This window comes from Carcharodon carcharias, chromosome 6 (genome assembly GCF_017639515.1).
Source record: "Carcharodon carcharias isolate sCarCar2 chromosome 6, sCarCar2.pri, whole genome shotgun sequence".
Classification (NCBI taxonomy): Eukaryota; Metazoa; Chordata; class Chondrichthyes; order Lamniformes; family Lamnidae; genus Carcharodon; species Carcharodon carcharias.
Genome location: NC_054472.1, coordinates 12,956,318 through 13,100,496, shown reverse-complemented (window position 1 = coordinate 13,100,496; position 144,179 = coordinate 12,956,318).

Below are 144,179 nucleotides of genomic sequence, written 5' to 3'. Positions count from 1 at the left end.
ATGCTCAGGTTAATTAGTAATTTTGCTTAGACATAAAATGTTTGAGTTATTTGATAACAGGTAACTTTTCAATCATTTGTAAATAGAGTGCTTTAGATTTAATACAGATAATGAAATTAGATATTTGTTAGATTTAGAGTTACAAATTGTACTGAATTGCAGACAATTTGGAGCTATGAAATTGAGACTCAGTTAACTGAGCATTTTTCAGTATTTGCATGTGGTGAGCTCAAAAATTCAGAAGAAACTTACTCTCAAGAAACAGTCTGCGGCCTCAATCTCTTTAGCACTCTATTCTTATAGCTCTCAGCTATCCTCCCTCTCCCCCCCAAAAAGTTCTTAGCTCATTTGACTGAAACTTTACAGGAAAAAGTAATGATAGATTAAAATGTGAAATGTAAAATAAATCACTCAAAGGTTAAATGTGAGCATTAAAAACAGTCAATTTAACCTAAAAATGCAAAATACACTATATTCTAGTGCCTGCAATCCTGCTTAACTCACATGAATAATATGGAAGGAAAAATGTTTGAACATCATAACTTGCCAATACAAGTGACTAAAAGTGATTAGCCCAAACTAACAGTTGAATCAGGTTCATGCATTGACACTTTCCTTTTTGTATGTACAGCACTATGTTTCAGCATATTGGACCATCTTTGTCAATTTTGTATTAATGGTTGTGTGCTAATTCAACCCGAGTGAAGGCGAGTGTCACCTTTGTGAATATAGACAATTGCAGTTTGAAGTGGGAGTGAATGTAACTATCGACATTGTGAAATTAAGTGTCAAACTGATTGTGAACTTGGTCCAAAAGTAGAAAATGCCTATACAAATATTTTATTTTGTTATTTGAATACGCTTTGGGCAACTGTTGCTGAAATTCATTCGTTGTCAGTTGATAGAATTGCTGTGGTTTGCAATGTTACCATTTTGGTTGTTAACAAAAGATATATCTGCCTTGCTTTTGATTAATTATTTAAAGTATTTAACAAGTTCCTTCGCTCTTTTGTATATCTGCCTGTGCTTGTATTGAGAGCGCTGGCTGGTTGTGGCTGTGAGCTTGTCACAGGCAGTCGCCACTCAGTGAAGTTTCACAAACATTCCTTCATTATTCATGCATGCTGTGCTTTATTACATACACCAGGTGTGAGCTCTGAACACTCCACTACACACAGGCAGTTAAAAAAAGGTCAAATGTCACTGTTGAAGTAATAACAATAAAAACCTCAACAGCAGAGGTGTGTTGTCATGTGATTGACCACATGTTTGTCACACAAATATTATCAAACAGCTCTCATGTTTTTAGTAAAGATTAAAAATGACTATTTCAATCAGTGTCTTATCTTAATACAATGTGAAGATGTTTCGTTAAGACAGTGACAAGGCCAGGATCTTGGCTACACTAACTATGTGGTTAAATTTAAACCACCTTCCCACCATTGAAATTATTAACGTAATGCCCTTTCAGACTTTGTTTTAAGGTCAAGTAACCACAACATTGATAAAGTGGGTTCTTCATGTCTCTAATCCAAATTGAATGCTTTAACAGTGTCTTGTGGTGTTTATTTTAAGCAGAATCCTTTCTAACTTATAACATTCTTCCTCATTTTACATTAAATAAAGGGTTGCGTGCAGTAGGGTGGAAGATGCTTCTTTACATCACTTTCTATCTGTTTTAAATTCATCACCTTTTAAGCTCAATAATTTTGAATTCCTAAATTGCATTGAAAATTAATATTTAGTAATTCAAAAACAAATAAATCACCATAACTAAAAATCACCATTTATACTTAAAGCAAAGTAACCTTATATATAATTACTTGCATGACTGTAAATTATTCAAATTTTAAACAACAGACAACGATGTGAGAAACGAAAGCATATTTTGTTGACAGTGCAGATTTTTATTTCATTCAATAAATTAGATGTGCGCGACTTTGTGTCAGACTTTTCCCAAAGCTGAGCATGATTTCTCACAAAACCATCGAGTGAATCATTACTTTTACTGTAATAATTAGCCAGCATTTTTTAACGTGTTATGCTTCTCCTGTAGGCATGTTGAACCGAAGTGCAATTTACTTCTTGAATATCCTTATATTATGTCCTTAGTAATCTTGATAAATTCCCATTACAAGTCTCCCCTTTTTTAAGAGTGTGGTGAAGAACACATTCCATCTTTGAAATAACATTTTAATAGACAAAGACAGTTCTCAGCCAGTTTGCTACCAACTCTGCACAGTTCTGCCCTTGGGCTTGAAATCCTCGCTCGTGATGAATACAATCATTCATAACTGTTCAGTTGTTCTTTCACTTGTGTTGTGATCATTTGAAATTATTACTGTAATCCTCTTTAAGCCTTTGTTTTAAAGTCAGGAGACCACAACATTGACAAACTGGGTTCCATGTGTCTTTTGAGTATTTAGATATTTTAACAGTGTTTTTTGGTATTTATTTTAACTGGATTCCTTTCTCATTCTAACATTCTCCATCATTTTACACTGAATAAATGTTGAACACAGTAAGGCGGAAGATGCTTCTTAACATCGCTTCCTACCAATGATAAAAACTTCTGGACTAATGCTAAAAACACACACACACAGCACACACACACACACACACACACACACACACACACACAGAGCACACACATACACACACACACGCACACACACAGACACACACACACACACACACACACACACACAGCACACTATTCTATGCCATTGTGGCTCCAGAATCATTGCTATTTTGAAGGATAGGAGTCTATGGACTCAGTCGGGAGTTAAACCTGTCTGGCTTAATGGCGGTTTCACAGAGATTTTATCTGTGATGTACACAGAAGACATTTCTTAAAGACATTTCTTTTAGATTATAAAGAACAACAAAATGTCGCCGAATGAGTAAAGTGTAAAATGTCACTCTGGAGTGGAGTAAATGTGTGGCTGGGTAAATTGGAAGAGGGAAAGGGAAGACTCACAGTCAGAGAGGCCAGGAAGTTTCAAGCATGCTGAGTTGACTGATTTCATTGGGGTGACAGCACAGTTGCCACAATTAACTTCAGCGCCCTGAGCTGCAAAGGAGGAAAAAAACATAGAGGATTCCAAGTCCTATTGACCTACCTCTGCTGGGAAGGTGCATGGTGTGTTCATCAGATGAGGGCAGAGCTGGCCATTGGCGTGATGCCCCCATGGTAGAATAGCCTCCTGCTACTCATTATTCAGCTTTACATATAAGAAATGGCCAGTGAGGCGAGGTGCTGGAGGGTGACCAGGTTGAAATATACCCTAGCTTGAATCAATACCTTCAGGCGAAAAAGAAAGTGTATAGTAGCAGGAAGCTGACAAAACAAGTATACAATGCATTTGTATTTTTCATAGGCATAATATTTCAGTAATTTTTAGGCAGCTATATTGGATTCTGCTTATGTGTTAATGTGTATGTTTTAATGCCTACATCCACCTCCATAACATCATCCATATTCACTCCTGCCTCGGCTTATCTGCTGCTGGTACTCTGATCCTTAACTTTGTTACCTCTAGCTTTGACTATTCCAACACTCTCCTGGTTGGCCTGTCACTTATCTATAAATTCATCCAAAATGCCACAGCCCATACCCTAACTTGCACTGAGTCCCATTCACCCTTTGCTTGCTGACCTACTTTGGGTCCCCTTTGGGAAACTCCTGAATTTTAAAATTCCTCCTTGGCCTCCCTTTTCCCAATGCTTGTAATCTCCTCCAGCCTCCTACAACTCTTTGAGATATCTGCACTCTCCTAGTTCTGGCTTCTTGCACATTTTGCTTGATAATTACCTCTGTGAAGCACTTTGGAATATTGTACTTTGTTAAAGGCACTATATAAATGCAGGTTGTTGCTGTTAATAATTAGCGACAAGTTAACAAAAGAGTGGACTTTTTATTTAATTTAAGTGTATCCAGTAGATAAAGTGAAAACTTTTAAAATTTGATTTTAAAAGCTATAGATTTGTATTGCACTGGTTGTTATTATAGAGTACATTTACAATGTACTTACCAGCTTGAGGTGAGTATTTGCAAATCAGGTTTTAGCCCAGCAGAATCTCATTTACATAGATGGCTTCTGCTTGGCTGAAATTCTAACTGTTCTGCCTTTGGAGAGCTCTGCACACGCATAGACAGAGTCTGCAGATTTCGATCTCACTAGCGAATAATCCAAACATTCTGATTAATGCCAGGGAATTTTTTTGAAAAAGTGTCCTGGAGGTCCACCTTACCTTTTGAACACTTTGCAAATCGGGTTAGGTATTCCTTTGGATTTATAGTCTGTGCAGTGCTAGGGAGTCTTATATAGAATTACAGAGAAATTACAGCACAAGCACAGACCATTCGGTCCAACTGGTTCATGCCAGTGTTAATGCTCCACACAAGTTTCTTCCCAACCATTTTCATCTCACACTATCAGCAAAACCTTCCGATACCTTTGCCCTCATGTGTTTATCGAGCTTCTCCTTTTGCACTTATTTTATTTGCTTCAGCTACTCCATGTGGGAGTGAGTTCCACAATCTCACCACTCCCTGGGTAAAGAGGTTCCTCCTGAAACTGAAGGAGAATGAAACGAGAAGCCAATTTCCCTTGCTTCTTACTCCATTTGACTCTGGGGTCCGATCATGTTCTGTCTCTGGATTTACACTGAGCATTTAGCATCAGTGCAAAACAGAAATTGACACTGAACTTGCAGTATAAATGCACTCATGTTGCATCCAGTACATAGCTGCAGGAGTGTAAAATTACTGTACTGTTTTGAGGTCTCCTCATATTCTGAAGCATGATACCAAAACCACTCTGCAGCATTGCAATATTTAACTGTTTGCAATCTCGAGTAGTCACTTTCTTAATCTTAGGATTTTTGAAAGAAACCTCCCACTTGCATTTTCAATGCGAACATTGAACTAAATATGGTAGCAAGAATCTGTCTTTAAACATAATAATTCTCAAAATCTAATTTACTACCTAATGAAAAGTTAATGAAAAGAAATGTTTAAAAGCAGTTGCCCTGAATTTGCACAAAGGTCTGCCTAAGTAACGTTGAAAGTTTGACAAACCTCTGGAGATATGGTATAAATGGGTGTAATGGTTGGAAATTAGGATTATCCTGATGGAAATTCAGGGCCTGTGTTGAGATTAGGACTCTTTTCAAATTCCAGCAGTTGTAGAGAATTATGGTCCATAGTGTCATTTTGTTTTTATGTTGTTCAAGCTGTTGTGGTGGGTTTTGTGGATGCTTTTGTTTAAACAATGATATGGCACACTTTGCAGAGTATTGGCTCAAGAAGATTCTCCAGTGAACCATATAAGAAGGTCCCATTTGCCATCGCTGGTTGATGTGAGTTAGCTGATCTCAGCCAGGGTAACTGGTAAAGGTGATTCAATTGGCTTCAATGTCTTTGGGTTAGGGAGAGGAAAATTGGCCTGGATTTCTGCTCGGCTCCGTGACTCCTTCTGAGCTTGCACTCGGGGTCGTTGGATGAAGACACGATTGGGATTAAGCAGGTACCTTGTCTACTCCAAACCCTCCCCCCTGCCAAACAGCCAGTCAACACTGAGTGTTGGGGTGCCCATGTAGGTGATGGAGGATTCAGCAAGTGAAACTTGTTGCTCCTTTTAAAAAAATTAATATCACTCAGTGCAGTTCCTCCTTTTCCCAATGTGTATCGAACTTTCAAAATCACTGATTATGGACTGCGCTGATTGGAATTTTTACAGTAGATTATGAGAAATCCACCAACTTGGCAGTTTCGTTTTTGCTATGTTTTTCCAGTAAAGTCACGTTGAAAATGGCTGAGCATTCAGAATCTTTCTCTCCCACTGGTGACCAAGCAGCAATTTCACTATGGAAAAGTGAGAAACAAGGTAGTGATGGTAATTTTAAAAAAGCCCACGGGCGCTGCCAGTCCGCTGCCTATTATCCTGACTGTTTTTCAGATGGGTTTAATGGGACTAATGTGATTTGAATCCCATCTGTAAACATTAGCGTGCTGATGATGCACATGCACAAAGTATGCTATCCCTCCTTGGCCACTCTCCTCTCTATCTCTGTAACCTCCTCCAGTCCGACAACACTCAGAGATTTACTTGCTCCTCCAATTGCGCCCACTTGTGCATCCCAATTTTAATTGTTCCACCATTGGCGGCCGTGCCTTCAGCTGCCTATATGCCCTCCATTCTGTAATTCCCTATATAAACCTCTCTGCCTCTCTCCCTCTCTTTCATCCTTAAAACCTTACTCTTTGACCAAGCATTTGAGCAGCTGTCCTAATGCCCTCTTTTGTGTCTTGGAGTCAATTTTTGTTTGATGGATGAGTCTCCTGTGACGTGCCATGGGATGTTTCTCCATGCTAAAGGTGCTATATAAATCTAAGTTGTTGTTATTGTTGGCACCTGGTCAGATAGATCTTAAAGACCATTTCCTGTCCTGAATGTTTCCCTGCATTCCTATTTTAAAAAAAGTATATATATTATTTGTTTTCTTCACTACTTTTTAGAGCCCAAGCTTTAGGCAGGTCATGTGGAAGCCAATATAGAATTTGATGCTAGCCCAATTAATTAAAAAGGCAGCTCACTGCCACCTTCTCAAGGGCAACTAAGGATGGACAACAAAGATGCTGGCCCAGCCAGCGAAGCCCACATCCAGCGAATGAATAATAAAAAATTCAGCATCAAAATTCACTTGTGCAACTTGTTTTTATTTGGAGCAACAGGTACTCATGTTGCATTTGACAGGCTCACAAAGGTGCATGTTATTTACTCTAATTATTCTAAATACACTAGGTCTGCACAATTTGTAACAGCTAAGTCACCCGGAGCATTGGATCCCATTTACCTGAGGTATGGCTTGACTTTTACTGTCGTTTATTGAATGTTAGATGCATGATGGCGAGGTTGGGTTAAGTGATGTTTAGGAAACAGCAGAAAGCAAGGTAAGGAGGACAATTTTGAGTGCGGAATTTAAACAGGGTCCTGAAAATGCTTCAACACACTGTGGGTACACACCATTGTGATAAATTGCATGTAATCTGGCCCTGAATATTCCTGTGATTCAGCATAAAAATGACTTGGTAACATGGTTTGTCTTTGAAAAGAAATTCAATATACCTTCAGGTTCTACTTTTCAAATTCAATATTCCTTTAGATGCTACATTATTAAATTGATATTCTGTCAGGGCCTGTGACAGTTGACATCTTGGATACAACAACTATAAGAAACACCGCAAAAAGAATTAATCACCTTTATTTTCATAGATGTTAAATAAAATCCAATGCTATATGGTGAATTTTAAGTAAATCCAACTTCATAACTCAGTTGAAAAACATAGTGTACTGGAGTTGTCCAAGTTTATAATATTATTAAAGCTTGGACTGATGTATTGCATTGCAATTAATCAAGAGGCATCCACATGTCCTCCATGTATTGCATTGAAATAGAAGTGAAACATGTCCATGTTTAAAGTGACCATCCTTCCTACATTATGCACATTGATGGCACAGTCACTAGTCCTGCTACTAACAATACTACCTTACACACTTAATCTGGTTCTGTGGCAAGGGCCCTTTAATTAGTTAAAGTATGACAGTCAATCCTGCTTCTCTGACAGGCCACAGATTTGTGGCCTGTCAGAGTTAATGGCCTAGAAATTCAATTGTGCAGCACTTGCTTTTCAAGTAAACAATGGGTGTAGTAAGACCCAATATGGCCTGCGGCGCAGGTGTGCTGACTCCACACTGGGAGAGCACCACACGCCATATTGGTCAGTGGAACCTGCAGTCATCCAGGGCACCCAGCAGAAGCTGGTATTAGGCCCAATAATAATGCCAGTTTCACACCCCTTTGTAACATTTTCTTCTGACCACCTACAGGATGTGTCCTTTATTTATTTTTTCACGATGTGGGTGCCACTGGCAAGACCATCATTTATTGCCCATCCCTAGTTGCCCTTGAGAAGCTGGTGGTGAACCACCTTCTTGAACCCATGTGGTGTAGGTATACCCACAGTCCTGTTAGGGAGGGAGTTCCATGAGTTTGACCCAATGACAATGAAGGAACGATGATATATTTCCAAGTCAGGATAGCATGTGGCTTGGAGGGGAACTTCCAAGTGGTGGTGTTCCCATGCACATGCTGCCTTTGTCCTTCTAGGTGGTAGACGTCATGGGCCTGGAAGGAGCTATTGAAGGAGCCTTGGCGAGTTGCTGCAGTGCATCTTGTAAATGGTACACACTACTGCCACCGTGCATCAGCGGTGGAGGGATTGAATGTTTAAGGTGGTAGTTGGGGTGCCAATTAAGTGGGCTGCTTTGCCCTGAATGGTTTTGAGCTTTTTGAGTGTTTTTGGTGCTGTACTCATCCAGACAAGTGTAGGGTATTCTATCGTACTCCTGTCTTGAGCTTTGTAGATGGTGGACAGGTTTTGGGGAGTCAGGAGGTGAGTTACTCTCCATGGAATTCCCAACCTTTGACGTGTTCTTTTGGTCACAGTATTTATAGGGCTGGTCCAGTTCAGTTTCTGGTCATTGGTAACCCCCAGGATTTTGATTTTAGGGGATTCCGCCATGGTAATGCTGCTGAACGGCAAGGAGTGATGATTAGATTCTCTCTTGCTTGGAGATGGTCATTGTCTGCCATTTCTGTGGCATGAATGCTACTGTAACTGCTATCAGCTTTCTCAGGCACACAGCAGTCAAACCAGTGGGTCCTTAGAGGTTGTCGTTCAATGGGCTGCATTTTATGGGAGAAGTGGGGGCGTACTGCTAGGCAGCCCCACCCTGTCAAGTAAAAGTCGGTCAGAAACCGACTAATGACAAGTTCACCCTGCAGCAGTAACACGGTGTGAGAAACTGCATCAAGGAAAGTGTGAGACTTCTGCCCCTCACTGGGAGGAAGTCCCACCCTTGGGAGCTGCCGGCCAATCTGATTGGCTGGCAGTTCTTGCAGTCCTAGCAGCGCAGAGTTCAGTAGTGGGCACTGCTGGGATTGCAAGCAGGTCCAGGATGAAGGTCCCAATGGATCCCGGACTCAGGGGATTGGGTGAGGAGGAATCGGGCACTTTCGGGAGGCAGGGAGTCGAGAGGAGGTGGGGCGATGGGTTTTGCAGTTCATGTGGGGAGGAAGGAAGGGTGGGTATTATCTTTGGGGGTGGTGGGGCTGTCCTTTGCGCATCGAGGGCACCTCTCTGAAGTTAGTACCCGCCCTTCCTTCCCACCCTTTTAAAAACTCTTTTTGGAAGAATTTCCACCTGCCTGCCCATGCCAATCATGTTATGACGTGGGCAGCATAATGTTGAGGTCAATTAGCTTGTAAACAAGCTCAATGGACCCTAAATTATTTATTTACATGTGGCGGCTGGGCTACTGAATTCGTCGCCTGCCTATCCCCCCATTTTATGGGGGATAGCTCAGGGTTGTGAAGGTGGTGGGCTAGCCACCTCTCCTATTTTACACGCCGCTCTGCTGAAAACACACCCAGCAAGGGGGTCTTGGGGGGCTGGGGCATAAGGTCCAGCTAAATCGGTAAGTTGAAAACCTTGAGCCGGGAGTGTTGTACTCACACCTCCGTGTGAAAGCTATGGGCTGCCCAGTCGCTGCGCTCACCCCTTCACTGGATTGTAACCTCGAATTGTGAAACCACCCATGACTGGAGAGCTGCCCCTAGGGTCCTGAGAGGTGCCCTTAGCTTACCGGTATTATCCTAAGGAGGCTGGTGGACAGATTTGCCCTCGTACTCCCGCTGATTTTGTTGGCAGTGTATTGGGCTACTGCATCCCAATTCTGACACAGTCCAGTTCTTTATTTTCAACTTCCTCCACTGCCCCGGCTCCATGAGTAGATGGGACAGGATGAACTCAAAAAGCCCATGACCGTTCTTCTCTATTCACTCATGGGGTGTGAGCATCGCAGGCTAGGCCAGCATTTATTGCCTATCCCTAACGGCCCTTGAGAAGGTGGTGGTGAGCTGCCTCCTTGAACCCATGTTGTTCATGTGGTATAACGCTGTTAGGCAAGGAGTTCCAGGATTTTGACTCAGTGACGGTGAAGGAAAAGCAATATACCAGTCCACCTAACCTTGGACAACTACTGATGATAATCTCTACCAATACATTATGGGACATGAGATTGTGGCACAGGACACTTGTTTGCAGAACATGTGTGGCATCTGTGATATGCTCGCCTGTCCGGCACATTGCTCGTCTTCACTCTCTGATGTGTCTTGGTTGGGCTACTGACTCAAAGAACTCATTGAAAATTTTTAGTTTGTTAATGAAACATCGAAATTTTCTGAAGCCGATGGTTTTAACATTAATATTTACTGGATTATCCTGTGCCCAGCAATTCTATAGCTACTACTGCTAAAAAAGGCACTGTAGGGATGGATTTCCCTGCTCACACCAGAGGAGCTCTGGGCAAGAATTCGATTCTCCGCTTCATCCTGTTGTTGAGTACATGTCTGCGTGTATGTGTGGTGTGTGCATGCATGTGTACATGTGAGCTGTTTGACAGTGTGAGGCATCGTAACTGAGCCCAATCCTGCAAATACTAGTGACAGTAGAGACACAAGTATTGATTTGAGCACAATGGGGAAAAACCTACCCAGAGTTCCTGCCCATGATCACTGTTCAATGCCGCTGCTGGAGGTGTGCATCCATGCATGAGGACAGGATGGGGCTCAGTTACCATGCATGCAAATGCATACAGAGACAGACATACGCGTGCACTCAACAACAAGATGAAGTGGAGGGCCGAATTCTTGCCCCAGACCTCCTCTGTTGCGAGCTGGGGAACCCAATCCTGTCATTTTTATGCAGGGCAGCTTTCCCATTACCAGGAGGAAGTGTGAAGTTATTGCAAAGGAAAATGTGAACACAGCTGTGGTTGGACACTTGGCTAGAGCGACAGAAGACTGAGACTGATGTTACACATAGCAGAAGCATACACATGATCAGCAGTGTTATCAGAAGGAAAACTCCACTGGCTGGAGTCATCCTAGCACAAGGGAAGGTGGTTGTGGTTGTTGGAAGCCAATCATCTCAACTCTAGAGCATTACGACAGGAGTTCCTCAGGGCAGCGTCCTGGATGCAATCACCTTCAGCTGCTTCATCAATGACCTCCCCTCCGTCTGAAGGCCCGTGATGGGGCTATTCACTGATGATTCCACAATGTTCAGTATCATTCGCAACTCCTCAGATAAACAAGCCTGTGTCCACATGCAGCAAGACCTGGACAATGTTCAGGCTTGGGCTGATATGTGGCATGTAATATTCCTGCCACACAAGTGCCAGGCAATAAAAATCTCCACCATGAGCAAGTCTAACCAGTAACCATTATCATCTCTGAATACCAGACCATCAACATCCTGGGAGGGGTGTTGGGACTGGCTGGGGGGAGAGGGGAGGTTTTGGGAGGGTCACCATGGACCAGAAGCTTAATTGGGCCAATCATATGAACACTGTGTATACTAGCAAATGCAGATCAGGGCCTGGGAATTTTGTGGAGAGTAACTCATTGCCTGACTCCCTAAAGCCTTTCAACCATCTACAAGTCAGGAGTGTGCTAGAATACTCTCCACTTGCCTGGATGAGTGCAGCTCCAACAACACTCAAGAAGCTTGGCAAAATCCAGGACAAACCAACTGTTTGATCAGCATCCCACACACCAACTCAAGCATTAATAGTCTCCACCACCAGTGCACAGTGGCAGCAGTGTGTACCAGTACAAGATGCACTGTGTCAACTTGCCAAAACTAGTTCAACAGCACCTTCCATACATACAGCCTCCACCACCAAGGAAGACAAGGGCAGCAGATGTATGGGAACACCACCAAATGCAAATTCCCCTCCAAGCCACACACCATCCTGACTTGGAAATGCATTGCAGTTCCTTCACTGTTGCTGGGTCAAAATCCTGGAACTCCCTCCCCAACAGCATTGTGGCTGTACCTACACCACATGGACTGTAGTGGTTCAAGAAGGTGGCTCACCACCACCTTCTCAAGGGCAATTAGGGATGGGCAATAAATGCTGGCCCAGCCAGTGATGCCCACATCCCATCAATAAATTTAAAAAAGTATTACCTGATCTTCACTTCAGTTTAATTTTGTTTTAAAAATGAACTGGACTGAATCAAAATAATAAACCATGTTATTTTAGTTAAACAGATATCCTAAGCCATAAAAATGACTGAATTAGCAGGATATGTTGATAGGGGTAGCTGACGCGGGGTAGTAGCTAATAATCCCTCGGCCATCAGCAACATGAAAGCCCCCATTCAGGTCCATTTAAATTTCTGTGGCTGCTTGGTCTCGCATAAAATTTAAAGGGACTGTGCACTTAAAGAAATCACCCGCGCATTTACAAACAAATTACAGGGAATGTTGTTGGGAGAAGGTTCACCTGGAGCATAAATCCCAGTGTAGACCAATTGGGCTGAATGGACAGTTTCTGACACTTTTTGTCAATGCTCAGCTTTACTGAAGATGAATTCTTCACGTTGGAAGCCTGTGTTATTTTCTTAATTCATTCATGGGATGTGGGCTTCGCTGGCTAGGCCAATATTTATTGCCCATCCCTAATTGCCCTTGAGAAAGTGGTGGTGAGCTGCCTTCTTGAACTGCTGCAGGCCCTGTGGTGTAGGTAAACCCACAGTGCTGTTAGGGAGGGAGTTCCAGGGTTTTGACTCAGTGACAGTGAAGAAACAGCGATATATTTCTAAGTCAGGATGATGAGTGGCTTGGAGGGGAACTTCCAGGTGGTGGTGTTCCCATGTGTCTACTGCCATTGTTCTTCTAGATGGTAGTGGTTGTGGGTTTGGAAGGTGCTGTCTAAGGAGGCTTGGTAAGTTCCTGCAGTGCCTCTTGTAGATGGTACATTCTGCTGCCACTATGTGTTGGTGGTGGATGGGGTGAATGTTTGTGGATGGGGTGCAAATCAAGTGGGCTGCTTTGTCCTGGGTTGTTAAGCTTCTTGAGTGTTGTGGGAGCTGCACTCATCCAGGCAAGTAGGGAATATTCCATCACACTCCAATAGATAGAGGACAAGCTTTGGGTTGGCAGGAGGTGAGTTACCTGCTGCAGGATTCCTTGCCGCTGATCCGCTCTTGTAGCCACAGTATTTACATGGCTGATCCAGTTCAGTTTCTGGTCAATGGTAACCCCCAGGATGTTGATAGTGGGGGACTCAGGGAAGGTAATACCATTGAATGTTAAGGGGCAATGGTTAGATTTTCTATTGTTGGAGATGGTCATTGCCTGGCACTTGTATGGTATGAAGGTTACTTGCCATTTGTCAGCCCAAACCTGAATATTGTCCTGGTCTTGCTGGATTTGGACATGGACTGCTTCAGTATCTGAGGAGCGATGAAAATTGTGCAATCATCAGCGAACATCCCCACTTCTGACCTTACGATGGAAGGAAGGTCATTGATGAAGCAGCTGAAGATGGTTGGGCTGAGGATACTACCCAGAGGAACTCCTGCAGTGATGCCCTGGAGCTGAGATGAGTGACCTCCAACAACCACAACCATCTTCCTTTGTGCTAGGTATGACTCCAACCAGTGGAGAGCTTTTCCCCTGATTCCCATTGACTTCAGTTTTGCTAGGGCTCCTTGATACCACACTCAGTCAAATGCTGCCTTGATGTCAAGGACAGTTACTCTTACCTCATCTCTTGAGTTCTGTAAAAATCTCAAAGTTGAAAATCCTACAGAATGTCATTGATTTAACAGAGCCACAGAAAATCTGGGAGATGGATTGTTTTAAAAAGTATGATGAGGGAAAAAACAATGAAGTAAATGAAAAGGAAAATGTTTTTAGCTATGAATTGCAGCGTAGTGCCTATAGGAACAAGCATTACTGGAAATGGCGAGCATCAGCCATTCCCCAAGATGTCGGAAGATCTTTGAAACTTCTTCAGATGCCTTTAGCATGCTGAAATCAAAATAAGTCATAACAAGAAGCAGAGATGATCCATTTTACACCTGTGTGATAAGTGATTGTTCCACTCTGTCCTGAAGCTAGCCCAAATAGTATGGGATGTCTATGCACTGCATCCACCCCCCCACCCCACCAACCATCACATCAACGACCCCACCCGCAAACATTAGAAATAATAAAGTTCCTGTGTTGTCTCAAATGAAATCATAATCTGGAATTTCTGAGCCTCTGTCAAAGTGATGGAAGCTGAGGAACATTTTTTGATTTGTAGGTACTAGTTCCTTATCCTATTGTAGATAGGCAACATATCCAATCATCATCTGGGACTCATAAGATATGCAAGGTTAAATCCCAGGATTACAACAGGATTGCAAATGCCAGTGACAGTAGAGGTGCTAGTTTGGTTTGAGCACCACTGAGGTACACAGAGGTGAAAAACCCATCCAAAGTTCCTGCTCATGATCACTGTCCAATATCACTGCTGGAGGTGAACATCTGTGTGTGAGGATAGGATTAGGCTCAGTTATGATGCCTCATATTGTCAAACAGCTCGCATGCACATGCGCATGCGCACAAAAACACCCACAGACAGACATACACATGTACACACATGCATGCACAAGCACACACATGCACAAACAAGAATTTACACACACACATGCACATACACACAGGCACATACACACACACACACACATACATACACAAACACACACACACACACACAGACCCTCATAGCCACACACACAGATAACATGCCCATACACACATAGCCACACACACACACACACACACACACACACACACACACACACATATACACACATAGTCATACTCACAAGCATGAACGTACACACATAGTCACGCACACACACACACGTACACACACTCATAGTCTCACACACACGCACATACACACAGTCATACTCGCATGCACTCACACACATAGCCACACACACACACACACACACATACATACACACACACATGCACATACACACATAGCCACACATGCACGCATGCATAATGTTTAAGATCCATCTGTACCCTGGCGGGGAGTTGAAACCTTCAAGATATTAGGGAGGCAGAGGAGGAAAAGTTAGCAAAGAATGAGGAAAGAATATAAAAAAGACAATTGAGTAACTTTTCATCTTTACCTCATGAGTGTTAATGCCACAGAACAAATAATCCATCCATTATTGAACCTGTAGTTCTTGAACAGGTTCTTGAAGGTGTGGGTGTGCTGCTCTGTCAGATCACTACCCATGGAGTGAAGACATAAATTTACCTGTGGAAGTTCTTTCACTAAAATTTCAGCCATTGGTTGGTTTGCGGATGTGAGGAGTTGAATGCAGGAATTATGAAATGGGGAGTCTGACAAGTTCGGTTATTGAAAGGCTACTGCAGTATACTTTGAACTTTATTATTTAAAAACAAATCTTTCAAGAATTCTCAAAAAAAGGGCAATGAATATTACGTAGAATTCTACTATATGATGTGATTTTCTGATTTCACACCGAGATTGTGCACTTTACAGGGTGGTATTATTTAACTGAGTGCTATGAAATTATCTGAATTAACAGAATCAGTGGATTCAGCAGTTTTAATCTCAAGCTTCCCTCAAAATAAGAAAAATTAATTGAGATCTCTGCTTAGCAATATATTGAAATTATTTCTGTCTGGGTGTCATGCCTCCACATTTTTGTTCTCCCATTTTGGACCTTTCTAAACTTCATTTTTAAACTGTCAATCCTTTTGGATTATTTAGTTTGTTCCTTTCATTCATCAACATCTTTGATAAAATGGCGATGTTGGTTGATTTTGCGGACGAGCTTGGACCCAGTTTTTTCAACACTCAGATGTTTGGGATTCTGACACTACCCTCTTCTTTATTTTACAGGCTGTTGGCTAGCACATATGTGCTCCTTTCTCCGTGAAATGTGGCACTCACTTCTGTTATTTTGGTTGTCTGAACTTCACTGCAAAGCGAAACACAAACAATACTCTGTGGAAGTCTGTATTTGTGTATACTTGCCGGCAAAAGGTGCCTCCTGTTCCACAAAAGACATTTGGCCTCCTAGCCCAAGTTGCTACTGCCTTGCCTTTGTATATCACTAATATCATTGAAGAAGGGCGCATTATCCTCATACTCTGTGTACAAACTAGCAATTCACATCAATTGATTCAGCAGGATCAATATGATCCAAATAGCCTCCTATTTGTAGCTAAATGATAATACTGAGCAGTTGGCAGAGATTATTGCGGCCCACTTATGTAGCATCAGTGTGGAAATGTGACATTTACATATATATTATTTTTTTCCTACAATAATGAATTTGTCCTGGATTTTAGTCTCCTTTGAAGCCATGACATTTCTTGATGGAGAAAAGCCGGGCCTATGATGGCTTTTAGGCCAAAGCCATGGGGTCATAATTTGCTGTAGCAAGGACAACCAATGGCACCTGCCATCAGTTATACTTTTTGCTGGTGCATTTCAGCCTTTAAAGTTTTTAAAATTTTGTGCATGCCAAGCTGCTGAGGGTGTGAGATGGTAACAGAGGACTGAGAGAGGGGAATCTGTTAACAACCTACCAGGTGGTACATGCGCGGGAGTGGTATAGCTTTTCATTTTGTCATTTTTTTATAAGGAAATGCCTGCCATGAACTAATTGTTACCGCGATAAAAGAAAAGGAAAGAACTTGCATTAAGATTGTGCCTTTAACAACCTCAGGATGAAACATGTAGCCACTGTTGTAATGAAGGAAATGCGGTTGCCAATTTGCACACAGCAAGCTCCCACAAACATCAATATGCCAATGATCAGATAATTTGTCTTTAGGTGAAGTTGGTTGAAGGATATATATTGGCCAGGACTGCAAGGGATAATCTCCTCTGCTCTACTTCAAAATATTGCCACAGAATCTTCTTAGATGTCAGTATAATGTCTCATCCAAAAGACAGCATCTACAACAGTGCAGTTCTCCTTCAGCACTGCACCAGAGTGTCGATCTGGATTATGAGCTCAGTTTCTGGAATGTGACCATGAACTCAATTCTGGCCAAGAGGGGAGCTAGCTAAAAAATATGTAGCATGGGTGAGGTTTAAACCGAGCCCTGAAATGAATCCAAGGAATTTTAACAATGCGAAAACGCTCAGAATATTGAAATACGCAATAGTGTTTCAGGATGCCCAAATGTACTACTTGAGAAATTTCGCCAATCAGTGGAATTTTTGCAGTGCAAATTAATATCTCGTTTACGCTGGTACCTGCAGTGTAAATATGTTGCTTACTCTACTGATCTTTGGGTCTGTTTCATTTGGCACTAAGACTGACTCTTTTATGCTCCCTATCTGCAGTGTTTACATAAGTACCTGGAATTACTACAACAGGCTCACTGCAGGTGGCAGTCACAAGTCTGCAGTCTTTATGCAGTCAGAGACCTTAAGATCCCTTAAATTCAATAACACAGATTCATAGGAGAAGACACCAATTATGTTAAGCCATCACGCTGGCACTCTTTGGGAGACACGCAGAGAAATAAAATGCTGACTATAATGTCATGTTATGCATGCAGTACTGGCAAAATACCAGTATCACACTGGTAAAAATACTATGGCCAGAGAGCTTTTCATATCAATACAATTCCTTTATGGACAGTTTATATTACAAAATTAACTTGAGCAAGTAGGGAACCATGACTAACACTTATGTTAACCTTCCCTCAATTACTTCAATTACCTTTGCTGAGTTTTCACTCAAGTCATCCATATTTTGCTGCCCCACATGAAGACCTGTTCCCCTATCATTTATGACCTTGTCTGCATTCATGGGCTTTGCAAAACCTTTGCCCCTTTGCTATAGCCCCACATGGTCTCCCAAGACCTCTATCACCTTCACTGTCACTCTTTGGGTGTCAGCTGCAGCTTAGCTGCCATTGAATATGATGTTAAACTGAGACTCCTTTGGATGGATGTAAAGGATCCCATGATACTATTTCAAAGAAGGGCAGGGGAGTGATCTAGCCATTGTTAATTCATCAATCAACACCACATAAACAGGTTATTTGAGTACTATTGCATTGTTGTTTTTGGGAGCTTGCTGTGCACAAATTGTTTGCTAGGTTTTCTATATTATAACAGTGACTACACTTCAAAAGAACGGCATTGGCTGTTAGGTACTTTGGGGTGTCCTGTGGTTGTGGAAGTTGCTATATAAGTGCACAGGTTTCTTTCTTTTTTTCATTTCTCTTTGAAACCTACCTGCTTGTGTGCATCTTCCCCTTTTCTGATTCTGGTCTCCTTTGCATTCCCCTCACCCTCTCCACCTCTGGTAGCAAAGCCTCCAGCCATCTTTGTTCTGCAGTCTGGAAAATGCCCACTTGGAGCTTTCTCTCCTTACAAGTTCGAAGATTGTGGATTCAATCCCCACTCCAAGACTTGGGTACATATCTAAACTGACTTTCCGGTGCAGTACTGTTTGAAGTGCTGTACTGTTGGAAGTGCCATCCCTCACGTGGGATGAAAGAGCTTTTTTTTAATCTCCCAATTCTCTTGGGCTGCTTGCCGCAGTGTCCGTGAAACTAATCTTTCATTCCTGGAGATCCCGGGACAATCCTAGAGTGTTGGCAGCCCTGAAGATTGCGCTTACTTGAGTGAAATTTTTTTTGAGGTGCCCTGAGAACATGATAAGGCCCTATATCTTTCTGATATGCATGTAATCTGAACTACAGTATTTGTTCACAAAGTTCCGGCACATTTTTATATATATATGTATATTTTTTGAATGGACTGGATTAGGCTGGGCCCATACTGTTCAGTCCTTCTGAGAAGCAATTAATATCTGAGAGGAACATTTTCTTTGATGTGTTGAAATCAGGCTCCACAAGCCTGCGGCCTAGTCGCATCACTCACAATGTGAATGGAATCGCGTATTTGCAAATGACCCAGTGGAGTGCACACTGGTCTACAGTTAAATATTAAATTAGCATGAAAATAATTTGAAACTCAACTGATGGAAACATTTGCATTTTTCAACGTAGCTCTGTGAAAATCCTATGCAAAGCCCTTGGTGAGCCTGGTTTGTGGAAAGGGGTGCAAGGAAACGCCACAGGCATGGGAAAGCTAGGCCAGCTGCATCATGAGTTTTATTTTCCATAAGCCATTAATTTCTGTTGTGTGTACAATTTGAATGCAGGATTTTGCATGCTTTGAAGTAGTCATCATAATGCTTTTGGCACGTATGATGTTGTTTTACTGCAATAATATTGGCAACATTATTTTATCACATTTCGCATTCGCGTGACTGATTGCATTGCAATCTAATGGGAAGAGTTAAACACCATTCCATAGGCCACATGTACTATATAAAAGATTGTTACAGGTCCAAAGGGATCGAGATTGTTTATTTTAAGCATATTAAAAGCCTTTGTTAAATTAGTGGGCAAGAAACATTATGCTAATCCATTGAGGCATTTGTTACTGATATTGCACAGTGTGATTCCAGATCCAAAGAACCTGTTGTCACAATGACCTGACATAAATAATAGACGCATTGTGGCATAAAACCAGAGTAATAATTAGTACATTTTCCAGGAATTGCATTTGTGAAGCAGTGAATTATGAAATAATATCACGACGCCTCATGACAGGAAATTAGGAATGACATGTTAAACAGGCCAGGATGCAAGCGCATTGGATGATGATTCAGAGGGGTTGCTAAGTCACATGAACAGCTTATCCATATTTCCACAGTGGATCGGCATGCCAAGAGGAGTCCAATAATTTAATAAAGAGAAAGATACCTTGGCACATGAAGTACCCTGCCACAGCCAAGACAGCCAATAGGTTCAAGGCAAATAGTAAAAGCAATTATGAGATGAGAATGCAATGGTGGGAGCACAATAAGTCAAAGGGCTTTGCTTGAGAGATAATTGAGGCCTGTAATGTGTTCAGTACACAAACAACAACAGGTTGTATTTATATAGTGCCTTTAATCTAAATTAAAATGCCCCGAGGCATTCCACAGGAGTGATAGCAAACAACATTTGGCATCAGGCCACATTAAGGAGATATTAGGACAGATGACCAAGAAGCATAAACAGAATTACCTGGAAAAACTCAGCAGGTCTGGCAGCATCGGCGGAGAAGAAAAGAGTTGACGTTTCGAGTCCTCATGACCCTTCTGTCGAAGGGTCATGAGGACTCGAAACGTCAACTCTTTTCTTCTCCGCCGATGCTGCCAGACCTGAGAAGGGTCATGAGGACTCGAAACGTCAACTCTTTTCTTCTCCGCCGATGCTGCCAGACCTGCTGAGTTTTTCCAGGTAATTCTATTTTTGTTTTGGATTTCCAGCATCCGCAGTTTTTTGTTTTTATGACCAAAAAGCATAGTCAAAGAGTTTTAAGGAAGGTCTTAAAGAAAGAGAGGTGGAGAGATATTGCATCTCAATACAAGAATTAGAGGAGGGCCAATTAGCTCAGTTGGCTAGATAGCTACTTTGTAGTTCAGAATAATACCAACAGCACAGGTTCAGTTCTGGTCCTGGCTGAGGTAGACTTGGGACCTGCCTCCTCATCTTTCCCATGCTGGATGTGGAGTGGTGCCCCACAAAAGTATATGACAAATTTTCTCCCTCTAATAGAAAAAGATGCCCACGGTCCCTTGTGGACCACAGCTACCTACAAGCATCGGGAACATAGTGCTGAAAGAGGGGATAATGAAATGAACCTATTTTCTTCCATGGTGGTTCTCCTTGCTCCTCTCCCATCTTCCGCCTCCCTCTGCCAATGATCCATGAGCAGTCATTAGCCCTGGTGATAGAATTTCCAGCCCCCATTCCCTGGTGTTCCTAGAAGCCATGAGTGATGCACTTGAAACTCTAGAAAAATACTCAAATGAACTGACCGGCAAGTTATTTGTCTGCAGTTGAAGTGCCTGAAAAATGCCAGAGTTGGTGGCACTATGTGGGGGCTGCTATGTTTACCCTGTATTCCTTATCATTTGGATCAATCATAAGGACAAGAACTGAGGGACTTCAATTATGTGGGAAGACTAGTGAAGTTGAGGTTTCTCTCCTTATAGCAGAGAAAGTTAAAGGGAGATTTAATTGAGGCATTCAAAATCATGAAGGATTTTGATATAATAAATGAGAGACTGTTTCCATTAACTGGAGAAGGCACAGATTTAAAGTAATTGACAAGAGACCATAAGACATAGGAGCAGAAATTAGGCCATTTGGCCCATCGAGTCTGCTCCACCATTCAATCATGGCTGATAAGTTTCTTAGCCCCTGCCTTCTCCCTGTAACCTTTGATCCCCTTACCAATCAAGAACCTACCTATCTCGGTCTTAAATACACTCAATGACCTGGCCTCCACAGTCTCTGTGGCAATGAATTCCATAGATTCACCACTCTCTGGCTAAAGAAGTTTCTCCTCATCTCTGTTCTAAAAGGTCTTCCCTTTACTCTGAGGCTGTGCCCTCGGGTCCTAGTCTCTCCTACTAGAAGTAGAAAGAAGCTGGGGAAAATTTTTCAACATAGCGAGTTGGAATGACTGTCTGAAGGAGAAGCAGATTCAATAATAAATTTCAAAAGGAAATTAGAGTGGGGGGGAAATGTAGGCCTATAACAACAGAGCAGGGAATTGGAACTAATTGAATAGCTCTTTCAAAGAGCTGGCAGAGGAATGATGGGCTGAATGGATTTTTTCAGCGCTGTATCATTCCCTGATTCTATAAAACAGGTAGCTTTAGAATAAGGGAAATGACAGTGTGTTTTATCAAAGGAATCAAAACTTTGATGGTCATCAGGAGACCATGTATTGTTTTAAATAAAATGCTAAGCCCCCCAATAATTTCCACTTGCAGGGGGATTGTGTTGTAACGCAGAGGTGGGATGGAGGTGTGTTCCACACAGTAGTCTCTTACTGGTGTAGTTTTGACTTAAATAGTTATTGGAGGGTTTTAGGCAGACTCGAATGGCATTGTGCTGTTTGCTACCAATTCTCCAAGGTCAGCTCTTAACTTCAGGTGGAGACTTAAATGGCCAGAATTTTCTGTTTGGCATGCGGGGGTGGGCACCACACACCGAAGCATAAAATGACGCGCGGTGATGTCGGGCACGCCTCCCGATGTCATCGCGCTCTGACCTTCTGTTCAGCGGGCACGCACCGGAGTCGGCTGTGCATCCGTCGAACTCTCAAAGGCCTGTTAAGGCCATTAATAAACTAATTAAACCTGTTGAGAAAGCTGCCTGTCCAACCTTAAGGTCAGCGGGCAGGCGAGGAGCCTAAACAGCCTTCCTATTTTTCACGAAACCTCATCCACGGGCGGGACGTGGTTTCATGAAGTTTTCATTAATTAAATAAAATTTTTAATGAAAATTCATAAACATGTCCCAGCTCATGTGACACTGTCACATGAGGGGACATGTCTGAATATTTTGATATTTTTATTTTTTGCAAGTTTAAAACTTAAGTTAATCTCCCTGAGGCAGCTCCGTGCCTCAGGGAGATTTCTGCGCTCTTTCACGTGCAAGTGCGAAAGAGCACAGGGCCCGACTTTCCCTCCTCCCTCCGCCCACACAGGCAGTGCAGAGCGCTTCCGGGCACACGCCATGCTGGGCGGGCCCTAATTGGCTTGCCCATGTAAAATGGCGGCGCCCAGCCGATCATATCAGGGTGAGCAAGATTCCGTGGCACTGAAACCTGATCTACCGGAGGCTTCTGAAGAATAATTCACATAAGGTTTGTCCACCTATGTGCTCCTGGTGCCTGTTTTGGAAGGGACGTGGGGTTTTGGATACCAGCAGACAGGCATAGAGTATGTCCTGTGCAGTTTGATTTGTCCTGTGTTGGTCCTCCTCTTCCTCCAAACAGGTCAGATTCAGAAAGCCAAAGTCACTAATAGTGGCATTGTGGGGGGCAAAAAAAAAATAGAACATTTGACACATAGGAACCTAAGTAGGGAAATAAAAACAAATGAAGGATGATCAAGATATGGCCGAAATAGGACCATCAGTATAAGACCAGGCACCTCTTCCTGACACCAAATAGCATTGGAGCCCATATAAGTGCCCAAGCTAACACTGGGGCTTGGGTCCCCCAAAGACCAGGGGAGAACATCATTCTTTGTTTCACAAGCAACCCCCATGGCACTCCCCCAGTGGGGGCTGTCCTTTACCCTGGGCGGACCGGGTAGGGTTTGCAGAGGTTGCCAAGCTGGGTAGCCGCTGCAGATGTACCATCAACCTGCAAAAGCCCTGCTGCCCTTGGTGCCTCAGGGGCATGGGCACATGTTGGTACCAATGCAGTGACATGTCTTCTCCTACAGATTTCCGGGACCCTGCTTTCTTTATCACAATTTTAAAAAATAAACATTTGAACATTTAAATCCAATAATTGCTGTCAGTAGTAAAATAAGAAATAAGTTGAACTGAGCAGCTTGCTAGGCCATTTCAGAGGACAGTTAAGAGTCATCCACATTGCAGTGGATCTGGAGTACAGGCCAGACTAGGTAAGGATGGCAGATTTCCTTCCCCAGGGGTCAATAGTGAACCAGATAGGTCTTTACAGCAATCGCTGGTAGTTTCACGGTCACCATGGCTAAGACCAGCTCGCAATTCTCGATTTATTAATTGAATTTAAAGTCCACTAGCTGCTATAGTGGGATTTGAACCTATGTTGTGTTATGACTGATCCCCGATTTGTTAAATTCCAGGATGAGACCCCAATTTTGTTATGAACCCAGGTGAGGAGCAATGAGCTTGGTTGGTTGCAACAAGGCTTGTTCAAAAATCCTTTCCCCGTGGATACCTATTCCCAGTCCAAATGTATTTACTTTTTATAAGGCTTTCTTGAGCCAAAGAGAGAAAAAGTTTATTAGTTATTAAAACCCAAGGAAAAATAATAAAATGATGTGCCACACACATACACACACTAAATCAGAAATGAGGGGCAGGATTATCCCCCCGTCGGGGGTGAAGTTGAAGGGTGGGTGTGCACAGGCGAGCTTCTGATTGGTGCCTCGAATTGGGGGCGTGGCACCATTTTACGTGGGTGGGCCAGTTAAGACCCACCCAGCACAACGTCTGCAAGGAAGCGCTATGCGCTCCATTTGCAGGTGGGGTGGGGGGAAACCCCAAAATTGAGAGTGTGCTCTTTCGCACATGCACATGAAGGAGGGCACTCATCTCCCTGAGGCTAAGTGCAGCCTCAGGGAGATCGGCTGTTCTGTAACAAAGATTAAATATAGAAAAAAAAATTCCTGACATGTCCCTTCATGAGACACAATCACACGAGTTGGGACATGTCCATAATTTTTACAAAAGTTTTATTAAAATTTTAAAAACACCTACATGAAATCTCTTCCTGCCCGCGGATGAGGTTTCGTGCTTTTTCTAGTTCCCGCCGGGGCTCCTGGCCTGTTCGCCAGCCTTAAGGTTGGACAGGCAGGTCCATTAATTAGCTAAATCTCTCTGTCAAGGGCCTCAATTGGCCATTGACAGGTCAGCGGGCGTGCAGCTGATTTCACTGAGCCCTCGCCTACCGGAAAATTTAAATGGGGCGTGGTGACATTGGGAGTTCCGCCCGACATTACCATGCATCACACTATGCGTTGGTGAGTGGGCCCTGCCCTCCCCCCCCACCACCGGCTTGCTGACGGGAAAATCCTGCCCGAGAAGTTAAGAGTCCAAATAAAAGTTTAAAAAAATACAAATCACTCCTTGGCTTGTTTGTGAGGCATAGATGGTGATATATTGTGGCCGTTAAGTTGGGTGATTTCGGTAGAGCTGACTTTGGCAAATTCGCTGTTTGTTAGAGGCAATAATTGGCTTGTCCCAGAAGGAGGAATCCTGGTTCTGCAGTGGAGCTGAAGAGGCTGTCCTGTTTCCTTTTTGCTTGTGGTTTCTGCTAAGACCTTGCCTCCAGCAAAAGAGGGAGAGAGAGAATATTCCCTGTTTCTCTTTGTCGGGGTGGCTGACTGGTTTCTTCTTGTTTCTGTCACTCACACATTGGCCAGCTTTTTAACCCATCTTTCTTGTGTATTCCCAGGAGGGAAAATAGTCATGTCTTGCACCCAGAGTATGTTTTTCTTTCATCTCAAACTATTTTACAAATTCTGAGATATAAAATCAACAGGAGATGAATTTCTGGATGACTGCTGAGATGTGGGAATCAACCTCCATTGTTTCCAAAAACACAGGAGATTAAAAGACCAGTCTTTTGCATTTTCTATGCCTTCCTTTGAAGTGTTTTTGTTTGAAGTAGACCTTGACACCTCTACAGGTGTGACAAACCATGTTCTCTCAGGACCAGTCTGTCAATTATAATCAACACAGGAATTTTCCAGAAAGTGGTCATTTACATAATCAGCATTCTTCTGATCAGTCTTTACTTGTATTTCTTTTAAAAACACAGTTCTTCCTTGAAAAGAGTTCAATATGTCTGTAGGTAGTTGGTAGCAGTAGTCCGATGTCATGACTGTTGCTAGAGCATTAACCTGGGTCTCTGGATCACTGGTTCAGTGAAATTTCCATCACGTCACCATCTGCCCATTAACTTGATAGAATTAAACCTGTAAGACAGTTTCAAATTCCAATTTGTGGAGCACAAGAGGAAAGCCAGCTCACTCTAAGGACGAGAGGCAAGTAACCAATCATCTCTCAGGAGATTGGCCAGTCATTGAAATCTCTTAAGGAGGCTGTGTGTCTTTACTTCAATGGCCTTTATATTTTTTAACCCACGTTGGCTGAGTTTCCAGGAACTAAAAGGAGGTGCAAGGGGCCAGGCCCATCAGATAAGTACCTTTACAGCTCTGCTTGTGGGCCAGGAAGAGCATGAATGTTTCCTCCAGCCTCTCTAGGAAAACCTGTAAATACCCCCTCACCTCCACAATCTCCCCCCAACCCTCATCTCTTGATCACTGCCCCACTTGTGATCACCTACCTCGCAGTGATCACCGATCTGTCCATCTCTGACCCCCTTCCAATATTTCTGCCACCCTCTTCCAAATTCCCTTGAGGCTCCCTCAACCCTCCTTCAACCTCTCACCCTTCTCCGATCCCTTCCTGGCACCCCTGCAATCTTCTAAGCCACCTGAGATCACTCCCGATCCTCCTACCAACACTCTATCCAACCCACACTTTCCTCACCAACTATACTCCCAGCAGCCACTAGACAAGGTAGACAAAGCAAAACTGTTCCTATTAGAGAATGGTACAAGGACTAGAGGACACGGATTTAAGATTTTAGGGAAGGGATATAAGGGTGGGGTTGTGATGCCAGGAAGAGCCTTTTTATGCAACATGTGGGAAATGACTTGCTACCCATGAAGGTGGTGGAGGCAGAGATAATGAATGATTTCAAAAGGAAATTGGATAGGCACTTGAGGGAAATAAAATTGCAGGACAAGGGGATAGAGTGAGGGAGTGTGGCTGACTGGATTGCTCCACAGGGAGCTGGCATGGACATGATGGGCTGAATGGTCTCATTCTGTGCTGCACTGGCTCTATGCCTTACCTGCCCCTGGCCTGAGACCTTTTCTCCGCTCCCGCCAATTTGCTTGAAAATGCTGCTGTGAAGCACTTTGGGAAGCTTTACTACATTGGAGGCACTACGTAAGCGCAAGCTGCATGCTGCTGTTGTTCTTGAGCTAAGTGTTTTTAAGTGGGGAGAGGTGCTTGGCATGAACAAAGAAATCACAATATTAGCAGCAGCTTTAGCAATAGCGGAGGCATGAGATGAGAGGAGACAGCCAGACCAAGGGCCAGATTTTCATGTTGGAGGCGGGAATCAGGAGGCGGGACTAATCCTGCTGTTGTGATCCTGCACCAGGCTGCCAGGAACTGGGATTTTCCCAATGGAAGGCCCCACTTTGCGCTGAAGGCGGGGAACTGAGGCAGGACAGCCCTGAAGAGAGCCTGCTGAAAACCTGGCCTTGGCTGCCAAAAGCTCCAATGATCCCTTATAATTTTCAGCAACAGTTGCCGGCTCTTAAAAATGCAGATATGAGCCTCTTGGGCTCTCGAATGAGGGCACACCAAAATCAATGGCTGCTCAAGGTTCGGCCCTTCTCTGGAGTCATCACCTGCCTCTAACCCGCCCCTCCCTTACTGACCTCCCTCCATATTAACTTGCCTCCAATGCCAATCTTAAGCTTCGAAAATCCTCCAACTTGCCTTTCGAGGAGTTTTCTGGCCTTCTCTGTGCCACCCCCACTCCTACTTGGCGGAGCTGCAGAGGGCTTCCTAGGCCCGCTGGCCCTGGCCAAAACCCTAAAAGGTCCGAACTTTGGCGGGTGGGCGGGGTGGGCTTCCTGCCCCGCCCCATTCCCCCCACTACCCACCCCGCCCCCCCCCCCCCCCCCCCCCCCCCACCCCCCACAAAATGGCTACCGGTGGAATTGGAGGCGGGACTTCCGCCCGCCCCCTTTAATTCCACCAGCTGTTTTGTTTTGCTGCCCCCACCTCCGCTTGGTCCGGTTACGGACCCGCAAACCCGGCCGTGAGAAAGCTGACAGAGGAAGCGGGCCTTAATGTGGAGCCATCAACATGGAAGATTGGCTATGCCTGTGACAGAAGGGAGCAAGGGCATCGCTAAAAGAATGAAAAGACATATCGTTCTTAAATGGACTGAGGAGTAACACCATTGGCATCTGCGGTAATGTCAGGCACCTCTCGACTGAACTAGGTATATGGAGCTAACACTGAGGGAGATTGGGGGAACTGGGAATAGAAATGAATTGGCTGGTGCTGTACTAGCTCTTCTCTAACTGGAACCTTTCCTACAATTCTGGGAAATAAAAAAAGCCTTGTGCCAAAACCACATTTATTGTAACTTACTCCAGACACGGTATAATACAAAATCTGCCTTTCCCGTTAGCAATGAACAAAAACTTGTCTAAAATGAATTTCCAGGTGAATTTTAAATTTTGCACACAAATACATGTTTATAAAAACTGAGTGATGAAACGTCAACTGGCTATAGATTAAGCTCAGAGATTCAGCTGGGAAGATTTGTCACTCTAATAATACCATTTCTCCAGTCCAGAACAATGAGTGAAATAGACTAAAACCTCAGCAATGATGTTTAATCTCATTAGAATTCCTTGTCTGAGCTGACCTTGGGAAGATACTAACCAGTGTGAGTGACATTGTTTGTTGGAACGTGGGTGCCACGGGACCTTTACTATCAATGTGATGCTGATACTTTTGGGCTGCAGAAGTATTTCCTGCTCAGAAATGTACATAGAGGATACACAAAGCTAAATTATTTTAGATTCAGCAACTTAGGCTTCATTGTAGCAATATTGTATTTTCTTTAATTGGTCAACATTACCCTTTGAAGAAGGATCTGTTATCTTACATATACATGCCATATTTTTATAATTCGCAGCTTCTTCCCCCTCATATCAATTTTGTCCCATCATTTACCTGCTACCACTCCCTGGCCGACCCCCATCCTGCAGGATGCACCTCCAGTTGTCATGCACTCACTCACCAGTTGCCAAGCCAAGTGGCCTTCTTCACTTGAGGCCATTGACAGGGGATATTTGAAAGATCATTTGGCTATCGGGTGATCACCTCAGGCCTCATTTAAATGCTGTCAGCCCAAAACGGTTGAAAAGAGGATCAAAAATGGCTGCTGTCAGGTGGAATGGCTCCTCTGCACCCCCCCAAACCCGTGACCTCTACCACCTCGAAAGACAAGGGCAGCAGATGCATGGGAACTCCACCACCTGCAACTTCCCCTCCAAGCCACTCACCAGCCTGACTTGGAACAATATCGCTGTTCCTTCACTGTCAAAATCCTGGAACTCCCTTCCTAACAGCACTGTGGGTGTACCTACACATACATGGACTGCAGCAGTTCAAGAAGGCGGTTCACCACCGCGCTCTCTTAGGGATGGGCAATGAACGTTGACCTTGCCAGCAATGTCCACATTCCGTGAACGAGTAAAAAAAGCTTTGTGATGACTGTTGTCTGTTCCAGGTGGGAGGGTGGGGCCTCAGGTTGGGGGCTGAGGGGGTGCGGGGGGGGAGGTGAAGAGTTGGTGGTTGGGTGGGGGTGAGCCAGGGCAGAGGGGGACTAAATTTCCCTGTGTGGCCACCTGCCAACTTCAGGCGGTTGAACCTGCCAGCTGATTGGAAGGGTAGGTAAAGACGGACAGCAGCTGACAAGTTGATTTTAATGTCCTACCCCCCTTGTTCTCATCAAATAGTCTCACAGGCTCACTTTGCAGGAGGAGCTGTCCTCGCAAATGCAAAGGTTCTGAGGCCAAGTATGGGGTTTCCAGCCGGAAGCTTCTTCCCCCACAGGAGGTGAACGAGGTGGGGAGCACGCCTGAGAAATTGCAGACAAAAGCAAAAAACTGCGGATGCTGGAAATCCAAAACAAAACAAAAACAAAAATACCTGGAAAAACTCAGCAGGTCTGACAGCATCTGCGGAGAGGGACACAATTAACGTTTCGAGTCCGTATGACTCTGTTCTGTTGAAGAGTCATACGGACTTGAAATGTTAACTGTATTCCTCTCCGCAGATGCTGTCAGACCTGCTGAGTTTTGCCAGGTATTTTTGTTTAGGTGCTGAGAAATTGCAGGTTGTCCTGCCTCCACTGGAAGTGAATTCTGGGTAGGAAGGCCCATGGCCGACCATCCTGCCCCATCTCCACTTGAGTCCCTTAAGTGGCCAATTACTGACCACCCGAGGGTCTTTCCTCGGCTCCCCTGCAAACTTCCCAGCTCCCGGCAGCCTGTTGACATGCGGCCTGCATGGCTACTAAAGCTGGAGGAGGGGGGTGGTGGGGGGGTGGTTGTGGCGTTCCCTCAATCTGCACTAATCTGTGCATGGACATAAAACAGGGGCCTGGCCACTGACAGCCGTGGCCCTGCCCTTTCTGCCCACCCCAATGGCACCCCCCCCCACCCTGCCCCCTCTCCCTGCAACCCCAACTGGTGAGACAAACACCCAACAGCACTTACCTTACCCCCGGGTTGCCCCACGACCCTGGGACTCCGGGGATGTTGTTCCGCAACAACCACGGCCTCTTCCATGGCACTGCCGAGCGCAAGGGCTGCCGGCCTCTGGTTGGGCGGAAGATACGGACGGGGCCTTTCTACCCAGAGTCAGTGTTGGCGTCTTGCCGCTTTTCCAGGCAGCGGGCGAGGCACTGGCTGAGAACGGAAGATTCTGCCCAACGTCTCACCCCATCTTGGCTCGGCTTGGCTAACTCAGCCCAAATCGTGGATCAAAACCTGGCACATCCCTGCTCTGCGTCAGCTACTCACTGGATAAACTGACTGAATTATCCTGGAAGGCCAATTGCAGCCCTTGGCACGTAATTTTGTGCAGCTTTTGTAAAAAAAAAAAAAAAAATTCTCAGTGTCACTTCATTGCTTCAATGCTGGAACTAAAATGGCAACCGAACTCTGCAACCTTTCTAATTCTACCTCTCTCAATTTGTTACCAATAATACTGCTGATAATAATAAAAGAATACCTCATTCAACAAAGCTGCAACGAATGATCTGAGCTAGCTGAGCATGAATATAATGTAGTCATAACGAAAGGTACACACAGCTAAGCAACCGGAAGAAATTGTACTATTCCTTCAGCTTTATGACATTATTTAAACCAATATTTTGCCAATAAGTGCAAAGAAATTTTTTTTTTAGATGTTGGTGTCATACCATCTGCTAATCCATGTCCTGATTAAGGAAATAATCCTAAAACCCATTATTCTTAATGACAAGCCCATGATCCTTTGGTTGTGCAAGCTTAAAGCATTAGCTGTTGCAAGCAAAGGAGAAGAAATGGTAGTGGATATCAGTGATCTCAGCCGGAATTGAGAAATTGGCCCATCTTACACACAACAAAAGTGATACAAAAGAATTACACCCTCCCTAAAGTCTATTTTCCCTGTATAATCACAGAAAATGATTTTTCTTAAATATGATAATAAATCACAGCAAAAATCAATGTGACAGAGTCCAACTGCTATGGCCTGATAACGCATCAATCAATATTTAGTATTTAGATTTTAATTAATACATAGCAGAGAGAATGCCTTTTAAGAGAGAAATATTATCTCAGATAAAATATCCGGCAGCGGCAGCCTACAAAAGTTGTTGCCCGTATCTGTCATTGATCAATAAGCCGCCACTCTGATTAAAAACCCCTTTGAAAATATCAGGCAAGAGTATAAACAGATTGAGCCGGTGTGCGCCTCAGACATCACAGTCTGCCTAGGATACTGGGTGAATTCATCTCCAGTAATCCAGCACAGGAAACTCTCCGTACCAAAATCCATCTGGTGTCGAGTGTTTGACATTTACCCAGCCCCAAGAAAATCACAAATTTTTTTGAAAAACAAGAAAGAAGAAACAGATTTAAAAATAATGTATATATATATATAAAACTGGGAACGAAGGAGCAGAAATAGTTTGTAGTTAGATAGCTCTCGCAAAACAAAAAATGAAATGGACACAAGGAAAGAATCAAATTGTTTAGATCAAAATTACAGCTTTTTTCTGCTCTTCATAAATCGTACAACAGTATCAGTCAAATTAGATACTCTTGAGTGACATAACAAATACAGTGGGTTGAACATATTCACATATCTTATGAAAGGGATGAAAAATATGTGCTTGTGAGGAACCAGAAGAATTCTGCACTTCCTGGAGCATAAAGATTTTTTTTTGCATCAGCTGTCTTGTGCCACAGCTAAAGAGGTCAGTCTTAACATGAATTATGATACCTGCAATTTTTTCTATCATTGGTTCTGTCTCCAGAGAATGCTGATTGACTTTTTTGTATTTAAAAACTCAGCAATCGACGGTTGAGCTGTTAAAAATAAACTTCCATTGAGATTTTTGAGAGGAAAAAAATGGATAAATTAAATTTATACCTTTTCATTCAATGGTGTACCAACCAATAGGTTTTAACCTTCTGTAAAGAATATCAGTATTCATTTTCTTCACGGTGTTTTTTTGAAATTCTTAATTATTTTGTTTTACAAAAATACTTTTACTTTACTAATATTATGGATGTGGATCATTGGTCTGCAGTTCAACAGTAACTCTTTGAGACAGCAAACTAAGTTAAGGTGGCCAAGCAGAACTTTTGCCAAAGGTTTCAGTAAAACATCTGTAGATTTTTACTAAGGTAAGGCTGTACCTGAGGTTTTACCCTGATTATACTGCGTGCGAATTCTCAGATTTTAGGACATTTACTCCAGTAAAGATAACCTAAAATTTAATTGCGGTGGAACTGGCCCTATTATAATTTTCAAAATAAAAACTTGTCTGCTTTGAAATTATAAGCAGTTTCAAATTTTAAGACAACTGTCAATATTCAGTCATTAGAACCAATAAGCCACATTTCTGCAGACCCAGAGCTGACTTTCAACTTTATTAGCTAAAAATGCAAAAATAAAACAAATATAAATATACTGCAAAATCATTTACATTTTAAAAGGCGAATGGCATTTAAAAGCGGGTGTCTGGAGAATCACGGACCAAAAAACACATGTGTTTGCAATATTTTCTTTCAAAGAATAGGAACGTAATAAAATTTCTGTTAACTCCTTAACATATCTAACACTATATATATTTTAATAAAAGTAGAGCTTTACTAAAAGGCAAAACTCTTTGTGGCCGTCACAAACCTCACTTTGTGAACCATAAAGTTCTAGGTCAAAGCTGAGGAATCAAATGGTCAGTGACCATCAAATAATTGGTTCAAGAAATTAGCGATAAGTTTTCTGTTCTAGCTCTCGAAAAATAACCCACCAAAAGATTTGTTTTTGGCCATATTTTCCAGGGGATACTCTGTCCAATGTTAACCTTTGTGCACCCACTTCCCCGCCAAAAAAAAAACTCCGTAAGGGTGTCTTCCCGTCTCTGCTGTATTTAAATAACTTTCTAAGCCACATATTGTTATTGCTTTCAAAAATAATGCAGTCAATAACGCGCGCTTGCTGATGTCTATTTATTTATTGTTTTATCCTTGGACATCTTGAAATTAGAATGGAGGATTCAGACATAGATTTAAAAAAAAGCTTCGAGCATGACAGGCAGTCGGTAGACAGGGTTGTTAGTTTATGTAGGCTGTAGGCTGAGTCAACTGGAAAATTTTGATCACTTTAATTTACTATATCCAGCATGCCTGCTCTACTTGTCCACCACTTTTATCAAGGCTTGTGAGGCAGTATTGATTTTTTTATTTTCTATGTAGGATAAGAAGACAGAGAGTTAGTAGGAAGAGTGAATGAAGAACTTTCCTCAGATTACTGCTATTCTCTAGCTTATTGCATCCTGTCGTTTGTAGTTTCAGATGATGTCCAGTATGTCAGGATTACTTCAAGCAGGAAATAGGGTGAATAACAATAGAAAATGCTAGAAGAGAAAGATTGAAAAAAAATAGGCAAGGGAAGAAAGTAGAAAAAAAAGGGAGGGGGTGAAAAGAAGGGAACCTGATGTGAGAATCAAAAATTGAAAATTATCTTTCTAAGTCACTGGAACCTGAACACATAATGAGAAATGTCGGTTCTCAGTAAAATGGAAGATATGCCATTTGCTATATTTCACTTCTGTTTTTGTCTTTGAACCATATAATTAGACCAAAGTCTTTAACAGCTTAAAAGCTAATTATTCAAAGTATTGCATACGGTCTGTTCTGACACAGTGGATTAGATTAAACTGCTTAAATGGTGAGAATGTTTCTAGGTGTATATTTGGTAAAGGTTGTAACAATGCATTTCACTCAAGGTAATCAGCTGTACTTAATACTTAGATTTACAAATAAAACAGAAGCACCAAACCTGGGGGTGGTAGATGAGCTTTAACCAAATACTATTACAAGATAAAGCATGAAATGAATGCAAATGCAATCAACTGTCTAACAAGCAGACGGGAACAAAATTGAATCTTGCTCATAAAGAAGTAGAATTTAAACTTTTTTTTTTAAAGCAACTGGATGTCGTAATTCTACCTTTCCACAGGAAACTGTTACATATATAACACTATTAGCTTGTTGAAATCACCTGATATATACAATTTCTCTTTCATATTTTCACAATTGAATACTCAGCTCTTTGTCTGCTGTGCTTTTATATTTGGAAAATTACTTTGTATGCCTGAACAACACTCTTCGAGCAGTGAAGCAAAAGTTGCAAAATGCCTTTTACCATCAATTGCTCTTCTAAACATTGGAAAGTTACAAATAATGATAACTAGTTTTAATGTTATTTTGTTTATTATGGAATATTGATGCTATTCTTAAAATATCAAGGTTTCGGCAACTTCCTGAATTCAGTAAGTTGTGAGAGTATAGTTGATATGCAGAATCGAATTGAAAAGAAAGCACTAAAGAATCTATAGATTTATGGCAATACATCTAGTGATATTTCATGTCAGGCTTCCACTTCACTTCTAATAAGAAGCAAGATCTGAGGGAATGAAAGTTTTGAACAAATATGTTCCTGTTTGTTACTAATAACCCAGTGAAGCCAAACTAGTCAAATGCAATTAAATTATTTTCGGGTGAGTTTTAAAGATAAATCACTTTTGTTTTCTCATCACTCAAGTGCAGTTGAGTATAAAACAAATCTGGGTCATGTAAAATCCAACCACCGTCTGAACAGCTCAGTCTGTGCCACCTTAAGTTACAATACAGTTTGAGAGGATTGTAAAAGTTTCTGTTTATATGGAACAAAATGGGTGGTAAATAATCTAATAGCAAACTGTGTGTGCCCGCAGTGAAAATGCAGGCTACATATAGACCCATGACTACTTTGTTTTTATATATTTTAATTTGATTTTTAATTGAGATCTGTTTCAACTAAATTTCCTCCCATGCTGTCTGGAAGGTGCTTGATCTTGGTGCCTGCTTGGCTATGTGAGTGTGGGAGTCCTCCGCTATCTTGTTCAAGTGGCCGTGCTTCCTCGGTGAGCCTAGGCCAGCAGGTCATTCGGCCTCCATGACTGCGGCGCTCACGCTGGGTCCTTGCTTCACCCCAGATTCACAGAAGAACCTCCCATCGGCAGCAGCGAAAACCCTTCCCCAGTTCTTTCGCGTTAGAACTCCGAAGCCATTTGACCACAAAAATGAATCATCTAGCCAAGGTGACAGAATGGACTTGGCATCTTTATGGTCTCTGTAGCTCAAAACCACACGTGCAGCTCAGAGTGACTGCTTTAAATAATACTCACCTGCCACCCCAAAAATATAGCAGTAGAAAGAGATAGGTGGGTGTTGACATTATTGGGTTATAGGGTTGCCAACTCTGGGTGGGTGTATTGCTGGAGGCTGTATCACATAACCTCCCTCCTCAAACCATGCTTCTTGCTCTTGGTCTATTCTACAAACACATGGGAAAGGAACACTTTCTCAGCCTGTAGAATTAATATTGAACGTTGGTGAAACAGCCTATTCTCCCGATTGCCAATACTTGTAAAACTAGTAAATTAAAGAGATGCAAAAAAAAAGAAAAAAAAATTATTACCACCCTGCTCCCCCCCTCCCCCATTGATATTTGTCCATGAATAGCTCTCAGCAGTGTCCGGGAGATTAGTCTTCATTTGCTCGAGAAATGAAGGCAAACCTAGGGGGTTGGCAACCCTACAGCTGAAGGTTTGGCTTCCCTCGCCACAGTCAATTGTTGCACCCCAGCTATTGAGCATAGACCCATGGATCAAACCAAAGCCTTCCTGGAGCTGATGGCTCAGTGCAACATGGGATGGGGCACTAACCCTTGGAGCATCTGCTGCAGGAAGATAGGACAAAAAGTGTGTAAGCTTTCTGAAGGATGGTATTTAATGACGTAACTCAAATAGTTAATGAGCCATTAAAGATGATATGTACAAGCAGGTTAACAATTGAGGCACGTAATAGCGCACGCACTGTAACTGTGCTGAAAGGCTGGAACGAGGTAGATGCAATGGGAGGGGACCTGTGTGAGGTATAAACACAGCACCGACAAGTTGGGCTGAATGGCCTACTCCTGTGCTGCCTATTCCACGTAATTAATCGCATGGAAAGACAAAGTTGTTTGTAAATATGGCCCAAGTCAGTCTCTATGAAACCACAGTGGGTTTCCTGGTTCACAGCACTGACCATAGTGTTTAGCTGTTAACTTTTGCAGCGAGCCATGTTTGCAACACTTCTTTTAAAATTTAAGAGCAATGCTGCATTCAAGAAGTTTCTGCAGCATTGAATTCAAAGCCACTGTTTTGTTGAACTTAGCCACTGAAACTGTATGCAAATCGAGTGAATGCCACTTTCATTTAATTTAAATCAATGTAGATTGTAAGCAACTTTTGTCCATATTTTGTAGATTTAAAGTATACTGACCAAAACTTCAGGAATATAAAAGGACAAACACTTCTTGATAGGAAGTGGAGGAAAGGATTAAATGCTTTTCCCCTCCTTACAAGACAAAACAGGACCATGCTCATTATAAAATAAATTGTGCAGGACCTAAAAAGAGACCACGAGAAGCAAATTAATTTTTTTTCTTTTCAATACTGAATTTAGACTGTTCAACATATAGTAGGATTAGATAATTAAACTATTTAAATTACATGAACTACATCTGAAGTGCCTTTGGATGTTCCATTATGTTAAAGGCTCTCTATCAATATAAGTTATTACTATTGTATATTTGCAATAAAATATACCATAACTAGATTTGTTCCTTTCAAAATCAGAAAACTGAGCAAAAATTAGGGCAAAGCCGTGCGCAAATATATAATTCTTTGATCATGTACCTTATTTATGAGCACAGGTATATTTATATGGAACCCTGACCTTAAGCAACCTCCATTCTTGCCTTAAGCAGGACTATATCAAGATGACAAATGTAGCAGAGATTGCAGTCATCTGTTTGCATTCCTTCCATTGTTTAATATGGTTGACCACACCATCCTCCTCTAAAAGCCCTTCTCTATGGTCTAGCTAAGTGGGATTGCCTCACTTGGTTCCCCCTTTATCTATCTGATTGTGGCCAGAACATTTCTACTAATGGCCCCCATCTCTACCTCACCCACATGCTGCACCTCAGCGGCATCATCTGCAGGTATAGCCTTAGCTTTCAAAATGTACATTGATGACACCCAGCTCATTATCACCATTTTCTTAACCTCTCCACCATTCAGTCTTGGATGAGCTAAATTTCCTCCAGTTAAACATTGGGAATTCTGAAATCATTTCCTTCTGCTCATGGCACACGTTCAATATCCTTGCTACCAATTCCATCCTTTTCCCAAGCCGCTGTTTCAGGTTTTCTGCAACTTCAGCATCCTATTCGATCCTGAGCCAAACTTCCAACCCCATAATCATCTCCTCCAAAAAAAACACCACCGGCTATCAGATCTGTAACATCACTTACCTTAACCTATCTGTCGCTGAAACCCTCACCCACAACCTGGTCACCTCCAGACTCCAATGTCTGAATATCCAGCCTCCATAAACTTCAGCTCAAACAGAACTCTGCTGCCCTTATCCTATCCCACACTGCACCCCAGCACCTGCTAAGCTAGATTGTCCCATGGTCCTTCAAAAAAAAGTCTAAAGTTCTCACTTCAATGGTTTCACTCCTCCCTGTATATGTATCCTTCTCCAGCACTGCAACATTCCTCCGGCTCCCTCTTCCTTTGACTCTGACCACTTCTGCATCCTTCAACCTCTTTACCCCAACATTGTTAGTTTTGCCGTCAGGCCCCATGCTCTGGAATTCTGTCCATAAATGCCTTCACCTGTCCACTTACATCATCTGTTTCATGGACATCTTAAGAGCCACCTCCTTGACAAAGCCATTGGTTACCTCTACATCTCCTTCTTTGGCTTGGCAGCCTTTTGTTTTTATTCCCCCCCCACCACAATACCTCTGTGAAGTGCCTTAGGACGCATTTCTATCTTAAAGGTGATATATAAAAGCAAGTTGTTGTTAATAATATATTTTTGAAGTTTTTGGGCCTTTTCAGTATATTTACGTGTAACACTTGTGTGGCCAGTTTTCAACGATTTGATAAGCTAATGATTGATAGAAAATCATAATGCAAGCGAAATTTGTCCAGGTTTAGTGGGAAACAATTAATTTATGGAATAATATAACAAAAGTCAAAAGCCGGGATTTTCCGGTCCCACCATGGCGGGACTTGCTGCACATTGACTTTTGGTGGAATCGGTGGCAGGCGGGGCTGGAAATATTTGACAAATAAAGTGAAATGCCTGGTTATTTTTAATCATAGTTTGCATGACGCAGGAATGAAGACATTTTCATACATGGGAAAGAACATTTAATTTACATTTTTTAAACCATGATGCAAAGTTGCATTGTTGGATGTGTAATAAGTACATTTATGTTGGGAGGGTCATAACTTTATGGATAAGGAGAAGCAAAAAATACAATAGTTAATAATTAAGATGCTATAGCTTGAAAGGTCATCAATGGGATAAAAGTGATAATTGAGAAATGATTCTCAGAAAAATTAAATTGTTCTTCTACAAAGTATAAAACGTGTTTGTGTGCATATTTGTTTTGAATTTTCTCCAAAATATGATTATTAATGGAATGAAAGAATTTTAAAAATTAATTTCATTGATAATTATGTTCAAATAAATTCAATAATGATTCCAAATAATTTAAAATAGTGCAAGTATTTTCATAGCAGTGCCTCACGCCTGCAATTTTTTAACGCTGGTTTCAGTAAATCTATAAACTACTGATGCCTATTTTTGTCCACTTTGTAATTAAGCACAGTGCAATTTTTGTAAAATTTGCGTGCTTTTTTTTGAGTGGTTCTGCTTCCTGGATTAAGAAGAGTGTACACACAGGGCAAAAACAAATACCTTGTTCGAATAGTTCTGAAAATAAGGAGACACACTTCACCCTGTGACAATTACTGTACAAAGCTTAAGTAGATACCGTAAACATTCGTCAATCTGAAGGAAAACAGAAAGTTCATCTGTCATCACAGCTTTGGCCAAATGTGGCTAACCGGAAAAAAAAATTGGTCATTAGAAACATTGCAGAATAACTTCTATTGTGAAACATTGTATCATGAAAACATTGAAATATTACAGTGTAGTGCAGCCTAGGTTTATTTCAGTTGGGCTAGTGCCTGTCCAGATATTTCTATAACATTTACAAGTGAGTTGAGTTGTATTTAATATGACTTTGAACATGCACTAAACACTTGCATTTCCAGACCTCCAGACATTTGTGCTGTACAACTCATATGAACGCTTAGCTAGCTGTGCATTAATAGCAATCAGTACTAATATAAAACTTGAGAATTCTTGTTCCAAAGGTAACACAAGTCAAGAAATAAGAATCACTGAGGCTACTTTAATGATACAAACCTGTTTACAGACACTGTGATAAATATGGATTAAACGGATTGCATAATCATTAATATACCACCAAGTGTATGGGATTGTATTTGAATCTTGCTCTCTCTCCATTTTTACAAGTTCTGGCTGGCGGTTCCTTCTAAAAGTGCACATATTGTTAGTTATTTGAAGTTTGTTCTTCTCTGTCTCTCCGTTAAATATAAAAAGACTCCCTGGTTTCACTATGTGCTTATCGCATAGAATATTGCTGGCAAAGCTATCTAACAAAATGATTGGGGCATCTGTATCCAGCAAGTGTTGCTGTAACGGTTCAATCAAACAACAGTTTTTCCCCCCGTGTAATGGAGGGTCTGGGTTATTCTGTTGTTTCCAGCATAAGAGTTAGCATGGATTCAACAACACAAAAAAAAAATCCCTGAAGTGGTCACAAAAATGCTCTGCGGTTGCCTTGTTTTGTGATTTCTTTTTTCTTGCAGTGTTCTAGCTGCCATGTTGTTAAATTTTTTCCCCTGCAATAATTGTAAAAGAATTCTTATGATTGCGGAATAAAGAGATGAAGAATGTTTTTCACGGCAAAGTCAGCAACGCCATAATTATTGCTATTGACTAAAAACATGAATTAAGGCCAAGCTACAGAGGCAATGTTTGCAGGAGATCAATTATTCCTTTAGTGTTTAAGATGAATCTGTTTTCCAAGTCAGGTGATCATTTAGCTGACAGATTCTGCTTGGAAGAAAAATGCAATATGCCAGAGATTAGTTCAATTTTACATAAATACAACTCATACTTTCATCCTAGTAAAGAACTTTTTCCTCTGATTTCAGTGTATCTTACACAGCAGGGGCAATTTTTTTTCCTGGTTAATAAAAAATGACAATTTAAAATTTAACACCCTTATTTCCTATAGAATTAGCAAAGAAGAAAATGAGATGTCAAGTTTGGTTTTCTTAATCTTTTTCTTCTCAAATGGCTCCTGCTTCTCTGCCCTCCTTATGCACAGGAATGATTCCATGGGTGCTGGGGCCTCTCTGGTGCCTTGATTAGTTGGCTAGTCTTCGTGTGTGCAACCAAAGCAGTGAGTGTTTTACACTATTGGACGAGACAGGGTGAGGGAGAAACACGGACAAATCAGCCAGGATTGCCATTGTTGTTCGCTTTCCAAGGCTCGCTTTGCCTTCCCTCCCTAATTAAAGGCCGTTTGGGCCAATTGTAATGCATTACTGGCCGCTACTCCAGCTCAGTCCAGTTAACTCAGCGGAGACTAAACCTGGGATCTTCCTGGCTTCATGGCTCAATAGCTCTCGATGGGGTGCATTTACTCACTCAGCAATCAGGATTGTGTTTATACGATTCATGATCCAAACCAGAGCGTACACTTCCAACCTAGCCACATAGCAAGGCGCACTTGTAATATAAAACTCAGTTACCACAACTGACAGTCATGGAAAGATCCACAGATTCAATAACAAGTTAACAACACGTTGGCCCCAAATGTTTCCACATCTTACGCCATCTGCATGAGTACAGTGACAATATAAAATAAAGAGAGATTTTGGCCCAAATAGATTTCATTTAAATCTCTCTGCTTGTTCACAAGGAGCAAGAATGTGAGGATAAATGTCTCCTGGTGTCAAACATTCTGGATTATGCAGTGATTTAAATGCACACTGACATAGGCTCCTACTAAAATTTCTTTATTTGATAACCCTGTATTTTTTCTGCCTTCGCTTCATTCCTATCAGTATTTAACAAATGACTTTGTGTAAATATATAGTAATATGAAATATCCATCTAACTGAATTCATTTAAAACACTAATTAAAATAGGGATCTCTATTTGCTGTAGTGGAATAAAGACCCCTAGCTTCTAAACTTTAAATAGAGGCAACATGGTAAACTGAGGATCCTATAAAGGAGATAGATTTGTGATAATCTCATGATAAATATGCTTCAAATGTAATTCACCCATGCATGCTGAATTATTTTAAATGAACATTTTGGTAAATTCATGGCGATTACTATTAATTAAAAGAGCCAATCATATTTGTAGTGAGAGGGGTAAGCGGGCCCTCAGCCTCCCAACTTCTGGCTTCTGACATTGGGGCGGGGCAAGAGGCCAGGCCACGCCCACTGTGGGGCATTCCCCGCAGGGCATTAGGACCCACCAGCAGAGGTTGTCGGCCTGGGAGGACACCGGCAGGGGATTTGGTTGGCCCTGGGGCCTTCCCTCGGAACAAAAGCCGAAGTCCTTGGCAAGCTGGGGTCGGAGCCTAAGCCCAGAGCATGGGTTGAAGAGCGCAGGGGGCAGGGCTTGAGCTGGGAGCTCAGGCTGGAGGAAATGGAGGGACCAGAAGCCTTGTGATGAGAGAGAGAGAGAGAGAGAAAGAAAACAGGACTGCAGCCTAGAGCTGGGGCAACAGATCAAGACTGGTGAGTCACTGTGTTGAGCAGCTGAGACAACAAATAAGGCAGAGATATGGAACACCAACCATGAATATTCTCTGTAAATAGTTTGTTCCTTGAAGTTAAGCTTTCTCTTGAGAGTTGATGTAGCTTTCATGCCGGTGGAATAAACAAACCTTGCTTTATAACCTTTGTGCTGTCCATTTGCTTGAATCTCGTGTTACATATTGAGATATAAAAAGAAAGAGTTGCATTTCTATACCACCTTTCATAACCTCAGGACATCCCAAAATGTTTTACAACCAATGAAGTATTTTGAAGCATAGTCACTGTTTTAATGTAGAAAGTACAATTGGTACATGGTGAACTCCTACAAATAGTAATGTGATGTAAATTAAATAATCCGATTTGATGATTGACATTGAGGAATAAACATTGGTCAGGATACTAGGGAGGAATTCAACAGCTTCTCTTCAAAACAGTTCAAACCATCCACCTGAGAAGGTAGATTTATATGAAAGACAGCAACTGACAGCTATTAAATTATCCATACTATCAATAACAAGTCAACAATACCTTAGCCTGGAATGTTCCTTTCAAGTTAAAAGCTTTTGGATCTGGGAGGCTAGAAAAATCTTCTCCTTGATTGGGCAAAATCCGACAATCAGGGAGTGGTCTTTGGCAGTCCATTTGCAATTTTAAAGAGCTGAAGCATTTTCCCCTGCTCTCCCCTGCTCTCCCCTGCTCTCCCATGTTGCTTGAGTTTTTGATATACATTCATGGGATGTGGCCATTTATTATCTATCCTTAATGTGGTGGGGAGTCACTTTCTTGAACTGCTGCAATCCATGTGGTGGAGGTACACCCAGAGTGCTGTTAGGGAGGGTGTACCTGGATTTTGATCCAGCGACAATGGATTTGGAGGGAAGCTTGCCATGTGGTAGTGTTCTGATGTGTCTGCTGTCCTTGTTTTTAGGTTGCGGGTTTGGAAGGTGCTGTCGAAGGAGCCTTGGTGTGTTGCTGCAGTGCCTCTTGTCCCTTGGGCATCATCTTTCAAGGCACAGGATTCAACCCTGTCCAAATAATCTGCAAAATTCTGAAGGCCCTCAATCTCTGCAACAGAGGTTAAATTCGACAACGGTAAATTCTACCTCAGGAAGCTTTGATTTCAGCCGAAGTCCGTGGAGGCTAAATAATCTGCGATGGTGGTGGTACTGGGAGAGGAGGAGGAGAAGAAAAATGTTTAGGGCACAACCATGAGACATTCCTGCGCTAGCTAAACTTAAAGTAACAAAGAATTTAAGGTTCAGCTTTTCCTTTTTGCTTTTGCGCTAGCAATTGTTTTATCGAAAGATGACACAATAGGGCCCAATACAACAGAAACACCAAACAACAATCTTCCCCTTAGGCAGTCCCTTGAGATTGAGGATGACTTGCTTCCAATAAGGGGAGTCGGTGACATAGCGGTATTGTGACTGGACTAGTAATTCAGAGACCCAGGCTAATGCTCTGGGGATGTGCGTTCGAATCCCACCACGGCAACTGGTGGGATTTGTTGCAACCTGCAGGCTCTGCCTCTTGTGGTGCATGGAGGGTTGGGTAGATATAACTTCAAGGCTGTATGAGGTGCTTGGAGTTTTGTGCACTCTCTCTGATGCTTTGACTTTGCCCCTGTGTGTTCCCGATGAAGTCTCTCGTTGTGTTTGGTGCCTTCTCCAATGAACCTTCTACATTTTGATCGTTCACAAGCCAGGGTCTCCCAGGAGTCAGCAGGGGTGTTTGACCTCCTCAGGGATGCTTTGAGGACATTTCTAAAGTGTTTGTGCTGTCCCATTGGGAATTTCCTGCCACAACCGAGTAGTTCCGAGTGGAGTTGTTGCTTCAGGAGCCTGGTGTCAGGCACACGAACGACATGATCTGCCGAGCGGAGCTGGTTTTGAGTGATCAACACCTTGAAGTTGGGCAGGTTGGCTTGGGAGAGGATGTTGTTGTTGCACAGCCTTTTTTGCCACAGGATTTTGAGGATCTTGTGAAGGCACCGCAGGTGGTACATCTCCTGTGCTTTGAGCTGCCGGCTGTAGGTTGTCCAAAGGCTGAATTTTTGCTCCCGACTAGTCAGGAAAGTTCCCGGCTCCACAAACCCGACTCGGGAGAAAGTGCCCAGATGTTCTAATTTTCTTTCTGGGGGCGCGGTTGTTAACAGGAGTTGGGCTTGCTGCCCCTGGAAACAGCGCACAGGCAGTCAGAGGGGCTGTTGTGAAATGCCAGCCTTGGTGATGCAGGAGTTCGACACAGCTGTAAAAAAAACAGGATCTCTGACCCCATCCCTCACGACCCCTCACCCCCTCACACAATGCCCATGCCAACTCATGCCACTTCCTGTCCCCACCCATCCACCATGTTCCCTGATACACTCCATGCCAACCCAACCAATGCCCTTCTACCCACTCCCCATGGTCTCCCCTTCCCCTCATGCCAGCATATGCCCCTCTACCCACCCGTAAGGTCCTTTATAGCCCCCAAAATCCAACCCATGACCCCCATCCACCACCCTTTGCCATTTACACATTTCATGCCAACTCACCCGGTATCCACCATAAGCTGACTTCAGTGACCAGGCTGAGGTGAAATAAAATAATGTTGTAAGTGTCTATTTATGATTTCTATATTTATAAAGTAACACCTCATTGATAAAAACCCATCCAATACACTTAAATTCCTTCAAGTACTTAATCCTAAATGAAAACAACTATTTGCATTCATAGCCCACATCAAAGACTTCTAACCACTGGGAGCTGTCAATCAAACTGTGAATGTACAAGGCCCCGCCACTGTGATAATGAAAGGTTGTGCAATCAATCATGCAGCACTAATCCTATAATGATAACCCCCAGGCTTATTTCAACAGACAGCTAGAAAATCGGATCTGTTTGAAGGCAGCTGCACTTTTACATGTGCAGCTACCTCCATGATCCATGGATGTGCAAATGCAACTTGCTCCCAGTCCCCAACCCCTCCCCATCGAAAATGGTGGGTTGCCGGGTTTGGGGATGGGATGCCTGGAATCAGGGCTCCAGTGCCCTTTTGGCTAAATTGTAGACCTCTTCCATTCCAGCAAAATTTCAGGTCCAAGTCTCCAAAGCATATAGGAGTGTGGGGATCACTGCTGCCTGGTAAACCATGACCTTAGTCTTGTGTTTGAGATACTGGTTCGCAAATACTCTCTTCCTCAGTTGGCCAAAGGCTGAGCAAGCACTTTGGAGGTGATGATGAATTTCATGATGAAATGTCTGCCTTTGTTGTCAGGAGGGTTCCAAGAAATGGAAAATGGTCCACATTTTCCAAGATCTCGCCGATCATCTTAATCAATGGAGAGAAGTGGAGAACTGTATAACAACTTATATGTTTACGTTTTTAACAGAATAAAACATCCAAAGGTGATTCACAGGAGCATTATAAAGCAAAGTATGGTACAAACCGATGAAATTCTTCCTGGTTATGAAAACACCATCTGCTATGTTACACATTATAGCAGTGAGCACAATTCAAGAAGAACTTCATTGGCTGCAAAACACTTTGGGATGTCCTGAGGTCATGAAAGGTGCTATATGAATGCAAGTCTTTCTTTCACAGTTTGCTTTTAAATAATTTCTTTCCTTCAACATTTTTGAAAGACTTACTGCGGGGGTGCTATACCAATAGGTGCTGGTGAACCACTGCACTGTTGGTTCATGAAGAAGACAGGGTGTTGGGACATTTATACTCCATGTTGCTGGTGAAAAATTCCTCAGAATAAACTGTGGCAGAGCCAAACTCTAGGAGATGGAGAGAGACCCTAGCCAGATTTTTTGAGATGGGAAGTTGGAGAGGACATTAATTCTAATGTTGTGACCTGGGTTCCATGCTGGTAAAAGGATCTTCACATCTCAGTGCGCAGGACAACCTGAGACAGAGACAGATGTAGGCCAATGCTGAAGTGTCCAGGTTAGAAGGCCCACCTTCATTCCCAGAAATATCGGCCCAGTTCTTCATTGCCAAGAGTGGCTCCTCCAAATAAAATTAAAACTGCAGCCAGCACCCCCCCTTACCCACTTCAACCTCCTTACCCCCTCACACTTTTAACCCCCTCGCCTTTTCATCCCTCATCTCCCCATCAGACCCCCTATCCACTCACCCCTTCACCACCCTTACCCGCCTCACCCCCTCTCAGCCCCCTCATCTCCCCTTCAACCATTAGTGCTTTTGAAAGCAGCCAAAAGCTGGTACGTCTGTCAAAGCTCTCAAACAGCAAAACAGATGGCTGAGATAATCTGCAAAGAATGAACAAAAGTAATGGGGGGAGTTTAAACAATTAGTGTTGGATCTCACATTGAGTTAGCGTTTCAATATTGTACACTGCAAAATAGTACTTTATCCAATGGAAAATCTATTCTAATGCATCAGAAGACTTTTCCCACTTTTACAATGTTGTTCTTTGATTTGCCAACATGCCGATTGTCAGAAGTACCAACCTGATGATCACATTATTTAATGGTCACTCATTTTTTCTAATCACTCACTTCAGTAAACATAGGCCAAAATCTTCTAGTTGATGTGTGGGGGTGGGCCTCCCTTGCCGATGTGTAAAATGACGCACAGTGACATCAGGTGCGCGTCCTGACATCGCCATACATCATTCAGATCTTCAGTTCGGTGGGCGTACACTGGAGTTGGCTGCATGCCCGCCAAACTGTCAAAGGCCAATTAAGGCCATTTAAACAGCAATTTAAATAATTAACAGAGCTGCCTGTCCAACCTTAAGGTTGGCGGGCAGGTGAAGAGCCCAGGCGGCCTTCGCATTTATCCTGAAACCTCAACCACGGGCGGGATGAGGCTTCATGAAGGTTTTTAAACTTCAATAAAAATTTTTAATAAAATTCATGGACATGTCACTGTCACATGAGGGGACATGTCTTAAACATTTTTTTCTTTCTATATTTAAATTTTTAAAAAATCAAACTAATCCCCCTGAGGCAGCTCTGTGCCTCAGGGAGATTTCTGTGATGTCTGGCACGCATGTGTGAAAGAGCGCAGGCCCCGACTCAGCCGGTTCCCCCGCCCACACAGAGAGCACTGCCGGGTGCGCCCCACGCTGGGTGGGCCTTAATTGGCCTGCCCACGTAAAATGGCGGCACGCAGCCGATCGCGGGTGGCGATTGGCTGCGCACCCGCCCGCACCTGGTCCCGCCCAGTCAGGTGGAACTTTCCCTGGATTGCTCAAAGTGGGGCGGCGGGTGTGAAAAAAGATATTTTTCCTGCCGACGACAGGGATGGATTTTTGTGCTGTATCGCTCGCTTCCTGCTTCATTAATTAAGCAGCCGCAGGAAACAACGCTTCGCTGGTGAGCGGCCTCTGAATCGCCCATCACACTGTTACCTCACAGTTTCCTCACTCCAGCTACCACTCCTAGACTGCAGCCACACACACAGTTCCCGGTGCTTGCAGCCCAGGACTGTTCCAGTGAAGACATGGCCCTGAAAGCCAAGAACAGTTCAATGACCCCATCACTGAAATGCCTGCTGGAGGCCCGCTGTGATGTCCCCTAACCCGCTCTGCCCGCAGGAGGTCCTGCAATCTCATTACTCTGGCTTGGGAGGTAGTAGCAGTGGTGGTCAGTGCCAACGCTGCACAGAAGATGTTGGCCATCCAGTGCAGAAAGAGGATGAATGATTTCATCCTTGCCGCCAGGGTAAGGAGACAAGCTCATCATTCTAAACTCACACACTCAGTAAACTGATGGAAAGGGTTATCAACAGTGCTATCAAGCAGCACTTGCTTAGTTTGGGTTCTAGGTTGCCAGAGCCACTCAGCACCTGACCCCATTACAGCCTTGAGTCAAACATGGAGAAAAGAGCTGAACTCCAGAGCTGAGGTGAGAATGACTGCCCTTGACATCAAGGCCGAAGAGCCCTAGCAAAACTGGAGTCAATGGGAATTGAGGGAAAACCCATGAGCAATATGTAGTCATACCTAGCACAGAGGAAGATGATGGTGGTTGTTGCAGGTCAATCATCTCAGTTCTAGGACATCACTGCAGGAGTTCCTGAGGTTAGTGTCCTACCCAACCATCTTCAGTTGCTTTATCAATGACGTTTATTCCATCATTAGTTCAGAAATGGGGATGTTTGCTGATGATTGTACAATGTTCAGCACGATTCATTACTCCTCAGGTACTCAAGTATTCCATAACCAAATGCAGCAAGGCCTGGACAATATCTAGGCTTGGGCTGGCAAATGGCAAGTAACATTCGCACCACACGTGTGCCAGGTAATGACCATCTCCAAAAGGAGAGAATCTAACCATCTGCCCTTGACATTCAGTGGCATTACCATCGCTGAATCCCCCACTATCAACATCCTGGGGGTTACCATTGACCAAAAACTGAACTGGACTAGCCATATAAATACTGTGGCTACAAGTGCAGGTCAGAGGTCAGGAATCCTGCAGCAATTAACTCACCTCCTGTCCACCATCCATAAGGCACAAGTCAGGAGTATGATGGAACACTCTCCATCTGCCTGGATGAGTGTAGCTCCAACAGTACTCAAGAACCTTGTCACCATCCAGGACAAAGCAGTTCACTTGATTGTCACCCCATCTCCAAACATTCACTCCCCCCACCACCGACGCACAGTAGCAGCAGTGTGTACCATCTACAAGATGCACTGCAGGAACTCACCAAGCCTTTAGACAGCACCTTCCAAACTCATGACAACTACCATCTAGAAGGACAAGGGCAGCAGATAGATGGGAACACCACCACCTGGAAGTTCCCCTCCAAGCCACTTACCATCCTGACTTAGAACTATATCGCCGTGTCTTCACTGTTTCTGGGTCAAAACCCTGGAATTCCCTCCCTAACAGCACTGTGGGTGTACATACAACACAGGGACTGCAGCGGTTCAAGAAGGCAGCTCACCACCACCTTCTCAAGGGCAACTTGGGATGGGCAATAAATGCTGGCCCAGCCAGCGATGCCCGTGTCCTGTGAAAGAATAAAAAAAACTCACAAGGCCATCACACATTCACTGGCATCTCACCCACTGCCAGCTCAAGAGACGTCATCACTTTCACTCACACCCTCACATCTCCTCTGCCTCTCAGCCCTCTCAACCCTCAGCCATCTTGAGGTCACTTGCACAGATCAACGTGTCCCCACACACACCCTGGGACGCCCCCTTCACCAAATAAGCCCTAGCCCTGCAGCCGTTGAACATCCACCCCCGCTTTATGGCTGGTCTGGTAGGTAGAGACCTGCCCGTGAGCCCCAGTAAAAGTGATGTGGTGCTGCCTGTGAAGCCTGGCGCTGATGACTGCAAGTGCTGTCCGAAGCAAGGTGGGCAAACAAACTTCGAAGTCTCGAGATGTTTGGGTTGCCAGGTGCGTGTCACGAATGTACCGTTATGAAACACGTTGACGTGCAATCATGCCAACGTGAGCTTATGATTCAGTGTTGGGGGGGGATGATTCCGGCGAACAGGGCTTATAATGACAGGCTAAAGTAATGAAATTAAGTTCCTGATGTGCGGTGGGGGGTGCGGAATGTGGCCCACCATGGACGGGTGGAGTGGACGATCTCAAACTGGTTTTACAACAATGTGAAACCGATTTTTGTGATCTCCCGATATTTTCTGCTCCCACCTGCTATGATGCCCACCGCAAATGGGAGGGGAAAGTCCCGGCCATGGATACAACTCAGTCGGCAGCGTTTCCTGATGCAGTGTAAAAGGAGGCAGTGCCATTTTTACTCACCTCTTATACTCTTCCCACCCTCTGTCTATGGTTCCTGTCTCCGCTGAGCAGATATGATTTAGAAAGGCTTCCTGGACAGCCCCGTGAAAACTCCGGATGTTCTCAAATGCCCACTTCCAGAATGGCCCAGAAACTTCTAAAGAGCAGCGTGTGGGTTTCCTGATGATCTTGTTGAATGGGGGAGCAGGTTTGGAGGCCCAAATGGCCTTTTCCATTTCCTTATTCTTCTGTTCGATGTTCTGAAGGTGCTACGTGAAAGCGAGTTGCTGTTGTGTTTCCAGGCTCAACCTGTTGCGTGGGAGAGGCCAAGGAGGTGCCACATTACGATTTGTCCAATGCAGCCCAAGGGAGCATGTGGGCATTTTTGGAGAGGTAATTTGAAATTCTGTCTCTCTTCTGAGTCCAGTCATGGGGCCTTCATTAGGCCCTGACTAGAATTCTCACTCAATCTGATCTGAAAAGAGTTCCACCGGCCTAATGGTGGAGGTCTAGCAGGACAAGGGCAGCAGATAGATGGGAACACCACCACCTGAAAGTTCCCCTCCAAGTCACTCACCATCCAAGCTTAGGACTTTCCCCAAACAAACCCCCCAAAATTGAGGGTGATGTGCGAGATATTTGCATACGTCCCCTTCCCGGCTCCCATCAGAACTTGGAAGTTAATTTAAATGGGGTGCAATTCTGCTGGAACCCACCTCAAATTCCAGTCCCCCTGATAGTTGATGAGTCTGCTCTCGATAATCCATGGATACCAGAATGGGGCTCCATTGTGTCCAGAGCAAGCCCCAAATGTGCAGAACAACTTTTACGAGTGGTTATGTGGATATATAATTGCTTCTACCATTGGTTAATCTGTGTCTGGGGCAAAATAACTGCATAGCAGGTGCACTTATGTGTATTTTTTATTCATTCATGGGATGTGGGCTTCACTGGCTGGGCCAGCATTTTTTATTGCCCGTACCTTGTTGCCTTTGAGAAGGTGGTGGTGAGCTGCCTTCTTGAACTGCTGCAATCCCTGTGGTGTAGGTACGCCCACAGTGCTGTTTGGGAGGGAGTTCCAGGATTTTGACCCAGCTAGATTAACCAATGGTAGAAGCAATTATATATCCACATAACCACTCTTAAAAGTTGTTCTGCACATTTGGGGCTTGCTCCGGACACAATGGCAATATATTTCCAAGTCAGGATGGTGAGTGACTTGGAGGGGAACTTTCAGGTGGTGGTGTTCCCATCTAACTGCTACCCTTGTCCTGCTAGATGGTAGTGGTCGTGGGCTTGGAAGGTGCTGTCTAAGGAGCCTTGGTGAATTCCTGCAGTGCATCTTGTAGATGGTACTCGGTGCTGCTACTGTGCCTTGGTGGTAGAGGGAGTGAATGTTTGTGAATGTGGTGCCAATCAAACTGGCTGCTTTGTCCTGGATTGTGTCAAGCTTCTTGAGTTGTGGGAGCTGCATTCATCCAGGCAAGTGGAGAATATTCCATCAGGCTCCCAACTTGTGCCTGTGGATGGTGGACAAACTATGGGGAGTCAGGAGGTGGGTTACTCATCGCAGGATTCCTAGCCTCTGACCTGCTTTTGTAGCCACAGTATTCATATGACTAGACCAGTTAAGTTTCTGGTCAATGGCAACCCCCAGTGGTGAATTCAGTGATGGTAGTGCCATTGAATGTCAAGGGGCGATGATTGGATTCTCTCTTTTTGGAGATGGTCATTGTCTGACACTTGTGTGTTCAGCCCAAGTCTGGATATTGTCCAGATCTTGCTGCATTTGAGCATGGGCTGCTTCAGTATCTGAGGAGTTGTGAATGGTGCTGAACATTGTGCAATCATCAGTGAACATCCCCACTTCTGACCTTATGGTGGAAGGAAGGTCATTGATGAAGTAACTGAAGATTGTGGGGCCGAGGACACTACCCTGAGGAACTCCTACAGTGATGTCCTGGAGCCGAGATGAGTGACCTCCAACAACCACAACCAACTTCCTTCGTGTTAGGTATGACTGCAACCAGGGGAGAGTTTTCTCCACAAGGACTGTGCGGTGGTCACTCCTACTGATACTGTCATGGACAGTGCATGAGTAGCAGGCAGGTTGGGGAGGATGAGGTCGAGTATGTTTTTCACTCTTGTTGGTTCCCTCACCACCTGTTGCAGACCCAGTCTAGCAGCTATGCCCTTTAGGACTTGGTCAGCCTGGTCAGTAGTGGTGTTACCGTGACTCCAGTTTTGCTAGGGCTCCTTGAGGCCACATTCGGTTAAATATGGCTTGATATCAAGGGCAGTCACTCTCACCTCACTTTGGGAGTTCAGCCCTTTTGTCCATGCTTGAACCAAGGCCAAGGTCAGGAACTGAGTGGCCCTGGCGGAACTCAAACTGGGCGTCTCTAAGCAGGTTATTGCTAAGCAAGTGCCACTTGATAGCACTGTTGATGATCCCTTCCATTATTTTACTAATGATGGAGAGTAGACTGATGGGACGGTAATTGGCGCTGGGTTGGATTTGTCCTGCTTTTTGTGTACAGGACATACCTGGGCAATTTTCCACATAACTGGGTAGATGCCAGTGTTGGAGCTGTATTGGAACAGCTTGGCCAGGGCCGAGGAAAGTTCTGGAGCACAAGTCTTCAGTACTATTTCTGGAATATTGTCAGGGCCCATAGCCTTTGCACTATCTAGTGCTTTCAGCCATTCCTTGATATAACATGGAATAAGTCGAATTAGCTGGAGACTGGCACCTGTGATGCTGGAGGCCTCCGGAGGAGGCCGAGATGGATCATCCACTCGGCATTTCTGGCTGAAGATTATAGCAACTTCTTCAGCCTTATCTTTTGCACTGCTGTGCTGGGCTCCTCCACCACTGAGGATGGGGATATTTGTGGAGCCTCCTCCCCCAGTGAATTGTTTAATTGTCCACCAAATGCACGACTGGATGTGGCAGGACTGTAGAGCTTAGATCTGATCTGTTGGTTGTGGGATCACTTAGCTCTGTCTATCACTTGCTGCTTATGCTGTTTGGCACATAAGTAGTCCTGTGTTATAGCTTCACCAGGCTGACACCTCATTTTAACACATGCCTGATGATGCTCCTGGCATGTCCTCCTGCACTCTTCATTGAACCAGGGTTGATCCCTGGCTTGATGGTGATGGTAGAGTAGAGGATATGTCGGGCTATGAGGTTACAGATTGTGTTTGAGTACATTTCAGCTGCTGCTGATAGTCCACAGTTCCTCATGGATGCCCAGTCTTGAGTTGCTAGGTCTGTTTGAAATCTATCCCATATAGCATTGTGGTAGTGCGACACAACACGATGGAGGGTATCCTCAATATGAAGGCGGGACTTCGTCTCCACAAGGACTGTGTGGTGGTCATTCCTACCGATACTGTCATGGACAGATGCATGAGCGGCAGGCAGGTTGGGGAGGATGAGGTCGAGTATGTTTTTCACTCTTGTTGGTTCCCTCACCACCTGTTGCAGACCCAGTCTAGCAGCTACGCCCTTTAGGACTTGGTCAGCCTGGTCAGTAGTGGTGCTACCATGCCACTCTTGGTGATGGACATTGAAGACACCCACCCAGAGTACATTCTCTGCCCTTGCCACCCACCTGCTTCCTGGCTTGCTTAAGTTGTCCATGCTTCGTTACTGTATGGATTATGTCATTATCACATGGCTGTTTGTGGAAGTTTGCTGTGTGTAAACTGGCTGTCGCATTCCCTATGTTACAAAGGTGACTACACTTCAAAAGTACTTCATTAGCTGTAAGCACCTTGGGACTTCCTGAGTTTGCGTAAGGCACAATACAAATATAAGATTTCTCCTGTACTCCTGGCATGCTGGCAAAATCAGGTCTGCACCCTAAAGAAGCTCAGTCTTCAGGAGGGGAGGGGTGAAAATTTGACAAACATTAGTATTTAAAACAAAAACAAAATACTGCGGACACTGTAAATCCTAAATAAAAATAGAAATGATCGACTTGAAGTGTTAACCCATTTCCCTGTCTCCACAGATGCTGCATGATCTGCTGAGAGTTTGCCAGCACTTTCTGTTAATATTGAAAATGTATCTTAACTAAAAGAAAATAATCGACCTGGACCTATTTCCACATTACTGGGTTTTCCATTACGTTCAAGGTAGACTTAAATTCACTCTAGACTGCAGTGAAAAAGGAAATGGGGCAGGGTGGTGATTTGGTTCTGCCTGCCAATTAAACTTAAAATTATCCTCACGGAGAAGATTGAAGATCTGAGGAGATGCACTCCATGGTTGAATTGCCTGCTAAAATTCACTGCTTGGGCTCCTATATGGAGAATGGTCTCTTTGGCCAAGTAAATATTGGAAGGCACTTAATTGGGACTATACAATTATATTGCACCAAGGGCCATTACTTTCATGAGCAGTTGGGAAACCATTAGTAGGGAGCATACGAACATATTAATATATGAGCTCGGTGCAGGACTAGACCACTCGGCCCTTCATGCCTGTTCCACCATTCAATAAGATCTGATTGTAACCTGCCGCCTACCCCCGATAATCTTTCGCCCCCTTGTTAATCGAGAATCTATCTGGCTTTGCCTTAAAAATATTTAATGACCCAGCTTCCACCGCCTTTTGAGGAAGAGAGTTCCAAAGACCCACGACCCTCTGAGAGAAAAGAAGTCTCCTCATCTCTGTCTTAAATGAGCCACCCCTTATTTTTAAACAGTGACCCCTAGTTCTAGATTCTCCCACAAGAGGGAACATCCTCTCCACATCCACCCTGTCAAGACCCTCAGGATCTTACAGGTTCCGACCAAGTCACTTCTTACTCATCCAGAGCAGTGCCCGTGCGAAACAACTCAGCACCCAATGGGTTACATGCCTTCCCAATCGATAACTTTTTAATACTTTTAATTAGCATTGTATTATGCCATATGAATAATCATGATCATTTTACACAATGATTTCTTGCTGATGCAGGCCCGATCCATTACTCGCTTCAGTGAACCGTCCTGTAGTTTAAGTGCAGCACTCTCACCCCTAGGTGATGGAAATACTTGCACTCTTTCCAGCCCCCCATTAATTATGGTTATCATTATATGTATAATTCATGAGAAAATTTGTTTGTCAAGCATTCCAGACGGAGCACTTAAATCGTAGATCAATTGATAACGTTCTCGCCACCATGAATTAAAATACACCGAACTGGAAACTTTCTTTCCACGTTTAAACAACTTACTTTTTTGAGCAGACAGAATCAACCTCTGCATTCCGAAAAATATAACTCAAACAAATTTACATATGACTGACATCTTAGTTATTAAATACATTCAAGGATCTTTAGTAACTGATTTTTCTAGAAATTACTATTGCGTGACCAGTAATTAAAAATTCTAGCCGGAATTTCTGTAGCACCCATTGAATACTGATCAGAAGGCTTGAATCTATTGAATAGATTTCTGTAATGCAGGCTTTGGTCAAAACCACCTATATATATCATTGCTTTTCTCTTTTTAATTTACTCCCCTCGCACACAACAGGCGGAATTATTTTCTCCCTTCTGGAGACAGGCTGGGGGATTGTGAGGCCCATTAACCGGGTCGGGGGTGGGGTGGGGGTGGGGGGGTGGGGCTGTGCCACTTTCCCAACCCCTACTCCAATTCAGTCTGGGGAGGGTAAGCTTGAGGACGGCCTTCCCACCTGGAAACCTATTGAGACCCTTAAGTGGCATCTTAAAAGCCTCATCCCTCTGCTGCTGGTATTCACCCAGCAGAGGGTGAAGGTCATGACATGTGGGTGACCCGCCAGGTAAACCCCAGTGGCTGCCCTGCGGCCTGGTATGGTAGTGGGGGAGGGTCCCTCCTGCATGGGCAGCCCATGTCCAATGGGGATACCCACTGGAAGTATGAGTGAAGACCCTCACCTGCCCCAAATACTGACCCATCCCCCTCCACCCCCCACACCAGATGGACCCCTGTTTTGGTCTCCCTGTCTGGCCCCAGAGAATCCACTCCACTTACCTTACTCCTGGAACTCCATCGCTGGTCCTCTACCTGGGCCTCCTCTAGTACTGGCAATGGCCACTGCTGAAGGTGACGCTGCCAATATGGGAGAATGCTAGTCTCTGATTGGCCAGCAGTTCTCGGGGGCAGGAAATTCCTCCTAAGGATGACGAGGACACTGACTCCGACCAGGTAAGTGCCTGTGTGAGAATGGACTTAAAAAATATTTTGGGGAATATTGTGTTGTTCTGTAGAGAAGCATATGTGTGTGTGTGTGTGTATGTGTGGGTGTGTGTGGGTGTGTGTGTGTGTGGGCATGTGTGTGGGCGTGTGTGTGTGGGTGTGTTTTAATTAAACTGGGCAGAGTTTGATAGGACTCAGGTTGTCTGGGGGGTTTGGAAGGGATAGAGGTGTTAAGTTTGAGGTACAAGGAAATAGGTTAGATCTAACATTTGCATTTTTAGATATGTTGAGAGTTTGTTTGAATATCAAAGGGGAGTCAGTGGTACAAAGAAACATGTTTTCCACTTGTAGGAGTTCCATAGCTAAATAGTACTGGGGATATTATATCTTATTAACCCAAAAGCAAAGACAAGATGGAAATATGAAAGATCTTATATTTGGAAGGATTGGAGTTTCAAAGAGGTGTGAGGACAATGGAATGGAGGTGAAAGGGGGAAAAAGGATATATTAGAGTTACTGTGGATAGCTGGGTGTAGCTGTTGAGCTAGGGATAGGTGGAGATAGCTGGAATTGTTTGAGCTGTTGAGATAGCTGGAGCTCTGGGTTGGGAGAGAATGCAGTTTGAATCACTCGTCCAGTCAAGCCACAAAAGTCTTGGGCTGCAGCAAGCAGTTTTATTCTGAAGTGGATTCCACTGCAGAGTGGGAGAGGGTAAAGGTTATACGGTACAACTTGTATAACATTACTGGATTTCTTGGTAGACACCTATAAGGGAGTGTTGCCTGGAAGGTGTTTACTTGTGGGTTTGACCAAGTAGGGAGTTTTGAGGGAATGTTAAGATGAACCTTAATTGTTTACCTGTAATTCCTTGTGCTTAAGTTTCCTTTTAATTTTGTTAATAAAACTTTTACTTGTAATTTTTAAAATCCCAAAAGTGTTACTGGACCTCTTACTGCTGAGATCGGTACATCAAATTCTCATTTTCATAATACAAAAAAAAGATTGTGGCCCACAAGCCAAGTTTCCCTCTAGGATTTGGCAGCAATTAACACCAGCTGTTGTCATAACACCCGAGTGGCCCTAAATTAGGTTGGGGTGCAGAATGGCCTCAGCGGGATTGCCAACATCTCTCCAGTCAGTGGATGGGCTCACTGCCTCGAACATTAAATTCCACCCAATGTCTTGAAAACCCTGACTCACAACGTGGAGCAACTCCATGGATTCTGATACCTCATCTGACTGATCATCCTTTATATGTGAGGCTGGACCAAGGGTGGCCAGACTGCAGCCCTTTCCTACTTCTCATCTACATGCTGCCCATCAGTGACACCAACCTACAACACAACATTAGGCACCAGGTGCACTGATGACCCCCTAGCTCTAACCCCACCACCATCTCAGTCGACCCTTCCCCGTCTCTAAGTTGACAGACTGCTTGTCCAACGTCCAGTCTTGTATGAGTAGAAATTTCCTCCAATTAAATATCGGGAAGATCAAAACCATTGATACAGCTCAGGAGAAGGCTATTTGGCCCATTGTACCTGTGCCAGCTCATTGGACGAGCTATCGGCAAACATTCACTCCCTCTACCACTGACGCACAGTAGCAGCAATGTGTGCCATCTATAAGATACACTGCAGGAATTCACCAAGGCTCCTTAGACAGCACCTTCCAAACCCATGACCACTACCATCTAGAAGGACAAAGGTAGCAGATAGATGGGAACACCACCACCTGAAGTTCCCCTCCAAGTCACTCACCAACCTGACTTGGAAATATATTGCCGTTCCTTCACTGTCGCTCCATTCCCAACAGCCCTGTCGATGTGCCTACACCACAGGGATCGCAGAGGTTCAAGAAGGCAGCTCACCTCCACCTTCTTGAGGGCATCTAGGGATGGGCAATAAATGCTGACCCAGCCAACGAAACCCACACCTGTGAATGAATAAAAAAAACCCCACTCTCCCACTTTTTTTCCACAGCCCTGTAGAATTCGTTCTCTTCAAATATTTACCCAAGTCTCTTTTGAATGTCACTGCTGGATCTGCTTCCACCAACTTTTCAGGCAGTGCATTCCAGATCACACTAACTTGCTGTGTAACAAAGGCCAGGATTTTCCTGCCCTGTCATCGTGGGACCCACTGCGGGAAATTTGGCAGCCCAGCCAAAAGTTTCGGTGCGACCGGACGATCCCAGTGGTGGGTGGGGCTGGAAAATCCACCCCCCCACCAAAATCTTTCCTCTTGTCACCTCTAGTTCTTTTGCTGCTCAGCTTAAATCGGTCTCCTTTGGTGAGCAGCTCTTCTCATCCTCGTGCTCAAATCCCACCCTGGACTCATCCCCTCCCCATCTCCGTAACTCCTTCTGGCCCTCCGAAAATGCTTTATTTCTCCGAGTCCATCTGTTATGCACCCCCCCGCGCCCTTTGTTTTTTCTTCTATGGTTTGTCCCATTGCTGGTGACTCAGGTCCCTGTTGAAGGGTCATGAGGACTTGAAACGTCAACTCTTTTCTTCTCCACCGATGCTGCCAGACCTGCTGAGGTTTTCCAGGTAATTCTGTTTTTGTTTCCCTAAGGAACTCCCTCTTTGAATCTCTGCACTTCTCCTAATGTCTCCTTCTTTGTCTCAGGGCTGGATTTTGCGATACCTACCTGCCGGGCGTGTTTGCAAAGGGGAGAACATATAAAATACGACGGGTGCAAGCCCCATGCCTTCCCAACCCTGCCCGCCCCCTCCCTGCTGTCCCCCCATAACACGGGTAGGTGGGCGTGTGTTACAATCAGCAGCCCAGCTGCCATTTTAATAATTAACAGTCAATTGAGCCAATTAACCCAGGTAATAGGCTGCCCACACCATAGTCTGGTTGGCATGGGCAGGCGGTGAGAATGGCATGCCGTTTTTTAGACACAAGTGTATAAAAGGCAGGAAGGAAAGGAGGTATGTCCTTTATGGGGTGCCCTATGTACATTGGGCCTCCCCACTAACCACCCCCCCCCCTCCACTGCTCCAAATTTTACCCCCCTTCGCTCCCTCCTGCCTGGCCTCCAAAATTAGTGCCCCCACCCCTCCCTAGACAGCCTAGTCCCACCCCATCCAAAAAACCTGGCTCTGCCGTCCATCTTCTTTTCTACCTGGGCTTGCCAGCGGTCCTGGTGATGCCCACCACCGAGCTTTGGCACTGCCGGGACTGCTGGAGCTGGTAGTCTATCAGATTGGCTAGCAGCTTTTGAGGATGGTTCTTCCTCCTACTGAGGGACAGAAGTCCCACCACTAACTTGTTTAGCCCGCCCTGCGGGTGTGGGTTTCTTTCATGTGCATTGGCTGCCAGCTGACTTTCCTTCCCTTGGTATCAATTGTTGTCCTGCAAAGCACCTTGGGATGCTTCACTACATTAAAGGTGCTATATAAATGCAAGTTGTGGTTGTGTTGTTAACCAGGTTAGAACTGAAGCAAAGCTTTTTTGGAATTCGCTTCAGCAGTTGTGGTTGTTCATGGTGTTATACCTCATAGTGGTCAACTTGCCCACGTTATCATTTTACAAACTGCAGGGGAGACAAACATAGTCTGATTGGAGGGTTGGCTCACTACTGAAGATGGTATTTGGTTATTCAGTGCTGTTACATAGAGGTGACACTAAAATTGAATGTTTAGAAATGGGTGCAGATTTAGAGTTCTTGGAAATGTTGGCTCTTAAGGCCTTTGGTCTTGGGTGATTAAAGAAATGGTGGAGGGTGTGGTGGGGCTGGTAGTGTGGTGATTATGCAAACCACCAGCTCATTTACTTAACAGCTCCCTGAGGCTTGGGTTTATTCCCACGGACTAAAGGGTCCATCAGGTACATATATTTAAAAAGGACAGTAAGTCAGAAGCAGGAAACGAGACCATTAATTTAACTTCAGTCATAGGTAAATTGCTTGAGGGTATCATTAGAGATGCATTATTCAATCGTTTAGAATGGCCAGTTGTCAGGAAGGACTCTCAATATCAGTCTGGGCTCAATGAGTAGCGCACTTATCCAAGTCAGAAGGTTGTGGATTCAAACCTCATTCCAACACTTGTGCAGGCAATCCAGGCATCACTCCAATGCAGCCCTGAGGGCACTACTGGTGTTTCTTCTCTTCCCTTGGCCTCTCCAAGATGGATGGGTAGTAGTCTGATAGTGTATATGGGTTGCAGTAATTCAGGTTGGGTCATAAGAACATAAGAAATAGGAACAGGAATAGGCCATTCGGCCCCTCAAGCCTGCTCCCCCATTCAATAAGATCATGGCTCATCTACGCCAGGCCTCAACTCCTCTTTCGTGCCAGCTCCTCATAGCCCTCAACTCCCCGATATTTCAAAAATCTTTCTACCTCCTCTTTAAATGCTTTCAGTGATCTAGCCTCCGTGACTCTGTGGGGTAGAGAATTCCATTCATTCACTACCCTCTGAGAGAAGAAATTCCTTTGCATCTCAGTTTTAAATGAGTGTCCCCTTATTCTGTAACTATGTCCCCTGGTTCCAGATTCTCCCACTAGTGGAAACGTTTGCAACATCTACCCTGTCAAGCCCCCTCAGAATCTTTAACGTTTCAATAAGATCACCCCTCATTCTTCTAAACTCTAATGAATAAAGGCCTAACCTGTTTAGCTGTTCTTGATAAGTCAACCCCTTCATCCCAGGAATCAGCCTAGTGAATCTCTTTTGAACTGCCTCCAATGCCAGTATATCATTTCTTAAATACAGGGATCAAAACTGTACACAGTACTCCAGGTGTGGCCTCACCAACACCCTGTACAGTTGTAACAAGACTTCCCTATTTTTAAACTCCCCAACCCCCTAGCAATACAGGACAAAATTCCATTTGCCTTCTTAATTACTTGCTGCACTTGCATGCTAATCTTTTGTGTTTCATGCACAAGAACACCCAAATCCCTCTGTGCTGCACTTTTTTGGAGTCTCTCTCCATTTAAATAATAGTCTGCCTTTTGATTCTTTCCACCAAAGTGGGAAGACCTCACACTTTGCTACATAAAACTCCACCTACCAAATTTTTGCCCACTCACTCAACCTGTCTATATCCCCTTGCAGATTCCTTATGTACTCATCACAACATGCCCTCCCAACTCTTTTTGTATCGTCAGCAAATTTACATACATTACACTCTTCCCCCTCCTCCAAGTCATTAATATAGATAGTAAATAATTGAGGCCCTCAGGCTGATCCTTGTGGCACTCTACTAGTTATGTCTTTTCAACCTGAAAAAGACCCATTATTCCCGGCTCTCTGTCTCCTGTGTGTTAACCAATCCTCAATCCATGCTAATACATTACCCCAATTAATGGCCAGCCAACGTTGCCAGGGTGGAGGTGGGAAGAGGACAGGCGACGATGTCACCGCGGGCGCTGGTGAGCGCTTCCACCGAGCTCCCTGAAGGCAGACAGCTGCCTCAGGGAGCTGCAGACCTGCAAATAATAAAAGAAAGCCCAAAAAAGCTGCAAAAAATGTCCACGCAGCACAATCAAGCACCTGAAAGCAGACCCTGTAAAAATGCTGCCCCCAGATATTTCTTTTTATTTTATTTCCTAATGGAGATTTCTTCCCACCCTTGGATGAGATTTCATCAAAAATGTAAAGGCCGCCTGGCTGAATGGCCCGTTTAAGGTTGGATGGGTTACGAAATATCGCTGACAATTGAGCCGTCTCAATTGAATCACTTATCTATACTGACACGGATTTGCTGGGAGCAGGTCAAATCCGGTGAGGCGGCAGTCAGTCAGTCATGGCCTTGGCCTGCTCATTTTCCTGTGAACCAAAATGGCCTCCCCAAATTGGCGTTGAGCCCCCCCCGGCAACCAAACCCCCAAATTATCTGGACCACTGCCAGAAACAGATCTCCTGAAAGAGAGAACATTCATCGGTTGTACGGCCCCCTATCATGACCTGGGAATGCTTCTCACGTATGCCTTATCTTTAAAATGTAGTCAATGTTGCTATGCAAGCAATGTGGCGGCCAGTTTAGGGCCACAAAGGCCTCACAAATGGCGTGACCAGTTGATGCTTTTGGTGGTGCTGGTTGAAGGAGGAATGCTGGCCCAAGCTACCAGAATAATCCTCTGTCCTTCTTTGAATCGTGGGATCCAATATCCACTGAACCACGCAGAAAAACTTTCTGACCATAGAGGTTTACAGCTCTGAAGGAGGCCATTTGGCCTGCTGTGTCAGTGTTAGCTCATTTCTGGATCATTTCAAAACTAATCCCACTGCCCTTCCATTGCTCTGTAAATTCCTTTGCTTCTAATGTGTACCCATATTTTCCTTAAAATGTGCAATGGTGTCTGTCTCAAACACTCCACATGGCCAAAAACAATTAAAAAAAAATTCCTGATCTTGCTCCTCACTCGTTTCACACATAGTTTTAAACTGACAATCCCACATCAGGAACCCCTCAACCTCAGGGAATGTGTTTCCTAAACTACCGTATGATGAACCCTTCATAATTTGGAAAACAGTTTTAAGATCTTTTTTCCAGTGGAAATAGTCCCGTATCTCAAAGCTCTTCACGTAAGCGTTGTTCCCCAGCCTTGGCATCAACCTGGTGAATCCACACTGTATATTCTCTATGGTTTTTATAATGCATCACTCAAACCTCATCCAGTACTCTAACAAGGAGCTAGACATTGCCTTGTACAAATTTTTCACTACCTTAGCTTACTCTCTTATTTGACAGATAGAACCTCCGTCAATGCCATAGCCCCATTAGTCCTACGCTCGCATCCTAGTATGCAACTTGAATCTTCAAAGGCAAGAATAATATGAACTGAAGCAAACTGAAGTTTCAACCTCTTAATATAAATTGATACCTTACTTTATAAGAAGTAATGGCCTGGATTTCCTTTGCCGTGCTACTCAAAAACAAATGGTACATGTTGCAGCAAGGAAAACATGTCAAGCCTACATGTCAAGGGGAGGCGGTGGTGTAGTGGTATTGTTCACTGGACTGGTAACCCAGAGACCCAGGGTAATGTTCCGGGGACCTGAGTTTAAATCCCACCACAGTGGATGTTGGAAATTGAATTCAATAAAAATCTGGGCCGGAATGCTTGGTGAGCAGGGGTGAGGCCTGCTCGCTGATGTGCAGTGATGTCAGGTGTGAGTCCTGATGTCCCCGTGTGCCATTCAGATTTTCAGTTCGGTGGGTGTGCACCGGAGTCGGCTGCGCACCTGCCGAACTGTCAAAGGCCTGTTAAGGCCATTTCAAAACTAATTAAACCACTTAACTGGGCAGGTGAAGAGCCCAGGCGGCCTTCGCATTTTTCATGAAACCTCATCCACAGGCGGGATGCGGTTTCATGAATGATTTATGAGCGAAATAAAGATTTTCATTAAAATTCACAGACATGTCCCAGCTCATGTGACACTTTCACATGAGGGGGGGGGGGGGCGTGTCCTAAATTTTTTTTTTCCTTTGTTAAAATTTGTCAAACTAATCTCCCTGAGTCAGCTCTGTGCCTCAGGGAGATTTCTGTGCACTTTCACACGCATGTGCGAAAGAGCACAGGCCCCAACTCAGCCTCCTCCCACCCCCCACCCGCACAGGGAGCACTCAGCACTTCCGGGTGCACCATCACGCTGGGTGGGCCTTAATAAAATGGCAGCGCCCAGCCCACCCGTGCCCATTCTCGTCCAACGCCCCTTACGGGGAGAAAATTCTCCCCCTGGAATTAAAAGTCTAATGATGACTGTGAAACACTAACGTTTGTTGTAAAACAACAATATCCTTTAGGGAAGGAAATCTGCCATCTTTACCTGGTCTGGCCTGCATGTGACTCCAGAACCACAACAATGTGGTTGACTCTTAAATACTCTCTGAGCAAGGGCAATTAGGGATGGGCAATAAATGCTGGCATAGCCCACATCCCTTGAAGGAATTTTAAAAAAATGTCAGGGTTTAGCACGATTCCTCCTCTCCAAATCTGACGTAGAGATCTTGGGTGTCACCACCTTATAGATCCACTGCACTTATATGATAGTGAAGGGGAGGGCCTTTTCCTACATTCCTGTCACAAGACGACTGGCTCCAGTTAAGGACAAGTGAGGGGTTCTTGTAGTCCAATCACTGAAGGCCTTGAATGAAGGAGGGGCCTGATTGTGGTCACCTCTGCTGCTCTTCTCCCCTCATTGAACTCCAGTTTATTCTGGGGCCAATACGAGCATTTTTTGGGCATCTCCATGGTGCCTGCTGGACCCCCTTTAAATTCTGCCCTTCCTCACTTGAGTGCTTCAATTTGGATTGAGCGCTTTTGAATTGAAGAGTGGCATCCTGCGGGTAAATGCCTCTGTTATCCAGGAAGGCTCCCTGAGCGACACTATGGTTTCTGACAGGCTTAACTAATGGTCTACAAATCGAGTTTGAAGACAGCAGTGATTACAACTTTAAGGGAAAAGTGGAAGTCAAGTCCCTTCACCCAACTTATGGAAGATATGGGGGAGTGAACAGGATGGAAGAAAACAGTTTCACCAGAAAAGCTCATCAGATTTAGTATTTGTGCACCGTGACTGTGTAAGAATGCACTAATTTCAGAACAGGTTAACGGCTAGAAGCTGACTTAAATATTATTGTGGCACATACACATGTAGCCCATTGAATACCAAATTAAAACTCAACAGGTCACGCTAGTGAACAAATTGATAAAGAATAATAAACACCAAGTATTTGCCTAATGCTATTAGCTTGTAGACCACATGTTTTAACATTTTAAAAAGAGAAAACACATTATAACGATACTTTTCTTGGAAAGGAATGAAAGGGTCTATTTTATTTGTAGATGTTATGCCATAAGCATTTTTCTTTCTGTAATGAGGTCAATCAAGATATCAATGTTGGTTATGTTCTTTTTATAACAAATCTCACAGGACTCCACTGTTTAGCATCTCAGGGCTTATTATCCTAATTTTAGTTTCTTATTCTCCTTATCTTCCAAATGTTTTCAGCTTCTTTTTTTAAGAATAAAAGGATTGAGCTCTTTCTGTAGGGAATTCTCACATGTGCCAATCACCCTTGGGGGTGGGGGTGGGTATGGAGGGCACCTCACGCTAGTGACCATCCTTCATGCACAAGCACAGGTGATGGAGGAGATTTTCACTCATGACTGTGAATTGAAAACTGGTGCTTGCGAACTGGCCACTTTCGCATACCCCGGGTTGAATATTACGGGGGACCCTTGGTTGACCTGTGATTATTTATTTAAATATGGCGGGCAGGCTGCCGATTTTGGTGCCTGCCCAGCCCCTGCAGAAGTAGGCCATTCAGCCCCTCGAGCCTGCTCCTCCATTCATTAAGATCATGGCTGATCTGTTTGTGCTTTGAATTCCACATTCCCCTCCACCCCCTCTAGCCTTCGATTCCCTTGCCTAACAAGAATCTATCTACCTCAACCCTAAAAATATTTCATAACCCCGCCTCCACTGTCTTCTGAGGCAGAGGGTTCCATAGCCGCACAACCTTCTGAGAGGAAAAAATTCTCCTCATCTCTGTCCTAAAAGGGCGACCCCTAATTTTAAAACAATGCCCCCTAGTTCTGGACCCACTCACAAGGAGAAACATCCTTTCCACGTCCACCTTGTCAATACCGTTCAGAATCTTGTATGCTCCAATCAAGTCACCCCTCACTTTTCTAAGCTCCAGTGGAAACAAGCCCAGCCTGTCCAACCTTTCTGCATAAGACAACCCGCTCATTCCAGGCATCAATCTAGTAAATCTCCTCTAAGTCATTTACATCCCCCCTTAAATAAGGAGACCAAGTTGTACATAGTATTTGAGATGTGGTCTCACCAATGCCCTGTATAACTGGAGCATAATGTCTTTACTTTTATGTTCAATTCCTCTGGATTAAAGGATAGCATTCCATTAGTCTTCTTATTTACTTGCTGTACCTGTATACTAACCGTTTGTGACTTTGGCACTAGAACACCTAGATCCCTCTGCACTTCAGAATTCTGCAGCTGTTCTCCATTTAACTATTACTTTGTTTTTTAATTTTTCCTGCCAAAGTGAACAACTTCACATTTTCCCACACCAAACTCCATCTGCCATGTTTTTGACCACTCACTCAACCTATCTGTATCTGCCTGCAACCTCCTATGTCCTCTAAACAACACACTTTCCAACCTATCTGTGTGTCATCTGCAAATTTAGCTACTATGCCTTCACTTCTCTCACCTAAGTCATTGATATAAATTATAAAAAGTTGAGGCCCCAATACAGACCCCTGCGGGACTCCACTAGTCACATCCTGCCAATCAGAAAAAGAGCCATTTATGCACACTCTCTGTTTTCTATCCATGCTAATACGTTACCCCTACACCATGAGCTTTTATTTTCCACACTAATCTTTGACGTGGCACCTTATCAAATGCCTTCTGGAAATTCAAGTACAGCACGTCTACAAGTTCCCCTTTACCCACAGCACATGTTACTCCTTCAAAGAACTCCAATAAATTGGTTAAACATGATTTCCCTTTCACAAAACCATGCTGACTTTTCCCGATTACCTTGAGTTTCTCTAAGTGCCCAGCTATAACCTCCTTAATGATTGATCCTAACACTTCCCCACCACAGATGTCAAGCTAACTGGCCTATAGTTTCCTGTTTTCTGCCTCCCTCCGTTCTAGAATAGAGGGGGTTTTATTCACTACTTTCCAGTCTGATGGAACCTATCCAGAATTTAGGGAATTTTGGAAAGTTAACACCAACTCCTCTACGACCTCATTAGCCACCTCTTTTAAGACCCTAGGATGAAGTCCATCAGGACCCGGAGACTTGTCAGCCTGTCAGCCTGCAGCTCAATCAGTTTGTTCAATACTGCTTGCCCACTGATTGTAATTTCACCATGTTTCCCTCCCCTTTCCACCACCTGATTTACAGCTATCACTGGAATGCTTTTTGTCTCCTCTACAGTGAAGACGGAGCCTTCCAACACCACGTAAAGGGGAGAGTTTTCTCCTATTTGGGTGGGCTGATTAAGGCCCGCCCAGCGTGACGTGCACCCGGACGCGCTCAGCGCTACCAGTGCGGGTGGAGGGAGGAGGAAGAGACGGGGCACGGGGCTGCCTCAGGGAGATTAATTTGTTTACGAAAACTTGAAAAAAGGAATTAAAAACATTATTCAGGCATGTCCCCCCCCCCAACTGTGTGACAGTGTCACATGAGCTGGGACATGTCAATGAATTTTAATAAACATTTTTATTAAAGTTATAAATCCTTCATGAAGCCTCATCCCACCCGTGGATGAGGTTCCATGAAAAATGTGAAGGCCGCTTGGGCTCTTCGTCTGCACCCCCCCACCCCCCCGCCCCCCACCGCCAACCTTAATGTTGGATGGGTGGTCCTGACCGGTACTTCAATTAGGTGATTAGCGGTCTTAACAGGCCTTTGCCAGTTCGGCGGGTGCGCAGCCGACTCCGGTGCGTGCCCACCTCCGCACGCCGACCAGAAGATTCTGCCCAAAGAGGTGGCAGGTCAGGTGACCAAAGGCTTGGCTGAAGAAGTAGATTTTAAGAAGTGTCTTAAAGGAGAAAAGAAAGGTAGAGAGGTTTAGGGAGGGAATTCCAGAGCTTAGGGCCCAGGCAGCTGAAGGCGTGGCTGCCAATGTTGGGAGAAATTAAAATCGGGGAGATTGAAAAGACCAGGATTAGCGAAGCATGGAGATCTTGGAGGGTGGGGCTGGAGGGCATACGGACACAGGGAATTAGGAAGCCACGGAGAGATTTGAAAACAAGGATGAGAATTTTATGATCAGGGCCAATAATTTTTCTTGGCTTCAGTGGAAAGGAGAATTGAGTGATAATTTGGGCAGCCAAACTGCCATAGCCTGTTTTCCGCCCGTGCATAGAGTGAGACTGATCCTCTGGGAATATTAGCAAACTATTCGACTGCAAGGGGCTTCATAACTGAGTGTTAGCCTATCTCTCTGATGCCAACACTTTCATATTTTCAGCAGACATCACTCAACAAAAAGGCTGGCTAAATCAGCACAATGAAGTAGTAAAAAAGACACTACTTTTAGCTGTCTTAAATCAAAGTACATTCAGCTAAAATTGCATTCCACACAAAGGTTTGCCCTCGATTTGCAATATAATTCAGTTGGCTTTGACCAGAGTGCTCAAAGTTGAGTGCTATGAGTGATCAGGAGGCCAATAAAGCGAGCTCCATTTTTTTTCTAACAGTGAACTGACGTTGCTGTTTTTCAAATGGTTTCATAAAATAGCAGTGAAGAGGGACTAAAAGCAGAAATGTGTTGGGTTTTTCACACCCTGTGCAAAGTTTTTTGTGATCGAGAGGCTTTGGATTGCCTGTTGTAACCATCTCTTACCCCAGCCATAAAGAAACACAGCAGGAGATCGCTGAGTTTGGGGGGCGGTGTGGTGGGGGAGTGGGGTTGGTGGTGGTGGTGCCGGCTGAGAGTGAGGGGCGGGTGCAGTCATTTTGACTTTGGGTGATAGTTGAAAACAGTTGACATTGGAAATAAAAATGGAGAGAATATGTGCAACGGGTGCTTAATCCAATAACGTCTTTTTTCACAGCCAAAGTCATAAGTACCTCCATCTTGAGATCGAAAATAGAAAATTAGACTTATGAGAAAGGGCAAAAGCTAATATTGCTTTAATGATACAATTTTATCTTCAAATTTCAGATCAAAGGCAGTCTGAATATTTCCATTGTGTGGTACAGACACACAGGAAACATGTTGTGTCTTTAATGGCTGGATAACATGAATACTTAAGTATACTGAACTTCCTCTTCAACTTTTAAAATTATGTAAATATGTCCACTATTTAACTTATGCAAGTAAAAAAGATGATATCTTATCAAATTTAAAATGCTGAATATCGGAAAGAAAAAATAAGCACAAATGGAAGGGCACAGAATCTTGCAGTGGTTTCTGACTTAACTCCAGATGTAATTTATAAGTAAGAAGTATTGAAGTGAAAAGGCTGCAAATGATTAAGATGAACATTTGCAGAAAACACATTTCGTTTTGTGAAAATCTAATCAGTTTGATTCTGTAGGCATTCTGATTAAATGTAACTGAGGAATTCGTTCTTTGCTTTTGAAATTATAAATGGGGGCTTTTCTTGCTTATGAATGAGCTGTTACTGCTACCCTCTGAAGCATATCTCACATTACATTACAAATGATAAACTACAAAGATTGAATTTTTAAAATAATCTGTTTAATTTATCTCTTTTTTTTCCCTCCTAGGTTTGCCTCACTAGTTGGTTGCCAGGAGATGCACACAGAGTCCAGTGTAGCCTTGCTTAGTTTTATTTTCCTTCTGTAGAAGTCTCTGAGGTTTTCACTCACTGTCTCCTCACATCAGTGTGCTTTTGATTGAGAATTTTCTATTTTGGGAGATTTTGACTGCATGCAGAGCCTGTTAGGGTTTAAACTGAGCCAATATTTTTTAATTCATTTGTCAAACTTAGAACTAAAGAAAATTATGATGATTTTGCGATTCAAAACATTTTTCACAACTTCCTCCTGTATAATAAGAGAACTACCTGACTAATGCTTCGCAGTTCTTGTGTGAAACCGGATGTCTTGATAAAATCACCCAGTAGGGCAAGTACCTCAGAGTTGGTATTTAGACGTGCATAGTAGCAGGAAATTGATAGCATTTATACAACCACATAATACAGAATTCTAAACACAGTTGAACGTCCATTGTTTTTCATTCCTGATTATCCGCCTCAACTTTCATGGGACAATAAAGTCTTACATGAGATGTTACCACACTAACAATCATGAGGAGTCAAGATGGAGTAGATAGGGAGAAACTGTTCTCATTGGCGGACCGGTCCAGAACCAAAGGACGGCGATTTCAGGTGATTGGCAAAAGAGGCAATGGTGTCATGAGGAAGGCTTTTTTAATGCAGTGGGTGTTTAGGATCTGGAATGCACTGCCTGAAGCGTGGTGGACGGAGGTTCAATTCTGCCTTTCAATAGCGCCTGAAGAGAAAAAAAATTGCAGGACTACAGGAAAAGGGTGGGGGGAGTGGGACTTGCAGAGTTACCCTTGGAGAGGTCTGCCATGTACACAACAGGCTACATAGCCTCTCTCAGAGTTGTTGTAACCTTTCTATGATTGTATAATTCTACTTCTTTGCACAGAGAGTGGATAGAATGTGGAACTTGCAACCTCATGTAGTAGCTAAGGTGGTTAGCCTCAATGCCTTTAAGGAGTTACTAGATAAGTACACAGGGGAGATAGCGGCATAGTGGTAATGTTTGGCCTGCTTGCCCTCAGTTTTGAGCATTTATGGTCTTGGCCCTCTGAGAAGTTGCCTCCTGTCTTCAGCAAGCCAGGAGTAGGCCTCGGGGCAGATGGTGATGTAATGGTCTTATCACTGGTTAATAACCGAGAGACCCAGGTTAATGCTCTGGGGATGTGAGTTCAAGTCCAGCCATGGTGAAATTCAGATTCAACTAATAAGTCTGGAATGTAAAGGTGACCATAACAGCTATTTTATTGCTTGTCATCAAAACCCATCTATTTTGCTAATGCCCCTTAGGAAACAAAATCTGCCACCTTTACCTGGTCTGGCCTCCGTGTGACCCCAGACCCACATCAATGTGGTTGACTCTTGACTGCCCCCTGAATTGGCCCAGCAAGCCACTCAGTTCAAGAGCAATTAGTGATGGGCAGCAAGTGCTGGCCTTAATTGCCAGTGATGCCCACATCCCATGAAAGAATAAAAAAAAACCTGGGAGAAAGAAAGAGAAGGTTATGCAGATAGTTAGAAAGGAGGCCCAGAGCTCTTGGGCCAAATGATCTGTTTCTATGCTGTAAATTCAATTTAATTATCAAGCTTGATAACATCTATGAAAGGTTATACTCACTGTGTTTATCTTCATTTCCAAGGATTGCTGAATATAGTTTGAGTAATTTCCATTGATCACCAGTGTGAAACCTGAAGATTCCACTGGGGGGATTAATATTCTTTTTTTTATTAATTCACGGGAATTACTGGCTGGGCCAGCATTTATTGTCCATCCCAAATTGCCCTGGGGTAGGTGGTGGTGAGTTGCCTTCTTGAACCGCTGCAATCCACGTGGTATAGGTACACCCACCCACAGTGCTGTTAGGGAGGGAGTTCCAGGATTTCGACCCAGTGATAGTGAAGGAACGGTGATAAATTTCCAAAATCTGGGTGGTGAGTGGCTCGGAGGGGACCGTGCAAGTGTTGGTGTCCCCATCGTCTACTGGTCATGGGTTTGGAAGGTGCTGTCAAAAGAGTTTTGGTGAATTCCTGCACTGCACCCTGTAGACAGTACACACTGCTGCTACTGTGCGTCAATGGTGGAGGGAGTGAATGTTTGTGGATGTGGTGCCAATCAAGCAGGTTGCTTTGTCCTGGACGGCGTGGGAGCTGCGTTCATCCAGGCAAGTGAGTAGTATTCCATCACACCCCTGACTTGTGCCTTGTAGATGGTGAACAGGCTTTTCCTACATTACAACAGGCAATGCACTTCAAGAGGACTTCATTGGCTGTAAAGCACTTTGAGAAGTCTGGTGACCATGAAAAGTGCTATATAAATGCAAATCTTCCTTTTTCATCCACCTTTTTCATGCTATTTACTATCTTATTTACCTCAAAAAAATCACATGTAAGATGGCATCTTTCAAACCAGGAGTCAGTCTTGTTCATAGCTCAAATCTGTGATACAAGGGTTCAGTCTTCCAGCTTGTCTCTGCATTACCTCCAACACTAGAATCTCTCCCTTGTGGCTTTTTGGTCAGAAATAAGCACAGTTCTCAAGGTTTAGTCTGACCAAAGCCCTGTACAGTTGGACAATGGCGTCCTCTGATTTGCACTGTTTAAACGACCTAGGTGAACTTTCGATTGACTTAAATTAAAAACAGAAAATGGAGTTTTGTCCCAGTTCTGGTGAAAGGTTACAGATCTTTGCTTTATTTGTTCTTTCATGAGATCTGAACACCCCTGGCAAAGTCAGCATTTATGGCCCACCCCTAATTGCCCTTGAGAAGGTAGTGGCTTTATTTACCTGCTGCTGTCCATGAGGTGTAGGTACACCCATAGTGCTTTTAGAAAGGGAGATCTGGGGTTTTGACTCAGCGATAGTGAAGGAACGATGATATATTTCCAAGTCAGGCTGGTGAGTGGCTTGGACTGGAACTTGCAGCTGGTGGTGTTCCCATGTGTCTGCTGCCCTTGAACTTCTAGGTGGTAGAGGTCACAGGTTTGGAAGTGCTGTTGAATGAGCTTTGGTGAGTTGTTGCAGTGCTTCATGTAGATGGTACAGACTGCTGCCACTGTGTGTCAGTGGTGGAGGGAGTGGATGTTGAAGGTGATGGATGAGTAATTAAGCGGACTCCTTTGTCCTGAATGGTGTCGAGCGTTTTGAGTGTTGTTGGAGCTGCAAAACCTGAAAGACCTGCTTCTCTCTCCACAGATGCTGACATAACCTGCTGAGTATTTCCTGCATCTTCTCTTTTTATTTCAGATTTCTAGCATCTGCAGGATTTTGGTCTTCTATATTGACCTGTTGATTTCTGCTCTGTGCTGTTTGATCATGATGAATGTTGAGTTTACCAGGACTTACAGAATTCTTTCATCATCATCTCTCTTGTATCTCCTAGCAAGTTGATTTTAAATATACCTTAAAGACAAGCAATCCCACCATTCACTCACTCCAGCGCTGTTTCAACGGGCCAGAATTTTTGCATCCCCCCTCCCGCTGGACGGGCTCTGAGGTTGGGGGGGGTGGGGGGAGTGTGAAATTACATGGGTGGGATTCCCTCCGGGATCCTGCACACCCCGACCTGGTCATTATTTTATGCCGGGGCAGACAAAGCCTCGGACAGAAAGCCCGCCCTTGCCTCAGTTAGAGTCCTTAATTAGTCTCAATTTTTAGGCTGTGGGCAGATGACAGATCAGGGGGGGCAAACCCAAAAACGAACAGAGTTTGATCTTGGGCTGGAAGGCAAGAGGGTGGGGTGTGCCTTCATTAGAAGCCCCCTTCTAACTGGAGTGCCCTACCCTTAAGGCCCGGTGACCTCTGGACCTCCATCCCCAACTGGCCTATCCCTGGGACCTAGATCACCCTCTTCGTGAAACCCCCCAGGCCTTACCTATCCTTCCCACCTTGGGACCCCTGCCACTTACCTCTCCTCAGGTTTCTGGCACTTAGTTCCAGACAACTCCCTGCAGTGCCTCTTCCAGCCACTGCAGTGCTGTTCCTGGAGGAATTGGAGATCAGACTGGCCAGCAGCTCTCCAAGGCAGGACTTCACCACCCCCCCCGCCCGGGTGATGGGCAGAAGTTCCACCTCTCGATAGAGTGTGAAATTGCATTGGGGTTGCTGAAGTCGGTGGGCATGTGGGCTGAGTCCCCACCATCTTGAAAATTCAGGCCAACATGTCTGCAAGGTGTACCATCTACAAGATGCACTGCAGTAACTTGCCAAGGCTTCTTTAACATCATCTCTCAAACCTGCAAGCTCTACCACCCAGTAGGACAAGGGCAGCAAGTGCAAGGCAACACCACCACCTGCAAGTTTCCCTCCAAGATACACCCCAACCTGACTTGGAACTGTATCACTGTTCCTTCTTCATCCCTGGGTCAAAATCCTGGAGCTCTCTACGTGTGATGCAGCTGTTCTAGAAGGTAACCCACCTTCGCAAAGTCAATCAAGGATGGGCAATAAATGCTGGCCTTGTCAGCCATGCCCCCTATCCCCTGAGTGAATACATTTTAAAAAATGACAAAATCTATTGCTATGTATAACTTTTATTTCAGAGTTTCCTGAAGGTGATATTTGTAACTGCAAACTGTATTAACTGCATGTTGATCAAGCTGCTGGTGCTGAACATACACCAAAATTTTTACCTACCAGTTGCCTTCTTTTTCTCCCCCAAAGTACAAATGTATCTCTGTATCAACGCTCCTCCCAATCTTGCATTTCTTTTGTGCCTTGCCTGATCTCAGGTTGTCCCAAAGCACTTTGCAGCCAATTAAGTACTTTTCAAGCGAAATCACTCCTGCAATTTAGGAAATGCGGCAGTCAGTTTCACACAGCAAGATCCCACATGTAGCCATGTGATAAAGACCAGATAATCTTTTGTTTTAAGTGATGATTGTTGAGGGATAATCATTGGGAAGGACACTGTGGAGGATGACCATCTGAGGGGATGGATGGGACATCGGTTTAACATTTCATAGCACGCCCAACAGTGCAGTGCTTCCTCAGTATTTCACTGGAGTGTACACTGCCCTGGTGTGGTACAGAACTGTGCACCTCAGGAAAGTTATTGGTTTAATCCTGATCTGAGCTGAACTTCTTGACCTCAGGTGAGAATATTGATAGGGAAACAACAGTAGGCCTCATACTAACTCAGGTTTTCTTGATTGTGTCTGACAACCACTGTTGCAAAGTTTGTGTACCTAAACTTTAGCTGCAGGTTAAATAACCAGGTGTTTCCCCCTCTCATGGAACAAATAAGCTGCCAAAATTCTCAGTTTATGTATACTTGTGAAGAGTAGTTGTTTGGGTGAAGCATTGGAGGACTGCTGGCACTCTTGAATGATCATCGTTGGCTCTCCCTTGATTCGAGGATGATGTCTATTCAGGGTCACGAGTTTCTTCCATGGCCCTTCATGTGACTGAACAGGCTGATTCTTGACCCACAGGTCTTTGGGCACAAGGGACATGACACCCCATGAGGTAGTGGGTTCCAGAGTGCAGGATTTGGTTCCTTTTCTTCTCTGTTGCCGCCCTGCCTCATTTTTAAGGAGTATGGACTCAAAGCGTGATGCAGCTTGATGATAAGTCAACAAAAGTTCTAGTTTACAGGGTAGTTGATGTCACCACACTCTCGTATTGCCGTGAGACCTGAACTGTGTATCAGCGATACTTAGGAGTGCTAGTGAAATTCCATCAGCAATTACTGTGCGGCATCTTCTGGATTCAATGGGTGGACCATCAAACAGACTCAAGGGCCAGAATATTACATCCATCGGGCAGGCACGTGCCCCACCTGAACAAGCGTAAAATGACGTGCGATGACATCAGGTGAGTGTCCCGATGTCATCGTGCACTTGAGCGATATTTTGGTCGGCAGGTGCACTCGGGAGTTGGCAGCGCGCCTGCCGACCAATAACAGGCCTTTTAAGGCCATTAAAGCCCCAATTAAATGTAATTTTTTACTTACGGTTGAACTGGGGTCTGGAATACTAGCCAGTGACAGTGCCACTATGTCACTGCCTCCCCCAAAATAGTGGGAGGGAAAAGTATGTGGGAGTGGGATCCTTCTCTACTTGTTGAATTGGACGCTGCATCAATTAACTAGGAACTTTGAACCAGACAATGTATTTTCACACTGTATGGGCGCATTGGACAAGCGCCAAACACAAAATTCATGATCCTATATATGGGTACAATGCAAACCCCACCTCCCCACAACCCCGGAGGAAATTATGTCACTGGGAAGCATTTTGTTCTGAGGGATCATTGTTTGTCTGTCGCTTTAAAGCCATTTTTCTGAGTCAATTTGCTGGCAGCGTGCGAGTGGGAATAATTGAGGACAAACATCTCAGAGTTTTACTGACAATCAATGCATCATTCTTTGACAGACTATTAACAATCTGTTGACCTAGTGAAAACCATGTTTCAAAAAAAAGACAATCCTGTGTTTCTTATCAATAAGATGCTCACACTGCATAGATGCATACACATATTGAATTGTAGGGTTTGCAGTTAGCACACTTGAGAATCTGCTCACTGTCAATATCTGACTCAAAACTAATGACTTACGTTCCGAGCAAAATGCTGCTTTTATAATTCCCATCAGCTCGTAGTTTCAGCCTCTGCTATCACGACAGACCCTGAGTTATCCCCCGTACTGCTCTACATCTGCGTGACATGAAAGATAATCATGGCACAGTTACAGTCCTGATAAACTATGGTTTCCTTTGCTCTGCAGCCCTTTGAAGTTGCAAGACAGTTTCATGATACCTGATAATCTAATCTCTGCCCAGCTTGTTCCTTACACTGTTCTGGGACAGCAGAGTGAAAATATTACAGTAGGGGCATTGATTGCCATATACATGGGTTAGGTAGTGTAATGACCTAAAGACTCGGAGGTGTACAATAAAGCTGAAGTGTCGCAGGGGGGTCGGGGGTATGGTTGGTGGGAAGTGGCGAGGGAATTCCTAATCATAACTTTAGAATATTAGTTTAATGTAAAGGGTGGTCAGGTAGATGCAGGGTTTGGAGAGGTGGTGGGGGGTGGTGGGTGTGCTTTGGTGGCAAACGGAGTGATTTCTGGCCTTGAGCAGCTGTAGGTAAACACAGTAATTGCCAATGTAAGGCCAAGTTGTTAATTATGGGTTTTACATCTTTGCAGCCCAAGAGAGGGGAAAACAGGACCAAAGGTTAAAACTCTTTACTTGCTAACCCCTAAGGCATATGGAATAAAGGCCACCAAAGATACAATTAACAGGTCAAAAGAAAAACTTCAGAATAGGCCTTGGCCAGGAAATGCATGAGGATAGCAAGAAGAGGATGAAAACAAAGAACAATTCTGACGCAAAAGATTTCTTTAGTCCGGAATATAAGGGCTCAGTTAAATGTTACAATTTTAATCCTTTTCCTTTGCGATAAAGAAGCAAGGTCACATTGCCAACTGGCAGTACCTACACCAAGCTCCAACCCAGTCAAGTTCATTTCAACCCAGATCACTGCAGCTTCTATACAAGATGTGATTGTTAAAAGCCTTGCCTACTTCATATAGACGTGTGCAAGAACTTCAACTTGAATTAATTTTGCATCGAATTAAATTAAATAATTAAAAAAAAAATTGACTTATAAGTAGAAGCCTCAACTCTGGGCAGCACGGTAATTCTATTGCTTTTAACATTCACATTTTAGAGATAATGTACTTACGAAAAGGGAAACAGTCTGCTGATTACTGTTGCTGCTAAATTTGGCATTCCCAATGTAACAGTATAATGAACAGACGACTGAGGCATTTTGAGGTTGTTTCATTAATGTACAACAATGTTTTTTATTTCTGCAGCAAGTTTACAGCAGTGACATAAATACCAGTGTCAGTGGGACGTTTTGGTCAGCGTTAATGTGTCATTACTCAGAAAAAAGGGAGAGCAAATTTTATTGAATACTTTTATTATTAATCTGCACCATATATCATTATATTTGGATTGCAGGAATTAAATAGTTTAGTGCAGCAAACATTCTGTAAAGTTACCAGAGAGTAAAGCTCTTGTCCGTACGGTTTTTTGTGGCTTGTTAGGAATGAAAAAGTAGCATTTTAGTTCCTGCTTAATGACGGCATTCTGTGCACAATTGAATATAAAAAAAATATTTTATTCAGGTGTCATTTGCTAGTGATGATGGAGCGCGATAATGTGCTTCTTGATGCTTATAGTGCAGCCTGACTATTGTGTGGCAGGGCCTTGTTTTATAAGGTGTTGAAGCCTTTTGAATAAACAGCGCATGTCATGATGTGACCGGAAGTGCCTTGCAGAGCTCACAGCCTCTGCAGATACCAGCTTACTAAGGGCCTACAAGTTTAAAGCAAATTCAGTCATACACACTAAAGAGTCAGGCATGCCCTGAGCTGACCCTTTTTTTACATCCGTATGGGATGTGGGCATCGCTGGCTAGGCCAACACTTATTACCCATAACAAAAACAGAATTACCTGGAAAAACTCAGCAGGTCTGGCAGCATCGGTGGAGAAGAAAAGAGTTGACGTTTCGAGTCCTCATGACCCTTCAACAGAACTAGGTGAATCCAAGGAGAGGGGTGAAATATAAGGAATGCTGCCAGACCTGCTGAGTTTTTCCAGGTAATGCTGTTTTTGTTTTGGATTTCCAGCATCCGCAGTTTTTTGTTTTTATTACTTATTACCCATCCCTAATTGCCCTTGAGTAGGTATGCTGCCTTCTTGAACTGCTGCAGTCCATGGGGTGTAGGAATACTGTCAGCGCCGTTAGGGAGGGAGTTCCAGGATTTTGGCTCAGCGACAGTGAAGGAATGATGATATTATTCCAAGCCCGATTGGATGTGACTTTCAGGGGAACTTGCAGGTGATGGTGTTCCCATGCATCTTATGCCCTTGTCCTTTCTAGGTGGTAGAGTCACGGGTTTGGAAGGTGGAAACAGCCTCAGTGAGTTGCTGCAGTGCATCTTGTAGATGGTACCCATTGCTGCCACTGTGCATTGGTGGTGGAGGGAGTAAATGTTTTAGGTGATGGATGGGGTACTGACCAAATGGGCTGCATTGTTCTGAATGGTGCAGAGCTTCTAGAGTGTTATTGGGGCTGCACTCATCCTTGCACATTCGGGGTCTGTGCAAAAACTCACTGGAGGGGGTTGTCCTTCCTGGCTGTTGGGTTCTTCATCTTAAAGGGGGCTGAATTGCTGGCTGTAGGTTCTGGGCATATTTGCGCCTGCATTAATGTTGCTTTGCTTCTTACCTGAATGCATGGCAACCTACTTCACCATTTGGGATAAAGGAACTTACTGAGAGCTCCACCCATTAGCAATTTGTGCCAGTTTTATATATTTCATGATGCGCTGTAGTAGAGAAGCACTGGCTCTCTCTTTTTTTTTGGCAACTTATGGGGGAGAAGGATCAGAGGAGGCGCAGATAAATGTCTCAGCACTCGAAGGGTTTACTTTGGGTACCTGTCCTTACTGTCCTTCACCAGTGAGCACGGTCTGGGCATTCTGGCTCGTTCAAAGAAACTGCGGAGACTATTGCAATAAATTAAATCCCTTCCTTGGCTCTAACACTGAGGTTAGAGTAGACTAAGGAGAGAACCCCTGCAGAAATTCACCCCCCAATGAAATTGATTTCCTACCCAGAAGCAGATTGCTTTTACTGTTACCGTTAAGCTTTACGCTTGACAGATGTTGTATCACTATTAGGACTGTCAGCTCCAATATCAGAGGGATTGCTGTCATTTAAAGGTGGTGTCACGGACTATCATGCCAGAAAGTGTTTCCACCTCATGTCGCCAAAGGCAGCTGATGCCAAAAGTAAATGGAAAGATATTCTATTTTTCTGGCCATTGGCACACTGAATTCTAACCTTTTCATCGGGCATCCAATGAAAATGGCATTGCTGGCTTAGAGACCGTTTCTTGACATTGAGAAGGCATATGTCCAGAAAATGAAAGACACAACAATGACATTTGAACAACTGCATGCCCGTAACTGAGCAATTGTGGAATTGCATTTGAGTCACTGCCAGTCGTTCTGAAAGTTGATCCACAACAGAAGTGTGCCAAATTACTGAGCGGGTGACAGATGTGGCACATGGGGAATGCAGCGGATGTAATGTACATGTACTGCCAGAAAGCTGGTCTCAGGAATAATGATCATGAAACTATCATCAATTGTTGTAAAATCCATCTGTCTCACCAAAGTCCTGGATGGTGTCAAGCTTCTTGAGTGTTGTGGAAGCTGCACTCATCCAGGCAAGTGGGGAGTGTTCCATCACACAAAATCCTGGAACTCCCTCCCTAATGGCGTTGACGGTATTCCTACACCCCATGGACTGCAGCAGTTCAAGAAGGCAGCATACCTTCTCAAGGGCAATTAGGGTTGGGTAATAAGTGTTGGCCTAGCCAGCGATGCCCACATCCCATACGAATGTAAAAAAAAGGGACAGCTCGGGGCGCTCCAGACTCTTGAGCAGGTATGTCAATGGGAAGTTAATCTGTTGTCATTACCTGGTCTGGCCTACATGTGATTCCAGACCCACAGTAATGTGATTGACTCTTAACTACCCTCTGAAATGGACTTGCCAGCCACTGAATTCATGGGCAATTAGGGATGGGCAACTGGCTGGCCTTGCCAGCAATGCCCACATCCCATGAAAGAATACATTTTAAAAAGGTGCCAGTCAGGAGACTACTGCAGAATATCGAGGGGATAGAATTAGGGGGGGAAATGTGGCTGAGGATCAAATTTTATTTAAAATCTTTTCAAGGGTAGTAAGCAGAGTAGGAATTAAAAGCTGTTTGCCAGAATGGTTAGAAGTGGAAAGTGCAGCCTTACAGAGTTTACAATTTAACTACACTTAGTGCCATCCAGCAATGGCAAGGTCATTGGTTTCTGTTTTCACAGAAGGGGCACAAAATGGATGGGTGGGAGTTAGAATTTACTTGGCGACTTATCTGTCCGTATGATGATGATTGCACAATGTTCAGCACCATTCGCGACTCCTCAGATACTGAAGCAGTCCATGTCCAAATGCAGCAAGACCTGGACAATATCCAGGCTTGGGCTGACAAGTGGCAAGTAACATTCACGCCACACAAGTGCCAGGCAATGACCATCTCCAATAAGAGAGAATCTAATCGTCGCTCCTTGACAATCAATGGCATTAGCATCACTGAATCCCCCACTATCAACATCCTGGGATTACCATTGACCAGGAACTGAACTGGACTAGCCATATAAATACTGTGGCCTCAGGTCAGAGGCTGGGGATCCTGTGATGAGTAACTCACCTCCTGATTCCCCGAAGCCTGTCCACCATCTACAAGGTACAAGTCAGGAGTGTGATGGAATACTCTCCACTTGCCTGGATAAGTGCAGCTCCCACAACATTCAAGAAGCTTGACACCGCCCAGGACAAAGCAGCCCGCTTGATTGGCACCACATCCACAAACGTTCACGCTCTCCACCATTGACGCACAGTGTGTACCATCTACAAGATGCACTGTAGGAACTCACCAAGGCTCCTTACATAGCACCTTCCAAACCCACAACCACTACCATCTAGAAGGACAAGGGCAGCAGATAGATGGGAGCACCACCATCTGGAAGTTCCCCTCCAAGCCACTCACCATCCTGACTTGGAAATATATCGCCGTTCCTTCACTGTCATTGGGTCAAAATCCTGGAACTCCCTCCCTAACAGCACTGTAGTTGTACCTACACCACATGGACTGCAGCGGTTCAAGAAGGCAGCTCACCATCACCTTCTCAAGGGCAACTAGGGATGGGTAATAATGCTGGCCCAACCAGCGAGGCCCACACCCCGTGAATGAATAAAAAAAATCCTGCTTAAATCCTGCTATCTACTGTTTTATCCTTCTCCTCTGAGCAGCAAAGGTGACACCAGTGAGGTCCTTCCATAAGTATATTGATTGGACTCTGGTGATGTCGTTGGGCCTGAGTGAAGAAGCCTTTGTGGGTTTCTGCTGGGTGAGGGGAGTCATGGGTGGTATTTAATGGAGACTATGGTGGCCTCACCTGCCGACTAGAGAGCTAGCAAGAGCCCTGTGTCGCCACTTTTAGGAAAGGCTTTCCTTGAGATGCCTGCCAATCAGAAGCCGATGGCTCAACTGAACAGCAGTGCCGTTGGGGAGGTGGTGGCTGCTGCCGGTAGGACACTTAGCCGAAGCCTGGTATTGTCGCTGGATGCCAGGCCACAGGAGAGTGATGGTGGGAAGGGGTTGGGGACTGGGTGTCATGGGGGCTTGTGGGGGGGGACAGGGGAAGCAAGGGCTTTGGGGTGGCTTTCAGTGACCCCGCTCCTTCCCGATGCCGGGTCCCCCAATCAGGCGCTGAGTGCAGTAACAATACCAGCATTCATTGTAATAAAATGATGTCAATCCATCACCATGAACAAATGGAGGTCTTTAGTGCTGTAGAGCAATGGGGAGATCTTACTTGTGGTTATGTTCTTTTTGACCTGGAAATGCTTGATGGTGCAAATAGTGGTTTGTTTTATTCCCCAGTGCTTTCTGGGAATTATAGAATTATAGAACTTTATAGCCCAGAAGGAAGCCATTCGGCCCATCATGCTTGTGCCAGCTCTTTGAAAGAGCTATCCAGGTACACTTCCCTTGCTAAAAATACTCCTTCCCATCTGCTTCATGTCAGTACTTTCTGTTTCACAGCTATCCTTTGTTAAGTATTGATTTGTAATGAGCTCAAGATACTCAAGATACTTGAGTAAAGATACTCAAAATATCTAATTAAATCTAAAAATGTTGAGGCCTTCAAATATATTGTCTAAGTTCATACTTTAAATCAAAAACCTGCAGTGCTTAAGATGCATGAATCCATAAAGAAACCTTGAGAAACCATCATTACACTAAGCATAAATGATTACAGTATTTGGTGAGGATTTATCCATTTTGTAATAATTCTTGCTTTGAGGGGGTAAAACTGAGCATGGGCTGCTACCTTTGAATCATTACTAGCTATTGTAATTGTGAGGGCAGCTCTTCAAACAAATTATGAATGAAAAGGAGAGAAATTAAATGTCCATTGGGATTTTAGTCGTTCAGAAAACAGCATGTCACTGAATATTTATGTAGACATTTAACTGATCTCCAAACTTCATCATCGGTTCATTCAAACATGGAGCGTAACAACAACATGCATTTATATAGCACCTGTAACATAGTTAAACGTCCCAAGGTTCTTCACAGGATCAATTACCGAATCAAATTTGACACCAAGCCAATAAAAGGAGACAGAAACAGAAAATGCTGGAAAAACTCAGCAGGTCTGGCAACATCTGCGGAGAGAGAAACAGAATTAACGTCTCGAGTCCATATGACTCTGAAGAAGTCATACTGGACTCGAAACGTGCAGTATTTTGCTTTCAACAGAAGGAGATGTTTGGCCAGGTAATAAAAATGTGGTCAACAAGGTAGATTTTAAAATAAAAGCAAAAAACTGCAGATGCTGGAAATCCAAAACAAAAAGAAAAATACCTGGAAAAACTCAGCAGGTCTGGCAGCATCTGCGGAGAGGAACACAGTTAACGTTTCGAGTCTGAATGACCCTTCAACAGAACTAAGTAAAAATAGAAAAGAGGTGAAATATAAGCTGGTTTAAGGTGGGGGGGGCGGCGGGGGGGGGGGGGGGGGGGGGGGGGGGGTTGGGTGGCGGTGGGTGGTAGAGCTGGATAGAGGGCCAGTGATAGGTGGGGATAACCAAAAGATGTCACAGACAAAAGGACAAAGAGGTGTTGAAGGTGGTGACATTATCTAAGAATGTGCTAATTAAGGGTAGAAGGCAGGACAAGCAAGGTACAGATAGCCCTAGTGGGGGTGGGGTGGGGAAGGTGATCAAAAAAGGCTAAAAGGTAGAGATAAAACAATGGATGGAAATACATTTAAAAATAATGGAAGTAGGTAGGAAAAGAAAAATATATATAAATTATTGGAAAAAAAAGGGGGAATCGGAAAGGGGGTGGGGTTGGAGGAGAGAGTTCATGATCTAAAGTTGTTGAACTCAATATTCAGTCCGGAAGGCTGTAAAGTGCCTAGTCGGAAGATGAGGTGCTGTTCCTCCAGTTTGCGTTGAGCTTCACTGGAACGTTGCAGCAGGCCAAGGATGGACATGTGGGCATGAGAGCAGGGTGGAGTGTTGAAATGGCAAGTGACAGGGAGATCTGGGTAAAGCTTGTGGACAGACCGAAGATGTTCTGCAAAGCGGTCACCCAGTCTGCGTTTGGTCTCTCCAATGTAGAGGAAACCGTATTGGGAGCAACGAATGCAGTAGACTAAATTGAGGGAAGTGCAAGTGAAATGCTGCTTCACTTGAAAGGAGTGTTTGGGCCCTTGGACGGTGAGGAGAGGGGAAGTAAAGAGGCAGGTGTTGCTGCCAGGGGAGGTGAAGGGAAGATCTGTTTGGTGGTGGCATCATGCTGGAGTTGGTGGAAATGGCGGAGGATGATCCTTTGAATGCGGAGGCTGGTGGGGTGATAAGTGAGGACAAGGGGGACCCTATCATGTTTCTGGGAGGGAGGAGAAGGCGTGAGGGCGGTTGCGCGGGAGATGGGCTGGACACGGTTAAGGGCCCTGTCAACGACCATGGGTGGAAAACCTCAGTTAAGGAAGAAGGAGGACATGTCAGAGGAACTGTTTTTGAAAGTGGCATCATCAGAACAGATGTGACGGAGGCAAAGGAACTGAGTGAATGGGATGGAGTCCTTACAGGAAGCGGGGTGTGAGGAGCTGTAGTCGAGGTAGCTATAGGAGTCGGTAGGCTTGTAATGGATATTGGTGGACCAGAAATTGAGACAAAGAGGTCAAGGAAGGAAAGGGAAATTTCAGAGATGGACCATGTGAAAATGATGGAGGGGTGGAAATTGGAAGCAAAATTAATAACTTTTTCCAGGTCCAGAGGAGAGCATGAAGCAGCACCGAAGTAATCATTGATGTACCGGAGAAAGAGTTGTGGGAGGAGGCCGGAGCAGGACTGGAACAAGGAATATTCCACATACCCCATAAAGAGACAGGCATAGCTGGGGCCCATGCGTGTACCCATAGCCACACCTTTTATTTGGAGGAAGTGAGAGGAGTTTAAGGAGAAATTGTTCAGTGTGAGAACAAGTTCAGCCAGACGGAGGAGAGTAGTGGTGGATGGGGATTGTTCGGGCCTCTGTTCGAGGAAGAAGTGGAGAGCCACTAGACCATCCCGGTGGGGGATGGAGATGTAGAGGGATTGGACGTCCATTGTGAAGAGGAGGCGGTTGGGGCCAGGGAAATGGAAATTGTTGATATGATGTAGGGTGCCAGAAGAATCACGGATGTAGATGGGAAGGGAATTGATAAGGGGAGAGAGAATGGAGTCAAGATAGCAAGAAATGAGTTCTGTGGGGCAGGAACAGGCTGACATGATTGGTCTGCCGGGACAATCCTGTTTGTGGATTTTGGGTAGGAGGTAGAAACCGGCCGTTCGAGGTTGGGAGACAGGTTTTAAGGTGCATCTTAAAGTTGGAAAGAGACAGGTGATGAAGTGTAGGGAGGGAATTTCAGAGCTTAGGGCCCAGGCAGCTGAAGGCACAGCTGCCAATGGTGTAGTAATGAAAATCAAAATGTCTTAGAGGCCAGAACTGGAGGAGTGCCGGGATAATGGCAGGGCTCACTTTGTTGTTAATTTTCATATCAGTAATTCCACTCCTAAATTAGCTGAGTGGATTTTCCCTTTTATAAGGGCAGTGCCACTATGTTAAGGAACTTTAAGTTAGACTTGGTTTCTGGGACAGCTCATGCATTGCATTCTGATTAATTCCATTCCACATTTTGCAACAGATACACTCAGTTGAGTTATTTAGAGTAAAGGAAGGCAGGAAGTATATCAGATTGGGCTGTGGTCTCAGTGCAGATGCCTGAGGAAGATGGTGCGCAATGATACATGGAGTGCAAGTCAGCACGGGCTGCTTTAAATCACTAAGCCAGGAATACTCTATTTCAAAAGCACAACAATAGAGATACTTATTTGATGGCTGTGATATACTTTTCCAGTGTATTTTTCATAGTTTCCTTCCAACTTTTACCTGAAGTGGCAGAAAGAAAGATTTACATATGAACCTACAAATTAGGAGGAGTAAGCCACTCAGTCCCTCCAACCTGTTCTACCATTCAAAAAGATTGTGGCTGATCTGATTGTAACCTCAGCTCCACATTCCCGCCTACCCCCGATAACCTTTCACCCACTTGCTAATCAAGTATCTATCTAGCTCTGCCTTAAAATATTCAAAGATTCTTCTTCTATCACCTTCGAGGAAGAGAGTTCCAAAGGCACCCAACCCTCTGAGAGAAAAAATTTCTCCTCATCTCTGTCTTAAGCGAGTGACCCCTTATTTTTAAACAGTGACCTGTGACCTCTAGTTCTAGATACTCCTACAAGAGGAGACACATCTTCTCCACATCCACCCTGTCAAGACTCCTCAGGATCTTATATGTTTCAATCAAATCGCCTCTTGCGTTCCCGTTTGTGGGAGCTTGCAAATTGGCTGCTGTTTTTCCTACATTCCAACAATCACTCATTTCAAAAAGCCCTCCATTGGCAGTAAAGCACATACGGTGGTTGTGAAAAGCACTATAAAAATGCAAATGCATTGGAAGCAGTTCAGAGGAGTTTTACTGGACTAATACCTGGAGCGGGTGGGTTGTCTTCTGAGGAAAGGTTGGACAGGCTGGGCTTGTATCCGCTGGAGCTTAGAGGAGCAAGAGGCGATTTGATTGAAACATCCCTTACCCCTCTCACACTCCCTCACTCCCCTTGCCTCATCCATGCCAACCCATGCCATCTTATGCCACGTACCAACCACCAAGAACCCCCACACCCTTCATGTCAACCTATGCCCCTGTAGCCGCCTCCATGGAATCCCATGCCCTCTATAGGACAACCTATGCCCCTTTACCCATTCCCCCCATGTCCCCACACCCTCCATGCCAACCCAAGCTCTGTATCCAGAACGAGCAATTCTTTTAACACTGCAGACACTTTTTTCAAAATTTTAAAGGACATCTCTTAAATGCCTTGACAGCCTGACAGTTTCCTTTGACAATTGCTTTTGACTGGTCCTCCTGACAGTTTTGACAGTTGATTTTGACACGTCTGTTGGCCATTCCAATGTGCTTGACAGTGATGGATTTATACAGTTTTTTTAATGCACATTTATGTCTAATTTTAATAATTCCAAAACACACCTGACCTACCCCAAAGGACACCTGACCTTCATGAAAGATGTCCATGGACCAGATCCAAAGGGGTACTTTACAGATCCAAAGGGGTACTTTACATCTCCAAAGGTCCCTCCCCACCCCTCACAGCGGTGGGCTGACCAGTGTATCCGGCTTGTAACTTGATAGAAAAATATTGGTGCAAGGGTGTCTCACTTGTTGATAAAATTGTAAAAGAAAACATGCACGATCTTTGATATTATAACCAGAGGCTTAGAGGACAAAAGTAAGGAGATTATGCTGAACCTTTACAAATAACTGGTTAGGCCTCAGTTGGAGTATTGTATCTAATTCTGGCATCACACCTTAGGAAGGATGTCAAGGCCTTGGCGAAGGTGCAGAGGAGATTTTCTAAATTATGCAAAGCATGAGGGATTTCAACTACGTGGGGAGATTACAGAAGCTATGAATTATTTCCAAAGAACAGCAAATTTAAGAGAAGATTTAATGACAGTGTTCAAGATTATGAAATATTTTGATAGAGTAAATAAGGAGAAACTGTTTCCACTGGCAGATGGGTCGGTAATCGGAGGAGAAGATTTAAGATAATTGGCAAAAGAATCAGAGGGGGAGATGAGAATATCTTTTGTGTAGTGAATTACTCTGATCTGGTATTCACTGCCTGAAAGGGTGATAGAGGCAGTTTAAGAATAACTTTCAAAAGAGTTGAATGAATATTTGTAAGGAGAAATTGAAATGTTATGTACAGAAAGAAAAACTGATGGGATTAATAGTCTAGCTCTTGGAAAGACTGGTCTCCTTGGTATTCTATAAGACCCTATTCCTGTTGGAGGTTGAAGGGCTGAATATTCCAGCTAAAGATGATTTGAAATGTTTAAAAAAATACAGAACTTCATAGTCACTTCTTTCCCAATGGCAATTGTTGCAGTTGGGAAACTAGCATGTGAGGTGATGGTGGGTACTACTACAGTCAATATCTGGGTCTGGCAGTAATTATACAGGTGTAACCTTGTGTTGGGGGGTGGGGGGGTGGGTCGTAGTGGGGAGCAATTGAGGGGCATTGGGCAGCAGCTCTGAGTAGTGTGCAGTGCAACCCGACTGGTAGCGGAACAATTGGTTGGCTGATCGGAAATGAAAATGTTGCTATTTTTACTTGCTGGATGCAAATATAATTCTTTCAGATGTTTTCTTTATTGCGATGTGAGGAGAAATAGACTCGGGAATGGGCTCCTTCTTAACAACTCTTCTGCAATGCTCATTTTGATCGTCTGTCAGGGGTGAGCTACTGGGTGAGAATCCGTTTTGACTGCAGTAAGTATTTGCAGAGGTTGGAGAATGGACTTGATTGTCTAACTGCCTCCAATGTGCTTCCCTATTTCACAGTTACCAAACTTACACTGGCACTTTGTTTCTCACAGTGTTTTGTGGCAAATAGCATTTGTTTTCAGCAGAAGCAAAATACTGCAGATGCTGGAAATCTGAAATAAAAATAGGAAATACTGGAGCCAATCTTTACACATTTTTGTAAGTATTTATTTACAGAGATACGCATTACAAGCATGTGCCTTCCTAGCCAATCGACCACATTGTCAGTCTGTTCCTCTTCATAGAAGCATAAGTGAATCCCCAGTTAATGCCCATCACCTTGCATACAATTAAATACAATGAATATGCCATTAAGACTGTGTTCATCTGTGATACCCCTTTTGGCAAATTACCTCACTGGCACCCACAAACTAGGTTCCTCCTGAATAATGACTACTGAAATGAAGTATTTGGGTACATTAAGCTTTATGGTGATATACTCTGGCAGGAGTGGTTAACTTCAAGAGAAGAATAGAAGCAGAAAAAGTGAAAATAGGCAAAGGAAAATCATTTGCCTTGGATTTTTTTTTATTCAGATGGCTGAGGAAGCAGTTATAGTTCAATGTCGAGGTTAACAATCCATCCAGCGGCTTCAGCCGACGTAGTGTGAATGATTGTGAAGCCACCAGGAATGGATCTTTCAGGATAGGAGTTCAGTATGAGGGCGGCAGCCTGACTTGGATGGCCACAGTCGCAACTTGAACTTTTCCTCATGTCTCACTTGTGGACTAAGTGGCCACATCTTCACAAGCGGTTGAGGGTTGCCCAGATTTTCAATGGAAGGTTGAAACCTGGGACCTCGCCACTTGGGTCAGTTACCAGGTTGCGGTTGGTGATGTTGGCAGTCAACCAGGAGGCGCGCCATCGAGAGGCGGAGCTGCCGTCAGTCTGTAGGGTGTGGAGTGTCTACGGGATTTCAGATGGGCGCGTGGGGTTTTTTTTTGAGGCCCTGTGTCAATGGGAGTGCTTCATTAGCTGTCAGCTGGTGATGTTCTTTGAGGAGGATGCTTCCCTGTGGACACCAAGCGGATGAAATGAAATTGATGAAATGAGATTCTGCAAGGTAAATAATATCAAGAAGGGATTATGGAGTGAAGCCTCATGAATCAGTAGTGCCAGATGAAGAAACAGGCAACAAACTTAAAAGAGACTTGACTCCCCAGGAGGAGAAGGTTTTATTTTTTTTCAAATTTCCGGTAACCCAGGATTGTGCGATTTTTGAACATTGTTGCAAGGCAATCAAGAGCATGGTCTGTGGCATCTTTGAAGGACCGTTTAATCTGTAGTGCCGAGGTATGCTAAGCCTCTTTGCTTTTCTTTCTTGGCTGTCCCATTAATGCTGGTCTTGAAAGCAAAGATGATATCATATCAGTGGGTGAGAGGAGAGAACAATTAGGTGCGGTGATATAAGGTGGCATTATGAAAAGTAGGCTGATGAAACCTTTCCTTGATCAGTCCAGTGGAAGAATTGCTCTGGAAAACTTGTGTCAGTTATTTGCAGCTTTCCTCTTTGTTGCAATACTCGGATATATACAGTAGACCCTATTTAGTTTGGCCACCATTCAGATTTGGATTGGCATTTTAAAAGTTTTAAACACACCATATTATCTCTTCACTACTATCTCTACTACACCCACCCATACTTTTTAACAGGGGCTTCTGTAGATTTTTAACACTGTTTCATTATGTGCTTTATTTCTCAATACCAGCTAATGTTTACTTATTGTGTAAACCCAACTTCACAATGCGCCGAGGTTTTCAGTAAATTTAATGATGGCGAGAGTTTTTTTTAAGCCATAGTCAAAGAGTCTGCCAAAACTCACTGTCTAGCTTCACACACGAAGAAGCTTCTATTTGGCTATTGAAGCGTTGCTGGCTGGGAGAACTAGACCCCACTCAGTGCACAAGCCCTTGCTCTCAGAACGAGAAAGGTTATGGAGAGAAGAAATGGGCCCAGATCTTCCATTCTCTGGAGGGTCATACCCCGGAGGTACCCTGGAAGATGGAATCACAGAGTTGTTATGGTGCAAAAGGAGGCCAGTCAGCCCATCATGTTTGCACCAGGTCTCCGAATGAGCATTATGACTCAGTGCCATTCTCCTGCCTTTCCCCCATAACCTTGCACATTGTTTTTATTTAAATAATCTAATGCCCTCCTGAATGCCTCAATTGAACCTGCTTCCACCACACTTCCAGGCAGTGCATTCCAGACCCAAACCACACGCTTTGTGAAAAAGTTTTTTTTCACATCGCATCTGCTTCTTTTGCAAATCGCTTTAAATATGTGCCCTCTCATTCTCAATCCTCTTAAGGGCAGCAAGTGTTTCTTCCTATCTACACTGTCTAGCCCCCTTATGATTTAGAACAGCTCTATCAAATCTCCTCTTAGCCTTCTCCTCTCCAAGGAAAACAGTCCCAACTTCTCCAACCTATCTTCATAACTGAAGTTTCTCATCCCTGGAAACATTTTTGTAAATCTCTTCTGCACTTTCTCCAATGCGTTCACATCCTTCCTAAAATGTGATGCCCAGAACTGTCCACAATACTTCAGCTGAGGTCTAACTTGTGTCCTATAGAAGTTTTTCACAACCTCCCCACTCCTGTGTTCCACACCCCCACCAATAAAGCCCAGGATACTGCACGCTCCATCAACTGCTCTCTCCACCTGTTCCGCCAGCCCCAATGATCCACACACAAACCCAGGTCCACTGCCCCAGAGCTGCACCCCCCCCATTCTACATTGTATTGTATTCCAGCTCTCCTTTGTATCTGCAGGCACACCACACAGCCCTCAACTCCCCTCCCACCGACACCACCTCCAGGTCAAGAGCCGCAAGGCCACATGGACCAGCACTTTCCACCATTCAACATGTGCTGTTTTGCATTGTTCCTCCCGCCAAAATGAACCACCTCACACCTGTCTGCACGGATCTCCATCCGCCACCTATTTACCTACCCCGCCAATCTGTCCACGTTCCCCCCACCCCAGAGCCCCACACTGTCCTCTCTTTGAAACATTTTTAATTAAGAAGATGCATTTTCCTTCCATCTATCCATTGAAGCAGTGATCAGAATGGCAGGAATTGCATCAGCATTTCATCTTTTTTAAAGCTAGCTGAGTGAAAATTAATCTATCAAAGAATTGCCCGTTGGAAGGTGGAAAAGAGGTGGGGGGGGGAATAACTTTGTGGGATGAAACTGCATCAGTATATTGTAGTCTCAGTCAAAATAGCATTTAGGAAGCAATTTGTCCACAACTTTCCCAGCTGCAATAAAAATCTGTTGCCTGAATCTTTGATCAAAGATGATGACAAGTGAGTTTACTTTACTTGTGTTTCCTTCTGCTTTCATATCACAGACAAAGCTATGATATTCACATTATTGGCTATGGTTGACCAAACTGGCTTCAAGTCTGGAAACCTGCTAGACTTAAAGAATCCTTTCTTTAGGTAAGCCTTTCAATTTTGTTTCATAAAATACTAGAATTCATCATTATATTATTCCTTAGAAGAATGTGAAAGTAGCATGGCTTGCCAGTATTTTGAACATAGAGTATTAGTTAAGTGTATACAGTAATTCAGTGATACTTGCTGCATAATATAAACTTTAAACTTCATGGATTTTTGGATTCCAAGTTGATAATGTGTATTGGCTCAGTATACACTCAAATGTACAAATATATTAATCATTACCTATTTTCTTCTCCCTTACTTGCTTTTCATAACTAATTTTTACATTCCTGTGCATTACCATACACCCTGAACTGGGAGGCAGGCAATAAACATGTCCAGGCCTCTGCCAACTGCCCCTTTGTATGAATGCCATAAATTTATCGTTCCCCTCATATTTTCTTCCCCTTCTCACCTCTGTGGGGAAATTTTTGTCTCCCCTGAGCATTTACCCTACATCGTTGCTGTGATTGGATATTTTCTACATGGAAATTGTACCTGTCAGCCCTTTTTCAAAGACACCTGATGTAATGCACTGTGACTCTGACTCCCATTAAAACAAAAGCATTGTGAATAATTGAGGTGTTGCACTTCCCATCTGAATGGCTTGATGTTTCAAAAAGGTTTAATATTTTTTGGAATTTGGAAACTGCTCCTAGGAAACGCAAATGCAAGGCTTATATTTTTTTAAATATGAACTTAAAGATTAAAATATGTGCTTGGGGACTACTCAGAAGTCCCTAGGCAACGTTCAACTTCGGTTGGACAATTGCCCAGCATCCCGAGCCCTCCAAACCTCCAATTTAAAGATGGAGACTTTGCATGATTCTGACCTATTTAGCAGCATAGTTACTCAAGAAAAGTTAGAAGGGTTAAAACCAGTTTGAGCTCCTGGATGGCTATACTACTGACCCCACCGAACCCCCCGATTGGACACTCTGACTACCATCCCCACCCTTGACTACACTCCCCCCAACCCCCCAACTACCCTCCCAACCACATGACTACCCCCTGACACCCACCTGACCACCCCATTATCTCCCCACCCCCCAACTCCCCTGACCGACTGACTACTGTCCTCAGTACCCAACACCCAAATCCTCTGACCACTCGACCCTACCCCTAACCACCTGACACCCCCGGACCACCCAACCAACTCTTGACCACCCGATTTACCCTTGCCATGGACCACCTTCCCATGAGCTTGTCAATGTGGCTGGGATATTTAAGCTTACCAGTATATGGCAACTAGTGCCACTAAAAAACGGGGAATGTGGTTTCATTCCCCTGACACATCTACACTGCACCGATGGACTCCAGGAGCAACTATGCTCCGCATTTCTCAGCAAGCTCAGGTCGGAGGTCTGGGCGAGAAATGTGGAGCTCCAGACTAAGGTGGGAAAATAGGAGTGGAGTGGCAATTCGACGGTGATTAACACTCCACAGAAGATTCTGCCCATACTAGGGAGCGGGGAGAAGAAAGGGTCAAGGGCTAGATTTTAGAAATGAGTGCTTCCAGCATAGAACTTGGTACACTGAGATGACCTAAAAAAAAGCTTGTGTTAAATAGCGCCTTTCATAACCTCAGGGCTTTATAAAGTGCTTTACAGCCAATGAAATGCTTTTTGAAGTGTCTTTACTGTTTTAATGTAAGAAATGTAGCAGTCAATTTATACTCATCCTGGTTCCACAAACAGCAATGTGACAATGGCTAGATAATCTGATTATAGTGATGTTATGGGTAAGGGAGAAATATTGGCCAGGACACCAGAGGTAACTCCCCTGTTCCTTTGAAATAGTGCCACAGGGTCTTTAACACATGCCCAAGAAGGCAGATGGGGCCTTTGTTTCACATCTCACCCGGAAAGACAGTACCTTTGGCAATGCAGCACTCCCTCAGTACTGGCACTAGAAGTAGCAGCCAAGATATTTGTGCTCAAGTTTCTGGAGTGGGTCATGAACCCCCAATCTTCTAACTTCAAAGCAAGAGCGTTACTCACTGAGCCCTAGCTAGCATTAGGAACTCAGTTGCAGAGATCCACATGCTCTGCAGGATTCTCCTTCCATTAAAGAACTAGCCTTTTTTTTATTCATTCATGAGATGTGGGCGTCCTTGGCTAGGCCAGCATTTATTGCCCATCCCTAATTGCCTTTGTCCAGAGGGCATTTTAAGAGTCAACTACATTTGCAGTGGCCCTGGGGCTACATGTAGTCCAGACCAGGTAAGGATGGCAGATTTCCTTCCCTAAAGGACATTACTTTATGTAGTGTTTTTCATGACCTCAGGACATACATGTTAAAGTGTATTACAGCCTATTTTTGTGAAGCATAGTTACTTTTAAATTTACATTTCTCACATTACATCAAGCTTTGGACCAGGATAATTATACATAAAATTTACAACCGTATCCCATGGAAAGCCTTCCCACAATGATACTCAAAAAACAATGGGAGAGAGCATTTCCATTTAATCCCAACTTACAATATAATATGTCAAAGTAATTGTACTTAGTTTTTGGGAATGTTTACTGAGGTTCAGTTCATTTTGCATACATTCTAATAGAAACCTGTGGTTGATGGGAATAATTTAGGGGTGACTGTTTTATCAACTCAATTCCTAGACAGCACCAGCCTATTATTGGATCAGACGTGGATAACTTAAATGGCAAAAACAGTCAGAATTTTAAACTTATGCAGCTATTGAGGACAGTTGGAGTTGGAATGAAAACAAGGCAAATAGATCTGGTAGTAATGGAGCCTGCCCGAAAATCTAGCCCTTCCTTTTCGGATGCACCCTTATAACACTCATGTTAGTGCAGAACTTGAATATTGCTGAAAAGAGAGACGTGTTGCTGAAGCTCTTCATCTTGCACTCGTCAGGGCAAATGCAAGAATACCAAATTTCAAATGACCACAAAAACTTATACTACAGGAGAAAAGTAGTGTCTCCTGTCACAGACTTTAGGCGGGATGTGAGAGAGGATGCGGAGGAGGTTTACAAAGGTGATTCCAGGGATGAGAAACTTCAATTATGAAGATGGATTGGAGAGGTTGGCACTGTTCTCCTTGGAGAGGAGAAGGCTAAGTGGAGATTTGATAGAGGTGTTCAAAATCATGAGGGTACTGGACAGAGTAGATAGGGAGAAACTGTTCCCATTCATAAAAGGATCGAGAACGAGAGGGCACAGGTTTAAAGTGATTTGCAAAAGAAGCAAATGTGATGCAAGAAAAAACCTTTTTCACACAGTGAGTGGTTCAGGTCTAGAATGCACTGCCTGGAAGTGTGGTGGAGGCAGGTTCAACCGAGGCATTCTACAGGGCATTAGATGATTATTAGAGTAGAATCAATGTTCAGGGTTATGGGGGAAAGGTAAGAGAATGGTACTGAGTCATAATATTTGTTCGGAGAGTTGGTACAGACACGATAGACCGAATGGCCTCCTTTTGCAATGTAACGATTCTGTGATTCTGCGAAATTGCTGTGATCATTTGAAATTTGGCATTCTTGCATTTGTCCTGCTGCGTGCAAGATGAAAAACTTTTTTCAGGAATAAACCCTCTTGTTAAAGGTTTTGGGCCTGCTTCAGATACTCTCTTGGGCATAGTCGAGCTGGTCACTGCTGTAAGAGATACAAACATTTGTGTCAAGGGCTGTGCCTTTACTGCCAAATATCTAACTCACGTAGAATTTACTGCACAGAAGTGGGTAGAGCATAACAAGAGGCCATCAATGTAAGATAGTCACCAAGAAATCCAATAGGGAATTCAGAAGAAATTCCTTTGCCCAATGAGTGGTGAGAATGTGGAACTTCCCTGCGCAGGGAGTGTTTGAAGTGAATCAAATAGATGCATTTAAGGGCAAACTAGACAAGCATTTGAGGGAGAACGAGAATTAAAATATACCACACCATTTCAGTTTTCCTAGTGATTGATTTGATCCTGTTCAGCTCTGAGGTCCGGAAGAACATGTTCGCCCTCAGGCTTTCTCCCCTGCCCTAGCTAGCTGCTCTTGTCTTTGTCTTTTTCTCTGTCTTCCCAACCAGAGGGAATGCTATTCCCCAATCAGTGATTTGCCAGTTAGCCTTCCAATAGCACTGAACCCTTCATTCTTCCTCTCCTTGGATGCTTTTATAAATTCATTTATGGGATGTGGCTAGGGCAGAATTTATTGCCCTTGAGAAGGTGGCGGTGAGCTGCCTTCTTGAACCGTAGCAGTCCCTGGGGTGTAGGTACACCCACAGTGCTGTTAGGAGCAGGCTCCAGAATTTTGACCCAGCGGCAGTGAAGGAACCCCACATATTTCCAAGTCAGGATGGTGAATGGCTTGGAGCCGAATTTCCAGGTGGTGGTGTCTGTTGTCCTCGTCCTTCTATATGGTAGTGGTCGTGTGTTTCGAAGGTGTTGCCGAAGGACCTTTGCTTAGTTTCTACAGTGCATCTTGTAGATGGCACACACTTGACGGTGGTGGAGGGAGTGAATGTTTGTGGATGGGGTGCCAATCAAGCAGGCTGCTTTGTCCTGGATGGTGTCAAGCTTCTTGAGTGTTGTTGGAGCTGCACTCACCCAGGCAAGAGAGTATTCCATCACACTCCTGACTTGTGCGTTGTGGATGGTGGACAGGATTTGGGGAGTCAGGAAGTGAATTACTCACTGCAGGATCCCCAGCCTCTGACCTGCTCTTGTAGCCACAGTATTTATATGGCTAGTCCAGTTCACTTTCTGGTCAATGGTAACCCCCAAGATGTTGATATTGGGGGTTTCAGTGATGGTAATGCCATTGAATGTCAAGAGGCGATGGTTAGATTCTCTCTTGTTGAATATGGTCATCGCCTGCCACTTGTTATGAATGTTACTTGCCACTTGTCCACTCTGAAGAAGAGTCATACGGACTCGAAACGTTAACTGTCTTTCTCTCCACAGATGCTGTTAGACCTGCTGAGTTTATCCAGCATTTTCTGTTTTTGTGCCAGCCCAAGCCTGGATATTGTCCAGGTCTTGCTGTAATTGGACGTGGACTCCTTCAGTATCTGAGGAATCGTGAATGGTGCTGAACATTGTACAGTTATCAGCGAACATCCCCACTTCTGATCTTATGATGGAAGGAAGGTCATTGATGAAGCAGCTGAAGATGGTTGAGCCTAGGACACTACCCTGAGGAACTCCTCCAGTGATGTCCTAGAACTGAGATGATTGACCTCCAATAACCACAACCATCTTCCTTTGTGCTAGGAAAGCAGAGAGCTTTCCCACTAATTGCCTTTGACTCCAGTTTTGCTGGGGCTCCTTGATGCCACACTCAGTCAAATATTGCCTTGATGTCAAGGGCAGTCACTCTCACCTCACTTCTGGAATTCAGCTCTTTTGTCCATGTTTGAACCAAAGCTGTATTGAGGTCAGAAGCTGAGTGACTCTGGCAGAACCAAAACTAAGCGTCAATGAGCAGGTTATTGTTAAACAAGTACAGCTTGATAGCACAGTTGATGAACCCTTCCATCACTTTAATAATAATCGAAAGCAGACTGAAGGGGTGTTAAGTGGCTGGGTTGGATTTGTCCTGCTTTTTGTGTGCAGGGCATACCTGGGCAATTTTCCACATTGTCAGGTAGATGCCAGTGTTGTAGCTATACTGGAACAACTTGGCTAGAGACATGGCAAGTTCTGGAGCAGAAGTGTTCAGCACTACTGGTGGAATATTGTCAAGGACCAAAGCCTTTGCAGCATCCATTGCCTTCAGCCATTTCTTGATATCACGTGGAGCGAATCGAATTATGTGAAGACTGGCACCTGTGATGCAGGGTCCTCCGGAGGAGGCTGAGATGGATCATCCACTTGGCACTTCTGGCTGAAGATTGTTGCAAATGCATCAGCCTTATCTTTTGTGCTGATGTGCTGGGCTCCCCCATCATTGGGGGTATTTGTTGAGCCTCTTCCTCCAGTAAGTAGTTTAATTGTCCACAATCATTCATGGCTGGATGTAGCAGGACTACAGAGCCAAGATCTGATCTGTTGGTTGTGGAATCGCTTAGCTCTGTCTATCACTTCCTGTTTATGCTGTTTGGCATGCAAGAAGTTGTTGCTTCACCAGGTTGACACCTCATTTTTAGGTATGCCTGGTGCTGCTCCTGGCATGCCCTCTTGCACTCTTCATTGAACCAGGGTTGATCCCCTGGCTTGCAGGTGATGGTAGATTGGGGGATATGCTGGGCCATGAGGTTACAGATTGTGCTCGAGTACAATTCTGCTGCTGCTGATGGCCCACAGCTCCTCATGGAGGTCTAGTCTTGAGTTGCTAGATCTGTTTGAAATCTATCCCATTTAGCATGATGGTAGTGCCACACAACATGATAGAGGCTGCCCTCAGTGTGAAGATGGGACTTCATCTCCACAAGGACTGTGTGGCGGTCACTCATACCAATACTGTCATGGACAGATGCATCTGTGGCAGGCAGGTTGGTGAGGATGAGGTCAAGTATGTTTTTCCCTGTTATTGGTTCCCTCACCACCTGCTGCTGACCCAGTCAAGCAGCTATGTCATTTAGGACTCGGCCAGCAGTGGTGCTTTCAAGCCACTCTTGGCGATGGACATTGAAGTCTCCCAACCAGAGTATACTCTGCGCCCTTGTCACCCTCAGTACTGATTCATCAGCTGAGGAGGGTGGGGGTCCATGGTTTCCTCCCCCATGTTTGACCTGATGCCATGAGACTTCATGGGGGTCAGATTCAATGTTGAGGACTCCCAGGGCAACTCTTTCCTGCCTGTATACCACTGTGCCACCATCTCTGTAGGGATGGTGATGTCTGGGATATTATCTGTAAACTATGATTCTGTGAGTATAATAATGTCAGGCTGTTCCCAATTTTGGCACTAGCCCCCAGCTTTTGGGAAGGAGGACTTTGCAGTGTTGACAGGACTGGGGTTGCCATTGTTGTTTATGGTGCCTAGGCTGATGCCGGGTGGTTATCTGGTTTCATTCATTTTTATTGGCTTTTTAAGCAGTTTGATACAACTGAGTGGCTTGCTAGGTCACCTTGGGTGGCATTTATGAGTCAACCACATTCTGTGGGTCCGGAGTCACATGTAGGCCAGACTAGGTAAGGATGGCAGATTTCCCCTTCCCTAATGGGCGTTAGTGAACCAGATGGGTTTCACGTTCATCGTTATTGAATTCAAATTCAACCATCTGCCATGGTGGGCTTTGAGCCCAAGTCCCCAGTGTATTACCCTGGCTCTACTGGATTACCAGTCTAGTGACAATACCACGATGCCACAGTCTTCCCAAGGTTTAAAGAAAACATCTTCTACCATTCTCATAGAGTTATAAAGTCATTACGGCACAGGAGGAGGCCTATCAAGTCCATGCCAACTCTCTGTAGAGCAATCTAGTCACTCCCATTCCACCCCTGCTCCATCCCTGCAGCTCTGCAAGTTCATTTCCCGCAAATACCCAATAACCTTTGACTCCTGTGTCAATCAAGAAATTATCTACCTCTGCCTTAATAATTTTGAAATCATTGATCATTTCTACTTTCACAACCTTGTGGGTTGAGTTTCAGCCCCCACATTTCTTGCTGAAAAGCTTAAATCTGCAGTCGCTAGATGAACAGGAGGCAATTCTGACATAATGGGCTCAGGCTGAGGCAACCAGCTCTCATTGTAAAATCCTGAATTCTGACAACACGGATATTTGGACCCTGAGGAAGGCAACATAACATTGCCCAATCTGTGTCCTCGCCTGATGCCCATATGCATCCAATACTGGCAGGATTCACTGGATTGCTATCACAGGCAAGAACTGGAGAATGAAACGACAGGAATAACTTTATTGCTATTTGATGCAAGTTCCATTTTAATACAGCTACCTTTTCCGAAATGAATGAATTGAAAAGTGCAGATATCTCGAATTATATGAAAGATTGGTCAAGAGCAATTGAACATTATAATGATAAAGCACCTTGAATAAAGGTATTTCATTAATGAAAGTTTCTAAATGATGTATACCGAAGCGATTCTAGAACAGAAACCACAAACTAACCAAAGGTTATGAGTGATGTATGTTCTAGCTCACTCCGGAACCTAGAGTAACACAAAGCTGCCATCTAACTAAGGGCCCTAAATGCCACTTAACAAATGGAATTTAAGATGAAGAGTTTATAAAAAACAACTTGGCTGGAAGCGATAATATTGTGGTGCTGGAGATGGTTGTGGTGTGTGTTGTGTTTATAAGTTTGTGTGTGTGTGTGTGCATGAGTGTGCATAAGATCCTGAGGACATTTGACAGGGTGGATGCTGGGATTTTTCCCTTGTGGGAGAGACGAGAACGAGGGGACGCAGTTTAAAAATAAGGGGCCTCTCTTTTAAGACGGAGATGAGGAGACATGTTTTTCTCTCAGAGGGTTGTGAGTCTGTGGAACACTCTTTCCTCAGAGACCGGTGGAGGCAAGATCATTGAATTAAGGCAGAGGTAGATAGATTGTTGACTGACACTGGAGTCGAAGGTTATCGGGGGTCGGCGGAATGTGGAGTTGAGGTCACAATCAGGTCAGCCATGATCTTATTGAATAGTGGTGCAGGCTCAAGGGGCAGAATGGACTTCTCCAAATTTGTATGTTTGTATGTGTGTGTAAGAATTTGAGAATGCTGATTACTATGTGTTGCACCCAGACATAGGTGAAAACTCTAGGAGGAAAAAGCAGCCATATGATATGATCTGACTTTGTTAACTGATATTTCAAAGGTACAATACTACACAGCTGATCAATAATTAAACTTCAGCCACAGATAGATAGCAGCTGAAGATCGTGTTCCTATTAAAAAACAACTGAGTCCCTCATCCCATCTGATTTTAAGTTACTTAAGTCCTTGTGATGGAGATCAGTTTCAGTAACATGAGGTCTGCTGTCCTTGATCTTCCCACTCTGTATCTTGTCTCCATGACTGACAGGAACTCTTGGGTGCAGATTGTAGGTCAATGGTGTGAGCATTCAAACTGCATTACTGAACACCAGCTCTACGACAAACGACAATTTCTTTTGAGAGATCCTCTAATTATTGACTGTTGTCTTTAAGGTAATCAATATTCGATAATGAACCCCAAGGAGAGGAATGAGGCTTGCTCATAACTGCTTAACTGACTGGTAGGGCATCAAAGGAGAATGTCTATAGATTTCCTACATTACAATAGTGACTACGCTTCACTGGCGGTAAGTGCTTTGGCCTTAACTCCTTACGTACACATACAAACATATGAATTAGGAGCAGGAGTAGGCCATTCGGCCCCTCGAGCCTTTTCCGTTATTTAGTAAGAGCCGATTCGATTGTGGCCTCAACTCCTTTGACTCCCTTGTCAATCATGGAGTTGCCATGTGTGATTAAGTGTACTCCTGGAGTTTTCACCACATGACTTGCTCCCATGCTCCCAGCTATTAGTCAGCCAACACGTCCAGCCTTGTGATGTACCCTCTTCCTACACCGACTGGAAAGCAAAAAGACTTATTACCCAATTGGATGATGCTGGACTGTCAGCCAAACAGGCTTCCCACCCCCCTCTATTTTCAATATTTCTATATCTGATAAAAAGAAAAGCTCAAAGAAATGACAAAAAAAAAATCTTTTTTAATATCCCTATGATATTTCTCCAGGGTCACATACAGCAGTGTCCTGGAGATTGATCTTCAATTCCTGAAGATTCCAGGCCAATCCTGGAGGATTGGCATCCTTGGTCAATCAAGAATCTATCTACCACCTTAAAAATATTTACTGGCCTTCCTGAGATCATGAATGGTGTTATATAAATGCAAGTTTTTTTTTTCTTTCACATGTACATCAGAACTTCCATCAAAAGGAACCGATAGCTTTCGCTAATCCCTTCATGGGTAAATGCAATATCAGGTATAGCATTCGGCTATGCATAGCTTTGACATCTTATATTTGATTCCAAATCTGTACTAAGTTAGCAGCCAAAGTGGCAATTGGAATGTTAACATTGGGATCAGTACCTGGAGTTGTGAAAGAGAATGTGAGGGTGACAGCCTGGAGCCCATTTGAGCCACTTAAATGGTTAATTAAGGGCTTCTTTCCTCCTCTGTGGGCATTTTGCCACACCAGGAGGGCCCATCACATTGTGGTGAGCTACCAGGTAAACACTGGTGGCTACCCAATGGGCTCCAGGGTCAGTTCTTCTTCTTGGATGCTCTTTAACCCATGGAGGGACCTCCCGATGGCATTTGCCAGTTGTCCCTAGCAACCATCCACCCCTTCCCCGGTGCGTGCCTGTCTGCCCCAGCCACCCCCAGACCAGGCTTACCTGTCTGTGAGGGTACAGGGCCATCGATGTGCTTTCATCCTCCAGATGCAGCCTCAGTAATGGCCACCATTAGCAGTGGCGCTGCTGAGGCTGTTGAGCTGCAGGACCTCTGATTGGGCAGCAGCTATTAGGAATGGGCTACAGACCTTAATCAGACAGAAGCCTGACAACAGCCACTTAATTAGCTGCTGCAGCAAAATGTGTCTCCGGGTCCCACCAAAGTGGAGTCTCTTTCCGCTTTTGGTCCTGGCAGCGGAACTTCTGCCCCCACAGCAACATTCCAGCCAATGTCTAAGTTACTTATACTTCCACTAAGCTCTGTTACTTAGACTTCCATATCCATATTATAGCAGGCACACTTTGTACTTAAAAAAAAAACAGAATTACCTGGAAAAACTCAGCAGGTCCGGCAGCATCGGCGGAGAAGAAAAGAGTTGACGTTTCGAGTCCTCATGACCCTTCGACAGAACTTGAGTTTGAGTCCAAGAAAGAGTTGAAATATAAGCTGGTTTAAGGTGTGTGGGGGGGGTGGGGAGAGAGAGAGAGAGAGAGAGAAGTGGAGGGGGTTGGTGTGGTTGTAGGGACAAACAAGCAGTGATAGAAGCAGACCATCAAAAGATGTCACAAACTACAGAACAAAAGAACACAGAGGTGTTAAAGTTGGTGATATTATCTAAACGAATGTGCTAATTAAGAATGGATGGTAGGGCACTCAAGGTATAGCTCTAGTGGGGGTGGGGGGAGCATAAAAGATTTAAAAATATTTAAAAATAATGGAAATAGGTGGGAAAAGAAAAATCTATATAATTTATTGGAAAAAAACAAAAGGAAGGGGGAAACAGAAAGGGGATGGGGATGGAGGAGGGTTTCCCCCTTCCTTTTGTTTTTTTCCAATAAATTATATAGATTTTTCTTTTCCCACCTATTTCCATTATTTTTAAATATTTTTAAATCTTTTATGCTCCCCCCACCCCCACTAGAGCTATACCTTGAGTGCCCTACCATCCATTCTTAATTAGCACATTCGTTTTGATAATATCACCAACTTTAACACCTATGTGTTCTTTTGTTCTGTTGTTTGTGACATCTTTTGATGATCTGTTTCTATCACTGCTTGTTTGACCCTACAACCACACCAACCCCCTCCACTTCTCTCTCTCTCTCTCTCTCCCCACCCCCCCACACACCTTAAACCAGCTTATATTTCAACTCTTTCTTGGATTCGAACTCAAGTTCTGTCGAAGCGTCACGAGGACTCGAAACGTCAACTCTTTTCTTCTCCGCCTATGCTGCCGGACCTGCTGAGTTTTTCCAGGTAATTCTGTTTTTGTTTTGGATTTCCAGCATCCGCAGTTTTTTTGTTTTTAACACTTTGTACTTAAATAGCTTTCAATGCCACACACATACCTTGTAAGATTTTCCGCTAACCAATATTGTTACCAGAAACTACATGCATGTAGGATTTTAATGGACACAGAGAAGGAAGGAGTTAGACTGGGTGAAGAGAGTGGCTGTCTCTCTTCTATTCCAGCAACTAACTGGAAGAATCATTGGTGGCAATTGCCGAACATCTCCAAGTTTATTTGAGATCTTCGCATCTGGACTGGCTCTCACAACTCGGCAGAAGTTGGAGTGGGACTTCTGAGCACTGCTCTGATTCCACCATGATCCCGGCCTAGTCGCCTTGGTTGGAAATCATTTCTATGCAGGGTGGGCTCCTGGTAGGTTTCCTAGCGGTGAGAAGCAGCATACCTCAACATGGCAGTCAGACAATCACTGCAGAACCAACACAGGAGGGAGCCCACTTAAATAAAGTGGGTGAATACTGAAGATAAAAGTATTAACATTAGTGGGGAGACGGTGGCATAGTGGCATTGTTACTGACCTAGAGATGCAGGGTAATGTTCTGGGCACTGGGCTTGAATCCCACCATGGCAGATGGTGAAATTTAAATTCAATAAAAATCTGGAATTAGAGGTCCAATGATGACCATGAAACCAATGCCAATTGTTGTAAAAAGCTATCTGGTTCACTAATGTTGTTTAGAGAAGGAAATCTGCTGTCCTTACCTGGTCTGGCCTACATGTGACTCTGGACCCACAGCAATGTGGCTAACTCTTAACTGCCACTTTGATTTCTCAAGGGACAATTAGGGATGGGCAATAAGTGCTGGCCTAGCCAGCGGCACCCACACCCCATGAATGAATTTTTAAAAACATTGTTTCAAGCCTTACCGTGAGCCTAGATGGAAAACCGAAATGGCTTTGGGTCTGAAGATAGAGACAGATGACATTTGCAATGATAGACATGTACTCCACCAAAAAAATGTAGATTGCAAAAAAAAAAATGGAAGTATAACGTACCTCAGAGAAGTCAATTATTAAAACTCATATCTTCACGACAGTCAATTCTCCCATTGTTAGGAGGAAGTTGACCATTCCAAAATTATAAACATTCGCATTGGACCAGTTTAGCATGGTCTTGCATTTGTCAGACTGAAGCAAGGCATCATTTCTTCAAAAAATATAATGGTGCATTGCAATGGGTGGTGTTATGATATGGCAGATGATATGTGCCAGGCAGACCAAATCAATGAGGGAAACTTGATCCCACTATCACAACGGTTTTGAAATTTGTATTTATTTCAAGATGCATGCACTAAATTCAGAAGTAATAAGTCCACCAAGACTTTTAGAGATTTAAAAAAAAAATTAAATTAAAATATTTATCAACAAAAGAAAAGGTTTCAAGCACATACATAATACCACAAATTACTACTATAATAACTCCTAAAATTCCTAATTAACCTGACTCTGAGTTACACTCCTTTTAAGGCAAATGTCCAACATTAGAGTTTAGATTTTAAACAGATCCAGCAAATTAACACAATTCCCTGGACAATGGAATTCCAAACGACTTTTCTCCAGCTTCAGTTTTGGTAGACCAAAAACCTAAGCACAAATATTGGAGGCTTCATTAGGGCTACTTCACACACTTCTTTTATATCTCACAATGCCTTCTCTTGCCTCATTCTCCTTTGTATATGTTTTTCTCTTCTTAATATGTAAATTATATTGTTTCATAAGTCTTTGAAACTGTATCTCCCTCAAAACATAAAAACTTTCATGTTTTCACCATATATTGTCAGTAAGTCTCAGGAAAAATAAACACATTCCTTAGCCTTGCTTATCTGGATAATTGTAAACAGACTGAGATCCCTTTGAAATCCAAATCTCCCTTCATTGGTCTAAAAATTCAAATTCGCTTTACACCTTACGTGCTAAGCTAGCATCCATGTTTACTCATTAGCATGTCAAGCACTTCACCTTTTTTTTGAGTCAAAGCTTGCGGTCTACTTGACTCCAATTATAGTTAAATTGCACACAGACATACCCCACTACTTACCCTAATAAACCTACCTTACAATAAACCAGAAAAATGATCATACCTTAATTACAGTGGACTTCTGTGCCCTTCAGCTACACTGCCCTGTGCTGGAATTGGCATCTTATCGCCAGCCAGAGAATTCTTTCAAAATTGGAGGTAAAATTGGTGGGAGAAACAGGCGAGAAGTAAGTACATTTACTGAAATAAACTGATAGTTAGGATCAGCCGATAATGTGGTATGGTGTAGTGATTTGTAACTTTAATATAATTTTGATTCAGTCTTCCTTCTTTCAGTGTCCCACCCACCATCTCCCTGCAACCTGCTGAATTTGTTTTCTATTTTCTTACTACATGATTGTCACATGTTTCCATGCTTATAACTTGGTATATATAGTCCATATATTGATGTAAGTCACACTGCAATTCAGACTTTGGGCTGCAGATGTATTTCTTGAATAAAATATTATATTATTATTATTGAATAGCCAGCCAACTCTCCCTGTCAATCTTGTGTTCTTCTGTTTATCACAAATCATATAGCAAGGAATGATAAAAATATAACGTGGGTTCTTTATTTGAAGATAAGACCATATACATATAATGGTAACTGGGAAACTATGTATACATGTCTGACCTGTAAGACTGCTGCTGTATTCTGTCTTCACAGTCATGGGATTATACATCACTTCCTATCTCATGGTGGATAGCGTGGACAGCTGTTTAAGATACGACCCCTTAAAGGTACATGAAAATCGTATCACAAAAGTCAAGGCATAAACTTGAAGAATGTCCACTTTGGTGAAGTAATGGAAAGTTGTCGGTACCAAAGGAATTATATCAAAAATTCACCACTTCAGTAAAGGAGGGGATCATTGTGAATAAATTGATAAAACGAACTCCAGTGTAAATCAGTTATTGCACACTTTCAATGTTTCTAATCTCTACCAGGATGACAACCATACCTTTACATAAATTGCCTGTTTCGTATTGAATTATAGATCTGTATCAATCCTTCACCCTCCCCATTTCCTATCCTGCACCAGGATTGAAACTATACTTACTGACCTATATTGCTCTTGGTTCCCAGATAGCTCAAATATAATTTGCTCATTCTTGTGTTTAAATCCTTCCATTGTCTCACCACTCTATAACTCTGCAACCAGCTTCAGACCATCATCGTCCTTGAATGCACCTTTGCTTTGATTTTGACCCTTTTTATATCCCCCTCGCCTGCCTTTCCCTCTATAGGTTCTCCTTCAACCTCGCCTCTTAGGCCAATCATTTGGTCACCTCAGGGTCTGTTTTGTCACCATGCCTCTGTTTGTGAAGTACTTTGCAATGTTTTTCTGCATTAAACATTTCTACACGTGTATAAATACAAATCATTGGAGCTGTACTTATGAATCCCAAAAGTTAGAGAAATGAACCCTTTCTCTGACAGTAAAATTACAAGATGCCTCTAACATGTTTCTCTGGTTACCTCATGGACCTTCCAAGTTTCCCAAAAGTTAAAAATTGGCAACTATGAGAAAAAAAGGACTTGCATTTATATAGCACCTGTCACAACTTCAGAATGCCCCAGAGTGCCTTACAGACAATCAAGTACTTTTGAAGTGTAGTCACTCTTGTAAGGCCAAACAGAGGAACATAGGATCAGGAGTGGACCACTCAGCCCCTCAAGCCGATTCTGCCATTCAGTGAAATTGTGGCTGACCTGCTATGGTATTCAACATGCAAGAACACTAGCCTTTATTAATGTCAAATGCTTCTTTGATACAGAATTTCTTGTAAATTAATTTAAGATTTTTTCTAATATCCCCACTGTTAATCCTCTTGTATAAACCTCATTTTGCATCAAGCCCACTGACAGTTGGCAGCACAAAGCAGACAGAAACAGATACAAATGACTTTTCTTATGTACATATTACCATCTTATATGATGTCAAAAAATAGTGATGTAACCTCACAGATCCTTCTCAAAGCTGCACACCATCCTGACTTGCAAATGTATCACCATTCCTTCACTGTTGCTGGGTCAAAATCCTGGAATTCCCTCCCTAACAGCACTGTGGGTGTACTTACACCACAGGGACTGCAGCGGTTCAAGAAGGCTGCTCACCACCACCTTCTCAAGGGCAACTAGGGATGGGCAATAAATGCTGGCCCAGCCTGCGATGCACACATCCTGTGAAATAATAAAAAAACAGTGATCATCACTAATTATGATGCAGCTGAGCCAGTACTTTAGATTCCTGTTCAGCAATTGCTTTCCGACATCATTAATTTTAAAAACATATAAACCATAAAGAAAGCTCTTTCAGGAACTAAGGGGGTGTGGTTGATTGGTCCATACCACCAGGGCGTAACCGGCACGTAGCGTAAGGCAACGATCTTTCACTGTGCCAGCTTTTATTTTCCACTGAATTGGAAAATATTGCCTAGGTTTCCAACTTCAAACCCAGTAAAAACAATGAGACGAGGAAGCAAGCTTCCAAAAAAGGCCTGAAATATTGTCCAGTGAACATCAGTGGAAAGAAAAGTGGAAAATTGGCTGTTGATTTTGCTACAAGCCCAGTTCGCACTGCTGGTATTGACTGGTATCACCCCCCGCACCCCCCCTTTTGTATGCTGTACAAATCCTATATAACTTGCGAATCTGTGTGGTAAAAAGTTATGCCTTTTTTCTGCTCCCCAAAAGTTAAAGTCATTCATCTCTCCTAACGTGACCAAGTGCACCACATTTTAACTCTGGTGATGATGTAAGCTGGGCAATATTGAGCTCTCTGCCCATTACTCATCCTGTGCAGTTTTCCCTTTTTATTAACTTCAATAGTTGAGAAAATCAGGTGTGCTGCAGGACGAGGGGAACTAATTTAAGATCGTCTCTTTTATACCATTGAGCAAAGCTAAAACTATCCTTGTGTGTTGCCCAGTCATAGCGACCAACAATGCTTGGTCTGCTATTATCAACCAGAGGACAACATTGAATGCTACAGTTGACCTCAACATCTCTGTACTATGGGGCAGGCAGTGGTTGAGCAAGTCAAGCTTTGGGAGGACCAGAATGAAAGAGGGTTGACACTGGTGGAATTTCAGCCTCATTTTCTTGAGTATAGGGAGAAGACTGTACATGCCATTGGAGGAATGTGGCTCCCATGAGATGAACATGAAGTAAAGCTGCTGTCTGTATTTGGCAGGAGGAAGCCCACCTGACTGAAAATGTGGATAGTTCGTGTTATCAGTAGACACCTAGTGAACACAATCTCCAATTCCCAACATACACTTGACACCACCAAAATGTTTGGGAATCAGCCACTGGGTCTCCACCCATGGGGGGAGACATCAGAGTATCATACGGAAGTTTGATAAAGATCTTCACCTGAAATCTACAAATTCCCAATTCTTATTGGTTGTGGTGAGGAGGGGGGTGGGGGGGGGGGGCAGGAGAGGTGGTCATTGGATAATGATCAGCTGCTAACCACATTTATATCAATGTAGCTTTCCCAACATTGCCCCATTAGAAAACTCAACATAGACAAAGAAGGATCTTGGGCTGATCTGCATAGTCCAGTATCAATGCACATGGTACATTTCTTAGAACATGAGATGATGAGAAATAGGAGCAGGAATAGGCCATATTTCCTCTTGAGCCAACTCTGTCATTCCATTGACTCATGGCTGATCTTTGACCTCAACATCACTTTCCATTCCCAAATCTCTTGATTCCCATTGAGTACGAAAATCTATCAATCTCTGTCTTAAAGATCCTCAATGACTCAGCATCCACAGGCCTCTGGGGTAGAGAATCGCAAAAATTCTCAATCTTCTGAGTGAAGCAATTTCTCCTCAGATTAGTCCTAACCGGTCAACCTCTTGCCCCGGGACAATCCTCCCTAGTTCTAGATTCTCCAGCCAAGGAAAACAGTCTCTCAGCATCACCCACGTCAAGAGCTTGCATGACCTTTATATGTTTCAGTGAGATCATCTCTCATTTTTCTAAACACATCGGCGTGTCCTACTCAGGCTCGCTTCATAGGACCATCATCTCATCGTAGGAATCAAACTAGTGGTTGCACATTGCACACCCTCTAAGGGAAGTACATCCTTCCTTAGGTACGGAGTCCAAAGATGTTCTTCAGTCAGTGATTATAGAACTATCACATTTTGCTGTCTAATATCATTTGTTTTGTTGAAAGCAAGGAAGGAAAGAACGTGCATTGAAGTGGTGCCTTTCACAACCTCAGGATGTCGCTTCACATCAAGGAGCCTGATGATGTGTAGAATTTGTCATATTGCATGTGATTTTATGAACACCCTGAATTAATATTGCTTTTTATCCACCATAGTTTATTGCTATTATCTTTGGATATGTGTGAATAAATTGTTCCATAGCAAATGTGAATCGGTCTTCATCTGTGCAACATGCTGGGACTGCACTTTTTTATAAACAGAATTTTCGTATAAAATGTTTATTGTCAAGTTTGCAGTTTTAAAAGTCTCCCAAAGCATTCTTAATGTAAAGATCAGAGCAGACTTGTACCTCCAGTGCTGCCTTTGATGATAGCGATTAGCTGCTTTTCTGTTTCCCAAGAAAAAATGTGGGTTTCACAAAACAGGATTTCCTTAAGATTTTAAGCCAGAAATTTGTGGAGGAACAGAACCCATTGTGTTGTTTGCAAAGCTGACCCAACAGTATGCTCACTATGAAAAAAAAGGCTGTGCTTTTTTCTGTGCCCGTTGAGGTGTGAGGTGCCAGCTTCACAGGACACCTTTCTATCTTTTGCATCCAGTGCCATCAGTGATAACTACAAGGTTAAGAAGATCACAGATATTCACGTGCTTTTTCTTAACAATGTACCAGAACCTTGATGGTAAGAGAGCACCCCTCTACCGATCGAATGTGGGGTTTCCATTTTCTACATCAACCGTCTTTGTAAATACAAGCCTCCATGTTCACTGCCCTACTCCAACCATGGCTTCTTACGCGTGTCCGGTTTTATTTTGCTCCACCACTGGTGGCCGTGCTTTAATCAGCCAGGGCCCTAAGCTCTGGAATTCCTTTGTTAAAACCCTTTTGCCTCCCCACCTCTCTTTTGTCCTTTATGAGACTCCTTAAAACCTATCTTTGACCAAACCTTTACCTCCTTCTGTGGCTTGGTGTCAAATTCTGCTCGATAACGCTACTGTGAAGCACCTGGGAAATCAAAGCACTATATAAATGTAAGTTGTTGTTGCACAGCACCATTATCTATAGGTTTTACATAAGTCCACCCTAAAACTCTTTAACCTGACAGGGCTTCAGTTACCATCATCTTTCATTTCCGCACCCCCCCCAACCCCCAACCCCCAAGCCTCTGCAACGAAATTGCTGTCAAACACATAATCCTCACAGCTTGCCACCAAGGAGACACTTGAAGCTGTCTGTCAGGAACATAAATGACACAGGACTACAAGAAAAGCAGGGAATTAATAAAGATCAACAAGGCAGAAAGCATAGTGGGTTAACCAGTAGTGAGGTTTTTTTATGGCCCCTGGATATTTTAACAGTTCCACACTCCAACCTTTTATCTCTGTTTGAATGCATCTGAAAAAAAAAAGATCCTGTACATGCCCCTTTTTATGAGATTGTTGACTGAGGGTGGCCACCATCTGTGCAAACTGTCTCAAACAGTGACTTCCTCTCAAAGCCAGAAAGCACATGAAATATCTTAGCGAAAAGCTTGGATCAGTTTGAATGGGAATATGTTTATTATGTGAGCTCGGTTAGGCATTTTCAGCAAATAAATTGAGATTTATTAATGATGTTGCTGATGCAGCTTTTAAAGTTATGGCATACTGGTACAATGGTGTTGAGAGTTACAGCATCACACACATTTAAGAAGCATGTGTCCTTGCACAGACTAAATACAAAAACACAATTTAAGGAAGCTGGAAACATTGAAACTTGAGAATTGAACAGTGAAACTATTTAAAGTTTTACAATGAAGAAAATTAACAACAATGTTGCAATGATAATAATTAGACAAATAAATATCAGGATTACCTCTGTGGAGTCCTTCACCTTGGTGGCACTACTTGTATGACACTTTTTGCCTTATTAGTGTAGTTAAGAAACATAGATACAGTTGGCATCTGCATTCTTTGCAGTAGTAAGATGCCGTATGTGAATATTTCCCTATACGTGGAGAACCAGATGGGAGGATGCTACAACAAACTCCATTAGTTACACTTACCCTTTAATGGTTCTTGCTTTGCTTTGAAACAACAGTTTAGTCTGATCTGCTTTCTGTGCCAAGAGAGAAAAAGGCAGAGATGGTCAATCATTAGTGCTCTTTTGCAGTAATAAAATGTCTAGACAGCAATTAACATCCATTTCCCTCAAGAATTTAACTGTGTCATCAGTGACTCTTCACAGCTTGCAGTGACCAATTTGAAGATGTTTCATCATCAATCAATTTCTAAATTTGAACAGTATTTGCTTTCAAGAGTGCTTTGTCTTCCACACCCGCTTCCTGGCCTGACAACAGTGCAAAAAAAGATAAGGCCGGATAGTTTTGGGTCAGTCTCAATTAGCATGCCCTCTAGATAAAATGTGTAAATTCCAAATGGCCCCGCTGCTAATTACCTCCAAAATGGAACTTGTGAGGCATTCCCTCGCAAACTTTACACAACTTCACCATGAACTGAACAGGAGAAAACTGATGGGGTCCTGTTGATTTCTTTCATTGAACAATCCTGTTATTATTCTATGGGGCTGGTCAATTGGAAGGGGGCTGGCAAATGCACAGCTTGTTTCCTGAAGAATGTGGCAAAGATAATAAGTAAATGCACCAACAGTCCCCAAAAGGGGAACTTGCCAGATTTGGAAGTGGACAACAAAGTTTTAATTACACCAGAATGGTGTGAGGCAAGTCGTCTGCCATAGCCAATTTAATCAGCATCTGCTTCTGCTGCTTAGGAAGTCTGTTTTAATGCCAAGTGTTTTCCAGAGTCTTCAGAGACAATTATAATAAGTTGTTTCTTATGAAGATGAATATTCCGTCAATCATAGCTTAATAGGTCCATTATATGGAAGATATTTATGTCCAGCTTTAATCAAAGGATGGCAACTTTATTCAATGCACCCCCAAGGTATTAGCAGAATTAATTCAACTGTTTGCTTGTCTACTGAAAATTCTGTGTTTGGGGGCTTTGGGTAGCTGAATAATAGTGGGAAAAGTAACTTACTGCATTGATCAGTCCCAGTATAGATCTAAGGTAGGGTGTATCATGAGATGAGGCGAGAGTGACTGCCCTTGACATCATGGTAGCATTTGACCGAATGTGGTATCAAGGTGCCCTAGCAAAACTGGAGTCAATGGGAATCGGGGAAAACTCTTCACTGGTTGGAGTCATACCTAACACAAAGGATGATGGTTGTGGTTGTTGGAAATCAATCGTTTCAGTCCTGGGACATTGCTGCAGGAGTTATTCAGGGTAGTGACCTAGGCTCAACAATCTTCAGCCGCTTCATCAATGACCTTCCTTCCATCATGAGGTCAGAAGTGGGGATGTTCGCTAATGATCGAACAATGTTCAGCTCCATTTGTGGCTCCTCAGATGCCGAAGCTGTCCACGCCCAAGTGTAGCAAGACCTGGGCAATATCCAGGCTTGGGTGCCAAATGATAAGTGGCAAATAACATTCATGCCATACAAGTGCCAGGCAATGACCATCTCCAACAAGAGAGAATCTAACCATCACTCTTTGACATTCAATAGCATTACCATCGCTGAATCCCCCACTATCAACGTCCTGGGGGTTGCCGTTGAACAGAAACTGAACTGTACTAGCCATATAAATACTGTGGCTAAAGGAGCAGGTCAGAGGCTAGGAATCCTGCGATGAGTAGCTCACCTCCTGGCTCCCCAAAGCCTGTCCACCATCTACAAGGCACAAGTCAGGAGCATGATAGAATACTCTCCACTTGCCTGGATAAGTGCAGCTCAACAATGCTCAAGAAGCTTGACACCATCCAGGACAATCAATTAGGACCAACATCATTGCTTGTGCTGTTGGAGAGGGTTCAAACTAAGTTGGCAGGGGCTGAGATCCTGAGAGGAGGTTAAGCAGGGAGGGATGCACAACCAAAATTAGAAGAGAGGGCAAACGAATCTGGAAGGCATAGAAATTATAGGCCCGTTAAGGCACAAGGGAGTTTGGCAAGGTTAGATGATATTTATTTTAATGCAAGGAGTCTGACGAATAAGGCAGATAAGTTGAGGGCACAAATTAACACATGGAAGTATGATGTCATTGCTGTCAGAGAGACATTGTTGAGAGAGGGGCAGGATTGGCAGCTAAATATTCTAGGAGGTGAGACAGGGAAGAAGGTAAAAGAGGAGGGGGTTTCACAATATTGATCAAGGAATCAATTAAAACAGTAAGGAGGGATGACATCTTAGAAAGCTCCTTAAATGAAGCTATATGGGTAGAACTTAAATACAATAAAGGTATATCACATTGCTGGGAGTGGACTATAGGCCCCCAAACAGTCAGAGAGAAATAGAAGAGCAGATATATTGGCAAATTTCAGAGAAGTGTAAAAATAATAGGGTAGTAAGAGTGGGGCAGTTTCAACTTCCCCAACATTAACAGGGTTAGTCATAGTGGGATAGGTTTAGAGGGAGCGGAATTCTTAAAAGGCATTCAGGTGTTCCTGGACTTAATTTTAGGGAATGAAGCCAGGCAAGTGGTAGAGGTATTAGTGGAGGAGCATTTTGCAGATAGCGATCATAATTCCGTTAGATTCAAGGTTGTGATGGAAAAGGACAAGGATGGGCCAGAAATCAGAGTTCTAAATTGGGGGAAGGCTGATTTTAATAAGATCAGATATGATTTGGCCAGAGTGGACTTGGAGCAGCTACTTTTAGGTAAATCTGCGTCAGAGCAGTGGGACTCATTCAAGAAGGGAACAGGGAGAGTACAGGGCCAATATATTCCAGTAAAGATAAAGGGTGGGGCCAATAAATCCAGGGAACCCTGGATGTTGAGGGGTATATAGGATTAGATGAAGAGAAAAAGGGAGGCTTATGGCAGATACTGAGGGCTCAAAATAGTGGAAACCCTAGAAGAATATACAATGTGTAGGGGGGAACTTAAAAAGGAAATTAGGAGAGCAAAAAGGGGGCATTGGCAGATAAAGAAAAATCCAAAGTTATTTTACAAGTACGTTAAGAGTAAGAGGATAACTAGGGAAAGAATAGGGCCCATTAAGGGCCATAGTGGCAATTTGTGTATGGAGCCAGAAGACGTTGGTAGGGTTCTAAATGAATACTTTGTGTCGGTGTTCACAAGTGAGACAGATGACGTGGGTATGGGAATCAGGCAAAAGGACTGTGATATAATTAAAGAAATTAGCATAGAAAGGGAAGAGTTTCTAAGTGCTCTGGCAGGCTTAAAAGTAAGCCCGTTAGATTCAAGGTTGTTGGAAAAGGACAAGGATGGGCAAAGGAAGAGATAGCAGGGACACTGGCAATAATTTTCATTACCTGTCTGGCCACAGGAGAGGTGCCAGAAGACTGGAGGACAGCCAAAGTGGTACCGTTATTCAAGAAGGGAGGAAGGGATAAACCAGGGAACTACAGGCCAGTCAGTCTAACCTCAGTGGTGGGGAAACTATTGGAAGCAATCCTGAGGGAGAGAATTAATCTACACTTGGAGAGGCAGGGATTAATCAAGGACAGTCAGCATGGTTTTGTTCAAGGGAGGTCAGGTCTGACTAATTCGATTGAATTTTTCGAAGAGGTGACCAGGTATGTAGATGAGGGCAATGCATTTGATGTAGTCTACTTGGATTTCAGCAAGGCTTTTGATAAGGTCCCACGTGGGAGACTGATAACGAAGGTAAGGTCCATGGGATCCAAAACAATTTGGCAAAGTGGATTCAGAATTGGATGAGTGGCAGGAAGCAGAGGGTGATGGTCGAGGGGTGCTTTTGTGACTGGATGCCTATGACCAGTGGGGTCCCACAGGGATCGGTGTTGGGTCCCTTGCTCTTTGTGGTGTATATAAATGATTTAGACTTGAATGTAGGGGGTTTGATCAGTAAGTTTGCGGATGACACGAAAATTGGTGGGGTGGTAAATAGTGAGGAGGATAGTCTTAGATGACAGGGGGATATAGGTGGGCTGGTCAGATGAGCTGATCAGTGGCAAATGGAATTCAATCCGGATAAGTGAGAGGTGATGCACTTGGGAAGGACAAGCAAGGCGCGGGAATACACGACGAATGGTAGGACCCTGGGAAGTACCAAGGATCAGAGGGACCTTGGTTTGCATGTCCACTGGTCCCTTAAGGTAGCGGGACAGGTAGATAAGGTGGTTAAGAAGGCATATGGGATACTTGCCTTTATTAGCTGAGGCAAAGAATATAAGAGCAGGGAGGTTATGTTGGAACTGTATAAAATGCTGGTTAGGCCACAGCTAGAGTATTGCGTGCAGTTCTGAAATCCACATTATAGGAAGGATGTGAAAGGGTGGTAGAGGCAGAAACCCTCATAACATTTAAGAAGTATTTGAATGTGCACTTGCGATGCCATGGCATACAAGGCTATGGGCCTGGTGCTGGAAAATGGAATTAGAATAGTTAGCTACTTGTTTGACTGGTGCAGACTAAATGGGCCGAATGTCCTTTTTCTGTGCTGTAGCCCTCTATGACTCTATGACTATGTGACAAAGCATCCCACTTGACTGGCACCCCATCCACAAACATTCACTCCCTCCCCACCGACACATAGTGACAGCAGTGTGTACCACGTACAAGATGCATTGCAGGAACTCACCAAGGCTCCTTAGGCAGCACCATCCAAACCAACAACCATTACCATCTAGAAGGACAAGGGCAGCAGACACATGGGAACACCACCACCTGGAAATTCCCCTCCAAGCTACTCATCAACCTGACTTGGAAATATATCGCTGTTCTTACACTGCCACTGTGGTCAAAATCCTGGAACTCCCTCCCTAACAGCAATGTGGGTGTACCTACACCACATGGTCTCAGCAGCTCCCCACCACCTTCTCAAGGGCAATTAGGGATGGGCAATACATGCTGGCCCAACCAACGATGCCCACACGCCATGAATGAATCAAACATAATGACCATAGTTGAGGCATATCATGGCAGTGATTATCAAACAAAATTTAATACAGAGACATGTAAGGAAATATTAGGACAGGTGGCCAAAAATCAAAGTGTTAAGTTTTAAGGAGCATCTTAAAGGAGAAGAAAATGAGGAGCGATTTAGGGATGGAATTCTAGAGCTTAGGGCCTAGCCAGCTAAAGGTGTGGCTACCAATGGTGGAGCAATGAAATCATGGATGTATAAGATTCCAGAATTGGAGGAATGCAGATATCTCTTCAGGTTGTGCGGACGGAGGAAGTTACAGAGATCGGGAGGGGTGAGGCCATGGAGGACTGTGAAAACAAGGATGAAAATTTTAAAATCACAGTGTTCCCAAAGTGTTTCTGGATGACCTACTCCCAAACCTCAGCTGATACCTCACAGATCAACCACTTAAGTGGTATACAGGAAACAACCAAGCTTTGTTTGATAGCTTGGCAATTAACTGTCAGTCACCATCAACTGGTGCATTCTCCTTGGCAACGCCTCTACCAATCAGAGTCTGCTTGCCAACTGGTCAGCACTCTTTTCTCATACAGTATAAAAATGTTGTTTCCGCTGACATTGGCACTTTCTTGCAAATTGTTCTGATGAGTGCAGGCTCAAAATCTTCGACAAAAAATGTCCCTTTTTATCAGCAATACTCAAGTTTTGTCCTGCTAAATGACTATTAATTGAGGCACTGTGTTAGTACCTTAAAACCAACGTCCTGGGCCAAAGTTTTGGTCACCTGTCCTAATGCCTCTTTTTGACTCTTGGAGTTAAATTTTATTTAATAATCAAGTGCCTTGAGCAGTTTTTATTCCTGTATTAAAGTTTCTTTATCAACACAAGTTGTTGAAATCAGAAACCCAGTGATCTGAGGGTCACTGCTATCACATTTCCTAACACTTTACAGGGCTGTAGTTTGGCAAGTCAATCTGCTGTGTCAGCACATCACCAAAATGTACTCTGATAAACAATCTTCAGGAATAAAGCTCTTTATACTATACTGGAGTCCATTGCCACGCACCTTGGAAATACATCAAGGAAGGTGTGAACCTGCTGGAAATACTTGAATGGAGTATTTCATTTGAAAATTTAATTTACAGAAATGCCAGAAAGTTCACCATAGTTCAAAAAGAAAACAAAACAATTTCCCTGAATGTTCTCAAACTATAGACAGTTAGTTTGAATAAGCAGATTAATTATTGAAGCCCCAAGGTCTTGCCATTATCCTTTGCAAGCTCCCACAGCCATTTTCCCATTGTCTCACCTGCATTCAGGTTTTTGACTGTATGCACATTGCAGCCCCTCAGCTTTGACATTTTTCGTGGTCTTTTCCCAGGCGAGGCCTAGTTTATGACTTTTACATCTCAGCCATATACTGATAGTGATCCTAGGTGACTTTGTACTGTTTCAGTCTTGGTCATCCTGTCCTTCCATGACACGTTCTAAAATTGCCGAGCTTCCGCTCCTGTACAATTACCTGAGTCTAGCTCTCAGTGCTGTTCAAAGAGTTACACATAGACAATACAGCACAGCTGTTCGGCCCAAGTTTATGCCAGTGTCTATGCTCCACACCTACTCACCCCATCTCCTCCCACCCAACATCATCTCATCCTATCAGCAAATCCTTCTATTTCTTCCTCCTTCATGTACTAATCAAGTTTCTCCTTAAATGCATATGTGATGCTCTGCAGGAATTCACCACACCTCCTTAGACAGCACCTTCCAAACCCACGATCACTACCATTCATAAGGACAAGGGCAGCAGGCACGTGGGAACACCACCGCCTGGAATTTCCCATCCAAGCCACTCACCATCCTGACTTGGAAATATATTGCCGTTCCTTCACTGTTGTTGGGTCAAAATCCTGGAACTCCCTCCCTAACAGCACTGTGGGTGTGCCTACACCACGTGGACTGCAGTGGTTTAAGAAGACAGTTCCCCACCACCTTCTCAAGGGCAATTAGGGGATGGGCAATAAATGCTGGCCTCGCCAGCAACACCCACATCCCATGGATGAATAAACAAAGTGATATTTGCTTCCACCACTCCCTGTGGTAGTGAGTTCCTCGATCTACCAATTCTCTGGGTGAAGAAGTTTGTCCTGAAATCCTTATTGGACATATTAATGACTATCAGATACCATCCTCTTTCAATTCCCTTATTCAAACTGTGGGGACGTTTTTACATTTAGCTCTGCGCCCCCTGAATCCCCAGAGCCTACTCAAGTGAATATTTCTCTCTGATGATCTGAAGTCCTACCAGCTTCAAATTGTAGACCCCATGCTACCTGACAAGCCAAAAGATATGGATAGATCCACGTAAAGTTCTGTCTGTGACGAAAATAGAATTCAAGGTTATTATTTATGCCAAATTATGCGGTGTAGGTCCCTGCACTTTACCTGTCAGTTGTTTGTCGCGCATACGCTGCATTAGGGCTTTTTTTGTTCAGGATTTGTGAGAAGGTAATTTTGGTGTCAGAGCATGAGCTGCCATTTGATGTCTGAATAAACAAACAATTTAAGAAGGGCTGCTCTTCTTGTCTTTTCACAATGCCAAATCACCTTTCCGATACTAATTTGAAATACCTTTGGTTCTGCTATTCCGGAACTGCAAGCATACTGTTCATAGCAGGTGGAGAAAGCAACAAACTGACGCTCAATGTCATTCTGGAGGCACCTTGTGCAGCATCGCAGTTTCCAAATTTCAATGCATTTTCCTCCTTCACCCCTTCACCGGACAGCTGGCCTGGGTAGAATGGTTTCATCGTGATTATTAATTCGGCAGGAAGCATTCATCAGTTGCAACAATGATTGTATGTGTTTGCTGGGGGAAGGGATAGGTCCATAATAACTCTTTGAACTGGCTTTTTACTAAACTTTCCAATGACTAACTTTGCCAGAAAGGATGGGAGGGGGATGGTAGTATCACATGAAAAGGAAATGCAATAAAGGCTTCCTTATGACACCAATTTGCACATTTGTTGTTCTTTGATATGCTAAGCAGGTTTCATGGAATATAAAGCAGAATTACTATGAGATCTTTGGTGAGCGACAGTATATTTCTGAGGGGATGATCTGACTCAACTGACTACAAGGTCTTTCTAGACAATCAGCAGTTTATCTTGTTCGGTGAGGCAAGTGGGGAGTTAGTACAATTTTTGCAGTGAGTTCTCCCGGTGTCATGGCTATTACTTAATCCCTCAACTAACACCACTAAAAGCTGATTATCCTGTCATTGCTGTTTGGGGGAACTTGCTGTGCACAAATTGGTTGCTACACTGCAACAGTGACTATACTCAAGTAGTTCTATTAGATGTGAATCACTATGGAATGTCCTGAGGGCATAAAAAGGGATTGTATAAATGCAAGTTATTTTTCATTTTTTAAGTACTTATATATTAAAGGAGTGCAGATATGCCCCCACTGTTGGTTGCGTTTGTACGCATACAGGACATGATCCGGCCAAGAGCACATATGTGAATGCATGGAAATGTGGGTCACCAACACCAATAAAACTTGAGTCGATATAGCACATTTAACATGATAAAACTTCCCAAGGCATTTCACAGGAGCATTATCAAACAAAATTCGACATTGAGCCATGGAAGAAGATATAAGGGCAGATGAGTTAGGTTTTAAGGAGTGTCTTAAAGGAGGAAAAAGAGAGAGGTTTATGGGCAGAAGCCCAGGGGCTGGATTTTACATCCACAGCCAGGTGTGTTTTTGGCAGGGGTGGGTAGCATGTAAAATACAAGGGGTGGCAAGCCTTCTCACCCACCCCTGAGCTGTCCTCCATGATAAGGGGGGGTGGTGGGCAGGTGCTGAATTCGGTAGCCGACCTGCCATATGTAAATAAATAATTAGGGGTCAATTGACAATTTACAAATCAACTGACCCCAATATTACACTGTCCACATCATAACACGGTTCACACAGGCAGGTGGGAGTGCACCTTCAAATTGGGACTTCAATAAAAAATAAAAGCACAGTATTTTTCTAAGACACAGAAAAGAAAGACTTGCATTTGTATAGCGCATTTCACAACCACTGGAAGTCTACTTTACAGCCAATGAAGTACCTTTGAACTTTAGTCATTGTTGTAATGTAGGAAATGCAGCAGCTAAGGTGTCCACAGCAAGCTCCTGCAAACTGCAATGTGATAATGACCAGAGAAGCTGTTTTAGTGATGTTGGTTCAGGGATAAATATTGTCCACGAGACCGGGGATAATTTTCCTGCTCTTCTTCAGTACAGTGCCATGTAAATTTTTACATCCGCCCAAGCAGATAGGGCCTTGGTTTAATATCTTATTCAAAAGACAGCACCACTGACAGTGCAGCACCACCTTAGCGCCGGAGTGTCAATCTTGATTTTTGTGCTCAAGACCTGAGGTGGGATGTGAACCTAAAACCTTGGGACTGAGAGGCAAAAGTGCTACCAACTGAACCATAGCTAACACATGCCTCTATGTGGATAACACATATAAATTTCTCCCATGCCTAACTATAACAAATGCCTTCTCGAGGGCAAGTAGAGTTGAAAATGAAATGTTGGCGACACCCATATCCCAAAGAAAGAATAAAAGCAAGATTGCAAAGATTGTAGTGGGATTGTATGGCTGTCACTTCTATCTTTGGCATTATAGAATTGATACGTGGTTTATCGGCAGAAATCTTTGCCTTTTAATCACAAAGCTAACCAACATGAGGCCTTTACAGCTGTTCACCAGTCGCGTGTCAATTAGCTGCTTTACTTTAGAAAGTCAGTACCAGAGGGAGCTTTATTTCAGAATCAGCATTGTAATGTTAGTATGGCAGAGCGATTGAGGGCTGGTATTTCACCTGCAAATTACCGAGGGCCCTGGTCCCTTAAGAGGAATGCTTGGCCCCTTTAAGAACCTTGCCTTTAAAAGGTAATAGCAGCTGATCAAAACAGTGTGAGGTTCAAGAGATGGGAAAAGGCTGAGAGTTGGCAAGTTTACTGGACAACCTTGTAGGAGAAAGGAGGCTCCAAGACAGTAGGACTGCGCAACGTGATATAAATCTTCTGGAACCAGTCTCATATCTAGAGTCACTCTTCTGATGTCGTACTGTTGTTGCTATTACTACAATGTTAACTGATGCCTGGTGTGTGAAACCCAAACCCAGCGAGCACGATTCTCACTGGCATTTTAAATTGATGTGTCTGTATTGGTATCCTCGCTCCACATCTGTGCAACTGAGGCTGCTTCTCCCTGTGACTCACTCAGCATCATAATGTATACTAGTCAGCCATAGAGAAGTGGAATTTGCAGGTTTGATTTTGGGTTTTGACTAGGGCAACAATTACTTACTACAGTTGTCTTCGGTAACCTTTGGCTAGAGAGGAGAAGTACAATGACCCTAAGTGCTTGTGCGTGGATAGTGAGCGTAGGTGGCTTTGGGTTCAGCTATGATGACCCCTAAGGTTGAATTCCTTTCCCACCTTCTCCCTGTCTCTCTAAACAAAAACACAATGTTTTCTGATGCAGTTTTGGCTCCAAAAATGCTGGTTTTCCTCTTGTACCTTGTCCAAATGATCTTGCTTTCTGTGCAATCCTTAGCACTATGATGGGGAGAGCATACTATTGAGCCTAGTCTTATTCTCACTTGGTGTCCATGCTATCCAGCAGGTCGATTCACTGGATAGTGACCGCAAGCAAGCAAGTTTCTCCTCCAGAGCTCAAGGTTGCTAAAACCAGCTGCGACCAATACTAGCGGCCCCCGCTACTGCCTTGGCTGAGGTTATCTGGGACCTTCTGCCCGTATAGCTCAGTGCCTTTTATTCACTAAGCCATTGTGAGATTAAGTGCTGGCCGTACTAACTGAGCAGGCTTGCACATATGAAAGATGGTCAACCAACACAAGCTAGGAACCAAGTTGTTAACGTTAGAGAGAAGAATGATAACAGGGGGAAAAAAACCTTGAAATGGGGGGAAAAACTGACTTAAGTTTAACAAAATTCACCTGGAACCTGTGATATCATAAATACGCCAGACCTTGAAATAAACAAAGGGACATCATTCATATAAGGCCAACAAATAAGTAAGTCTCTGGTTACCTATATATTTTGAGAACAATCAGCATATGTGTCTGCCTGATGATATGATGTCATTTGGTACAGATCCTTTCAACTGAAAGTACATTTAACTGCTAAAAGTTCAACTTGATTTGTATTCTAGTAATTCGCAACCAGGATTGAGGTCTTATGAGTACAAGGATCTTATAAACCTATTTAATCATATTCAGCTGCTTTTTTTTCTCCTGGCTGAAATAGATTTTAACAGCAGCAATAATAGTCTTTTGCTCGAAGGTAGCCAGATTCTGTAGGCATCCAGCTACAAACGTTTAACCACTTACAATGCAAAAATGGTCAGACATCATTAAGAATTGTGATGGATCCAACATACATAATATACTGTTATTTTAGCTGGCATGTGGAAGGTTTTAACACTTCTTCACCTTTTGTCACACTTGGTACTACATCTTAGTTCAACTATGCCTGACAGCTGTCATTTGGAAAAAGAATTCAGTGTATTGTACGTAATCGTTCAGAAGCAGTCTGAGACAGTTTTCTTCTCTCCGCTCAAGACTACCGCAAATCCATTATTGGGGATCATCTATCTCAATTGTTTTAGACTTTGACAGTCAATGGCTATCATCCTGATCCTCTAACAGTCATTTCTGATGGTCTCCTGGCAAAGCTGTCTTTCACCAGTTTTGTGAGTGCCTGTATCTTAACTTGCACCAAGTCCAATGCACCCATTGCCCCTTGTGTTCCCTGACTTACACTGGCTCCCAGCCCGGCAATGCCTTGACTTTAAAATTCTCACCCTTGTTTTCAAATCCTCCATGGTCTCACCCCGCCCCATCTCTCTAACGTCTGCCAGCCCTACAGCCCTCCGAGATATCTGTCCTCTTCCAATTCTGGCCTCTCGTTCATACTCCGATTTTAATTGCTCTAGCACAGGCAGCCAGGCTCAAAGCTCTGGAATTCCCTTCCTAAGTTTCTCCACCTCTCTCTGCCGCTTTAAGACTCTTCTTGAACCCCAGGGCCTGAATTTTCTCTCTCGAGATGGGTGCGTGAAAGGAGAATTCCCAGCTCCGTGAACCCGGCATCCAGAAAACTGGTTCCGAGTATCGAATTATTGGTCGGGGAGCGGCGTGGGGAGAGGGGTGGTGGGGGGGGGGGGGGGGGGGGGGGTGGGGGGCGGCACAGGAGGCAGAGTATGTGAAAATGGGAGTTATGTCAGGCAACTCTGGAAACCCAGTGGAGGCTGCTGGGTGCGGAGGCAAGCTGGGCAGAAGACCTGCACTGGCACTTTGTCACAGATTTTTAAAAAAAACAAGAAAACATAAAACACTCCTTCAGTCCTCATCCCTCATACTGCCTCAACATCCTCCCAGACACTCCCCATGCTCCATCCATGCCAACCAATGCCACCTCATGCCCTCCATCCACCCCATGGTCATTTATAGTTCCATGCCAACCCATGCCCCTCTTCCCAACTCAATGCCCCTTTATAACTCCTATGCCAACATTATGCCAACCCATGTCACACCACCACCACCCCCCCCCCCCCCACCTTTCATCCTTACACTTTCCATGCCAAATCACCCAGTACCTCCCATGGGCAAACCTCATGCCATGCTGAGATTAAGTAAAATAAAGTTTGAAGTGCCTATTGCAGACTTAATTTTTAAAAAAAGCACACATTTATAAAAACCTATTCATTACATTTACTTTCCTTCAGCTACATAACCCCTTTCATTCCAATACTTAATCCCTTAATAAAAAAATTAGAATTCATAGACCCACATCAAAGAGTTTCTAGCCACTTGTAGCTGTCATTCAAACTGTGAAAAGGCAGGCTTGCTACTGTGATAACGTCAGCTTTGTGTGGGTTTTATGCCCCTCCCCAGGCAAATGGACCTACTTCTAAAAGTCCTTTTCAAAGACTTGCACTTCATGATCTCCCAGAGGCAACAACCCTCTTTAAGCTGCTGTAGGGGCCTGAGGAAGGATTTTCCACCTCATCCCATTCCCTGCAATGCTATTGGCTGAGTTTCTTGTGGACAGAAATGCTGCTGGGTTCCCATCCCAAAACAAATTAATTTGGCTAGCCGGGGGGTGGGGGTGTTATGGCAGGTGGATGGTAAATGCCAAGCTGCCCACTGTTCAAATCCCAAAGGGAAACGTGAAGAAGCTGCCACAACTATTTGCAATTTGCACTTATTTCAAGATGCAGGCTTTGAATTCAGTAAAAAGAAGACTACCAAGTCTTCTAGGTTTCTTACAAAACTAAATTAAATCTTTATTAATAGAAGAAATGATTTTAAGCACATGCATAGATCTATGAATTACTACTATGATAATTTTTAGATCCCCTAATTAATCTAAATCCCAGTTACACATTAAGGCAACAGTGAGATACATAGGTTTTTAAAAGGCCCAGGCAACATAACACGATACCCAGAAGAGTCGAATTCAAAGTGAGTTTTTCTCAGCTTCAGTTCCTTGTAGACAGCAGCTTGAGGCTTAGGTGCTGGAGGCTTTTCACACTTGTGTTAGATCTTAGAATGCCTTCCGTTGCACACAACCTTCCCTCCTTTATACATATTTTCCCCTTTATACAAATTCCCATTGTTTCACTATGCCTTTGGACCTTTACCTCTCTAATAATAAAAATCCATTAAAGTACCAATTTTACCAGTAATCTTTGGGAAAAATAAACACACTGGTTAGGTGTAACATTTCACCCCCTTCTTTTGAATTCAAGCTAGTATGGTTTATTTAAAAAGTGAAAATGTTCCCTTTACACCTTGCATTCTTAAATTCCCCCCATGTTTAACTATTTAACATTTCAAACCTAGCTTATCTTTTGATACATCAAAGCCTTCAGCCCAGCTGCCTCTAATTCAATTAAGTCCCACACACACGCAGGCACACAAAGACACAGACCCCACTATTACTCTACTTTATCATAAATTCTAATAACATTACAAACATTATTATATCTTCCTGACAGGGGGAAATTCCCTGGGACCAATAGTCCATGTAGCAAGTGGGTGCAAGTCGTGCCACACTAAAGACCATCAAAGAGAAAACCTTTGCTGTCGTGCATATAGTCTGGACTTTGTATCCTTACTTGAATGGTGGTACAATATACTTCCTGAATTTCCCTCCCCTCAGAGGAGCTCGGCATCCCCATAATTGCCAGCATTCTTCCACCCATGTAAGATGATGGACATGCAGCAAATCCATTGGGAATAGGGCAGCTTCATATGGTGCATTTTTGCCAGTGGTGGAAGAGAGAAATGCATGACAGGCAGGTTCTGCCACAAGTGCCGGATATGAGGTGGCTATCAGGTGTCATTGTGGGAGGCTGTTTTTGGCGTTGGTGCCTGTTGCCAAGCTGCTTTAATCACTAATCGTCATGGTAACGCACGCCTGCCCACAGCGGTGTCGCCACTTTCCTCTCTTGTCGGCTAATGTCTCTCAAGTGTGAGAATTGATGTTTAGGGTCTTCATGCCACGCTTGCAAGTGCCCTTGAAGCTGAGCTTTGGACGCTCTACTGATCTTCTGGCTCCAGTTACCTCACCGTACAGAAAATTCTCGTTTATGCGCCTGTCTTCCATCCTGCGGATGTGCCCGAGCCAGTGAAGTGACCTCTTCTTGACGGGTGCCAACGTACTTGGGAGCTTAGCTTTTTGAGAAGACTGCCACATTTGTGGTTTTGTCCTTTCACGGACATTCTGCACATTCTGGAATGTGCAGCAAACAGCAATATTGAAAGTTGTTGTGCTTCCTTCCTCGACAATGTAAGTTGTCCATGTTTCATAGTCATACTACAAGGTGCTAAGAATGTGGGCCTCATAAACCAGCATCTTGGTCCAACACCAGGCACCATCAACTTCTTCAAGGGTGTTCACAAATAAAGAACAACTTTCACCTTGATGATGAAAATAATACACCAGCTTCTATGCATCTGAATTTCCAAAATGCTTTCTTGACAGGCAGGATTCCCACCAGGAGTATGAGATAAAAAAAATTATGTACCATTACCCTATCAGTGTGAAAAATCAGCATCTAATTTCCTCTTTTACAAACAAAATATTTTTCAATTGTTTGTGCCTTAACCCATTAATTCTCTTAAAGTCTGGCTGTTTTCCTGTTTTAATTTGTGGTGATTGGCTTCTTGAAATAAAAACAGTTCAGGACTGATTGCCCGACAGTGTGAGATTTGCACTGATTATTCAGCTAGTTATCGCACAATGAGTTAGATTAACAGGCTTGGAATAAATCAGGAAGACAAAGTTCTGTTCTAATGGGTTATATTTTCCTGGGGATGGGATAGCTGCTCCAGATAGTAGGGATATTAAAGGAAGTAGCTAAAGGATCTACTGTTACTATCCATGCAGGGTCCTTAGAATTGTGAAAGGTTTTGATTGGGTCGATAAAGAGATGCTCCCACTTATGGGGAGACCAGGGGTGATTCAATATAAGATGGTCATGACTATATCCAGTAGGAAATTCAGGTGAAACATCTTTACCAAAGTGCGGTTAAGATGTTGAACTTGCAACTTTAAATAGTTGAGGTAAATGGTATATAGATGCATTTAAGGGAAAACAAAATAAGTACATGAAGGAGAAAGGAGTAGAAGGATATGCTGATAGTGTTGGATAACTAGGGCAGGCAGAGGTTCATGTGGAACATAAACACTGGCACTGGCCTGATGGGCAGAATGGCCTGTTTCTGTGCTGTAAATTCACAGGAAAGGTCAAACTACACAATAAAAGGAGGTTCTAAAATTACAAAACAGAGTGATACAAAAATCACATAGTTCTAAACATCATGGTATTCATCGTCTGACTAAGGGCGATTTTGATGTGGGTACGTGGTGGGCAGGTGATGGTCTAGTGATCCTGACTGCCCGATGAAGCTGGTGAGAAATTCGGGCCATTTTCACAGAAGGAGCGAGCTGAGCACTGACCGACTGCTTCCCATTTTTTGAAAGGGGTGAAATAATCCAGAGATCCTATTAGTTTGAACTGAGCTGACAACATGCTGAAGATTGAGTTGTAGAGATTGGCTGAGGGGTGTTGGGATGGAGGGAACAGAGGGGTGGAGGTGGAGGGATTAGCAGACAGGTAAGTGCATGCTTTAGAGAGGCACAGGGCGATCCATTATGATCACCATGCTGCCGAAACATTTTCCCCAAATCATCACATAAGGGCTTAAGAAATAGGGGCAGCAGAAGGCCATGCAGCCCCTCAAGCCTGCCCTGCCATCCAATAAGATCATAGTCAATCTTCTACCTCAACTCCGCTTGCCCTCTCTATCCCCAAATTCCTTGATCCCCTTATGTCCAAAAATCTATCAATCTCAATCTCGAATGTACTTAGTGACTGGGCGATCCCAGCCCTCAGGGATACAGAATTCCAAAGCTCATTTCGGCATTTTCTTTCTGCACTCCAGCCATCTCTGAGGGGCGCTGGCTTGACTGCTTCCCTCGCTTGCCTTTCACCGCTATTTTCCCAGCTCTCCCGCTTCCCAGCCTGCCATCCGCCCCGCTGACAAAATCCCGGCCGGGATTTGTGGAATGTATGTTGAGCTTCGAAAGCAGACACAAAGAAATCATCCCTGACATCAGAGTCTGTGTAGAATTTAATTTTTTTTTAAAAAAAAAGCAAATATTATGCCGAGCTTTTCTGACACGTATGTCAGCCTCGACAAATAGATGTAAAAATTGTTTGAATCATTTATGACTGTTTTAGAGTGTAACTAATAGAGCTAAAATTTGGAAAAGCCAGACGGTAGTTCCTGGAACAAGAAACCTTCTTACTCTGGTGTTTGCATTCTGTCTGCTCTTGTGCAATTGTTGGACCGACTGTCGGTAATACATCCCTCGTCAGCTGCGGAGCCCGACAATCTGTTGCTCAATCTACATTGCAGCCGATTCTGGCTGCAAGTATTCCTGGATGCTTCATCACATGACCTCCTGCTTCTGCCATTGGTTACCCGACACGTTCATCCTCTTCAATTTAATTCATGCCCGGGATGTCGGTGGGCTGGATCTTTAAGGCTGTAAATTGGGTGGGCTGTCACAACCCCACGTCCCCCCCACCAACACCCCCCAACCCCCACCCCACCACCCCCCACCACCCCTGCCCAAGCCCCGCACGAACGTAAAATAGGGTGTGGTTACGTTGAGTCAGAAAGACGATGTCATCACGCCAGAACCGAAATCGCGGAAGGCAAAGCAGGGTTCGAAAATCGCCAGCCCATCTGCCATTTTGAAATCAGTTAACGAGCGATGAGCTTGCTGCATTTTGTCGGACGTGGAACGGGAAGCCGTTTGGGAGCGTTTTACGGCAGCTATGGCGAGGCGGCGCAAGGATGGAAGAAAAGGCCTGTCACCAGGACCGTGGCTGAATGCAGCAGCAGATTCTGCTGGTGAAGGCGGCAGCGTCGGCACGCTTTTCTCTTAGTATTTTGGACTCTGCCGTGATAAGATTGATTGAGAGAGCAGGTGGTGGGGGGTGGGGGGGTGGGGGGTGGGGGTCCTTCAAATTGGCAGCCGTGACCGAATTCCTGTGTTAACGGCGTTACTCCTCTGCCGCATGATGGCCCGGCCTAGACTCCTGACTGGGCGCAGGGCACCCCTGCCCTCGTGTCGCTAATTGGCCGCCTTCCCGCCCGACAGCCCCTAACTGACCGTCTGACGCTTGATTCAATGAGTTGAGATGGCAGAAGAGGGAGCGAACGGACCACTCATTTTCTGTTCCACCTCCCTCACCCACCAAGAAGTGCAAAATTCAGCCCACCTTGGGCAGGTTTGTTGCTCATCCCTTATCCCCCTTATCTGAGCAGCTTGCTAGGCCACTTCAGAGTTCACCACATTGCTGTGGGTAAGGAGTCACATGTAGGCCAGACCAGGTAAGGATGGCAGACTTCCTTCCCGAGGAGACAGTGGACCAGGTCTGTTTTTACAACATTCGGTGCTTACATGGTCACCATTACTGATCCTAACTTTTTTCAGTTATTCCAGAATTATTTCATGGAATTTAAATTCCCCGCCTGCCATGGTGGGATTTGAACTCATGTCTTTGGATCATTAGCCAAGGCCTCTGGAGTAACATAATCACTATGCTACTGCTTGTGCTGGCTAAACATCACCCAGTCTTCCCACACCAATTGAAAAATGAAAAGAATTTACATGACTGCTATTCTTTCCCTCATCTCTGATATTTTTATAATTGTCATTGTCTAAGGACATAAGAACATAAGAAATAGGAGCAGGAGTAGGCCATTCAGCCCCTCAAGCCTGTCCCGCCGTTCATGGCTGATCTGCCCCAGGCCTCAACTCCTCTTTCATGCCAGCTCCTCACAGCCCTCAACTCCCTGATATTTCAAAAATCTATCTACCCCCTCTTTAAATGCTTCCAGTGTCATGCCCAGTGGTGTAGGTGACCATGGTCTTCCAAACATTCTCATCACAGCAACAGTGGATGCCCTCTTTGTTGGAGTTCTGGTTAAGCCGGTCTTTAATGTTGTCTAGCTGCTTCCTTCACTATCAATCTCTTTCTCTCCTTCCATTAATCCATCTGGCGGTGGTGATCAGGCTCCAACCCTTCTGCACGGATAACATGCCCGAGGAACTCCATTTGTCTTCTTTTGATATTATTTAAGAATTCTCTTGATCTTCCGGCCTCATTCAGTTAGGTCTTTTCTCCACCTGGCTTACCTTAGGATCCTTCCTAAGCACCACATTTCCAAGCGGTTGACTTTCTTTTCTTCCACTTTACTGATGCTGCAAGCTGCATGTCCATAATTGACCAGGTGGAACATTTTAGTGCACAGATTCTCGTTTCAAGACTTAAGCTGATGTATCTCGGAATGTTGCTTCATTTTGCAGAAACATTTATTCCTTTTCTCGGATTTCAGTAACTGCTTTTGACGTTGGATGTTACTGTGCTTCCCAGGTAGTTGAATCTACTAATATAACTAAGAGAGGTGTATATTAGAAACTGGGGGAAAAAAAAACGCAAAATTTTTCAAATGCCCCCTATGCGTTTTCTCTCAAGGCTGCTCGCAGCAGTGCCCTGGAGATTAGTCCGCCATTCCCGGAGATGTCATGACAATACTGGAGGATTGGTGAACATGAATGCCAGTCCGCAAATTGAGCCAGCTTCGATTCGCTCGCCCACATCCAATCCCTGCCACCGAGTTCTGGCTGGCGCGTTACAAGAACGCGCGGTTGAAGTGCGCTGGAGTTTTACCAATTATCTGAGGACTGTCGTTTAAAAGAAGGATCTGGCGGTGGGCGGGTTGGGGGTGGGGGTTGGGATAGAGGGTTGGTCGGGAATGGCTGCTCAGGTCTCCATCTTTGTTCCCCTGTCGACTTTTGTCAGTCAAACCGTCAGCAGCGGAGATCTCATCGTATCCAGGTTTTCCAATGTAAGAGCTAGAGGTGAGAAGAGGGGAATCCAGCAAGGGAAAAAGCAACAACCAACTTATTCCCCTCTTGCGCAGGATGGTAATTTTCCCTCCTCCCACAGTAATTTTAGGTTTAATGCATAAAAGTCAGAACTGCCTGCTGGTTAATCTGTTAACCTATGTTTGGTGGAAATATAACCTGACTCTTGTGGTAATTAACAGTGTCACATATCCCCACATTAACTAGTGAAGGTGGCAATCCAGCAGGATTATTGTTACATTCAGTTAACATTATGTCAAGTTCTGAGGTATTAAGTAACAGATTTCCCAACAAGCTCGCAGCAAGTTTTGGGAGAACGAAGAGGAAAGCATTTCATGATCATTATGGAAAATTTATGGAGTGCAGCTGGCATTAAATAAATATAATTCACTTAAAAAGCGTAAAGTGGAGCTGGAATGGACTGGTCTGGCAAGAAAGTATTCACGTTCTGGCTGACACTTATGAATTATTACTTGGCGATGAACTACTTACTCTTTGACATGACTTGGTGATTTTGCAGTAATAACCAAACAACCCCTTGGTCATGAAACCCAGCAAGCAAAACAAGATAAGTAGGGGTAAAGTTAACTCTTCATGCAGTGCTGCGACAGTGAAGGGAATAATCCTATAGATAAATAGTTAAAAATGTGTTGATTGGGCTGGGTTTTCAGGGAGTTGTGGAGGTTCTGTGGACCTTTAAAAATGGCGGACAGGACCTGGGTCTGGAAGTCCCGCTGCCTTTTTCGACAGAGGGCATTTTTGTCGGTAGGGGTAAGGGGGCGGCGCCGTGACTTACGCATGAGGGAAACCTGAACTCAGCAGTGCCATTAACTCGCCTCCTAACTCCCCAAAGCCTGTCCACCATCCACAAGGCACAAGTCAGGAGTGTGATGGAAAACACTACCCTTGCCTGAATGAGTGCAGCTCTAACAACAGTCAAGAAGCTTGACATCATCCAGGACAAAGCAGCCTGCTTAATTGGCACCCCATCCACAAACATCCACTGCCTCCACCACCGACGCACAGTAGCAGTAGTGTGCACCATCTACAAGATGCAATGCAGGAATTCACCTAGGCTCCTTAAACAGCATCTTCCAAACCCATGACAACTACCACTTAGAAGGACAAGAGCTGCATTTAGATGGGAACACCACCACCTGGAAGTTCCCCTCCAAGTCACTCACCATCCTGACTTGGAAATATATCGCCGTCACTGGGTCAAAATCCTGGAACTCCGTCCCTAACAGCACTGTGGGTGTACCAACACCACAGGGACTGCAGCAGTTCAGGAAGGCAGCTCACCACCAACTTCTCAAGGGCAACTAGGGATGGGCAATAAAAAATGCTGGCCCATCCAGTGAAGCCCACATCTAGTGAAAGAATAAAAAAAAATTGAATTCAGTGCCCAAAAAACCCCATTTTCACTGTGGCAAGGGCCTTAACCTGCAAATTTGGAGTTACAAATTTGTGGCAGATAATATATGTAGAACTGTTAAGTTGTCAAGTTATTTAAATTCCCAACCCTTTAAATATTAAAAAAAAAGCCTGCCTGTGCCAGTGAAGAGTTGGAAAAATTCAAGATGAGGAGTTATTTAACTCCCTGGTCCTTTAAAAATGTGAAAAATACTAGCTTGCCTGTGTGAGTGGGAGTTGATAAAAGTCTATTCCATTAGATACAATTGTTGTTTGTTGGCATTACCCATTATCATTATACCATTGTCAATGGTGGGCTGCTTTCCACAACCTTTAATTATCCAATTCTGGGGAGGTCGGGGGACAGTATGGAGTTGGGGGCATTGCAGGGTCACAATTTGATTGCTCAAAGACGTTATGAAAGGCTGTCTTTGATGTGGGGTTATGAACGCAAATCTGTTTTGATAAGGGATTAAATATTTGAAGGGATTTTATAGCTTTGAATTAGCTTTTTTTTAATTACAGCGAAAGCTGTACTAGATACTTAAAACTTTATTTTATTTCATCTCAACATGGCTTCTGAGGTATGCCCATGATGGATACTGGGTGAGTTGGCATGGAATGTGTAAGGGCAAAGCATGGTGGGTGGGAGGCATAGGTTGGTGTGAGTTGGTATTAAATTGGCATAGCTATAAAGGGCCCTAGGAGGGTTGGGGGAGGCATGAGTTGGCATGGGGGCTACAAGGGATCATCGAGTGTGGGGCATAAGTTGGAATGGAAGCTGTAAGAGGCCATGCGGGGAGGGGGGGGGGGTTGGATGGGAGGGCATGAGTTAGCATGGAGGACATGGGAGACCATGGCGGTTGGGAAGGGAGGCATGAGTTGGCATGAATGGAATTTGAGGAGTGAATGATGGGCTGTGATGGGGGGAGGGCTTGAGGTGTGAGGGCTACAGTGTCTAATATCTAACAGAGCAACTGAGAAGAAGTTCCTGATAACTAAGGCAGGCCTTTTGAACAGCCTGCCTTGGCGCTAGGCACTAGGCAGCCCCTGTGGCCACCTTTGACCTGTGTCTGGCGGGGGGGGGGGGGGGGGGTGGCCGCCCCCCACCGGAGTGAAGATTCTGCCATTCGGGGCACGTTTTCCTCCGAGGGCCATGCGCCAAGCCAAGAAATCTCCCGACTCATGCTACCTGCCTTGGGAACAAAATTCCTGCCCGATGTACTTCGGGAACGCTGGCACAAAGCTTTCCAAGAGAGGAATAAAACATTTGACTTCCACTTTTCTCTGAAAAGCTACAACTGTATCAGAGGAACTTGAAATAATGTCCATGAAATAGTAAACAATGCCGGAAGTTTTCTTCTGATGTGGAGGAGTTGGGTTTTTGATACAAACAGTAGAATTCTTTCTAAAAGCATAGTTCAGTGTTCTCTGATATTATTAATAGTATTTTATCATTTGTTTCTGGGATGTCAGCATCATGGCTAGGCCAGCATTCGCTGCTCAATTGCCCTTGACAAAGTGGTGGTGAGCGTCCACCTTGAAGCGCTGCAGTCCATGTGGTGTTGGTGCACCCACGGTGCTGTTGGGGAAGAGAGTTCCAGGATTTGGACTCAGCGACAGTGAAGGAACGGCGATATAGTTCCAAGACAGGATGATGTGTGGCTCGAAGGGGAACTTGCAATGGGTGGCTTTCACACGTGCCTGCTACCCTTAATCTTCCTGGGTGGTAGAGGTCGCAGGTTCTTGGGAGGCGCTCTTGAAGAAGCCTCGGCAATTTGCTGTAGTACACCTTGTAGGTGGTACACGCTGCAGCCACTGTGAGATAGGGGTGGAGGGAGTGACTGTTTAAAGTGATGGATGGGGTGCTGATCAAGCGGGCTGCTTTGTCCTGGATGGTATCAAGTTCCTTGAGTGTTGTTGGAGTTGCACTCATCCAGGCAAGTGGAGAATATTCCATCAAATTCCTGACTTGTGCCTTGTAGATGGTGGACAGGGTGGAGTCAGGAGGTATTCCCTGATGATTGCTATTTTTTCCCCCGTTAGATTAAGTTCATTGGAGTGTTGTTTTTATTATAGTGAAAAATGTTCAGCACTTTATTTTATTTATTTTATATGACCTGGTTATTTTTCTATGCAGAATGCATATACCCAGCCTGTTCTTTGTCATATACTCATGTCTCAGTTTTAATATTTCAGTAGTCTTCAGAAAGGTTATTATTCATATTGTTATTAGTTATTGGAGCACCTGGATACATGCCTCATTCTGACTTCTCTGTAGATCAAATTCCTGCATCCTTATCTATGCTTTTGTTATCTCTAGACTCAATTACCTCAATACATTCCTTTACCTCCTGGCTGGTTTCCTTCCTTGCACATTCAGTAATCCTCAGATCATCAAATCTAATCTGCCCACATCCTAATTTGCACCATGTCTTGTTCACACATCACCCCATGTGCTCTCTTGATCCATATTGGTTTCTGATCCAGCAATGCCTCAAATATAAGATTTATCATCCTTTCATTCAAATCCGTCCATGGCCTCGCCCTCACCCCCGCCACCCCTTCACCCCGCCCCAAGTCCTTATTTCTGGGAATTCTTCGGCTTCTGCCAATTACCAAGGTCTCTGCAGTCCTCCAATTTTGGCATCTTGAGCATCAGCAGTTTGCTCCACCATTAGTGGCTGTGCCTTCAGCTGCCTGGGCCAGAAGCTATGTCATTCTCTCCCTAAAAGTTTCTGCCTCTCACTCTCCCTCTCCTTCTTTATGTCACTCCTTACAACCTACCTCTTTGACCAAGCTTTTAGTCATCTGTCCAACTATTTCCTTGTGTGACTGCATGCCAATTTGCATCCTATTATGCTCTTGTGGAATGCCTTTGAATGTTTTGCTATCTTAAAGGTGCTATATAAAATGCAAGTTGTTGTTATCTTACTTTTTAAAAGTTCTTTCTCAGGGTGTGGGTATCGCTGGCTAGGCCAGTATTTATTGCCCAGCCCTAATTGCTCTTGAGCCGCTGCAGTTCATGTGGTGTAGGTACCCACGGAGCTCTAAGGGAGGGAGTTTGAAAATTTTGACCCAGCAACAGTGAAAGAACGGGGATATATTTCCAAGTGAGGACGGTGTGTGATTCGGAGGGGGACTTGCAGGTGGTGGTGTTCCCATGCATCTGCTGCCAGCTTGTCCTTCTGGAGGTTAAAGGTTGCGGGTTTGGAAGGTGCTGTCCAAGGAGCCTTGGTGAGTTGCTGTAGTGCATCTTGTAGATGGTACACACTGCTGCCACTGTGTGTCAGTGGTGGAGGGAGTGGATATTGAAAGTAGTGGATGGGGTGCTAATCAAGCCGGCTGTGTTGTCCTGGATGGTATTGAGTTTCTTGAGTTTGCTGGAGTTGAACTCATCCAAGCAAGTAGAGAGTATTCCATCACACTCCTGACTTGTGCCTAGCAGATGATGGACATTTGTATGGCTGGTCCAGTTCAGTTTTTGGTCAATTGTAACCCCAAGATTTTGTTAATGGGGGATTCAATGATGGTAATGCCATTGAATGTCAAAGGGAAATGATTAAATTCGCTCTTGTTGGAGATGGCCATTGGCTGGCATTTGTATGATGTGATTGCTATTTGCCGCTTATCAGCCCTAGCCTGAGTGTTGTCAAGGTCTTGCAGCGTATGGACATGGACTGCTTCAGTATCTGAGGAGTCGCGAATGGTGCTGGACATTGTGCAATTATCAGCGAACATTTTTAAAAATTTATTAACGGGATATGGGCTTTGCAGGCCGGGCCAGCATTTGTTCCCCATCCCTAATTGCCCTTGAGAACGTGGTGGTGAGCTGCCTTCTTGAATCGCTGCAGTCCATGTGTCATAGGTACAACCACACAGTGCATGGACTATGACTATGTCAGGCTGTCCCTTACCTAGTCTGTGGAACAGCTCTCCCAATTTTGGCACAAGGCCCCAGATATTAGTAAGGAGGACTTTGCAGGGTCAGCATTAAGGTCGCACTTGCCCTTTTCATTTTCATTTCCAGTGCCTGTTTCATTCAGCCCGTTCCATTCCTTTTTGTCACGGTTTGATACAACCGAGTGGCCTGCTAGCCATTTCAGAGGGCATTTAAGAGTCAACCACGTGGCTGTGGGTCTGAAATCACATGTAGGCCAGACCAGGTAAGGATGACAGATTTTTTTCCCTAAAGGGCATTAGTGAACCAGATGGGTTTGTATGACATGAAGGCAAATTATTGCGGATGCTGGAAATCCGAAACAAAAACAAAAAATGCTGGAAAAACTCAGCAGGTCCAACAGCATCTGTGACGGGAGAGACAGAGATAACGTTTCGAGTCCATATGACTCTTTTTCAGATCTAAAGGGAGGTAGAGATGTGGTGAAATTTTTACTGATTAAGGGGAGTGGAATAAGTGAAGCTGGACAGAAGACCAGTGATAGCTGGGGGCAAAGGAGAGATGGCAAAAGAGGTCATAAACATAAGGTCAAAGAGTTGTTAATGGTGGTGGTACCGGCTAAATGAGGGGCTAATGGTGACATTATATGACAGTTGATAATAGCTTCATATTATCAAGACTAGCTTTTTAATTCCAGATTTATTAACTCAGTTCAAATTCTACAGCTGCCATGGTGGCATTTGAACCCATACCCCCGGAGCATTGGCCACCAGATTACTATTTTGGTGAATTTACCACTATGCTGTCACCTTGCCTTGCTGGGAAGACATGGGGAGTGTACTCCTGACAGCTGAAGGTGATTGGTGCAAGCCCAACTTCGTAAAACTGTTTTTTTGTCAGAAAAATGTCAATTGTAGAAGAAAGTATTTCAAACTGGAAATTTATCTGGAAGCATGTACCTTCAATTAAAAATACATCAGTAAAACCTATGTATCAGCCAAAATGTATGGGTTATAAATTAGATTCATGAGGCAAAACCTATCAACAATTATGAAGAAAATTTAAAATTTAAACGACAAAATTGCTAAAAACAGGACAGATGAAGCATCTTTTTGAATGTCCTGAAACTTAAGATCAAAGGCATTACTTTCCAAACAAATAATGTGTCACCTTTCTGTTCTGTATTACGTGGCACTAAAATAGAGTACCACTGGAGAAAAGCATCACAATTGTAACATGGAGCGACTTCCCCAGAAATATAACTGGTGTGTCCTGGGAGCAGAGAATGATTTACAGGTTTTATGCTGATCATTCATGCCTTTGTTGTGCCTAGACTCGACTATTCCAATGCACTCCCTGCTGGTCTCCCACATTATCGCACATATGGAAAGGATGTTTCCTCTTGTGGGAGAATCCAGAACTAAGGGTCACTTGTTTAAAAATAACGGCTCGCTCATTTAAGACAGAGCTGAGGAGAAATTTTCTCTCAGAGAGTCTTGAGCCTTTGGAACTCTCTTCCTCAAAAGGCGGTAGAAGCAGAGTCTTTGAATATTATAAAGACAGAGCTAGATAGATTCTTGATTAACACTGGGTTGAAAGGTTATTAGGGGTAGGCAGGAATGTGGAGTTGAGGTTACAATCAGATCAGCCATGACCTTATTGAATATGCCTTTGAAAACCTCACCATTGCCTTGCCCAACACCTGGAGGCACCAACTCCATAAAACTAAAGCGAGCACTTGCAAAAGATGGAGAGAGAGATGCACCAGTAAGTTTTAAAATTTACCTATTTTAGCAGACCTAACAGGACATGCAGCATAGTTCAATAATAACACCAATACTTTCATTTATAGAGCGCCTTTAACATAGCAAAAGCATCACAAAGCATTTCACAGGAGCTTAATCAAACAAAGGTTGATACTGAGCTGCATAAGGAAATATTAAGATAGGTGACCAAAAGCTTGGTCAAAGAGGTAGGTTTTGAGGAACTTCCTGAAGAGCGATAGCGAGGTGGAGGGGTTTAAGGAGGGAATTCTACAGGTTCGAGGGGTTAAGTGGCCTACTCTTGCTCCTAATTCACATGTTCGTATGTATTCTACCATCTGTAATTTTGAGATTATCCAAAACTCCGCTGCCTGTTTCTTAACTTGCAGCAAGTGTACCAACCCTATGCTCGCTGACCTACATTGTCTCCCGGTAAAGGAAAGTCTTGATTTTAAAAGTCACATTGCTGTTTTCAAATCCCCCCATAGCCTTGAACCCCGTCTCCACCTCTGTAAACTACTTCAACCCCAAGACCCTCTGAGGTATCTGCGCTCCTCTGATTCTGGCCTCTTGTGCATCCCTGATTTTAATTGCTTCACCATTGGTGGCTGTGCCTTCAGATGTCTAGGTCCCAAGCTCTGGAATACCCTCCCTATACATCTCCTCCTCTACATTGCTTTCTTCCTTAAACCTTATCTCATTGACCAAGCTTTTGGCCATTTGACCTAATATCTCCTTATGCGGCCAACAATTATACTTTGTTTGCAATGCTCCTGTGAAGTGCCTTGACTTGTTTCATAACTCCAAAGGTCTATATAAACATAAGTTGTTGTTGGGCACCAATGGGCCAAGCCATAAAAATCACCATATTATCATGCAAATACTTCAACAATCCAGCATGCACAGAATGTTGCATGGTAAGTGTAATGTGCATAAAATTGTTCTTAGTATCATGGATTAGGGAGGGGAGCATTGCCCAGTGTTGTCTACACCTCATCACTATTCAGTAACCACAGTTAAAAGTACACACATACAGATGGTGAGGACAAGTTCAGGTCTAGCTGCAACACTCCATAGCGAAATGAGAATTAGGAGCAAGAGTAGGCCATTCAGCCCCTCGACCCTATTCCACCATACAACAAGCTGATCTTCGACACAATTCCACTTCCCTGCTCTATCCCTATATCCTTCGATTTCCTGAATGACGCAAAACCTATTGCCTTCAGTCTTGAATACCATCAATGATTGATCATCCACAGCCCTCTGGGGTAGAGGAATCCAATAATTCAAAACCCTTTGAGTGAAGAAATTTCTCCTCATCTCAGTCTTAAATGGCTGACTCTTATCCTGAGACTATGATCCTTAGTTCTAGAATAGTTCAATAATAACACCAATACTTTCATTTATAGAGTGCCTTTAACAGAGCAAAAGCATCACAAGGCATTTCACAGGAGCTTAATCAAACAATACTGAACTGCATAAGGAAGTATTAAGACAGGTGACCAAAAGCTTGGTCAAAGAGGTAGGTTTTAAGGAACCTCCTGAAGAGCGATAGAGAGGTGGAGGGGTTTAAGGAGGGAATTCTATAGCCTAGGCTTTTGACAGCTGATGGCACAGTGTCCAATGATGTGTCCAAGGAAATCAAGTATGCAGAAGAAGCCAGAATTGGAGGGCTGCAGATATCTGGAAGGGTTGTAGAGCTGGAGGAGGGTATAGAGATAGGGAGGGGTGAGGTCATGGAGGGATTTGGACATGAGGATGATATCAATCCAGGAACAAATGTAGATCAATGAGTACCGAGGTGATGGGTGAATGGGATTTGGTGTATATTAGGATGTGGGCAATAAAGCTAATCTGATACTCACTGTCAACACTCACAAGTGAACAATGGTCACTTGGATGAGTATCTGGAGAGTTGCCCAGTGCTTGTGGAACCAGGAAAACAGAGAGTCAATGGGACTAATTTGCCAAGCTGTCAATGGAGCTAATTTTCTAAGTTAGTTGAAAATGGTCTCAAACTGATCAGTATCCTTCCTGAATCTCAAGTGCAAATATTCAATTCTCCAGACTAATTTAATTTGAATGATTATTCACAACTTTAGGTACAAACTCAGATAGGTGTCTGGAAGATGTAAGGGGAGGGAGAGGAAAATTGAGTGTAGGCGGCATTTAAAGCAATGGGGGGGCAATTAAAGGAGAAGTATCACAATGGCAGGAGAGGGGCAAAAAATTCAGCAAGTCCTTTGGACGAGCTTTAAAAGCTGTATCAAACAATCAATAGCCTTTACCAGAATGAATGGAGTGAGAGATTAACAAGTAACAAGCACAAATTAAACCTAGAAGTAGATATGTACCCATAGACGAGTCCCAACCTTCTGATCTTGTTGGATCTGAAGTGTTGCTGTACGCTGTGGCTATGAGGACAGTAGTCCTGTGGATCACTCTGTGGCATCATCCTTATTGGTAAATAGTGCAGAATGCCTGCCAAGAGGTGCAAAGGAAGAAAGAAAGACATGCATTTATATAGCGCCTTCGTAACCACCAGATGTCTCAAAGTACTTTATAGCTAATTAAGTCGTTTTTGAAGTATACTCACTGTTGGAATGTAGGCAGCCAACTTGAGCTCAGCAAACTCCCACAAACCACAATGTGATTATGACCAGATGATTTTTTTTTTGTGTGATGTCCCATGAGAGGTAAATATTGGCCAGGACACCAGGGATAACACCCCTGCTCTCTGTCGAGATAGTGTCATGGGCTTTCTACATCCACGTAACCAGGCAGGTTTTCAAGTCTCGTCCAGAAGACAGCACCTCCCACAATGCAGTGCTCCCTCAGTTTTGTCCCAGAGTGTCAGCAGCCAAGTTTCAGGCCAGAGTTCGCTATTACTGCCCCTGCATTAACTCATCTACTGCAATGACAGCTGTAGCTTTCACTGCTGACCCAAGTCAGCTCCAGGTAGGGCAAGGCAGGTCACCATGTCACTCCCAGGGAGGCATGCCACACACCACAGAAATGGTTGGCACTGTCTTAAACTGGGCACAGCTGCCTTGTGGTCACATTTGAATGCCTTCTATCATGCAGGGAAGAGGAAGATGGTAAGCATTGAAGGACAGTGAAACGAGAGCATTGTCATTAATCTGGTCTCATCAGTGATTGAGATGCTTCTGAGGAATCTTTCAAGCTCCAAGACACAGGAATAAAGTCTTGTATTTAGATGGCACATTTTACAATGACAGGGTGTGCAGAAACGTGTTACAGCCAATTAAATCCCATTTTTATGTGGCCACTGCTGCAATGTGGGAAAGTGGCAGCCAATCTCTGCACATCAAGGCCCCACAAGCAACAATTTGATCATAACCAAATAATCTGTTTAAGTGATGTCAGTTGAGGGATTAATACCAGTCCAGCAGACCAAGGAAAGCCTCTCCTGCTCTTCTTCAAATTATTACCGTGGCATTCTTGTAGGTGGGCTGATAGGGCCTCGGTTTACCATCTCATCTGAAGGACAGCAACTCTGACAGTGCAGCGATCAATACCATGCCGATTTGAAAGATGTTGCAATGGATAGTTAGATAGTCACATCTCACAGGGATGCCGCCAGGGGTATGCTGAAGGCAGCTTCCTATGGGAAGAGGTGCAACTTCAATGCAACATCTGGCCAAGCGAGCTGAGTTCACCTCTCTGCAGATGTGAAGGTGCAGATCCTGGGAAGGGGGAATAAAGCACCTCTCTGGTAGCCTTACCTGTTTGCCATTGTCCTCTCCATCCCTTTCTTCCCAGGTTACGTTGAATTACACGGGGCAAAATTTTTACCTATGTGGCCGGCTGCGTGCCCGATCCGCTTGAGCGTAAGATGGCGCAGTCGCGCAATATTTCAGTTGGTGGGGGCACGTGGGAATTGGCAACGCGCCCACAATTAAAAGGCCTGTTAAGGCCATTAATATCTCAATTAACCAACATATCTCACTGGCCGCCCAACCTTATGATTGGCGGGCAGGCGAAAAGGCCCAAGCGGCCTTTGGAATTTTTAGGAAATCTTATCCACGGGCGGGATGAGGTTGCCAAAAGCAAATATAAATAAAATAAAACTTTTAAAATTTAATTAATAACGTTTCCCTGCTCATGTGACAGACTCACATTTTATAGCACTTTATAACATTTTTCAATTTTTTTTTTTGGAAAGCCTTCAGGAGCTGCCTCAGGGGGATTCTCAAGCGCATGCTCCCGCGCATACGTGAAAATCTTCCCCCGCTTGCTCGCCCTCTTCCCCCTCCCCCCCCCCCCCACCCCGGCACAGACAGTGCTGAGCACTGCCGCTCGCCTTTCACGCTGGGCGGGCCTTAATTGGCCCACTGGCGTGAAATCGCCTTCTGGGCTCGATCGCGGGCGGCGGGAGGCTTCCCGACTGTCTCCGCCCGCTCCTGCCGAGCCCGCCCAACACAAGGACTAAATTCCGCCCATGGTCTTCCTAACACAGACCAACAGCTCTCCACCGATGTTCCTACTTCATCCACCTCGCCCCATCTCATCCTATCACCGTATACTTCGATTCCCTTCCGCCTCAGGTATGTATCTGGCTTCCTGTTAAATGCTTCCATTGTTATCCTTTTTCGCTGAGCATGCCAACTTGGAGAATTCCCACTGGCAAAAATTTAACGTTGCCAGTTAAGGGATCTAGAAGCAAAAACAAGATATAATTAACAAGTGGCACACACACCCTCATCTGATAGAGCCCAAGAGCCAGGAGGAAAAGGAAAACACAAAAAAGACCAACAATGAACGCTCAGAAATGAGTTATAAAACAGCCAGCTTTGCATATTGCTGAAAAGAGAGACACGTGGCTGAAGCTTTTCATCAGGACAAATACAAGAATGCCAAATTTCAAACAATCACAACATTTGTCACTTTTGAAATCTGTGGTGGCAGGATTTTATGTCCCACGCGTGGGGGTAAAATAATGCGTGATAATGTTGGGTGAGCGTCCCGATGTCATCGCGCGATATTTTGCTTGGCGGACACACGCTAGTGTCGGCAGCACGCCGGCTGACATTTAAGAAGCCAATTAAGGCCCTTAACGAATTAATTAAAACCTATTTTTCACTGCTGTCCAACCTTACAGTTGGCGGGCGGGTGAATCGGCCAGGCGGCCTTTTGATTTTTTTTACCAAACCTCATCCGCGGGCCGGATGAGGTTTCCGCAACTAATTAAAAAATAAATATAAAATTTTGGGCAGAGTTTTTATTCTGTGAATGTTATTGAGAGTGAGTCCCACATTTTCTTTCAGATCTTAAAGCGCTTTATCGGTGATTTTAAAATTGTTGAGCTCGCTGAGGCAGCTCCCAGGGAGCTTTCAGTGTGCACGCTCCCCTGCGCATATGTAGACTGCTGCACACGCACTCCTCCCGCCCCCAGCCCGGCAGCGCTGAGGTCCTTAGCGCTTGTTTCATGCTGCCTGGCCGTTAGTTGGCCAGCCAACCTGAAATCGCCGTCGGGGGCCGTTCGCGGATGTCGGGCCGCTTCCTGGCCACTCCTGGGTCTGCCCGATGACCTGAAAATCCTGCCCTGGGACTTTCAAAAGCACTCCACAACTGAAGCACTGCCTGAAAGCCCTGCTGTTGTTTTCTGTCTTCAGTTCCTCTTGAGGTGGGTGTCGCCGGAAAGGCCAGCATTTATTGCCCATGCCTTTGTACAATGGAGTTACATAACAGTTAGTCATGTTGGTGTGAGACTGAAGTGGCGTAAAGGCCAAAATGGGTCAGGGTGGCAGGTCCCCTTCCCAAAAGACCCTCCTTATGGCAAACCATTTGAGTTTTTGTCATGATCCATCAACCTCGTGGCCACTCTTACTCACACCAGATTTTATTTCCAGCTTTATTTAACTGAATTCAAATTGAAATGTTAAGGTGGGCTTTGAATTTATGGTCCTCTAGATTATTAGTCCAGGCCTCTAGATTGCTTGTCTGGCCACACAACCACTACGCTCCTGTACCCAGGATCCCTGGGTGCGCTGGGGACTAGGCCACACCAGTCCCACAGCCCAGGAAATGGAACAGTGCTTTTATCTGCCACAACTTCATGAAGGTTTTTGCCGACTTGAAAACGAGGGCTTCAAGTCTCTGTAATGCACCTGACTGCACATTGGAGCCAAGGCTAAATTAGGTGGCAACTTTGGGCGGAATTTTACCATGGGCTTCAGGACCTCAATCTCGGGGTGAAATATGGGTCCCGAGCCCTCATTTGCCGGCAGCGGGACTGGCTCAGCCATTTTACCACAGGTGGCCTCCTCATTGGCTGCCTGCAGGCCCAGCATCCAATTAAAGCCAGTGGGCAGTCTCTTGATGCTGCTTGTCCAATCAGAGAGCTGTCAGCTGTGAAGACTCATGAGTGCCACCAGGAGAGGTGGGTGCTGCCAAATCAGGCAGGTGACCTCTGCAAACCTCCAGGTAAGTAAATTCAGAATGACAAAATTCTTACAGGGCAGAAGGAGGCCATTCAGTCCATCATATCTGCATTGGCTCTTCAAATGTGCAATATGACTTAGTGCCTTTTCCTGCCTTTTCCCAGTACTCTTGCACGTTGTTTCTATTCAAATAATCATCCAATGGCCTCTTGGATGCCTTGATTGAACCTGCCTCCACCACATTTCCAGGCAGTGCATTCCAAACTCAAGCTGCTCGCTGTGTGAAAATTTCTCACATCATATTTGCTTCTTTTGCAAATCGCTTTAAATCTGTACCCTCTCATTCTCGATCCTTTTACGAGCGAGAACAGTTTCCCCCT